The following is a 144,179-nucleotide window of genomic DNA, read 5'->3' as shown; positions in this document are numbered from 1 at the left end:
ATTGGTGGAAGTATAATGCGCCTCAGTGATAGATGTAGGGTTCCAAGCGACAACTACAGGAGGCGGGAGTGAGGTGGAGAAGTTCATCCTGCATAGGAAGATGGTGGAATTATTACCAATGCTGAGAAGCAAATTCGAGCTGATCAATAGGGTGAGATGACAGAAGTCAAAGTTGGTTGGCGGACATCACCTTGGGAATGACTCAAGGTAGAAGGTCGGTTGAGGGAAAGTCGTATCAGCCAAGCTGATGGAGACGCTGCTGTGTAAGTTCTAGATGACGCATGAGGATGTACGCTTCAAGGAAGATTCTTTGGGTGTGCAGGAACTTTGTGATTGGCTTGGTAATATGGGTAAAAATCCATGGGGACAGATTTGGTAGTTGTGGCCTTGGAAAATGAACCAGAGGAAATGGCGGTGCTCCTGGTGGATGGGTATGTGTAGGTACGCGTCCTGCAGGTTGAGATTGACAATGTGGTCTTGATCAATCGAAGTAGATGTCTTGCAAGAATGCAGCTGATATTGGAGATCATCCTGAGCTTCACGCCGACCTGATCTACCTGTTCAATGGCCGACGAGAGAGTCTTAGTGTCCCGAGGAGGTATCAAGGGCGGACCAGTATGATGCTGTAGAGCAGAAGTTGTGGTCTGTAGGAGCAACTCAGTCAGGTGTCGAAACACTGGTCTGGTCATGATGGTTCCATGAGGTAGGCAGATGGAAGAGCCTCTGTAGCAGGAGCTGCCACAGCCAGGGTCTTAGGTGGTGTGAAGCCGGAAACGTAGACCGTGATGTGGATCGACTGTCCGAGTGTCTATCCAGATGAGTGTCCATTGGAAAAGAGCCTTGACATCTGGAACGTCAACCTGTTGAACCAGAGCGTCAGTCCCCGGAACATCGGCCTTTACAACCCGAAAGTCGATGCTTTAAATGTCAACCTTTAGAAGAGATATCACAAGATCATTGATCATTCAAGCGATGGCTCTTAGAGGAAGCACGGCGATCCTTGTCAGAGCAAATTGGATCTCTGCTCTGTGGCTCTTTAGTAGAAGTAGAAGGCGAACTTAGTCGATCAATCCATGGACATCACGTTGAGGAGCTGGGGATGATTCTGCTGATGTCCATGAAATGCAAGAAGGGTTGACTGTATGGACTGTCAAGGCTGACGTAGTCAAGCTGTCCTTCAACATGACTGTGCAAACGTCCGATGAGATAGATTGTTGCAGTGTAGACGTGGTTGCAGATGAACTGAGGACTGATGGCTGGTTTGTTTTGGCAGGAACGTCATCATAAAGAACACTGTCAGACACGCCACTGTCCTCAACCAACAGGGAAGTGATGTTAGACGCAAGTGGTTTCAGGGCTGTTACAGTGGAGGGGACAGCCAGTATGGTGACGCGTTTAGGCTTCCTCATGGAGGAAGGCCCATGCTCAACATCCCAAGATTTAGATCGTTGGTCAATGACACTAGCCTAGATATAGAAAGACTTCCTCTGAGAGGTGGGAATGATGGGAACACTTGTGGTCTGGAAGGCAACAGATCATGTGGATCAGCAGTGGAGAAAATATGTCTGCAATCTTTGCAGGCAGGGCGTTGATCTCGTTCTGTTTCAATTCTCTTCAATTGTAGCAATTGCATTGTAGATGTTATCACAAGGAGTAGGAAGGTCAATAAAAAATATAAAAAATGAATTATCTTGGACTCAATACACTTAACTTTTTTAGCAATTGAGTTTTTACTCGAAGATTTCTCTCTAAATTGGGTTATTACATTTTTCATTGGGTAAACGTCTTTTGGTATGACATGTCCAAGGATTGAACCACCAAACTTCTGCTCTCAGGACAGATGATCTATCCACTAGACCACGGAGTTGTGTGTTGCAGTACATAGTTTACACATTACTACTGATGCAAGTTTTATCAAAATAACTGTATGTCAGTTTGACTTTAACTTTAATGAAGCTTCTAACATGTCAAAATAATACTAATACTGTTTCATTATTGTACATTATATCAATCCACATGATTAATTTTCCCTAGAACAGCAAACTGATAGTCTAAAATCTTAATAAATTGGACCTTCAAAGAAGTGAGCTCAGTTTTCCTATGAAACTAAAAAAACAGTGAGACTTTCTCAACAAAAACTATCCAAATAATTATTTTAGAGGCATAACAACCCTTGGAGGCTTGCAAATGCTATTTGTCAAAACTTCAGTATGAATGGAAACTGTTTAAGAATTATCTCCCCTTAATCCATTATCTCCCCTATTGCAGAATTTGTAAAAGGCTGTTAGTGTCTCAAAGATGATCTTGCATTGATCAATAAAAATCCCAGCCTTCACGATGCAGGCCTTGAAAGTCAATGCCTTGTGTGAACAGCATGTCATCGTATCCCAATTGCGTGGATCGATGATCATGGTGTCAATCACTGGATTGTCTCGTCCAGACTCGATTATTCACAGACTGACGTCATATAGCTGGAATACTGCTGAGTGAGGCATTAAACAACCAAGCTGTATGTATCTCAACTTTTATATAAACCAACGAGTCAGCCATGACATGACTCAGCTTCTGTCTGGCGAGTAAATGAGTCAGGGAGTTTAACAATATTCAACCACATCACTGGAGGGGTCACTAGCAATAGGCTTCACACATTGTACCCATGTGGGTAATGGAATGGACCTCAGGCCTTCAGCTTGACAAGTCAGTTCCTCAATCACTTAGCCAACCCACCACCCCACCTTTTTCTAGACTCACCTCATCTGCAGACTTCTTCTCAACAGCCACCGTGAGGTTGAAGAGGATCTTGAGGATTTCGCTACACAGGTCGACATCCTGGTCACCAAGCCCTGTCCTCTTCTCCTCCGCAGCTCGCAGTGTGAGGTCCAGCACCTCCATCAGATACGTGAAGCCATGAAGTTCATACCGGATCTTTGGTCTGAAGGATAGTCACAGACATGGTACAATAAAGGTGAGGTGAAATGGGGTTTAATGTCACGTTCAAGATATTTGATATTGAATGTCACATTTATCAAATAAATGTAAAATGATTGAAAAAAAAAATTGAAAAAAAAAAGATATTTGAACTTAGTGATATGCATGAGTGTGGGTGTCTGATTGTACGAGTCCGGAATTCCAGTTTTATGGCACTAATCAACTAAAGTATCATGCCACAGTTTAAGATGGATAACCCACTCACAAACTGTATACTGACTCCAAAAAGACCACTCCTTGAGTTATCCCCCTAATGCCGAGCTCCAGGCAGGGTAACAACAATTACCATCTTTTAATGTTGTTCGGTATAATGCGGCCAAGGATTGAACCACCAACCTTCCAATCTCTGGGTAGACGCTCTATCCACTAGACCAAGAGGCGGTCACATGGTATAGTAACAAAGTAACACTCCTTGGATGCAATACAAACAGGGCAGTGTTCAGCAACTGTATTAAAGAACTATAACAGCAATACTTTCTAGGTTTAGCCACTGACCTATAACTCTAGTTCAATAACCCTTCTATCATGAGTGAGTGAGTAAGTTTGGTTTTACGCCGCTTTTAGCAATATTCCAGCAATATCACGGCGGGGGACACCAGAAATGGGCTTCACACATTGTACCCATGTCGGGAATCGAACCCAGGTCTTCGGCGTGACGAGCGAACGCTTTAACCACTAGGCAACCCGACCGCCCCCCTTCTATCATGAAGGCAAATGTTACCAGTTGTCAATATGCTTAGGAGCAAACAAGTCACAGAAGACAGTGAGTGAGTGAGTGAGTGAGTTGGGTTTAACGCCGCTTTTAACAGTATTCCAGTTATATCGTGGCGTGTCAGCTTAATGTGGGAGGAAAGCCTGAAGTGATGCAGGTCTTGGACGTCACAGAAGACAGTCAAGTGAACATAGCCGGTACAGTTTTCCATCTTAGTTACCAACTAAATGACTTCTTACAAAAGCAATTCAAATCTGAAGATAATATAGAACGAAAACCTAAAATGGTTGTTATTACCATCATATAGAATTACATACCAATAGTATTTTTTAGTATAGCAGTGTTCGAAGTTAAGGGGTCCTAGGGTGTTAACGCTATACCATTAACGCTTTACTTTTTAACATTAGGGCTATGACAAGAGCCCTTTGACTCATGCATAATTTCAAACACTGGTATAGTGAAGAGAATGTATGGATGTATACTTCTTTATACTGAAGAACATCGACAATATCTCAATAAATTCTCTTCCTTATGTGTTCCACTTCAAAATGCCTTTCAAAGACTGGTATAGTATATTTACAAAGATATGTACAAAATATTCAAACTTCTCTTACCCATGTCTTAGGTTTCAAATCAGTGTTGGAAAAATAGGGGTCCCTCAGTGCCATGAGGTTTTCTGCTTTAGTATTGAAACAGGGATCCCTTAAACTACCATTAGAGTTAGGACAAGAATCCCTTGATTTTCATGCTTAATTTCGAACACTGCATAAGGAACACAAAACAATCAGGTGTCTATGTAAAGATCAAGTACCTGGTCTGAATACATGTTGGCAAGGCAGTCAAGAGAAACAACATTCTCATGTCAAAGAACTGCAACAGAAAAATACATTGATGTAAAATGTGGACATACTCAGAGGTGAAATTGGGTTTAACGTCGCGTCCAAGATTATTGCACTTATATAGCGACATGTGTGTGTGTGTATGTGTGTAGCTGCTTGTACTAGTCCGGACTGATGCCAATTTATAGTGCTAGCACACTGAGATATCATGCCACAGTTTAACATGAATACCCCACTCACACACAGTATACTGACTCCGAGCCGACCAGTCCTTGCTTAAGCACCTTAATGCCGAGCGCCAGACAGGGTAACAACAAGTACCATCTTATAGCATCTTTTGGTATGACGCGGCAGGGGATCAAACTCCGGACCTTCCGCTCTCCGGGCGGACGCTCTACCACTAGACCAGGGAGGCGGTCAGACATACTCAGAAAACCAGTTGCCTTGGTTACCAACAGGAATCATTAAGTAACAGGACGTAGGTGAGGCCTTTTACAACACTGAACCATCATGATGACGTCACACTATTGTTGTTGTTGTTGATTCTCAGAAGATCACTGCCATTCAGAATTAAATACAAGCAAAACGGACACAACTGTAGGTCATTATGCAAATTCATAGAGAAATTACTGTAAATCTTGAAATTAATGCATCTCCAAATTAATAGGACTGCTGACCCCTACCCAAAAATGTGGCTCATTATTAATGTGACACTCCTCCCCCTGACACCCAACCCACCATACCCAGTGGAATGATATATATCCTTACCTTAATCCAACCTTACCTTAATCCAATCAAACAGCAAATAGCCCCTGAATATATGGTTGTTTGTGTTAATATTCAAGTTGGTATTTCCGCTATCAAAAGTGTGCCATGAGGCCGTCTCATTGTTGATAGTCATTTTGGAGACATAAATGCAAAGTTTAGTTAATGCAACCAAAGACCACTCGCATTTTTCGCATTTAATTCATGCATGAGTTAATTTCAAGATTTACAGTAAAGTATATATCAACTGTGACATGGCATACAATATCTAAAGTCGGAGAAATCACTCAAATCTGTTGATTCTGGAAGTAAAATCAATTCTCTCTGCTTCCCTTCCAGAATTAACAGATTCGAGGCATTTCTCCAATACGTAGGAAACGCTGGAGACAGAAATTGTGAAGCCATTTAGTCAGGACGCTAGGCTCAGTGGTTACAATATTTCTTCCTAACACAGGACCTTCAATGTCTTATCGCATACAAATTGAGATTAGACTGAAACAATTTATACCGAGTCCTGTGGGACACAAAAACATATGGCTGTTTGAATCATTAACTTTATTAATATTATCATAGAGGACATGTTTAGGGTGTCAACAGGTGACTTTCATCAATTAATCTGACATCTATGACACGTTTATGACTATGTGCAATGATAAAGTTCTTGGAAATCAAATGAAGCATGCCACAGGTTACCAGCCTTGGACCATAATAGTCATGTCTTGGAACCCTAAAATTGGTCCCCTGGACTCCAAATATGTAGATCCAGGTAAATCCCTATTATTTACTATCCCAAAACACACTTGCATGAGAACCTCTATATACACGCTTTATAGTCAACATAGCAGGTAAAATATTACAAAGAATTATTATCATACCTCCATGTGAGAGTGATGAGATCTGATTGGTCCACGTGATCCTGATAAAAGATATTATGTATCCCACCTTGGAGGGAAATAAATTTCTCAGGAGGCGAATAAATATGTTATACCCCGCATGTTAATAGTTGTAGCATGATCACTAGGGTCAGGTCTTATACCACGAGACTGAGGCGAGTGGCATAAAACCTAACGAGGGACGCACAAAACCCCATGTGCCCCTTGTGATGATGCTACAACTGATAATATGCTGTAAAACTAAAATATATCAGGTCACTCAAGAGGAAATACCTTTATCTCATAGTTGAGGTCAGGGTCACCGTATGTTTTCAATCTCTGCACCAAGCCAACGATGCATCCCTTTTCACTGAAACAATAAATAGTTATTATCATCAGTCAACCAATCACGCGTCTACAGAGTTGAGCTGAGAACAAAGCAGTGGCCAATCAAAGTACATGTTAGGAAGATGACTCACCTGCAGTATCTTTGAGCAACTGTACTGTTGAAGATGAGATTGCACAGGCATTTCTGGCTTTCAACCATCACTGAAAATAAAATATAAACGTCTGATTGCTTTCAACATGTTCAACATGTTCAATGTTTTACACATACATATGAAAACACTTTCAAATTAATGAACTTTGCCCAACACAATGAGTCTGGTTACAATGAAGTTGGTCCCCTTATGATTTCCTATCATACCTAAGGTCAATTCAAACCAATTTGTTTGTTTGTTTGTTGTTTAACGCCACACGCAGCAATATTCCAGCTGTATGACCGTGATCTGTAAATAAACAATTCTGGACCAGACAATCCAGTGATTGACATCATGAGCATCGATTTACACAATTGGGATAAGATGACATGCATCAACCAATTCGGCAAGCCTAACTACCCGATCCTGTTAGTCACCTGTTACGACGTGCACAGGTTGCTGAAGACCATTTCAAACCCACATCTTCACGGGTCAATTCATACTCGCCAGACATTGTGAACAAACAATCCCCAATTAGTCCACCAAGTTGTCTACAGACATGAAATTAAGAGGACCTCCTTATCGTGATAAAAGATCTGCAAAACAACATACACTTGAACTTCGTGTAGAAAGTGGATGTGTTAAATTCCCAGGTGTCTGAAACTTACCTTCTAACATCACAACTCCTTTATATATTTATCATCATTTATACTCGGATCTGTTGAACTGGATGTGGCAAAGTGCCGGTTGTCTTGAACTCATTTGGGAGTCTCAAGTATCCAAATTATGCATAAAATTCCCCAGATGACTCAAACAGTTCAAAATAAAAAATAACGTCCACACACCCACAGTTGCAAACTTTCAAACAGATTAAGATTATGTTAGGGAATTTATTATTCGACAATCGACTCATACAACGACGCTGATCCAAACAGTGACAGTGTCATTGATGCTTCGCCTGAGTTGACTGTCAATAGTCTGGGCTGCATGTATGCCTTAAAATCCAGAGTTGCCTCGAAGCCCGGATAACTCCTGGTCCCCACAAGTTCAACGCAACAAGGTTCAACTTTATATTGTGTCTTAATTGTCAGGATGAACGTTTACATGATCACAAAATATGTGGTTCTCACCATCTTGGTCTCCATCTTGGATAGTGACACCCTCCCCTTCCTCTTCTGCGTAGTACTGCAGCCCGGACAGCTTGACCAGGAGCTCCAGGGTTTCATCCGACGTCAGTACCTCCATCCTTTCCTTCTCACGACTGTAGATCCTAAGAGCCTGCAGGCACAGAATCTGACACTTGGACGACAGTGCCCCCTTCAGGCGACCTGTGATTGTCTGCACGCATTTCTGCAAATAAATCCACGTAATTCTAAAGTTGAATCTTCTAGTCTATCCTATTATGATTACTTCGTTCAAAAGCGAGTGACAGAGACAGACATGTATTTCCAAATTAAACAGCCATCAAGCTTGGAGTAGGGTACAGTAGATTAAATGACCCATTCTTTCCCAGGGGCTATCATTATATATCAGTGTGGCTCACCTGTTTGAAGTCAGTTGTTACATTAGGGAAGCTGAATGTCTGGGCATTCTGAAAGGAGATAAACACAGCCATCATCATATGCTCATACAATTAATTACAAACATATCAGAAACAATATGTACAAGATTATTCAATAACAATCTTTCAATAGTTTTCCTTGGGTATTCCATATATTTTTACTTTGGTTCCAGTCTATTGTGTATTTAAATACGACACAGGCCTTTTTTAGAAACAATTCTCCTTAAACAAATGTACCCCATGTTTCTTTCTGTATACACAAATTTACCCTAGCATGGCAATTTTAATGGCGCTAAAGTCAGAATTAAAGGGTATTATGGTGAACAGCATAATTGCACCATAAGGCAACTGAGTTTACGTTACAGCACAACCGAACCTGGTTTTGTGCTTTGTGATAATAGAGCGTCCCTTTCATATTTTGCCATGCTAGGGTACTTTTGTGCATACTGAAAGCTGCCTTGGGTACATGTCTGTAGCACCTGTGTGGACGACAACATGAACAGCAATATATAACCCTGATAACATACCTCCGATCTGATATCATTGGGTAAAAAAACAAACAACTGAAATGCCAAAAACATTTGACACTGATATTATGCGAATATATGTGTATGTACATTCACAACACTTGTAACCTCTAATTTTGTCAGCATCAATCACCCAAGATGAAAAAGAATTCAGAATATAACAAAAAATTACCATGTAAGAACTATGCTAGATCTAGCTGGTAACAAATAAGATCGATAGATCAAAGTAATACACCGGATTAAACTTCGTTTACACATACACAAAGACAGTTGGTGTGCTATGTATGTGTTGAACTCTGGATCAACATGAAGGAGCAACTGTCAAAGATAGGATAACATTTCATGGGAAACCAATTAGGGTCGACACCTGCAAGCACTGCAACAGAAATCCTTAAAATCGCATGTCAGAATTGCACAAAAGAGCTGGGCGCGGTCGCTAATATAGATATCGCTACAAAAACAGGAGTACACGGACTAACACTATAAAAATTCTTCATGAAACTCACCTCTGAATTAAATGCTTCAAGCACTTTGGTAAGATCTGCTTCAGAACCGGACTGGATGGTTCGCAAACTGTCTTCGCTCAACATGACTGCCGCTCCGTTTAATGGGGCAGAGCACACGAAATCCGTTGTTATATACAAAATAAAATTACCTACAGATCTGAAAATAGATCAGTCGACGATAGATTGCCAATAACGTTTGCTAGAAACCCATAATAAGCTGTCTATTTTTTCTGATCAATTCTGTTATTGGTCATTGGCATTATTGAGACTAGTTACCACACGACTATTTCACACTGCTGTATTTACATGTTGTTTCAGTGACGAATACATTCCCAAATTCAGATATAGTTTCCGTAACTGATATACATATGGATACACAAGAGTCATAAAATAATAGCATTTTAAATGTGACATACACTAATTACCAAGTGTAGAAATTATTAATGGATACAGTATTAAGTTGTGACGAAACTAGTATGTCATAGAAATCATCATTTTCTGCTCACAAATTTCCCACAACAAGACTGTGTGACGTCAAATGAAATATCTCGGATACTGGAACCAGGGATATTTATAGAAACAGTCAATCAACAAGTCTAATGCCAGACTACGATATATACCCTCATTAGCCTCCTGGTTACCGCACGTTGTTCCATTATAAGTTTATTTACAAGAAACGCGTCTTTGCAAATTTCACGTAGATCTAGCTATAGGCAAGCTAGATCTTTTAAAAATGCTGGCTGATTAAAGATAAAAGGCAGCTGAACACTTCTCTTCTATGTGAACTGAACCATTTATATGCATGCACGGTTGCGAGGAATCAGTTGATATAGTTCTTCATTTTTGAATTAGGTTAGTTTAAGTATAAAATATACTGTGCATTGGAAAACATATAGGGATGTGGGGCGGGGGTTGGGGTAGGTTCTGGATCAGCATGTTTAAATAGGAGGTCAGTTATGTTTTTATTTTCTCCAACATATACAGGTGCTCATTTTTTTTAAATAAAATTAATATAATGAGCTGTAATCTTTGGAGACGTGCCTGCAAGAAAAGTACACACTCTTGTTTTTTGCCCCACAATGAGAGGCATATATGTTAGGTTTAAGTAATACGTAAGGGCTTGATTTGGTTATTTTTTAGAGAATGTTTTACAGACCAAAATAAACAACAATATACAGATATATATGTCGCCTATTTTGAGTGTACTCGTTATCTTACGTAAACACGCCCCAGTGAAGTAATGAGAAAACAGCATGGCGCATATACATGATAAAACGATATTCGATGTGTCAAATAAACGTTAAAATTATCGCTAAGCAACTATCAAATTTAAAACTTCAAGCTACGATCTGAAAATCATGTTCAAGTGTCTATTTTAAGAACCTATATGTTCTAAGGTGCGCCAGCTAATTAGGAGCCACTAGCTGTTCGTGGGTTCGGATCCCAGATTCATGGTTTGCCAGCACCATACCAGTGCTCGCGTGTTTCACCAAAGTGGCAAGTGTCTACGGCCTTGTCCCCATCATTAAGCTAGCATGACGGGGTATAACCGCAATACGTACGTACGTATTCAGTGAAAAACAGCGTAAAACCAAACTCACTAGGCAACACTGGTAAATCAGTAGAGCTGGTACCAATTAACGGACTTCTCACATGGTCCATGTGGGAATCGAACCCGGGTCTACTGAAGAGTGAGTGAGTGAATTGGGTTTAACTACGCTTTAACAGTATTCCAGTTATATCGCGGCATGTCAGCTTAATGTGGGTGGAAAGCCCGAAGTGATGCGGGTCTCAGACGTCTACCACTTCGGCGAAACCCACGAGCACGGGTATGGTGCTGACAAACCTAGAAACATAATCGGGGCCAACCGGGATTCGAACCCTCATAGCTAGTTTCTGGCGTGCCCAAGGGACGCAACTCTGCACAGCGAATTGCAGCGCCTTAGACGACTGGGCCACCCGTGCCCCCGGGTCTCCCGAAGAGCCAAATTAGCGCCAAGTTGCGCCTCTCCGTATATCTGTCACGAGATGATATAACCCTGCATTTGTCTGGAAATAGAGTGAAAGGATCGCATGCTTCTGTGGCAAAATGACTTCACACATTGTACCCTTACAGAGTGAGTGAGTAATATTTACGTCACATCGGCAATATTTCAACCAAATCTTGACGAGGAATTTTACATTAAGAATTCATATATTTATGTTAATTAAAAACCCGCAATCGATGGACAGTAAAATAACAAGAATATCACAGATTAATATTTAAAACTAGCATACAACCATAAACAGATATCACTATATGTTACAGTATGTAAAAAGGGCTATAGATTTCCAGCAGCTGAAGGTAGATTACCACACTAGGGCCCATGGGGACCTACAGTACCTTTGCTTCATGCATGGACCCCAGCCGGATTTACACCATCCCTTCAGTTGTTGGCGATTATTGACAAATGTAGACAAAGTTAAATGAACATATATTCTACGATTAAAATTGTGGTGGAGAAAAACTACCACGAATGACGTGGTCTTGCATACCCTCTCTGGGGGACACCCGACCAAGGACTAGAATGAATGCAGGCCTTCGGCGTGACTAGATAATTCTTTAACTCAAATTAACAATAATGTCGACAAATACAGGAGGGGGGGAAACCCTGTCCAGACGTAGAAGGGTTATCAACCAGAGTGAGTGAGTGAGTTGCGTTTAACGCCACTTTTTAACAGTATTAGAGTTATATCGCGGCGTGTCAGCTTAATGTGGGAGGAAAGCCCGAAGTGATGCAGGTCTCAGACGTTTACCACTTCGGTGAAACCCACGAGCACGGGTACAGTGCTGACAAACCTAGAAATATAATCGGTGCGTACCGGGATTCGAACCCACAATCATGGCGTACCCAAGGGACGCAACTCTGTATAGCGAATCGCGGCGCCTTAGACGACTGGGCTACCCGTGGCCCCTTGTCACCCAGAGTGCCCAACACGGACAAAACAACACCAAGCAGTATAAGTAGACCGCAGAAGTTATGGTCAGTTTCTGGTGTAAGAAAATGTAATTTGTGTGATAGTAGTGACATTGGTGATGAATTTCAAGCACTTTTCAACTGTAATTATGTACGTGCAACGTTGGCCGGAATTGCATATAAGAAAATCAGCTGTCGTATTCGTATTAATGATGATGATTTAATATGTGCTTCCGATGAATCCGGCATTACACTCGAGACAACCCAGAAAACATTTGAAAAGCAACATTACATGATAATGTGGTCAACATTATTCACAAAGCTTAACAATAACTTTAACTTGAGTGTATACGTATAGAAAGGCTTTGGCAAAACTGACCAGTTCGCCTGTTAACCCTAAGAGAAATATGGGTTTGTTCTCGAAATCGTTAAAGGTATTAACGAGAGATATTAAGATGGGAAAGCGATCGTAACCCAAAAGGTTGGGATTTCCCACTTGTTAGATTCTCAAGCAGACTCGTCTTTCCGAAGAAACTAGGCTTTGTTTTAGGCCAGTGGACACTTGACTCGGAACATGAAGCAGACACGGAAACTAAAACATCAGAAAACTACCAAATTCTCGGCAAGTCTAGATTTCTTCAGATTTAAAAAAATGAAGAGATTTACTGGGCACCTTCTGATTACATATGAAAAGACAATGAACAAAAAATCTTTCAACTATTTACATTTCATATATCAAATGTTAATCTATCCACTTGACCGAGTCAGCTACACCGCTTTATGTAGAAGACCCGTGAAGATCTGCGGCGTTAAACAATAGACAAACAAACAAAAGCTTCACGTATAAACATGAAAGCTTTGTCGGATATTTTACGAGCGCTTCCGGTAAGTCTGATTTCTCACTCGGCGCATTATTACTATCGTGTTTCCAAAGGCACCTGGTGGACTGAGTATTTCTTATAACTAACAGGCCTCGACTGGTGATCCAAATCTTCCGTTGTAGAGGTGAGGTGAGGTGAAATGGGGTTTAACGTCGCGTCCAAGATTATTGCACTTATATAGCGACGTGCATGTACGTGTGTGTGTTTGTGTGGCTGCTTGTACTAGTCCGGACTGATGCCGATTTATAGTGCTAGCACACTGAGATACCATGCCGCAGTTTAACATGAATACCCCACTCAGACACAGTATACTCCGATCGACCAGTCCTTGTTTTAGCCCCTTAATGCCGAGCGCCAGACAGGGTAACAACAAGTACCATATTTAAACGTCTTTTAGGTGACGCGGCAGGGGATCGAACATCGGACCTTCCGCTCTCCGGGCGGACGCTCTACCACTAGACCACGGAGGCGGTCATTCCGCGGTAGAGGATTGTGCACAGTGAAGTCACAGTTCATTACATTCTTTGTGTTTGGGAATTACTCAGTTTAATTCCCCGTTTTGACTAAGCTTTACGTTCATGTTTTCAATGTTGAGCTGTACATTTAGTACATGAGTGTTTAGTTTGATGTTTGCATATTTTAATGCCTCTTTAATGTGGTATATGCTCATTTTATACATATGCACGAAGTCAACATGGGGAGATGTGAACACTATGGCTGCTTGTTTTACTCAAGTGTGGTGAAGTTTATTTTCGCATCGTCAATATACTAGTTCATATACTAGTAGCTACGAAAAGAATGTTTAGATTAAAAGTCCGTGACAGATTATTATTGTTTTGGATTATGAATGCCACTGTCAATAGAGACAATTAAAGCCGAATGATAACCTTCGATGGCTAGATGTGTTTCTTATTTAATGCAAGACCCGTGAAGATCCGGGTAAAGTATAGGTCTTCAGCAACCCATGCTTGCCGTAAGAGGCGACTATGCTTGTCGCAAGAGGCGACTAACGGGATCGGGTGGTCTGGCTGGCTGACTTTGTTGATGCATGTCATCGTATCCAAATTGCCTGGATCGATGGTCATGATATTTACAGACCGCGATCATATAGCTGGAATATTGCTGAGTGCGCGTTTAACAAAAAACAACAACAAACAAACCAATATTTAATACAATGGGCGTATGCACAAGCAACTATACAGCCATAGAATAGATCCCAAAGCTGCATGACACCTATCAGATTAACAGTATATACAACACAAACTTTACGAACAATTATAAATGTTACAATAGCTTATCACTATTTAATTCATTCTTCCGGGGTAGAATAGGTCTTCAGCAACCCATGCTTGCCGTAAAAGGTGACTATGCTTGTCGTAAAAGGCGACTAACGGTATCGGGTGGTCAGGCTCGCTGACTTGGTGGATGCATGTCATCGATCCCAATTGCGTGGATCGATGCTCATGATATTAATCACGGGATTGTCTGGTCCAGACTCGATTATTTACAGACCGCCGTCATATAACTGTAATATTGCTGAGTGCGGCGTTAAACAACAAACCAACCAACCACTATTTCATTCAGTGACACTGCGTAATTCTCTGTAAACTGCATGAATAACGTGAACCAAAGACAAGATTAGGCATATCTCGGTTATTATCAGTTGCCAACTTCATGGCAGATGGCATCTGTGTTTATCTAAAGCCGAAGTAGTCGCCAATTACGATCACTCCGCCAACCACAGATAAGGCGGTGTTATCGCCACCCAAAATTATCCCGGGACCATCTGTTCCATTAAACTCTGCCTGGGTCGGCGTGAGGCACAACATGTCCCGCGTTTCGTTTTGTCGTGCTTAGATACAGTTAACATACATAGATAGTTGAACTACGCGCTTGTACAACAGGCATACCTCTTGATACACGTAGCGCTGAGGCTTGGTCTGGGAAAGGGACAGATACTGACGTGTCAGCACGCTGAAGATGGCCCAGATTTTGAAGAAACTGGCTTTGGCTGCGTTCCGCACACGCGGGCCTATTTGCTCGTATCCTGCTACGCACATTGGACAGAGGTATTACGCAAGAAGATTTTTCAAGACATGTTTTTATTAATTTGTCCCTATTTTTAGCATTCCCATCTTATCTCGCTATTCGAACATATGCTTCCTGGCGGAAGCTGTAATATAACTGGTTGTTTACTTAAACTTTGTTATAGGTTACCGTGAACTGGCTTTCGGCCACCATGAAACCGCATATCGGACCATAAACCAAACTTAGGGTTTCCGCAAGTACCAACCAGTACCAGAATATATACTCGACGGTTGACGATTTTGAATTCCTATTACTAGTCAGGTTATACATTTAATAAAGAAATACATCCTTTTTATATATGTATCCCCGATAAAAGGACATTCGTTATTGACAGAGACCATCTATTATATGGTCTCTGTTATTGAGAAGCACGTACATCTATCTTGATTATGTTCTTAATCTTGACTTCTTCACGCAGAGGCCATATACCGGTATCGCTATATGGTCTCTACTTCACGTTTCCATTTCTACAAGCAAGTCGCAGAATTTGAAACAGTTTATTATATAAGCTGAACTTAATCAACAAATAATATTTTATTTATGGCCCCTCTCATCCTTCAGGGGCGGTCGGGTAGCCTAGTGGTTAAAGCGTTCGCTCGACACGCCGAAGACCCGGGTTCGATTCCCGACATGGGTACAATGTGTGAAGCCCATTTCTGGTGTCCCCCGCCGTGATATTGCTGGAATATTGCTAAAAGCGGCGTAAAACCAAACTCACTCACTCACTCATTCACTCTCATCCTTCACCCACAAAACATGTTTCCCCATTATTTGTATCGATTGTTGTTTGTAAACGGCAACTGGCCTGGATGATGAAGGGTAGTATCTTACCCGCTGAATTAAATCCCCACACCATCGACTGCGCCAGTTCGGATGTGCATATACGTATGGTAAGAAAATAGGCAACGTAACTGTTCTACTTTTCAATTCATGATATTTTCTGGACAGGAAACATTTCACGAAAAGGAGTGAAAATGGAAAGTTATGAATGATTATCAATGTCATTACGATTAAAATGTGAAAATGTATAAGTAAATTTGTTGACATTTCCACTGGACAAACTGAACAATGTATGGAAATTCACATCAAAAAAACAAATCTTAACGCCATAACAGATTACATTTACCAAAGTGGCAGTAAATCAACATATTTAAATTATAACCAACAGCTTTTTGTTTACCTAACATATTCAAAAATTATTAAGAAAGCTGTGTAATGGATGTTTAATTTCATGCATGTTGTGCTGAACGTTTGACCATAAGTATATATTTCATGTAGCCAGTACTGATACTACGTGTAGCAGTGATAACACAACGTCGATACTTAGTTCAATCACTGTTTAGTACAATGAATACAATTTAAGGTTTTCCACTGTACGAGAAGGGGTTGACTATGAGGTTCGACGCATGCGCCGTGAGGACATTCAAAGCCTGTACGAGTTGACGTCGGCCAACCAGTGGAACATGGAGAAAGACTACTTGGAGTGTATTTTCGACACGGACCCCTCTGGACTTGTGGTAGTGGTCACGCCCACTGGGGAAGTTATAGGTACAGCAAACTCCCCACAACAGTAATGTTACTTGTAGATCAGAGTGTTTGAAGAGGGGAAACATTCAGTAGGCGAACAACGCATCTGTTAAATGATAGAAATGACGTCAACTAAACATTAATAGAGAATCTCACCCGAGTGTCTTTTGATATGAATATATAAACACGAGTAGTAAAAGTTTAAAACGCCGATGCTTGCCGAAAAGCTTTAAACTTTTATCAACGAGTGTTGATATATTGTCTGATCTCTAGATCGACCAAGCAATTTCGTCATCGCCTACTTGGTGATTTAACGAAAGTTTTCATTGTAGTTGATATCGCACAATTGTTCCGTGTAAAAAATATGTAAATTACTTACAAGACACCGTCATATAGCTGGAATATGTCTGAGTGTGGCGTTAAACAACATTCAAACATGGCTTTTAATCTTAAAGACACTTCTACTTCACCTTCGGCTAATTATGAAGTGTGGAAGTACACAAATTAGCACACGTTGTCTGTTGTTTAACAACGCACTCAGCAATATTCCAGCTATTTGACGGCGGTCTGAAAAATAATCGAGTTTAGACCAGACAATCCAGTGATTGACATCACGAGCATCGATCCACGCAATTAGGGGACGTTTGGTTTGGTTTGTTGTTTTACGCCGCACTCGACAATATTCCAGCTATATGACGGCGGTCTGTAAATAATCGAGTCTGGACCAGACAATCAAATTAGGATACGATGACATGCTACATGATGCATCAACCAAGTCAGCGAGCCTGACTACCCGATCCCGTTAGTTGCCTCTTACGAAAAGTGCAGTCGCTATTTTACGGCACGCATGGGTTGCTGAAGATTCTACCCCGGATATTCACGGGTCTTAAGTCAGTAGACACAGTAGACCCTCACCCTCATGCATGTAATAAGTTTATACATATGTAGTCTTTCATTTATTCAGGGCACAATGGCATTTTGTCACACAGTGACACGTTTGCTTCGTCGGGAATGAACATTGTCAAAGAAGAATACCGTGGAAAGGGCATAGGAAAGATACTGTTTCGGTCCGTCATGGATGTCATGAAACATCGCAACGTTGGAGGAACAGCCCTGTCCAACAGAATCACGTTCTATGAACAATTTGGATGGACAATCCCATCGTTTACATTCCACTATAACATGGGACCAGTAAATCCGGATTTCGTGAAGGAAGCGAGTACAGGAGATTTTGATATCATCCCAGTAGAAGACGTCAATTTTGATGACGTTGTTACATTCGACGCCGACATTCATACATTGCCGAGACCCTCCTATATGAGAAACTGGGCTTTATTTAAAAAGGCAAAGACGTTTGTTGCCGTTCAGAATGGAAAGATATGTGGATATGGGGTACTGAGAGCAGCGGATATTGGCTTTCGTATGTATCCACTTTTTGCCGACAGTGACAAAATTGCTCATGCCTTGTTTTGTAAACTGGCTTCTTTTGTGCCAGAAAACGGAGAGGTCATTTTCACTCAGCCGGTTGAAAACAAGATGGCTTGCGAGTTCGTTCAAGCCAACAAGTTTAAGTTTTATCTTTCCATGACGAGATTGTACAATAAACATGACATTAATGTTGACATTAATAGGGTCTATTCGGTTTCATCCACGGAATATGCAATTGTGTGACGTGGGGATGATCATCGTGATGTACATATACATACAATTACAATGTTAAGCTCACCTTAACAGAAGGTTATTGACCGACCTTATGTCACCAGGAAACAAATTTCCATACCCTAAGGCCATGGTCCTTAAATTTCATATAGTTTAATAGAAAGCATAACATTCAGGTTAATGACAGAGCATCGTGTTTTATACTTCTTGTCAATTTCTACTCCATATGGCTCTGAAATAAAAGAAATATGACATGTCTTCAGTATTTTGAGTATTTTCTGAAAGTTAACAACCTTTGACCTTATGTACAGTTTTCCAAATATTAGGTTTGCCCTCTATGACATGCTTTAATGTAGCATGTGTAATCAATACACAGAGTTAGAATGTCTGCAGAAACGAATACCAATCTCACTCAAATCAGATCTTAGTTCTCGCTACCGCTAAACAAAGATCTGAGGACATCCCATCACGGGTCATGTCAGACCGACCTTGCGCGAACTTTGATCGACCAATGGAATGACTGACGAGAAGTCGACATTAGCCAGTCAGAAGGCAGCTTACTCGTGTTTTACGGCACTAATTTCAAATTGGCGACTACGCTTCGAAACATATTTTGACAAATTCTCGATTAAAAATTTGAAACCTGAACAAAAGAACATTCTCGAATGGCTACTAGATGGTCGAGATTGTATGGATTCAGTCGTTAACCTCGTAACTATCGTTCGGAATACCCCGTGTAAAAAGTTTTCGGGGTTGCATGATAAGAAATCACATTCCGACTGTCACTTTCATGATCTGGTAAGCTACGCTCTGATTGGTCGGGTGAAAGGTCCTTCTGACGTGACCCCTAATTGGATGTCCTCAGATCTTTGTTTAGCGGTAGCAAGAACTAACATCTGATTTTAATGAGATTGAAAGACCCGGATTCGATTCCCGACATGGGTACAATGTGTGAAGCCCATTTCTGGTGTCCCCCGCCGTGATATTGCTGGAATATTGCTAAAAGCGGCGTAAAACCAAACTCACTCACTCACTCTCATCCTTCACCCACAAAACATGTTTCCCCATTATTTGTATCGATTGTTGTTTGTAAACGGCAACTGGCCTGGATGATGAAGGTAGTATCTTACCCGCTGAATTAAATCCCCACACCATCGACTGCGCCAGTTCGGATGTGCATATACGTATGGTAAGAAAATAGGCAACGTAACTGTTCTACTTTTCAATTCATGATATTTTCTGGACAGGAAACATTTCACGAAAAGGAGTGAAAATGGAAAGTTATGAATGAATAGTAATGTCATTGCGATTGAAATGTGAAAATGTATAAGTACATTTGTTGACATTTCCACTGGACAAACTGAACAATATATGGAAATTCACATCATAAATATACAAATCTTAACGCCATAACAGATTACATTTACCAAAGTGGCAGTAAATCAACATATTTAAATTATAACCAACAGCTTTTTGTTTTCCTTAAATATTTAAAAATTATTAAGAAAGCTGTGAAATTGATGTTTAATTTCATGCATGTTGTGCTGAACGTTTGACCATAAGTATATATTTCATGTAGCCAGTACTGATACTACGTGTAGCAGTGATAACACAGCGTCGATACTTAGTTCAATCACTGTTTAATACAATGAATACAACTTAAGGTTTTCCACTGTACGAGAAGGGGTTGACTATGAGGTTCGACGCATGCGCCGTGAGGACATTCAAAGCCTGTACGAGTTGACGTCGGCCAACCAGTGGAACATGGAGAAAGACTACTTGGAGTGTATTTTCGACACGGACCCCTCTGGACTTGTGGTAGTGGTCACGCCCACTGGGGAAGTTATAGGTACAGCAAACTCCCCACAACAGTAATGTTACTTGTAGATCAGAGTGTTTGAAGAGGGGAAACATTCAGTAGGCGAACAACGCATCTGTTTAATGATAGAAATAACGTCAACTAAACATTAATAGAGAATCTCACCCGAGTGTCTTTTGATATGAATATATAAACACGAGTAGTAAAAGTTTAAAACGCCGATGCTTGCCGAAAAGCTTTAAACTTTTATCAACGAGTGTTGATATATTGTCTGATCTCTAGATCGACCAAGCAATTTCGTCATTACTTGCCTACTTGGTGATTTAACGAAAGTTTTCATTGTAGTTGATATCGCACAATTGTTCCGTGTTATAAATATGTAGATTACTTAAAAAACACCGTCATATAGCTGGAATATATCTAAGTGTGGCGTTAAACAACATTCAAACATGGCTTTTAATCTTAAAGACACTTTTACTTCACCTTCGGCTAATTATGAAGTGTGGAAGTACACAAATTAGCACACGTTGTCTGTTGTTTAACACCACACTCAGCAATATTCCAGCTATTTGACAGCGGTCTGAAAAATAATCGAGTCTAGACCAGACAATCCAGTGATTGACATCACGAGCATCGATCCACGCAATTAGGAGACGTTTGGTTTGGTTTGTTGTTTTACGCCGCACTCGACAATATTCCAGCTATATGCCGGCGGTCTGTAAATAATCGAGCCTGGACCAGACAATCAAATTAGGATACGATGACATGCTACATGATGCATCAACCAAGTCAGCGAGCCTGACTACCCGATCCCGTTAGTTGCCTCTTACGACAAGTACAGTCGCTATTTTACGGCACGCATGGGTTGCTGAAGATTCTACCCCGGATATTCACGGGTCTTAAATCAGTAGACACAGTAGACCCTCACCCTCATGCATGTAATAAGTTGATACTTTTGTAGTCTTTCATTTATTCAGGGCACAATGGCATTCTGTCACACAGTGACACGTTTGCTTCGTCGGGAATGAACGTTGTCAAAGAAGAATACCGTGGAAAGGGCATAGGAAAGATACTGTTTCGGTCCGTCATGGATGTCATGAAACATCGCAACGTTGGAGGAACAGCCCTTTCCAACAGAATCACGTTCTATGAACAATTTGGATGGACCATCCCATCGTTTACATTCCACTATAACATGGGACCAGTAAATCCGGATTTCGTGAAGGAAGCGAGTAAAGGAGATTTTGATATCATCCCAGTAGAAGACGTCAATTTTGATGACGTTGTTACATACGACGCAGACATTCATACATTGCCGAGACCCTCCTATATGAGAAACTGGGCTTTATTTAAAAAGGCAAAGACGTTTGTTGCCGTTCAGAATGGAAAGATATGTGGATATGGGGTACTGAGAGCAGCGGATATTGGCTTTCGTATGTATCCACTTTTTGCCGACAGTGACAAAATTGCTCATGCCTTGTTTTGTAAACTGGCTTCTTTTGTGCCAGAAAACGGAGAGGTCATTTTCACTCAGCCGGTTGAAAACAAGATGGCTTGCGAGTTCGTTCAAGCCAACAAGTTTAAGTTTTATCTTTCCATGACGAGATTGTACAATAAACATGACATTAATGTTGACATTAATAGGGTCTATTCGGTTTCATCCACGGAATATGCAATTGTGTGACGTGGGGATGATCATCGTGATGTACATATACATACAATTACAATGTTAAGCTCACCTTAACAGAAGGTTATTGACCGACCTTATGTCACCAGGAAACAAATTTCCATACCCTAAGGCCATGGTCCTTAAATTTCATATAGTTTAATAGAAAGCATAACATTCAGGTTAATGACAGAGCATCGTGTTTTATACTTCTTGTCAATTTCTACTCCATATGGCTCTGAAATAAAAGAAATATGACATGTCTTCAGTATTTTGAGTATTTTCTGAAAGTTAACAACCTTTGACCTTATGTACAGTTTTCCAAATATTAGGTTTGCCCTCTATGACATGCTTTAATGTAGCATGTGTAATCAATACACAGAGTTAGAATGTCTGCAGAAACGAATACCAATCTCACTCAAATCAGATCTTAGTTCTCGCTACCGCTAAACAAAGATCTGAGGACATCCCATCACGGGTCATGTCAGACCGACCTTGCGCGAACTTTGATCGACCAATGGAATGACTGACGAGAAGTCGACATTAGCCAGTCAGAAGGCAGCTTACTCGTGTTTTACGGCACTAATTTCAAATTGGCGACTACGCTTCGAAACATATTTTGACAAATTCTCGATTAAAAATTTGAAACCTGAACAAAAGAACATTCTCGAATGGCTACTAGATGGTCGAGATTGTATGGATTCAGTCGTTAACCTCGTAACTATCGTTCGGAATACCCCGTGTAAAAAGTTTTCGGGGTTGCATGATAAGAAATCACATTCCGACTGTCACTTTCATGATCTGGTAAGCTACGCTCTGATTGGTCGGGTGAAAGGTCCTTCTGACGTGACCCCTAATTGGATGTCCTCAGATCTTTGTTTAGCGGTAGCAAGAACTAACATCTGATTTTAATGAGATTGAAAGACCCGGATTCGATTCCCGACATGGGTACAATGTGTGAAGCCCATTTCTGGTGTCCCCCGCCGTGATATTGCTGGAATATTGCTAAAAGCGGCGTAAAACCAAACTCACTCACTCACTCTCATCCTTCACCCACAAAACATGTTTCCCCATTATTTGTATCGATTGTTGTTTGTAAACGGCAACTGGCCTGGATGATGAAGGTAGTATCTTACCCGCTGAATTAAATCCCCACACCATCGACTGCGCCAGTTCGGATGTGCATATACGTATGGTAAGAAAATAGGCAACGTAACTGTTCTACTTTTCAATTCATGATATTTTCTGGACAGGAAACATTTCACGAAAAGGAGTGAAAATGGAAAGTTATGAATGAATAGTAATGTCATTGCGATTGAAATGTGAAAATGTATAAGTACATTTGTTGACATTTCCACTGGACAAACTGAACAATATATGGAAATTCACATCATAAATATACAAATCTTAACGCCATAACAGATTACATTTACCAAAGTGGCAGTAAATCAACATATTTAAATTATAACCAACAGCTTTTTGTTTTCCTTAAATATTTAAAAATTATTAAGAAAGCTGTGAAATTGATGTTTAATTTCATGCATGTTGTGCTGAACGTTTGACCATAAGTATATATTTCATGTAGCCAGTACTGATACTACGTGTAGCAGTGATAACACAGCGTCGATACTTAGTTCAATCACTGTTTAATACAATGAATACAACTTAAGGTTTTCCACTGTACGAGAAGGGGTTGACTATGAGGTTCGACGCATGCGCCGTGAGGACATTCAAAGCCTGTACGAGTTGACGTCGGCCAACCAGTGGAACATGGAGAAAGACTACTTGGAGTGTATTTTCGACACGGACCCCTCTGGACTTGTGGTAGTGGTCACGCCCACTGGGGAAGTTATAGGTACAGCAAACTCCCCACAACAGTAATGTTACTTGTAGATCAGAGTGTTTGAAGAGGGGAAACATTCAGTAGGCGAACAACGCATCTGTTTAATGATAGAAATAACGTCAACTAAACATTAATAGAGAATCTCACCCGAGTGTCTTTTGATATGAATATATAAACACGAGTAGTAAAAGTTTAAAACGCCGACGCTTGCCGAAAAGCTTTAAACTTTTATCAACGAGTGTTGATATATTGTCTGATCTCTAGATCGACCAAGCAATTTCGTCATTACTTGCCTACTTGGTGATTTAACGAAAGTTTTCATTGTAGTTGATATCGCACAATTGTTCCGTGTTATAAATATGTAGATTACTTAAAAAACACCGTCATATAGCTGGAATATATCTAAGTGTGGCGTTAAACAACATTCAAACATGGCTTTTAATCTTAAAGACACTTTTACTTCACCTTCGGCTAATTATGAAGTGTGGAAGTACACAAATTAGCACACGTTGTCTGTTGTTTAACACCACACTCAGCAATATTCCAGCTATTTGACAGCGGTCTGAAAAATAATCGAGTCTAGACCAGACAATCCAGTGATTGACATCACGAGCATCGATCCACGCAATTAGGAGACGTTTGGTTTGGTTTGTTGTTTTACGCCGCACTCGACAATATTCCAGCTATATGCCGGCGGTCTGTAAATAATCGAGTCTGGACCAGACAATCAAATTAGGATACGATGACATGCTACATGATGCATCAACCAAGTCAGCGAGCCTGACTACCCGATCCCGTTAGTTGCCTCTTACGACAAGTACAGTCGCTATTTTACGGCACGCATGGGTTGCTGAAGATTCTACCCCGGATATTCACGGGTCTTAAATCAGTAGACACAGTAGACCCTCACCCTCATGCATGTAATAAGTTGATACTTTTGTAGTCTTTCATTTATTCAGGGCACAATGGCATTCTGTCACACAGTGACACGTTTGCTTCGTCGGGAATGAACGTTGTCAAAGAAGAATACCGTGGAAAGGGCATAGGAAAGATACTGTTTCGGTCCGTCATGGATGTCATGAAACATCGCAACGTTGGAGGAACAGCCCTTTCCAACAGAATCACGTTCTATGAACAATTTGGATGGACCATCCCATCGTTTACATTCCACTATAACATGGGACCAGTAAATCCGGATTTCGTGAAGGAAGCGAGTAAAGGAGATTTTGATATCATCCCAGTAGAAGACGTCAATTTTGATGACGTTGTTACATACGACGCAGACATTCATACATTGCCGAGACCCTCCTATATGAGAAACTGGGCTTTATTTAAAAAGGCAAAGACGTTTGTTGCCGTTCAGAATGGAAAGATATGTGGATATGGGGTACTGAGAGCAGCGGATATTGGCTTTCGTATGTATCCACTTTTTGCCGACAGTGACAAAATTGCTCATGCCTTGTTTTGTAAACTGGCTTCTTTTGTGCCAGAAAACGGAGAGGTCATTTTCACTCAGCCGGTTGAAAACAAGATGGCTTGCGAGTTCGTTCAAGCCAACAAGTTTAAGTTTTATCTTTCCATGACGAGATTGTACAATAAACATGACATTAATGTTGACATTAATAGGGTCTATTCGGTTTCATCCACGGAATATGCAATTGTGTGACGTGGGGATGATCATCGTGATGTACATATACATACAATTACAATGTTAAGCTCACCTTAACAGAAGGTTATTGACCGACCTTATGTCACCAGGAAACAAATTTCCATACCCTAAGGCCATGGTCCTTAAATTTCATATAGTTTAATAGAAAGCATAACATTCAGGTTAATGACAGAGCATCGTGTTTTATACTTCTTGTCAATTTCTACTCCATATGGCTCTGAAATAAAAGAAATATGACATGTCTTCAGTATTTTGAGTATTTTCTGAAAGTTAACAACCTTTGACCTTATGTACAGTTTTCCAAATATTAGGTTTGCCCTCTATGACATGCTTTAATGTAGCATGTGTAATCAATACACAGAGTTAGAATGTCTGCAGAAACGAATACCAATCTCACTCAAATCAGATCTTAGTTCTCGCTACCGCTAAACAAAGATCTGAGGACATCCCATCACGGGTCATGTCAGACCGACCTTGCGCGAACTTTGATCGACCAATGGAATGACTGACGAGAAGTCGACATTAGCCAGTCAGAAGGCAGCTTACTCGTGTTTTACGGCACTAATTTCAAATTGGCGACTACGCTTCGAAACATATTTTGACAAATTCTCGATTAAAAATTTGAAACCTGAACAAAAGAACATTCTCGAATGGCTACTAGATGGTCGAGATTGTATGGATTCAGTCGTTAACCTCGTAACTATCGTTCGGAATACCCCGTGTAAAAAGTTTTCGGGGTTGCATGATAAGAAATCACATTCCGACTGTCACTTTCATGATCTGGTAAGCTACGCTCTGATTGGTCGGGTGAAAGGTCCTTCTGACGTGACCCCTAATTGGATGTCCTCAGATCTTTGTTTAGCGGTAGCAAGAACTAACATCTGATTTTAATGAGATTGAAAGACCCGGATTCGATTCCCGACATGGGTACAATGTGTGAAGCCCATTTCTGGTGTCCCCCGCCGTGATATTGCTGGAATATTGCTAAAAGCGGCGTAAAACCAAACTCACTCACTCACTCTCATCCTTCACCCACAAAACATGTTTCCCCATTATTTGTATCGATTGTTGTTTGTAAACGGCAACTGGCCTGGATGATGAAGGTAGTATCTTACCCGCTGAATTAAATCCCCACACCATCGACTGCGCCAGTTCGGATGTGCATATACGTATGGTAAGAAAATAGGCAACGTAACTGTTCTACTTTTCAATTCATGATATTTTCTGGACAGGAAACATTTCACGAAAAGGAGTGAAAATGGAAAGTTATGAATGAATAGTAATGTCATTGCGATTGAAATGTGAAAATGTATAAGTACATTTGTTGACATTTCCACTGGACAAACTGAACAATATATGGAAATTCACATCATAAATATACAAATCTTAACGCCATAACAGATTACATTTACCAAAGTGGCAGTAAATCAACATATTTAAATTATAACCAACAGCTTTTTGTTTTCCTTAAATATTTAAAAATTATTAAGAAAGCTGTGAAATTGATGTTTAATTTCATGCATGTTGTGCTGAACGTTTGACCATAAGTATATATTTCATGTAGCCAGTACTGATACTACGTGTAGCAGTGATAACACAGCGTCGATACTTAGTTCAATCACTGTTTAATACAATGAATACAACTTAAGGTTTTCCACTGTACGAGAAGGGGTTGACTATGAGGTTCGACGCATGCGCCGTGAGGACATTCAAAGCCTGTACGAGTTGACGTCGGCCAACCAGTGGAACATGGAGAAAGACTACTTGGAGTGTATTTTCGACACGGACCCCTCTGGACTTGTGGTAGTGGTCACGCCCACTGGGGAAGTTATAGGTACAGCAAACTCCCCACAACAGTAATGTTACTTGTAGATCAGAGTGTTTGAAGAGGGGAAACATTCAGTAGGCGAACAACGCATCTGTTTAATGATAGAAATAACGTCAACTAAACATTAATAGAGAATCTCACCCGAGTGTCTTTTGATATGAATATATAAACACGAGTAGTAAAAGTTTAAAACGCCGATGCTTGCCGAAAAGCTTTAAACTTTTATCAACGAGTGTTGATATATTGTCTGATCTCTAGATCGACCAAGCAATTTCGTCATTACTTGCCTACTTGGTGATTTAACGAAAGTTTTCATTGTAGTTGATATCGCACAATTGTTCCGTGTTATAAATATGTAGATTACTTAAAAAACACCGTCATATAGCTGGAATATATCTAAGTGTGGCGTTAAACAACATTCAAACATGGCTTTTAATCTTAAAGACACTTTTACTTCACCTTCGGCTAATTATGAAGTGTGGAAGTACACAAATTAGCACACGTTGTCTGTTGTTTAACACCACACTCAGCAATATTCCAGCTATTTGACAGCGGTCTGAAAAATAATCGAGTCTAGACCAGACAATCCAGTGATTGACATCACGAGCATCGATCCACGCAATTAGGAGACGTTTGGTTTGGTTTGTTGTTTTACGCCGCACTCGACAATATTCCAGCTATATGCCGGCGGTCTGTAAATAATCGAGTCTGGACCAGACAATCAAATTAGGATACGATGACATGCTACATGATGCATCAACCAAGTCAGCGAGCCTGACTACCCGATCCCGTTAGTTGCCTCTTACGACAAGTACAGTCGCTATTTTACGGCACGCATGGGTTGCTGAAGATTCTACCCCGGATATTCACGGGTCTTAAATCAGTAGACACAGTAGACCCTCACCCTCATGCATGTAATAAGTTGATACTTTTGTAGTCTTTCATTTATTCAGGGCACAATGGCATTCTGTCACACAGTGACACGTTTGCTTCGTCGGGAATGAACGTTGTCAAAGAAGAATACCGTGGAAAGGGCATAGGAAAGATACTGTTTCGGTCCGTCATGGATGTCATGAAACATCGCAACGTTGGAGGAACAGCCCTTTCCAACAGAATCACGTTCTATGAACAATTTGGATGGACCATCCCATCGTTTACATTCCACTATAACATGGGACCAGTAAATCCGGATTTCGTGAAGGAAGCGAGTAAAGGAGATTTTGATATCATCCCAGTAGAAGACGTCAATTTTGATGACGTTGTTACATACGACGCAGACATTCATACATTGCCGAGACCCTCCTATATGAGAAACTGGGCTTTATTTAAAAAGGCAAAGACGTTTGTTGCCGTTCAGAATGGAAAGATATGTGGATATGGGGTACTGAGAGCAGCGGATATTGGCTTTCGTATGTATCCACTTTTTGCCGACAGTGACAAAATTGCTCATGCCTTGTTTTGTAAACTGGCTTCTTTTGTGCCAGAAAACGGAGAGGTCATTTTCACTCAGCCGGTTGAAAACAAGATGGCTTGCGAGTTCGTTCAAGCCAACAAGTTTAAGTTTTATCTTTCCATGACGAGATTGTACAATAAACATGACATTAATGTTGACATTAATAGGGTCTATTCGGTTTCATCCACGGAATATGCAATTGTGTGACGTGGGGATGATCATCGTGATGTACATATACATACAATTACAATGTTAAGCTCACCTTAACAGAAGGTTATTGACCGACCTTATGTCACCAGGAAACAAATTTCCATACCCTAAGGCCATGGTCCTTAAATTTCATATAGTTTAATAGAAAGCATAACATTCAGGTTAATGACAGAGCATCGTGTTTTATACTTCTTGTCAATTTCTACTCCATATGGCTCTGAAATAAAAGAAATATGACATGTCTTCAGTATTTTGAGTATTTTCTGAAAGTTAACAACCTTTGACCTTATGTACAGTTTTCCAAATATTAGGTTTGCCCTCTATGACATGCTTTAATGTAGCATGTGTAATCAATACACAGAGTTAGAATGTCTGCAGAAACGAATACCAATCTCACTCAAATCAGATCTTAGTTCTCGCTACCGCTAAACAAAGATCTGAGGACATCCCATCACGGGTCATGTCAGACCGACCTTGCGCGAACTTTGATCGACCAATGGAATGACTGACGAGAAGTCGACATTAGCCAGTCAGAAGGCAGCTTACTCGTGTTTTACGGCACTAATTTCAAATTGGCGACTACGCTTCGAAACATATTTTGACAAATTCTCGATTAAAAATTTGAAACCTGAACAAAAGAACATTCTCGAATGGCTACTAGATGGTCGAGATTGTATGGATTCAGTCGTTAACCTCGTAACTATCGTTCGGAATACCCCGTGTAAAAAGTTTTCGGGGTTGCATGATAAGAAATCACATTCCGACTGTCACTTTCATGATCTGGTAAGCTACGCTCTGATTGGTCGGGTGAAAGGTCCTTCTGACGTGACCCCTAATTGGATGTCCTCAGATCTTTGTTTAGCGGTAGCAAGAACTAACATCTGATTTTAATGAGATTGAAAGACCCGGATTCGATTCCCGACATGGGTACAATGTGTGAAGCCCATTTCTGGTGTCCCCCGCGGTGATATTGCTGGAATATTGCTAAAAGCGGCGTAAAACCAAACTCACTCACTCACTCTCATCCTTCACCCACAAAACATGTTTCCCCATTATTTGTATCGATTGTTGTTTGTAAACGGCAACTGGCCTGGATGATGAAGGTAGTATCTTACCCGCTGAATTAAATCCCCACACCATCGACTGCGCCAGTTCGGATGTGCATATACGTATGGTAAGAAAATAGGCAACGTAACTGTTCTACTTTTCAATTCATGATATTTTCTGGACAGGAAACATTTCACGAAAAGGAGTGAAAATGGAAAGTTATGAATGAATAGTAATGTCATTGCGATTGAAATGTGAAAATGTATAAGTACATTTGTTGACATTTCCACTGGACAAACTGAACAATATATGGAAATTCACATCATAAATATACAAATCTTAACGCCATAACAGATTACATTTACCAAAGTGGCAGTAAATCAACATATTTAAATTATAACCAACAGCTTTTTGTTTTCCTTAAATATTTAAAAATTATTAAGAAAGCTGTGAAATTGATGTTTAATTTCATGCATGTTGTGCTGAACGTTTGACCATAAGTATATATTTCATGTAGCCAGTACTGATACTACGTGTAGCAGTGATAACACAGCGTCGATACTTAGTTCAATCACTGTTTAATACAATGAATACAACTTAAGGTTTTCCACTGTACGAGAAGGGGTTGACTATGAGGTTCGACGCATGCGCCGTGAGGACATTCAAAGCCTGTACGAGTTGACGTCGGCCAACCAGTGGAACATGGAGAAAGACTACTTGGAGTGTATTTTCGACACGGACCCCTCTGGACTTGTGGTAGTGGTCACGCCCACTGGGGAAGTTATAGGTACAGCAAACTCCCCACAACAGTAATGTTACTTGTAGATCAGAGTGTTTGAAGAGGGGAAACATTCAGTAGGCGAACAACGCATCTGTTTAATGATAGAAATAACGTCAACTAAACATTAATAGAGAATCTCACCCGAGTGTCTTTTGATATGAATATATAAACACGAGTAGTAAAAGTTTAAAACGCCGACGCTTGCCGAAAAGCTTTAAACTTTTATCAACGAGTGTTGATATATTGTCTGATCTCTAGATCGACCAAGCAATTTCGTCATTACTTGCCTACTTGGTGATTTAACGAAAGTTTTCATTGTAGTTGATATCGCACAATTGTTCCGTGTTATAAATATGTAGATTACTTAAAAAACACCGTCATATAGCTGGAATATATCTAAGTGTGGCGTTAAACAACATTCAAACATGGCTTTTAATCTTAAAGACACTTTTACTTCACCTTCGGCTAATTATGAAGTGTGGAAGTACACAAATTAGCACACGTTGTCTGTTGTTTAACACCACACTCAGCAATATTCCAGCTATTTGACAGCGGTCTGAAAAATAATCGAGTCTAGACCAGACAATCCAGTGATTGACATCACGAGCATCGATCCACGCAATTAGGAGACGTTTGGTTTGGTTTGTTGTTTTACGCCGCACTCGACAATATTCCAGCTATATGCCGGCGGTCTGTAAATAATCGAGTCTGGACCAGACAATCAAATTAGGATACGATGACATGCTACATGATGCATCAACCAAGTCAGCGAGCCTGACTACCCGATCCCGTTAGTTGCCTCTTACGACAAGTACAGTCGCTATTTTACGGCACGCATGGGTTGCTGAAGATTCTACCCCGGATATTCACGGGTCTTAAATCAGTAGACACAGTAGACCCTCACCCTCATGCATGTAATAAGTTGATACTTTTGTAGTCTTTCATTTATTCAGGGCACAATGGCATTCTGTCACACAGTGACACGTTTGCTTCGTCGGGAATGAACGTTGTCAAAGAAGAATACCGTGGAAAGGGCATAGGAAAGATACTGTTTCGGTCCGTCATGGATGTCATGAAACATCGCAACGTTGGAGGAACAGCCCTTTCCAACAGAATCACGTTCTATGAACAATTTGGATGGACCATCCCATCGTTTACATTCCACTATAACATGGGACCAGTAAATCCGGATTTCGTGAAGGAAGCGAGTAAAGGAGATTTTGATATCATCCCAGTAGAAGACGTCAATTTTGATGACGTTGTTACATACGACGCAGACATTCATACATTGCCGAGACCCTCCTATATGAGAAACTGGGCTTTATTTAAAAAGGCAAAGACGTTTGTTGCCGTTCAGAATGGAAAGATATGTGGATATGGGGTACTGAGAGCAGCGGATATTGGCTTTCGTATGTATCCACTTTTTGCCGACAGTGACAAAATTGCTCATGCCTTGTTTTGTAAACTGGCTTCTTTTGTGCCAGAAAACGGAGAGGTCATTTTCACTCAGCCGGTTGAAAACAAGATGGCTTGCGAGTTCGTTCAAGCCAACAAGTTTAAGTTTTATCTTTCCATGACGAGATTGTACAATAAACATGACATTAATGTTGACATTAATAGGGTCTATTCGGTTTCATCCACGGAATATGCAATTGTGTGACGTGGGGATGATCATCGTGATGTACATATACATACAATTACAATGTTAAGCTCACCTTAACAGAAGGTTATTGACCGACCTTATGTCACCAGGAAACAAATTTCCATACCCTAAGGCCATGGTCCTTAAATTTCATATAGTTTAATAGAAAGCATAACATTCAGGTTAATGACAGAGCATCGTGTTTTATACTTCTTGTCAATTTCTACTCCATATGGCTCTGAAATAAAAGAAATATGACATGTCTTCAGTATTTTGAGTATTTTCTGAAAGTTAACAACCTTTGACCTTATGTACAGTTTTCCAAATATTAGGTTTGCCCTCTATGACATGCTTTAATGTAGCATGTGTAATCAATACACAGAGTTAGAATGTCTGCAGAAACGAATACCAATCTCACTCAAATCAGATCTTAGTTCTCGCTACCGCTAAACAAAGATCTGAGGACATCCCATCACGGGTCATGTCAGACCGACCTTGCGCGAACTTTGATCGACCAATGGAATGACTGACGAGAAGTCGACATTAGCCAGTCAGAAGGCAGCTTACTCGTGTTTTACGGCACTAATTTCAAATTGGCGACTACGCTTCGAAACATATTTTGACAAATTCTCGATTAAAAATTTGAAACCTGAACAAAAGAACATTCTCGAATGGCTACTAGATGGTCTAGATTGTATGGATTCAGTCGTTAACCTCGTAACTATCGTTCGGAATACCCCGTGTAAAAAGTTTTCGGGGTTGCATGATAAGAAATCACATTCCGACTGTCACTTTCATGATCTGGTAAGCTACGCTCTGATTGGTCGGGTGAAAGGTCCTTCTGACGTGACCCCTAATTGGATGTCCTCAGATCTTTGTTTAGCGGTAGCAAGAACTAACATCTGATTTTAATGAGATTGAAAGACCCGGATTCGATTCCCGACATGGGTACAATGTGTGAAGCCCATTTCTGGTGTCCCCCGCGGTGATATTGCTGGAATATTGCTAAAAGCGGCGTAAAACCAAACTCACTCACTCACTCTCATCCTTCACCCACAAAACATGTTTCCCCATTATTTGTATCGATTGTTGTTTGTAAACGGCAACTGGCCTGGATGATGAAGGTAGTATCTTACCCGCTGAATTAAATCCCCACACCATCGACTGCGCCAGTTCGGATGTGCATATACGTATGGTAAGAAAATAGGCAACGTAACTGTTCTACTTTTCAATTCATGATATTTTCTGGACAGGAAACATTTCACGAAAAGGAGTGAAAATGGAAAGTTATGAATGAATAGTAATGTCATTGCGATTGAAATGTGAAAATGTATAAGTACATTTGTTGACATTTCCACTGGACAAACTGAACAATATATGGAAATTCACATCATAAATATACAAATCTTAACGCCATAACAGATTACATTTACCAAAGTGGCAGTAAATCAACATATTTAAATTATAACCAACAGCTTTTTGTTTTCCTTAAATATTTAAAAATTATTAAGAAAGCTGTGAAATTGATGTTTAATTTCATGCATGTTGTGCTGAACGTTTGACCATAAGTATATATTTCATGTAGCCAGTACTGATACTACGTGTAGCAGTGATAACACAGCGTCGATACTTAGTTCAATCACTGTTTAATACAATGAATACAACTTAAGGTTTTCCACTGTACGAGAAGGGGTTGACTATGAGGTTCGACGCATGCGCCGTGAGGACATTCAAAGCCTGTACGAGTTGACGTCGGCCAACCAGTGGAACATGGAGAAAGACTACTTGGAGTGTATTTTCGACACGGACCCCTCTGGACTTGTGGTAGTGGTCACGCCCACTGGGGAAGTTATAGGTACAGCAAACTCCCCACAACAGTAATGTTACTTGTAGATCAGAGTGTTTGAAGAGGGGAAACATTCAGTAGGCGAACAACGCATCTGTTTAATGATAGAAATAACGTCAACTAAACATTAATAGAGAATCTCACCCGAGTGTCTTTTGATATGAATATATAAACACGAGTAGTAAAAGTTTAAAACGCCGACGCTTGCCGAAAAGCTTTAAACTTTTATCAACGAGTGTTGATATATTGTCTGATCTCTAGATCGACCAAGCAATTTCGTCATTACTTGCCTACTTGGTGATTTAACGAAAGTTTTCATTGTAGTTGATATCGCACAATTGTTCCGTGTTATAAATATGTAGATTACTTAAAAAACACCGTCATATAGCTGGAATATATCTAAGTGTGGCGTTAAACAACATTCAAACATGGCTTTTAATCTTAAAGACACTTTTACTTCACCTTCGGCTAATTATGAAGTGTGGAAGTACACAAATTAGCACACGTTGTCTGTTGTTTAACACCACACTCAGCAATATTCCAGCTATTTGACAGCGGTCTGAAAAATAATCGAGTCTAGACCAGACAATCCAGTGATTGACATCACGAGCATCGATCCACGCAATTAGGAGACGTTTGGTTTGGTTTGTTGTTTTACGCCGCACTCGACAATATTCCAGCTATATGCCGGCGGTCTGTAAATAATCGAGTCTGGACCAGACAATCAAATTAGGATACGATGACATGCTACATGATGCATCAACCAAGTCAGCGAGCCTGACTACCCGATCCCGTTAGTTGCCTCTTACGACAAGTACAGTCGCTATTTTACGGCACGCATGGGTTGCTGAAGATTCTACCCCGGATATTCACGGGTCTTAAATCAGTAGACACAGTAGACCCTCACCCTCATGCATGTAATAAGTTGATACTTTTGTAGTCTTTCATTTATTCAGGGCACAATGGCATTCTGTCACACAGTGACACGTTTGCTTCGTCGGGAATGAACGTTGTCAAAGAAGAATACCGTGGAAAGGGCATAGGAAAGATACTGTTTCGGTCCGTCATGGATGTCATGAAACATCGCAACGTTGGAGGAACAGCCCTTTCCAACAGAATCACGTTCTATGAACAATTTGGATGGACCATCCCATCGTTTACATTCCACTATAACATGGGACCAGTAAATCCGGATTTCGTGAAGGAAGCGAGTAAAGGAGATTTTGATATCATCCCAGTAGAAGACGTCAATTTTGATGACGTTGTTACATACGACGCAGACATTCATACATTGCCGAGACCCTCCTATATGAGAAACTGGGCTTTATTTAAAAAGGCAAAGACGTTTGTTGCCGTTCAGAATGGAAAGATATGTGGATATGGGGTACTGAGAGCAGCGGATATTGGCTTTCGTATGTATCCACTTTTTGCCGACAGTGACAAAATTGCTCATGCCTTGTTTTGTAAACTGGCTTCTTTTGTGCCAGAAAACGGAGAGGTCATTTTCACTCAGCCGGTTGAAAACAAGATGGCTTGCGAGTTCGTTCAAGCCAACAAGTTTAAGTTTTATCTTTCCATGACGAGATTGTACAATAAACATGACATTAATGTTGACATTAATAGGGTCTATTCGGTTTCATCCACGGAATATGCAATTGTGTGACGTGGGGATGATCATCGTGATGTACATATACATACAATTACAATGTTAAGCTCACCTTAACAGAAGGTTATTGACCGACCTTATGTCACCAGGAAACAAATTTCCATACCCTAAGGCCATGGTCCTTAAATTTCATATAGTTTAATAGAAAGCATAACATTCAGGTTAATGACAGAGCATCGTGTTTTATACTTCTTGTCAATTTCTACTCCATATGGCTCTGAAATAAAAGAAATATGACATGTCTTCAGTATTTTGAGTATTTTCTGAAAGTTAACAACCTTTGACCTTATGTACAGTTTTCCAAATATTAGGTTTGCCCTCTATGACATGCTTTAATGTAGCATGTGTAATCAATACACAGAGTTAGAATGTCTGCAGAAACGAATACCAATCTCACTCAAATCAGATCTTAGTTCTCGCTACCGCTAAACAAAGATCTGAGGACATCCCATCACGGGTCATGTCAGACCGACCTTGCGCGAACTTTGATCGACCAATGGAATGACTGACGAGAAGTCGACATTAGCCAGTCAGAAGGCAGCTTACTCGTGTTTTACGGCACTAATTTCAAATTGGCGACTACGCTTCGAAACATATTTTGACAAATTCTCGATTAAAAATTTGAAACCTGAACAAAAGAACATTCTCGAATGGCTACTAGATGGTCGAGATTGTATGGATTCAGTCGTTAACCTCGTAACTATCGTTCGGAATACCCCGTGTAAAAAGTTTTCGGGGTTGCATGATAAGAAATCACATTCCGACTGTCACTTTCATGATCTGGTAAGCTACGCTCTGATTGGTCGGGTGAAAGGTCCTTCTGACGTGACCCCTAATTGGATGTCCTCAGATCTTTGTTTAGCGGTAGCAAGAACTAACATCTGATTTTAATGAGATTGAAACGTATACTTGGCGGTTTTTTTTGTTATTTTCCTGAAAAATGAAGTATACTACAGCAACACTATTCATTCTATACTGATTGTACTTTTGAATAGATCTTCAGCAACCTGTAAAGGGTGACTATGCTTGTTGTATGAGGTGACTATGGGATCTGGTGGTCAGGCTCGCTGACTTGGCTGATGCATGTCATCGTATCCCAATTGCGTGGTCGATGCTCATGATAACAATCACTGGATTGTCTTGTCCAGACTCGATTCTTTACAGACCGCGGCCCAGGAATATTGCTGAGTGTGGTGTTAAACAACAAACTACACAAACAAACTCGTCAGTGCCATTATAAAGTGCCAGTATGTCCTGGGTGAATGTAGTACTGTAAGGATCAAATCAAGTATAAATATTTGGTTTAGGTGGATGGGTGACAGCACTAGGCAAGCTCTGGTATTGGACCCTGCAACACACTAGAACACATGCAGATATATGTGAAGCCACGAAAGCAGCTTACCTTCATGGCTTGGTGGCGGAATAGGTCCCCAGTATTCCATGCTCATCAGTAAGAGCTAAACTGAGGGAGTCACATTATACTCCAACTGTCGACCACTGGTTACCCTGGACCATAATCACCAACAGTATCTTGGTTTGAGAATACAATATGATCTGTAGAAACTTGATCAAAAATATTTCTTAGCATTTTCTTTATTTTCAAAGTCAACAAATGCAGCACATTCATTACTTACATTCAGCTTTCAAAGGACATGTGACAGCATACTTCAACTTCAAATAAAGGTCATGTTTATCACAGAAAATCATCACCAGTTCACATGGATCAGGAAATACATGTATAACATTGATATAAGTTAAGTTACATGAACAACATCATTTTATGCTCTTTTATACACAGCAGAGATTCAGAGTTGTTTATATACAAGGACTTTGACTAACTGCCACACAAAATGTCCTGAGGAAAACACTTATATTCTATTTGGATGCCATGTGAATATTCCACACCTGTTATGACTACAAATATTTCAGTGTATAAATTTGTATACCTCTGTTTGAAAGTTTGGTATGGAGTGTTTTTAAACAGTTAGTGCCTACTAGTGCCTGTACAGGTTACACAACTGACTAATATTAAAGTCCTATATTCAAGACGCATTTAAAAAAAAATATTCTGAAAGGAGAACATCAAATGCAAACATGTATATTAATGTCTTGTTCATCTGAGGGAAACTTACAACTCCATTGACTATGTACACAATGAAGTACATGTAGTCTTTTACAAATATGAATTTCTTCAATATAAGTGATTTTAAATATATATGGAAAACACAAGATTTTTCCTCATTGAGTATCAGGAAATATGTCTGTAGCAAGCATTTCCATAAACACCCGATTAGTGTTGAGAGTCAGAGAAGTTAATATTTCTGTTTTGCGGAGAGCATTTTATCTACCAGAGGCTAGATTATTCAGTGATATTTACAGGCACATAGTATAATAGATATCAGAGGACATGTTACACTTTTGTAGAACAAATTAAAGACATTTCTTGTGAAGTAAGAACATATCAAAATTACCAAAGTGATTTGGGTCCAACAAAGGAAATACATGCAGTCTGTATGAAACACTTCTGCCTACAAGCCTCAAAGTTGTTTTTTTCAGAATTATTTTCTTAAACAGATCAACCGTTATTGGCTATGTTTACTAGTCTGGTAAAATAATGACTTGACATTCTTTCATTTTAATATGCAGTAGACAGCCAAGAATACCCAATATTTTTCATTGCTGCAGGATTTTATACACAATAATAATAACAAATTTTAACTTCATAAACCCATGATCTGCTAACGAAATGTGATTTTAAAACTATACCAGCAAAATGTGATAAACAAACAGTCAGAACATTAAGTTGGTATGATCACCATTTCAAAATATATGAAGAAACTGACTTACTGGTGTTCTGTTTATGGCACTTACTGTCAAAAGTAAGATTAAAAATTTAAGTTCAGGCTAAATCAGAACATGTCCACAATATTAATTAGCAGTTCATATCACAGATACAGCATTCTGAGAGTGTGGTCACATGTGTCACAAATTTATCCTAGGAGGCTTTTGAAAGCAATATGGATCACCCTCTTCGTGAACTCAGAGAGGGCCATGACAAGGTAATAAAGTTCACCATCGTGTCCATCACCTGAAAGAAAAGATTTCCTTATATGGCAACAGGAAAATCTTGCCATGGTATACACAAATTTTGTTAAATTATGACTTAACAAGTCACAAAGTAATGTCAGTGCCAATTCAAGATTTATTAATATATAGAACATTATTTAATATTGAGAGGCTTTTCCTGCCTCAAAAATAGTATCTTTCTATCCAATTTTCTTTTCCAATATTTAGGTTCAATTCATCTGACATTGCAATATGGCTGCAATATTGCTGATGCAATGTAAAATTTTCAATTAACTCAATTGATCAGAAGCCAATACCAGTACATTGATACATCATCTATCATTAAATGTTGTGTAGAAGAATTAGTTTAAGTAACAGTGAGCTGAATATCATGGAGCTTTTCTTCAAAAATAATTATACTGTAGAGTTTAATATTTTGATGTAGTACCTGATTCTGTGTACTCATGCATGTCAAGGATAAGCTCCTTGAACATGTCCATCATGCTGTTGATGAAAGTAATCCTGTCTTTAGGGCTGTCCATTACTTTGATGATGTTCTGCAGCATCGTGATTACATAGCTCAAGCTGAAATTGTTCTTCACACACACCTGAAAAGACACTGAGATTAACATAATGCCTCTCATTCAGAACTACTTGAGAAATAGTGCCATGGCACTGTAGCTCACCTGTATACATAGTCGACAGTTTGAAATGTCAACCAAGACAGTATCAATATTCTTTGCTGGCAATAATCATCAATGAGTTTTGATCACAGGGTTACAATCTGGGTGACTGCGAGTTGTCAACTTGGTCAACAGTACTGCATCAGCATGTTTTTTCTTTCAGTTAGTTCTGGTAATGTGTGTACGCTGAACACACTGCTAAATATAGCTGCTCACAGTCACCCAACTCTTCAGTCAGATTGTAACCATGTGATAAAAACTCAATGATGATGTTTATAGCTAGCAAAATGCATATTTCTTGAAAAGCACACTTTTCAATTTTTGTCGTTACTGTGAGTAAAATTCCTTTTTGCTGGAATGGCTTGTTTTCACTTTATTAGTATTAGTTCACATGCAGCTATATTTGGTAATTAATCGTCACGATAATTCATGAAACCATTTCAAGGGGAAAGGTTATAGTCCTTACGGAGCTCCTACATGAATCGTCTCGAACCAGTAGACTAACAAACCTTGGTAGTGTCACTCAAATGAGTCTCAAAATGAAGTCATGGTAACAAATAGGTCCAGGGTATTATCAAAGTAGCATAGAACAGTTTAAAGAATATTAGAATCTTAGTTTTATGTTCTACGTACCAAACAGAATGAGGTAGTGATGCTGCACAGTTCGATAATTCTTCCATTGATTGCCTTGCTGATGAGGAGTTTGGATGTTATCTGATCTCCGCACATAAGTAAAAGATGTGCCACATTCTCTGCCAACCATTCGTCAGGGTAACCTGCCAGGATGAAAAGCCATGTATTCTACAATACTATCATTCTCTCCAAGTAAAACCAATTACTCAGTCTCCAACATTTTAGGTGTAAAACTATTCGAAATAGCTGCCTGCTCGTGAACATGTAACCAGCAGTTTGTGACAAAAAATGTTTGAGTCTTGTATTTTGGCATAATATCAAGTAAGTTTTTGTGTTAATGTTCAGGACTGCTATATTAAGCATCGTTTACATGACAGAAATATATTCATCACATAATCCATAGTGTTATGATCAATGCCTTAAACCACTCCGATAAACTTGGTATCATGATATAATAAGTATGCAAATGAGGGTACTGAGCATGAACTAATTTTAAGCCCCATACATTGATGTAGTGTCTGCTTCATCAAAAAGTTATTGACTTTCATGATATGTGCAAACAAATGTGGCTGCAAATAACTTAGTTCTATATGATAAATAGGGCAGTTTACTTAAACATTGGATTTATACATGGTTTCTAAAGTTACTTTATCTAGTTAAAATATGTCTTAAACATCAATAACTTTAAGAATGATATTATTTTGATACATGCTGACAATAAAGTTCCTATGCATCAAAAATTCATTTAGCTCCTAAATAGCATAAATGGTTACTGGAAAGATTTATAGCTGGAACAACATGACTCCAACAAGAAAAGTGTACTTTGTGTACAAACATAGAGAGCAGAGAGAGAAAATAACTTTAAGGGTATCCTGGGACCTGCTGTGTCTGAAACATGGGATTTTCACTTTCAACATTAGGGTTATGTGAGCACACATTTTTTTCATTTTTGTTTCCACTACAAGAGCAGCTGACTTGCATTGATTGTAAGTCTGAAATGGCAATAAATGCAAGAAGGGGAAAGATGTTTACTTGTAAGTTCATCCAGAACACTGATGATGTCATCTTCTGACCATTCCTTGCTTTGGAGGTACAGAATCTGAATAATGTTTGCAATTTCTCCAAACTGCCGTGCTGATTCTTCTGATGTTGAAGGAGTGCTTTCACACATGTCATACCAAAGTAATTCACCTATTAAAAAAAAGCAAACATCCATATGCTGTTAATCGAAAAGCTAGTTAAACCTTGTGAAAATACTGAGGTCATTATACAAAATAAACAGACATCATTCTTCATCACTGACAACATAGAATAATTAACTGTCACAATCAAATATAAAAACCAAAAGTGACAGGACATCAAATGAACATGTGTTGTATTAACTTTAAGTGTCAGACACAAGATTCATCTGTGTGGATTCCAGGTAAGAATACAGGTAGAAATCATGCAACCTATCTTTGTCATAACAAGCAGCTAAATGGGTCAGACTTGGGGACATGGTGGATTGAATGTCATCATATACTAGTTGTGTGGATCGATGTTAATGATGTCCACCACTGGATTATCTGATCCAGACTTGATTATTGACAGATCACTGTCATATAGCTGGAATACTGATGTGTGCAGCGTTAACAACATACATACAAACAAACAAACAAACAAACAAACAACTACAAGATTCCTTTTGCTTTACAAATCCATAGTCAACATTATACCTGGACTTCTCTAAGCAAAATGCATCTATGGTATGCATCTAATGATCTTATGAAATGCCAATGGCAGTCTATCATTTTAAAAACTAGTCCGAAGTCTAGTCAAATTCTGTTCAGTCTTGAAAGCTTAGCTAATAATACTCTGTATCATAACACTAAAATCTACTGAAAATGATTCCAAGAGACAGACACAGACTGCAATGTGCCAAAAGATGGTGAAGAAAACAGAGAAAAATATGGTTTAGTCTAGCTGACTTTTGCATCTTGTTTCAATATCATTTCATACATACACACACAAAACCACAGCTCATATACATTTTCCAGTTTTAATATAACTTAAGTGTCAATTTTAATCAAAGGTTTGATAAAGATTTAAATGCAAGACAAACAGTTGATGAATTGGATTACTATTCATCTAGGACTATCTGAATACATTTCCTTGTCCCAATAATGGCAATTTTATTTAACAGGAAATGTTTTTGTCTCTAAATCATTCTGATTAATAAACATTCTGTGCAGTATATTATGGCACAGTTTAATTTAAGTTTCACTGACAAGCAAAACATAGTGGATGGGAACAAATACATTAGTTTCATATTAAAACATGATTGCCAAATTTTACACAAGGACTGTTATAGACCTTCTATATCAAAAGAATGGTATTTGTTCTAAATAGGATATCTTACTGACTCTAAGGACTGTACTAATACATGTACTTGATCTCATAGCATAGTCTCTAGAAGAATGCTTTAATCTAAATGTGATAAAGCTTCATAGCTGCAAAAATGAAAAACAAAAACAAAAGAGAAAAAAGTTAAGAACAAGGTCAAAATATGAAGGGTCAACTAATGACATGGCCGCCTATTTCATTTTAACATATAGCATTAAAGATATTGTGAAACCATTGATTAATTTTTCATGTTAACAAAATAATCTGGGTACTGACCATCTGTCTCAGCCCCATACAGTAAATAAAGGATCTTTGCCTGGTGGACCATGGGCCATGGCTTGAGAATTCTGCTGAGCCAGAATGCCTTGTCTTGCGATGTTGGACATGCATCTAGAAACACTCGCCTAAGGAAGACACGACACTTCATCTCTTGGTCCACACTGTAACCTGAACACAAAGTTGCAAGTTATAAAGGGGCTTTGTGTTGACATGTAGTAAAACAAAAAGGTGCCTGATGGTTGTTATTAATTAAGCCTGGAAGTCTTGAGGGATCCTTGTCATAACCCTACTGCTAAAAGTACACTCTATTAAGGGGTCCCTTAAATGAAAAAGGCAAAAAGTAAGCAGGGCTCGCTAAGGCCACACGTTTTTTATTTTTCCTACTGAAAAGGAGTCGGTCTAAGAAATAAATTAACATCAAAATATATATTTTCAGTATGTCTCCCACTAATAATATAGACCCACTTATATAATATATAATGTTGTTAATTTATATAGATTCCATGTCTACTGTCAGTGATTAAAGAGGCTACCTGTAGTTTTAACTTCATGTCAGAATGACTTTCATATAAATAAATAAATAATTGACATTTATTTTTGTTTTTACTTTGACTGACCTTGTGCAGAAAACTGGAATAAATCTGTGAAACATTAAATTAAAAAAGTGTGGCCAAATACTCCAACATATTTCTAAGTTCAAAACATGAAAAAAGCAATATTTTCTCAGAATAGCCACTTGTCGAAATCACACTTTGCACTGCTCCTCTCCTATTGGTACAGAAACTGTGCCCCAAATAGAAACAGAAACCTTGAAGTAGTTTTCAAGTTACAGTTTGCACAAATGTTGCAGTAAAAAATATTCAATGTTCAAAACATGAACAAAATCATACTCTTCAGAAAATACACATATCAAAATCAAACTTATTAGTAAAGAGAGTGTTCTTTAAATTGAAAAGAATCCATGTACCAGTTCTCAAGTAATAGGTCGCACAAATGTTCAAGCACAAAATTCTAACAAAATTCTCAGTAAAAAAAATGAAAATTGCTTTATTTTTAAGAAATATTTCAATCAACCTTCCCACTGCACCACTCCAATTGGTATAGAAAGTTTTCACAAATTTTGAAAAGAATCTAATCAGTAGTTTTCAAGTTCTAGGTCACACACAAAAATGTCCTCGGAAAGGACAGACAGAATTCCTTGGTATAACTATATACCCCAACCCTAAGTTATTGGTCGGAGCTATAACAAACCTCAAGGATCCCAGAGCCCCCTCCTGTGTCCCCTCCCCGACCCTCATTCATTTGAACACTGTGGTTGTATTTGTTCTTTTTTTTCAACACAAAAGAAGGAAATTGATGTCACTTATCCCATACTATCTGGAGGCATTTCAAAATTAAATTTAGGCTTACGGCAGTGAAGCATTGAAGATGAAGTGGTGAGGATGTCCTTTTTTAAGACCAAGCTGACTTTGATTACTATTCCTTTAACTAATTAAAATTGTAAATCTCACTCGAGTCTTCGTGTCTACAATATGTCTGAAGATGACAGTACCATAATCAGTATCATGTCTTTCTATAAAAACATAAAAAAACATGGCTGAGGTTAAATGTTCACTATAATTACCTGGATTTCCTGTCACTACATATTTCAATGTCTTGAGTATACATGAATGTTGACAGACAACATCATATGCTTTCTGGCATTCACTGTCATCCCAGCCAGCTATCACAGTATGGAAGAAATGCCCAAAGCTGCATAGAGCAACACAACTTACTGCCTCAGTACAGTATTTTGAGTTGGAGCACATCATCTGCATAAATGAATTCAAGAATACCCATGAATGTTAAGGACAGTTTAAAGCAAGTAACCTTTACCATTGGCCAAATATTTCAACAAAAATTATTTTGATTTGTGAGTGAGTCAGTGAGTTGACTTTAAAGCTGATTTGAACAATATTTCAGTCATATTAGGGTGTGTCAGCTCAGAGGAAATCTTACAGTTATGCAAACTGTGGATGTTTACCATCAAATATGGGTATTGTGGTGACAAACCATTGGATCAATACTAGGATTGAGATTCAAACTCACAATCAGTGGATCCTTCACAGGTAACAGTGATACCTTTGACAACTGTACAGTACCAAACCATACCCCACTGAAAATGATACACAAATGCATAATAATCATCTCATACTAAAATGGCACTAGAGTTTAAGTTTATGACAATAATATTTAAAGTGTTACCCTCGTTAAGAAATCATTGACAAATTTCAGCCTTTCCTTTGTGGCATACAAGCATGAGGACCTCTTCATAAGCAGGCCTGTAACAAAATACACAAATACCTAAAGTATGTTATTACTGAGGGATGATCAGGTGAAATAATAAAAAATCCCTTGCCAGCAAAATAGTTTTCAGCTTCAGTATCAAACAAAGTATTACAAACATGCACACTGTGTACATAAATAAGGGTTCCAGGAAAATATTTATTTTCAAAATAGCATGCTCATATCTTATCATCCTTAATTTTGGCTGATTGAATTAAATCATTCTTAGTACTATAAACCATAACCATGGTTTGCTAGCAATCATTCTATAACAGTTATAACCAGAAATATATGTTACTTTTCAAGAAACTACAACATGAATTCTGTACACATAGCAGTTAAAACCATGTGGTGAAGTGAGATAAAAAGAAATTGCAAGTCACTTGGCATGTAAGTTACAACATTATTCGTCAGAGGTATCTGGGACAGCATTTACCTAATCTTTGATACTTTTTGAAATACTCTGCTTGTTCATCTAAAGGCAGAATGACATGAGGATCAGGCAATTCCAAGAAGTGACGACTCAAAGGCCTTGTTACTCTGTATCCTTCTATCAAATTCCTCATTGCTTTTGATGTAATTGTCATAAGACTCAAATCAATAACTGCAAAGGAAATGAAAATTATAAGAAAAATATCAAGTGAGAAACTAGAGTTACCATCATGGAGTAGATGAATGGTAAAAAACTTAATTTATTCTTATGTTGATTTATGGAAATTAAATCTATGAACAAAGAAATGCATCATAAAAAGGATTCTGAAATTCTCTTCAATTTTGAATCAATGTCTGCTAAATATATAATAGGATATGACATAGACACATTTGAATGTATATTTTCAGTTAAAATAACAAACCTGAACAAAACTTAAGTATGTAGAATTTCAACTCAAGTGGCAATATGTCGAAAATTCCAAGCGGGCTCTGTTTTATTGCTGTTTCTTTCATGTGTTCCTGAACTTTTCCTTCAAGGCGTATTGATCGTCTAGGTTTCTTACACGACATGTATGTTTTGATATCCATTTCTGAAAGAAATAGTTTCACTATTTTCAGAAATGTCAAAGTATTCTGAACTTTCATAAGATTTTAAAACACATAGATCTAGGGCCAAATAGACTTTGTTAATAAGATTAAAAAATATATTATGTTGTTTTGAATTTTGTTATCAAAACGAGAGTGTGACAGATCAAGGATTGGTACAAGGTAGATCTAGTAATTTTTGTTGTTTCTATTAGGATCCATGTGATTTTTCAAAAGGTTTGGGTATGAACCCCATGACACATCATCATAATCAGTTATAACATTTAAAAGTGATGCATGAATATCGTAATGTAAGCCTACTACTACTCCTGAACATAATAAACGTCAGTAACTATTATACCAGCTGATCCTGAGTGAAATTTCAAATTTGTTACTAAGTGGTTAAATAAATCTTGACAACAGATAATAAACAAAATAAATCTGAATATTTAATAGTAGATCTAGGCCCACTATGTGCAAGTACTTCATATACATAATCTTTTAAATGCCATAAACTGATAAATGTGCATAAGTTTCTGACTGTCATACTCATATCTCGAAAGCCACTTTGCCTACTTCATCAGTACATGCATCATTTAGAATACAAAAACATCTTTTAAATATACCTACCTTGGTGCGTCTTTTCAGCAGTAACGTTCCAAACAAAATGCTTAACCTAAAAGAAGCACAACATAATACCCTGACGTCTAACAAAAATAATACAACCGGATGTAAATGATCGTCTGCTTCTGTGACAGCAACGTCGTCTGCTAGGCTTCTACAACTTGTCAAGGCGGGAGTTTCAAATCAGTCTTCCAAACTATATTACTAATATTGACAAAATATTGAATAATGTTATTTCCTTTTTAACAATTAATCGTAAACACAAAAGAATGGATTTGATCGCGGATGAGTCAAAACATAAACGGAGATCACGAACGCACGTGCAATGAACACATACTTGTTTACATTTAGGTACTACTTACTATCCAACTAATACTGTCATTAGAAAAACCTTCAGTTGAAATGAGGCCTCAGTGAAATATCATTACCCCCATCACGATTTAACATAGATCCGTGCTTCCATACGACACCACACACACACATTTGAATATGGTCTTTACTCCCATACGTAAACATATTCACTACGACAATATGGACAAGTATTCTCGTGATCAACATTTAATCTCTTTATGGCGTTCATTTATTTTTAGTACTATTATCCAGAAATGTCATGTGGCATCCGCGCTACTAAAAGAACGTCATTTGCATCTGTCGATATATGTTACGTTTGAGGATGGAGCGATTGTTTCATATTTTATACTGGCATATATATTAAAATAATCGGTAAATTATTTGATATTAAATGAACTAAATATTTTACCATGAGAACTCAATCAGTATGTATGCCGTAATTTTAATAGTTTTAGTATCTGGTGTTTGTATTTGCGTCTGTTTTGTGTTCAGTATGTCACATTGTGCACTTATGCTATTGCAGACTTTGTGTTCTAATGTTTTCAGGGAAGAAATGTATGAAATGTGATATTTACATAACAACGGTTTTTAGGAATATAGTACTCCTAATTTTGTATCTCCAAGCCACAAGAGATGCATATTACTCGATAAAATAGAGCCACACTGTGTAGCGCGTTGCCTGGGTTTTTTTCTCTATTACTTAGTTCAGACATATCATTTTCAATATTTATAATGTTTCTGGATATATCACAATGTGTATATGAGAATTACAACTAACTGCCCCCAAACACATCTAAACCATTTTATCGACTTAAATAAATTTTCAACATGGCAGCATCAACAAGCTTTCAGAAGAAAACACGTGTGAAAATACCGCAAATATCTGGAACGAAACCATCACTGTTAAACAGTCAATTATTGATATCTACCGGTGTCCCGTCTTTAGATAATGTCATAGGTATTTAGTCATTAATTATGTCTTTGTGGAATTTTTCTCGCATTTTATCACGTCATCTAACTCAGGTGTTATTAAATTAACGTATTTCTGAATATTCGTTTATAAGACAATATTATCATCAACATACAATCAAATATCTACATACGTCTTTGATACAATCAAACCCTTCAGGGTAAACAACAACCAATATCCCAGTGGCGTTGATCGATGCTCAATCACTGCATAGTCTGGTCCAGACAGCCATGATAAATCTGGAATATAGTGTATATCTCATAAACAGTGTTGCCAACCGTCACATTTATCACGTCTGAACTTCCAAACCGCATATGATACATAAAGCCACCGTTCAAAGCTATTGACTGAAATCACTTTATGTACCTTCCCCTGATATTATTGTTAAATAAAATACTCCAATCAAAATCTTAACTGCTACTTGGATCAAGGAGCCCAGAACTAATTGTCAATGGAAACAGTGTTTTCTTAAAGGGGCACTGATCTAAAGCAATTCCCCGGGACTGGTTGTTGCCTTTGTTATTGTTTTTCCCCGTGAGTACCCGGATGATATAGCAGAAACCTAGACTAGTGCGCAATTCATAAGCGCATATGTCACTTTTATTGATAGTATAAGGGTGTATGGTCACATTGATCAACAAAATGAAATACAGTTTTGGAAATAATAAGGAAATGTAGGTATCTTTGTGGGTAGCATCGGTAATGGTGCCGAAGTTTTGATAAGTCACTTGCTTGGTAATTGTCCGATTTTCGTTTACACTATTTTGACTTGCAACACAAAGTAAATATTTCTCCTGAGCATTGCTTATTTAATGCTGTTTATATTTTTACAGTCAAAATGTGCAAAATTTTCACTTAGGAAATTTATTAACACCTGAATATTCAGTTATTTTAAAAATTGACTGAAAAATATGTCCATCTGTATTATTATTACAACGAATTCCAAACATTTTTATGTTTGATATCATCATCAAGAGACTGAAAATGTTATGATGAAAAGTACATTTCTATATTGTTTGGCTTCTAATCCTACATAATAATCTATTGTGATGTTTTTAGACTCTATTGATTGTCTTAATCAATTTTGGTCAATCTGTTAAAGAAATGGACAGATTTTTCAGTCAAAATGACTGAAATATTTACACATTTTATAAATTGCCTGAGAGAATCACATTTTACAAATTGACTGTAATATACAAAGGAAAAGACTTGTGAAAACAACATCCATCGCGCTTCGAAGAATTTCCCAACCAAGACGTAGAGGAACAAGAATGAATCTGTCCAATGCTACTGCAAATTAAAGTTGGAAAACAATTAATACTACAGTATTACTTACTTTCCACCTTGAATATCCCTACAATGAAATGCAGTTAGTCTTAAACCCTGTGCTTTCCTCCCACATTAAGCTGACACGCCGCGATATGACTGGAATACTGTTAAACCCAACTCACTCACTCACTTAAACCCTGTTCTGTTGCATGTCAAATTGGATGAGGTGTTCAGGCTCAGTGATTTTGTTGACTGCTTGCCATCTGCCCCAACGACATGGGATGTTGTGTGTGATATCAACAGAGGTTGCCTTGTGCTGAAAGTAGTCGCTCATCAAATATAACGCTCGTTTTAGATTTCCCACAGGTATGAAGCCCTATTCTGGTGTCTCCTGCAGTGATATTGCTTGAATATTCATAACATCAAGCATTGGTTTGACTGGCCGTGACTTGATCCACGTTGGGATTCCGGGTCAGGATTGTTTACCAGCAACCTATGCCGGTCCTGAGAGACAAATAAATGGATCAGGTGGTCAGACTCAGTGACTTGGTTCATTGTTGCCATCATACTCCCAATGGAGTAGATAGTGGCGTGGATCGATGCTCATGATGTCAATCACTGGCTTGTCTGGTCCAAACTCAGTTATTAACAGACCACCATCATATAGCTGGAATATTGCTGAATGCGGCATGAGGCTAAAAAAAATAATAGTTCTTGGTTCTCAGGCACCGCCCACATCATCATAAAGTTTGCGCACGTTTCGTTTTTATTTCCACTTTTAAAAAAAAAAAAATCCTTAAGTGTTCTAAGTCCAATGGTAGTCAAATACTGTATTCCAGAATTTTACTTATCAAGGAATACATTTATGTAGGGAGGCCCTTTCCCAGATTGATTGTAAATGACTGTTTAATGGTTACATACTGGTTTGAACGACCAAAAAGGAAAAAAGACATCGCCCGCCCGCTCTATATTTTCAAAAAACATTGCCTGAGAACCAATTCTTTTATTATTTCTAAGTCTAAAACAACAATTATTTTTTTAATTGATTGTTTACAGGCTGCTGTGATGTAGCGTGAAAATTGCATAATAAGACGAAAACCTTTGTTTGTTTCTCCTGCAGGTGGTGGTTTGGCTGTAGGCACAGTGCTGCTAATAGGTAGGTTTTTGTGTAGCTTCAAATAAGACATACCGTATTCAACGTAGTAAGCGCCCAGGGCGCTTTCAAAATTAGAAATAGGGGGCTCTTATTAGAATATTATTTTGGTGGAAAAAAAACAGTTGGAAGGTAAATTTCGTGGTTTATGCAAACAGCCTGAAATGTTTATATACGACAGATATATTTTTCCAGAGTTTAATTGCCCATAATTAAGGGTGCATATAACACATGAGTGCGTATTATACACGAACAAATAATTCTTGTGTACATTGATCAATCGGAAGGGGTGCTAATTGGGATTGTTCACTAGCCAATATATTAGCAAATATCTCCCTGTGCGCTTAATAGAGCGGGGCGCTTATTACGTCGAATACGGTACTTTATCTTTATCCTTCACTCTTAATCTTAAAAAGATGTCATCAGAAAAAAAAAAGTAAATATTTTTATAAAACTGAGATATTGATACAGAAATTGGACCATTGTTGGTCGCTTCAAACCCATGGTCTTCAAGTTGATATGGCTGAAGGAGATGAAAGTGGAACTAGGCACCAAGCCCTATAATCTACAGGATTGTCGATTATCCAAAGAAATATAACCAAGGGCAGTGTTTGGAAATGAGCATTAAAGTCAAGGGGTCTGTGTCATGACCTAACGTTTAAAGATAAAGATGTAGAGGGAGAGAAACCATCAAGGAGACCAGGATCCTGTTTAGTTTCAGGTGATAAACAACTTTTTGATTGATTGTATCATGTTTTCTTTGTTTACTTTTTAAACTGATCAATGACTTATTCAAAGTATTCGATACTATTATCATGTTTATTGATAGGTGGGTCCAGAAGGGGTGTGGTCCAGGGTGTTCAGACCCCCACCCCCTGTTATAGACAGTGAAACTGACTGAGAGGATTTTGATGGTTAGGACCCCCCTTTAAAAAAAAGCTGGATCCATCCTTGTTATTGCAATTACTGGTATAAAAGGTTGCTGTTTAAAACAGACAGGACAATTCTTATTTTTAAAACAAAATGAAATTATGGAAAACATATTCTGTTAACATGGTCAGTTCTGTTCATCAAAAACTCACCTGTGAAGATCCAGGTCAGCATAGGTCTTCAGCAACCAATGCTTGCTGTAAAAAGCGATTACGCTTTTAGTAAGAGGTAACTAATTGGATTGGGTGGTCTGGCTTGGTGACTTGGTTGGTGCATGTCATTGTATTCCAATTGCGTGGATCCATGTTCATGATGTCAATCACTGGATTGTCTGATCGAGACTCGATTTACAGACCGCCATCAAATAGCTAAAATATCGCTGAGTGTGGCATTAAAGAACAAACAAATCATCAAAAACTAAATAATGATATTTGTCTGGACTGAAGGATGCCTGGACAAATTCAGTTAATGTAATGTACCCTTTAGGCGATAACTTTGTTGACTAATTTCTCCAAATCCTATTTTCCAGAGGAAGATACCTATGGTAGCTATGCCCGACTGCTGGTGAAGTATTTTGTAGCAGAGAGTGTCATGACAAGGCAGTCAACTCTCCTGGCAGACCTCGACACAGACCCCAACTCACTCATACAGGTAGAGTCACACAGACCTCGACACAGACCCCAATTCACTCATTCAGGTAGTGTCACACAGACCTCGACACAGACCCTGACTCACTCATTCAGGTAGAGTCACACAGACCTCGACACAGACCCCGACTCACTCATTCAGGTAGTGTCACACAGACCTCGACACAGACCCCGACTCACTCATTCAGGTAGTGTCACACAGACCTCGACACAGACCCCGACTCACTCATTCAGGTAGAGTCACACAGACCTCGACACAGACCCCAACTCACTCACTCAGGTAGTGTCACATAGACCTCGACACAGACCCCGACTCACTCACTCAGGTAGTGTCACACAGACCTCGACACAGACCCCAACTCACTCACTCAGGTAGAGTCACACAGACCTCGACACAGACCCCGACTCACTCAGGAAGTGTCATACAGACACCAACTCACTCATTCAGGTAGAGTCACACAGACCCCGACTCTACCAGGTAGAGTCACACAGACCCCAACTCACTCATTCAGGTATAGTCACACACACCCCGACTCACTCAAGTCACACAGTCCCCAACTCACTCATTCAGGTAGAGTCACACAGACCCCAACTCACTCATTCAGGTATAGGCACACGGCCCCCAGCTCACTCATTCATGTAGAGTCACACAGACCCCGACTCTACCAGGTAGAGTCACACGGACCCCAACTCACTCATTCAGGTAGAGTCACACGGACCCCAACTCACTCATTCACGTAGAGTCACACAGACCCCGACTCTACCAGGTAGAGTCACACTAACCCCAGCTCACTCATTCAGGTAGAGTCACACAGACCCCGACTCACTCATTCAGGTATAGTCACACACACCCCGACTCACTCAAGTCACACAGACCCTAACTCACTCATTCATGTAGAGTCACACAGACCCCGACTCTACCAGGTAGAGTCACACAGACCCCGACTCACTCATTCAGGTAGTCACACAGACACCAACTCACTCACTCAGGTAGAGTCACACACACCCCGACTCTACCAGGTAGAGTCACACAGACCCCGACTCTACCAGGTAGAGTCACACAGACCCCGACTCTACCAGGTAGAGTCACACAGACCCCGACTCTACCAGGTAGAGTCACACAGACCCCGACTCACTCATTCAGGTAGAGTCACACAGACACCAACTCACTCACTCAGGTAGAGTCACACAGACTCCGACTCTACCAGGTCGAGTCACACAGACCCCAACTCTACCAGGTAGAGTCACACAGACCCCAGCTCACTCATTCAGGTATAGTCACACGGACCCCAACTCACTCATTCAGGTATAGTCACACGGATCACTAGATTGCCTGTCCAGACCACCATCATATAGCTGGAATATTGCTGAGTGCGGCGTTAAACAACAAACAAACAAACACATTACTTGCTGAGTTCGGAGTGCTAAAACTGTGAAGAATTGACGATGAACACTGTTATGCTGGGTTGTTGCAGGAGTTACCTGCCCCTATTACAGACGACCCAGCCGAGGCCATGTCTGAAGGGGCAGATTCAGGGTCCATGAAGATCGCCTGGAGGTACCAGAATAAACCTCAAGTTCAGGTGAGCTGTCGGGTCAACAAGTCACATTCAGTTGTAAGATAAGGTCATGGTTGTTATGTGGATGTCATATCAATGTGACTTAACTTAGAGATGCCGTGAGAGTCAGTGAATGTTGATTTACATTGAACAATATTCCATCTACCATCACAGCAGCCTTTAGATAATTAAATCTGGGCCAGGCAAACAACTGGTTGATAGCATGAACAACCATTCAGGTCTGATTACACAAATAATTAGATTAAGGTAAGGTTGGAGTTAGGGAAGGATGTATATCATTCCACTGGGGATTGGGAGGGGGAAGTCACATTAATATTGAGTTGCTAGGCTAGGGGTCATGTAACATGTAACATGTACCTTGTATCGTGTATTATGTAACTTGTATTGTGTGTCATGTATCATGTAACTTGTATCGTGTATAATGTAACTTGTATTGTGTGTCATGTATCATGCAACTTGTATCGTGTATCATGTAACATGTATTGTGCGACTGCTTGTCGTAAGAGGCGACTAACGGGATCGGGTGGTCAGACTCGCTGACTTGGTTGATGCATGTCATCGATCCCGATTGCCTGGATCGATGCTCATGATATCAATCACTTGATTGTGTGGTCCAGACTTGATCATTTACAGACTGCCGTCATATAGCTGGAATATTGCTGAGTGCCGCGTAAAACAACAAACCAACCAAACCAAAATGTAACATGTATCATGTAATGTGTAACATAGGAATCTGATTGGTCAATAGGAGGGACAAAGCTCGGAACTTAAAACATTAATTTCACTTGTGACATATTTTCCGTAATCACTCGTACCTTGTGGGTTATTCCATAAATAGTCACTGGTGGCGCTACGATTGGGAAGATGGAGGTAGTCTAGTGGTCAAAGCATTTGTTTGTGACACCCAAGTTTGATTCCACAGATGGTTGCAATGTGTGGAGCCCTCTTCTGATGTCCCCAGATGTGATATTGGCGTAAAACAATACGCACTCAATAACCTAAGATGTTGCAGTATACCACAATGATTGTGATGCCAACGTTGTACCCAGGCCTTATGGCCAATCGGTTACGCCGATAGATCTTGACATGTTTGGATGACATAACCCTCGTAAGTCATCGTTGACAGTTATGCTAGATTAAATCAGCAAGATATTATTATAATTATTATTATTATTATTATTATTATTAGATTATAATTAGATTATAATTGCAGTCTAACCAACCCTCCGCCAAGTTCGGACATTACTATGACCTGACGAAGTCTATGTCAGAAGAGACCGTCCTCAGTTCTGATGTCACGACACTATCAAAACATAACTTTACGCACAGGTAGGACTCCGTGAGGGAATATACGTTTTTCAAATACTGTAAACTACATTTATAACGAACACGCTTATAACGAACTGACAGATATAACGTACTTAGTTTTTAGTCCTAACCATTTGTTGTAGATATGCTGTATGTATGCTTATAACGAACTACGGTTATTACGAACTGAAATTAGTGGTCCCCTCGAGTTCGTTATAACCGTAGTTTACTGTACTACTTACAGCAGTAAGTGTTATAAAATCTGAAAATAATTTCTCATTTAAGTCATACCTTTAGTGATATCCTTCACGTCGATCCAGTAGCCTTTTTAAATGAACACATGATGACATTATACATGAACATGCTAAAGCAAGAGTTCTGTCCCTTCCCAGCCTTGACCCCTGTCCATTCATGACCCCCCACTACTGCAAGCTGCTCCAGCACATTCACAGCAAGATAGAGGCCGGCAAGTTCTCCACCAGCCAGCAGTGTGACAACAGGAGGATACTTAGGATAGGTAAGGTGTCCTTCAAGTGGGAAAATCATATTGATATGTTGATTGGTGTTGTTGTGGTGCCCGAGTTCTCCTTAATTCCTGTGGAACACACACACCCCTCTCTCATTGCAGCAATACACTCCCTGGGTTCTCCACTGTTGGGTGAGAGTGGAGGGGTGGGGTGGGGTTGACAGCTCTCCCTGGTTCCTGTATAACACACACACCCCTGTCTCATTGCAGCAATACACTCCCTGGGTTCTCCACTGTGAGGTGAGAGTGGTGGGGTAGGTCGGGGTGGTGTTGACAGCTCTACCTGGTTCCTGTATAACACACACAGCCCTGTCTCATTGCAGCAATACACTCCCTGGGTTCTCCACTGTGGGGGGAGAGTGGTGGGGTGAGGTGGGGTTAACAGCTCTCCCTGGTTCCTGTATAACACACACACCCCTGTCTCATTGCAGCAATACACTCCCTGGGTTCTCCACTGTGAGGTGAGAGTGGTGGGGTGGGTCGGGGTGGTGTTGACAGCTCTACCTGGTTCCTGTATAACACACACACCCCTGTCTCATTGCGGCAATACACTCCCTGGGTTCTCCACTGTGGGGTGAGAGTGGAAGGGTGGGGTGGGGTTGACAGCTCTCCCTGGTTCCTGTATAACACACACACCCCTGTCTCATTGCAGCAATACACTCCCTGGGTTCTCCACTGTGGGGGGAGAGTGGTGGGGTGGGGTCAGATGGTGTGAGTGCGGACCCCTCCCTGCCCCGGTTCCTCTATGCACTCAGGTCGATGCTGAGGACAGCCTACGCCTGTTGTCTCATCACCGTGCCTTCTCACCTGTTCCAGGTAAGTCATCTCAACACAGCCCCTAATGATGTACGACCGCCTCCGTGGTCTAGTGGTTGAGCGTCCGCACGGAGAGCGGAAAGTCAAGAGTTCGATCCCCGGCCGCGTCATACCAGAAGACGTTAAAAGATGGTACTTGTTGTAACCCTGTCTGACGCTCGGCATTAAGGGGCTAAAACAAGGACTGGTCGGCTCGGAGTCAGTATACTGTGTCTGAGTGGGGTATTCATGTTAAACTGCGGCATGGTATCTCAGTGTTAGCACTATAAATCGGCATCAGTCCGGACTAGTACAAGCAGCCAAACAAACACACACACGTACATGCACGTCGCTATATAAGTGCAATAATCTTGGACGCGACGTTAAACCCCATTTCACCTCACCTCACCTCACCTTATGATATACACGTTGTGATACAGAATCCATGTTTCCGACTCAACATGTTAATATTAACTTAAACAGATGTTGAAAGACAAAATCTTGTATATTATATGTAGAGTGAAACATGATTATAACTAAACACACATTTGATTATATACTTCGGTGTGAAAGACTGAGTTTTCTGAAGTTGAGAAAATTTATATATCATTGCAGCGAACATAACAAGTGTTACCTCCCCTTAAATTGTCATCAGTGACTAGCGTGTACACAAACTGTTGACTTCTTTTTACTTTAGGTCCACATTGACAAGGCTAAATAACGACAGATGGTCATTTATGGAGTTAATATAACTTCTTGCCTTTTGTTATTCTCTCAAAAATGTTTCCTTATAAACTGTAAATTTGATATTTAACTCGTCAAACGAGACTGTTCGTTTCGCAAAGCGCCATTTTTGTTACTTGACCAGCGTGTATTCTTTCGCTTTCAACAGCGGTCTCCTAGTTTTCAAGAATATTTTTTGAAAAAGTAGATTTTGTATATAATCATATCTAAATGTATGATAAACAATTTTTGTGACCCTAAATATTTTTTAATACTTTTTTAAAGATTTTTTAAGATTTTGCAAACACCAAACTACTTTTTAAGTCGCAAATACAAGGGGTGGTGAACCGTCCCTGTGTTAGGCAGGGAGAACTTACGTTTCAAGGTTTTACATTTGTAATGAAATAATTTAATTCCCTGGTAGACAACTACACAAAAAGTATATAATAAATAGGATATTCCATGTGTCGAGTGAAATATCATGTTTCTCTCATCTCTTGAAAATATCTCCTTTCCCCCCGTCACTCGATGAGAGAAACATGATATTTCACTCGACACATGGAATATCCTCTCAATATTGATGGAAAAATGCTAGAAGCTACTCTGTTTGAACTATACACTTCAACAATATGCTCTTTCTGTGTTCAGGATCCAGGTTTTGTGGAAAGACTTGTACGTCTGAGTGACACGGCGATACGCCTCGAGAGTTTTGCTGGATCCAGTAAGGAGAAAAATCCTGCTTTTAAGGAATATCATGGTAAGTTGTTAGTTGACTGTACAGAGAATCAGAGGGTACACATTTTGTGGCGAGGCAAGGGTGACGGGTCTTGTGTGGAGCCAAGAGGTTATCATAGTGTGGCGAGGCAAGGGTGACGGGTCTTGTGTGGAGCCAAGAGGTAATCATAGTGTGGCGAGGCAAGGGTGACGGGTCTTGTGTGGAGCCAAGAGGTAATCATAGTGTGGCGAGGCAAGGGTGACGGGTCTTGTGTGGAGCCAAGAGGTAATCATAGTGTGGCGAGGCAAGGGTGACGGGTCTTGTGTGGAGCCAAGAGGTAATCATAGTGTGGCGAGGCAAGGGTGACGGGTCTTGTGTGGAGCCAAGAGGTAATCATAGTGTGGCGAGGCAGGGGTGCCCGGCTGTTTGTTTACAAGCCAACATGATAGAGCTGGAATATTGCTTGTCATCCACACCGATTCAGGTTAGAACTGGTTTTTGTGACCCCTGCTTGTCGTGGGAGGCAACCAACAGGATCGGGTGGTCAGACTCGCTGACTTAGTTGATGCATATTATCATATCCATATTGCGTAGATCGATGCTCATGATGTCAATCATTGGATTGTCTGGCCCAAACTCGATTATTTACAGATAGTCATAGTATTGCTGGAATATTGCTGAGTGTGGCATTTAACAAGAAACAAACAAATAAACAAACAAAAATACATCCACCTTCTTATGTTGCAGGGGCGGTCGGGTAGCCTAGTGGTTAAAGCGTTAGCTTGTCACGCCGAAGACCCGGGTTCGAATCCCGACATGGGTACATTGTGTGAAGCCCATTTCTGGTGTCCCCCGCCGTGATATTGCTGGAATATTGCTAAAAGCGGCGTAAAACCATACTCACTCACTCACTCTTATGTTGCAGGACTGTTGCACCTCCGTCAGCTGCCACGTCTCAACTCTCTCATCTCGCACATGCCCGACACTCTCGACCTGGCTTTCAAACTCAGGCGGAAAAAATTCACAATTGAGGTGGGTTCATTCGCATGTCTGTTGCAGACCAGTGTGATATTCTCACTGAAGGACTGCACAGTATTTCTTCGTTTTCTAAATTTCTGAAAAATTTCTGTTTCATACATCGAGATGTTATTTACAGCAAAGTTTGCGCGTAGGGCTTTAGATGTATTGATCAGTACACCTACATTTTTGTCGTGGCTCTGGGGCAGTCCTGTAGCCTAGTGGATAAAGCGTTTGCTCGTCATGCCGAAGACCAGGGTTCGATTCCCGACATGGGTACAATGGGTGTCCCCTGTCGTGATATTGCTAGCATATTGCTTAAACTCACTCACTCACTCATTTGTCGTGGCCCTCTGAGCTATTTTGACATGGGCTAAGAGAAATGTTGAGTCAGTTACCTGGTTTGGGACCATAACGTGTTAAAATGGGTTGGGGATATAGATGATACAGATAGATAGTTGACTATACGCTTGTTTCTTGTAATTTGTCATTTGTTTGCATAAAAAAAACCCACAGAAACACACGTTTTACTTTCCATTTCATATGGATGCGACCATGGTGGAAACAATGTATGCTTCTTAAAGAACATTCAACTCTTGACTCATTACATACAGAATTGCGCATTTACTTGTGGTTACTTTACAGACAACTGCCGGGGGGATATGTCATCTTTCTGATGACTCTTGTTTCACTCACCCTGATACTGTGTTGTGTTCTATGTTGGCCAGATGTTGCACCTCCCCCCTGAGTTGTCGGAGTCGGCTAGTCGAGACCAGGAGGATCCTGCACCCAGATTCAAACCCACATCTCTAGCGTGTGGAGGACCTTCATCCAAACTTGACTTCTAATCAGCCCGTAAAGTCCGATGCCAGTGTTTACCTTTCTTCATTGCCAAGGCCAAGATGTGAAGTTACCTTGATACTTTTGCACGAGTAAAGGGGACCTCAAAATGACCGGTTATATGACTTTTGGAGGCTGTCAGGTGAAACAGGGCATAAATCCCTGCTTTGTGGAGTTATGTCCATTAGCTACTTGGTCCAATTGTCATGGTTACAGAGGGAGCCTACAACTGTTGTAAGTCCATGAAAATGTATGGCAGCCACAGCACTTAGATTACTACGCTGGATGAAGCCATAATAATGAAGGATTGGAATTCCAAGTCCCATTGACCAACAATCTCATTAAAATCAGATCTTTTACTCAGATACGACACCTCTCTGAAGATCTGAGGACACCTCCATGGAAGGTTGAGTCAGGGGAACCCTCAGGGATGCTTGACCGCCCAGTCCAAACAAAGCATGTGTGGGTTATGGAGTCAGTCTGATGTCAGCTTTCTAAACCCATTTGGTTCAGTTCCTTTACCACATTGATTCAGTAATGTCGATTTTAATACAAGGAAACCCCCATAGGACACAGATATTCCTTCAATGGTACTTCCTTTTAGGGATAGATGCCATGGAGCTCGGAAACTACAAGGTGTATACAATATCTCACAGCAGAAAAATGGCCTTCACCATGTACATTCAGGAAAGATTTTAATTTGTTTTCGAGATACAGAAATCAGATATGCTGGTCTGATTTCTTCACTCACTCATACATAGAATTTAAAAGCCTTGAAGGAAGTGTCCTTACTTCTTTACGCAGAGAGATATTGTATTGGATTAAAAGATCATATTTTAATGGGATTGATTCACCAACAGTACAAATGCAATAAACTTTTGTTATACCTGTTTTTTTGTCCCGTGAAGGTCTGGGTTAAAATTGGTCTTCAGCAACCCATGCTTGTCGCATCGCATTGTCAGGCTCACTAACTTCATTGATGCATGTCAATGTATCCCAATTGTGAAGATCGATGCTCATGATGTCAATCACTGGATTGTCTGATCCAGACACGATTATGTACATACCGCCAGTCCCATAGCTGAAATATTGCTGAGTGCTGCGTTAAACAAACAAATATGCCTGTTTTGAAGTGCACGAACAAGTGTCAAGAGCCAAATACAAGCTGAGACAAAAGAAACACAAACTATGTAGATGAGGTTTTTGTCTCGCATAGGGGTGGTGGGGTAGCCTTGTGGTTAAAGCGTTGGCTCATCACGAGGGGTACAATGTGTGAAGCCCATTTTCCAGTGTCCCCCGCTGTGATATTGGTGGACTATTGCAAAAAGTGGTGTAAAACCATACTCACTCACTCTTCTCTCGCACACCCACCACATTGTTGCACATCCCAAACCTTCGTGGAACCTTGAGGTAGAGGACCCATCCTCACTCATCCAGGGTCAATTTATGCATCAGTTATTCACTGCATGTTTCATAGAAATTTGCCATGTAAATTTGTCTTGAGTTTGGTTTCGTGCCACTTAGGACAGTATTCCAGTAACTCACTGTGTCTCAGCTTTATGTGAGAGGAATGCCCAAAGTGCCTCTTCTTGAAATGGCCACCAACTATTGTCGAAGGTTGAGGGAAACCAGGTTGCAGGTCGATGTGTTGTGAACCCTTGTACCAGCTGGCATCAAGGCACAGGTAGAGGCTCCAATGACCAGGCAGGGGGATAGTGTAGTGGTTAAACATTCGCTTGGCATGCCGAAGACCGGGGTTCGATTCCCCACAGGGGTACAATGTGTGAAGCCCATTTTCCAATGTCTCCCGCTGTGATATTGGTGGACTATTGCAAAAAGTGGTGTAAAACCATACTCACTCACTCTTCTCTCGCACACCCACTACATTGTTGCACATCCTAAACCTTCGTGGAACCTTGAGGTAGAGGACCCATCCTCACTCATCCAGGGTCAATTTATGCATCAGTTATTCACTGCATGTTTCATAGAAATTTGCCATGTAAATTTGTCTTGAGTTTGGTTTCGCGCCACTTAGGACAGTATTCCAGTTATATCACTGTGTTTCATCTTTATGTGAGAGGAATGCCCAAAGTGCCTCTTCTTGAAATGGCCACCAACTATTGTTGAAGGTTGAGGGAAACCAGGTTGCAGGTTGATGTGTTGTGAACCCTTGTACCAGCTGGCGTCAAGGCACAGGTAGAGGCTCCAATGACGAGGCAGTGGGATAGTGTAGTGGTTAAAGCGTTCGCTTGGCATGCCGAAGACCCGGGTTCGATTCCCCACAGGGGTACAATGTGTGAAGCCCATTTCTGGTGTCCCCAGCTGTGATATTGCTGGAATATTGCTAAAAGCGGTGTAAAACCATACTCACTCTCGTCCAATTACAGGTGAGGTGAGGCGAAATGGGTTTTAACATCACATTTAAAGTTATTGCACTTATATAGCCATGTGTGTGTGGCTACTTGTAGGCTAGCACTTTAAAACAGACTAGCGCATGCACCCACGCACGCACGCACGCACGCACGCACGCACACACCATGCACCACTATATAAGTGCAATAATGTTGAACGCGACTTTAAATCCCATTTCACCTCACCTGACCCAATAATTTGTTGTCATTCCCTTTATCTCTTACTTGAAACAATGTTTTTTTGTATTAATCAAGTCTGGATCTGCAAGTGAATGTGAAGTTTAGGCTTGAACAGGAAGCAGATATCGAAGGACCATTTCCAGTTTTGTATGCTAGGTGTATCAGTTAGCTTTTCAACTAAATTATTTTAATCAAGTGAAAATAAGAGGCTGCATGGTTTGATATGATCAAACCACCACTTCTTAAAGCTGCATTATGATTGGTTCGTATGTTATGCCGTTGCCTCTTGCTTCACCTCTCCATTCATTTGATTGGCTGGTGTAATACGATTTGAAACTCATTCAAACAGTAAATGGCTGTGAAACGTTCAGGTTAGTTGAACAACATGGTTGAGCATGGAGTCTTTCAGTGAGCATTGTGTGGGTACAATGGAGGTTCAGTAGGTCATCGGCCCTTTTGTCCAGGGCAGTTGGGTAGCCTTGTGGTGAAAGAATTCGCTCGTCATGTCGAAAGACCCATTTTTGATTCCCGACATGGGTACAATGTGTGAAGCTGTCTCTGGTGTCCCCGCCATGATATTGCTGGAATATTGCTAGCGGTGTTAAACCAAACTCACTCACTCACTCTTGTTGCAACTTCATCCGTTTCACTCAATTTGTTTGTGAAAGACGGTGAATAAGGGGAGAGAAGCTTCTGAATGTGATTGTGAAATGTTTTGTTTACTCTATGCAACTTTGTTATTTATGTCATTCATTATTTATCTTATTAATAAAACACCCTCACCATGTTTACATGTCTCTTGGAATGTTTTAGCATTGTGTGAGTGAATGGTGTTTGATGCCACTGTCAACAACATTAACGGTATCTCATGACAGCCTGTAAATAATCGAGTCTGGACCAGGCAAACCAGTGACTGAAAGTATGTGCAACAGTCCAAGCCATCGAGGAACAATCAGGGAGTGTGACCACCATATTCACTGCCTCTTAATGGGCAGTCGGGTAGCCTAGTGGTTAAAGCGTTCGCTCGTCACGCTGAAGACCCGGGTTCGATTCCCAACATGGGTACAATGTGTGAAGCCCATTTCTGGTGTCCCCCGCCGTGATATTGCTGGAATATTGCTAAAAGCGGCGTAAAACCATATTCACTCACTCACTCATTGCCTCTTACGACAAGGTTAAGAGAGACCGATTTGGATTCTGGCTAAGAATATAGGTCCCAAACAACCCATGCTTGTTTCAAGAGGCAACTTCATGGATGGGTGGTAATTGACTGCATGTCATCGTGTCCAAGTTGCATGGATTGATGCTCATGATGTCCATCACTGGATTGTCTGGCCTAGACTTGATTATTTACAGACCATCATCATATGCGACCAATTCTAATCTGGAATTTGCCCGAGCTAAATGAGTGAGTGAGTGAGTATAATTTAAAGTCAAATCGGCAGTATTTCAGCCATATCGTGACTTGAACAAGTTATGCATTTATATTATATATTAAAAGCTGTCATCAAAGGACAGTACAACAACCAGCAATATATCACAGATTATAATTTTAAAACTAGTTTTAGAACAATATCGAGCTAAATGAAAACAGAACAAGTGACAAATGTTTAAAGACAATGTATTGCACAATTCGCCATATTCCAACAGGGTACAAACAGTAAATTAATAATTGTGTCCTATGTCTCATATCACAGACTGCCCAGAATACAAATAATGAAAGGTAATAGAGACAGACAAACTCACTAATATTCAACAACGAAACCGTCCAAGCTTTACAGCGCAAATAAATCAACAAGTCACAAACATTGCAGGCCAACAAGTCACCAACAGTATAACACGTTACACATATGTACAGTCAATAGGTACCAAATTGCCTCTAATAAATGCCAGAGTGCTCCAGGTTGACCGACAAACGGGTCACCGACCAATGAAAAAAAATGTCATAATGGTCCATCCCCTGGCCTGTATTTCTGATTGTGTTTGGTTCAACTCCGCTTTTAACAGTATTCCAGTTATATCATGGAGTGTCAGCTTAATGTGGGAGGAAAGCCTGAAGTGATGCAGGCCATACACTTGAAACTTTGATGAAACACCTCGGTGCTGACAAACCAAGAAACACATTCCCTCCAAATTTGGGATATGAACCCACAATTATACGATACAGGGACCCAAATCTACACATTGAATTGTAGAGTCTTAGGCGACTGGGCAACCCGTGTCCCCTCAAGAAAATGAACAATCCCTTTATCAAGCAACATACTGAATGATCCTACTGCCGCCATTACTGTTGTCTACATGGACCATAATCCGAGTTTTGTTTGTTTGTTGCTTAACGCCACACTCAGCAATATTCCAGCTATATGATGGCAGTCTGTAAATAATCAAGTGTGGACCAGACAATCCAGTGATTGACATCACGAGCATCGATATTCGCAATTGGGATATGATGACATGCATCAACCAAGTCAGCGAGTCTGACCACCCGATCCCGTTAGTCGCCTCTTATGACAAGTATGGGTTGCTGAAGACCTATTCTAACCCTCTCCTCATGGTCATATTCAGATGTACGGAGGATGCAGTGCAGGCTTCATTAGTGTGCTCACTAATTAGCCCAATCAACACCCTCAACCAATATCATATAATGAACCAAAAAAGTAAATGATCATGAATGCTTGGGAGATTTTTTTTTTTTGTAGTGAAGACTAAGCGCACAATTTCATAAAAATATCCCCCAAAATATCCATGATCCCTAACTTTTTGTGTTCAGTATATGTGGGCATTAACCCTTTTCCTTTCAATATTACAGATGAATGCCGATACTGTCTCCCATGGAGCTATGTATGATATGGTCAGCAACAATACCATACACTGAAATTTGTGACAGGTCACCGAGAGGTTGAACTATTGACACCGGTTTTACTTAACGATATTGCCATGGCCACTTTGTAAACCTAACCTTGTGTCCTCACGTAAACTAAAATATCCTTGTAAATGTTTTCAAATTGCTGTGAAGACCAAATATGGTGGTAGTACTTGAAATGAATGATACCAAACTACGATTAATTTAGCAACTTACAAAGCAACGTTAGCACAATTTGATGCAACACATATTTCAATCTGCGATAGATGACGAGAGAAGACATCAAAAGGAAGTTCAACAACTTGCAGCAAACCAAGCATTCTACAGTTTTTACATCTTCCTGAGGCAAGACTGTCCACCAGTCTTTCCATCATTCTTGTTTCCACCCTTGACACATCAAGCCCACCCGTATCGATAGTCCAATCAGAAAACGTTTCACAAAACCAACATCCACGACTGGTACACCTTCGTATGAAAGTCATTTTCCGCTGCCTGTTTTTGTTGACACAAATCTTTTAACACCCCCCCCCCCCCAACAATTGGCTATGTTTTTGTATCAGGGATGAAATAGCGAATATTTTTGTTATCTAATCACCTAGGTCGTTGCCTATGGTAGTTGCCATCTTTGTGAAGCTATACGAGATAACAGTGATCTGATTGGATATCATGTTTCCATTACATGGGGCACAACTCGTGATCTACGCGAGGTGGCGCCAGGGTCGAGCCAAGAAAAGTGGCCTTGTTGTGGCAAGGGTAGAAACTAGGCTTTGATACAGGCTAGTGGACACGCTTGCCTCGGGAAGATGCATTTTTCATGAAATGAGTAATCACATAGAAATAATGATTCCATATTTATTGAACGATTTCATTTCCCTACAATGTCAAGTTCTTTGATTTTACGCCAACAATGCCATTTAACAGCCTCACAATAGTTTTATGGAACTTTCTGCCTTCGACAACAAGAAAACAACCTTACGTAGCCTGTAAGTAATGGAGACTTACAGAATGATAGATCTAACTACTTAATGACGGACTAATTAGGACACCTTGATGGGGTCATCAGGTAATACACATCAATAAAAGAGTTATCTTGTATTTTAGAGTCAGTTTGTGAAAATTATAGTCCAATAAACGCATCCTTCTGGATTGTTCAGGCACATTGAAATCTATCATCAGGGTTAGAAATTAATATGTTCACCGGTTCACCAATCTCATGTGGTACACAGTTACCATCTACCCAATGGTAAAAATGGTCGTTCACAACAAATATCACTAGTCCCTTATGAAAATACTAGTCTAGTGGGGGCAATTGGGTAGCCTAGCGGTTAAAGCGTTTGCTCGTCAAGCTGAAGGCCCTGGTTCGATTCCCCACATGGGTACAAATGTGCAAAGCCCATTTCTGGTGTCACCCGCTGTGATATTGTTGGAATATTGCTTAAAGCGGAGAAAACCCCATCTCACAAATTCACTCACTAGTCAATCAAACTTATGTTAGTTTCAAACCCTGATCACAGACCAATGTCTATCACTGAAGACTCCTCTTACTTCCAACACTGTGTCAACTTATTGCGGGAGGAAAGCCTGAAGTGTTCCCAGAGACAGGTACCACTTTGGTGAAACCTGCTAGAATGGGTATTGTTAGACAGGCTGGTTGCCTGGCAACCAGGGATCCCCAAGGAGCAAATTCTTGGTGATTACAGGCTAGATGCAACAGCAGATATGACAACTCGTCAAATTGTCAATAACAACATGCAACAAACAAAAATAAATACCAAGATTGACAGAAATGGCAGTTTTGTTTAAAAACTTGAACATACATTATTATTTGAGTTGAGGTCAATATTGTGCAGTTGTGAACAGAATGGCAGATATGTCTCAAGTGGGATCTGCTTAGTGATGTATTTTGGGTGCTCCAATAACACAATCAGCTTCCTACAACCACAAAACCAAACATCAGAAAACGTAGGGTCAGGACTTTACCTAAATTATATTGGATTTCCCATAAGGCCACAATAAACTAATTAGAACTTCATCAAAAGTCTTCAAATTCGGAGGCATTTTATGTTTTGACATTTTACTCTATTTTAATGAACAGACTGTGCAAGGCATCTGTTTATATTAGCTGTTAACAGTGAGTGAGTGAGTGAGTTTGGTTTAATGCCTCTTTGAACAATATTCCAGTTATATCACGGCATGTCAGGTTGATGTGGGAGGAAAGCCCGAAGTGATGCAGGTCTCAGACGTTTACCAGTTTGGTGAAACCCACGAGCATGGGTATGGTGCTGACAAACCAAGAAACATAATCGGGGCGAACCAAGATTTGAACCCACAATCATAGGTTTCTGGCGTGCCCAAGGAACGCAACTCTGCACAGCGAATCGCGACGACTGGGCCACCCGTGCTCCCTGATTCACATAGATCATGTTTGGTAGGACCAGGGGTCCGGAAACTGTCATATGCGCCGGACATGTCCGATTGGGTATCTCAAATGTCCTACCGTAGGACTATGTAATGTATACGACTCTAAAGAAGTTAAAGAATGCCCAATTCTTTCATATGACTATAAGTTAATATGTCATGGCATTAAAAGATTAACTGTAGTCATATAAAAGAATCGGGTGTTCTTTAACTTCTTTTGAGTAGTATATATTATGACCTAACCAGCTTCGTATTTTCCGCTGGGTAGGTATAGGTAGGTAATTCTCATATCTATTATATATGTTATACAATGATTCTCAAGTTGATACTGATATACCTTAAAGTTGTCTAATTTGCTGGTTATTTCTGTCTGTTGTCAAAATGTATACATCTTATCAGTTCCAAACAATTTTGTTTGTTTGTTTAAAGCCGCACTCAGCAATATTCCAATATAATCGAGTCTGAACCAGACAATCCAGTGATTGACATCATGAGCATTGATCCACACAATTGGGATACGATGACCTATATCAACCAAGTCAGCGAGCCTGACCACCTGATCCCATTAGTCGCCTTTTAGGACAAGCATAGTCCCTTTCTACAGAAGCATGGGTTGCTGAGGACCTATTCTACCCCGGAATCTTCCCGGGTCTCCTCATCAGGTACATGGAAGCACTTAATGCCAGGCGGAGAACTTGATAGTGAGGCGAAGAGGGATGGAAATTTATTATGGTCTTAACATTAGGAAGTTATGATGGTCTTGGTGAAAAAATTAGCTTGTGGTGTGAATGAATGAGTTAGGTTTAACGCCGCTTTGAACAGTATTCCAGTTATGTCAGCTAAATGTGGGAGGAAATCCCGAAGTGATGCAGGTCTCAGACCTTTACCACTTTGGTAAAACCATCGATCACAGGTGTAGTGCTGGCACACCTAGATACTAATCGGGGCGAACAGGGATTTGAACCCAGAATCAAAGGTTTCTGGCATGCCCAACTCTGCACAGCGAATTGGGGCGTCTTAGACGACTGGGCCACCCGCTCCCCACTCACTTTGTGGAAATGGTTTAGGTATGTATGTACAACACACAACAGTCTTATACTGCAACTATATAATATGATTTGACTGGATATTGTGACCATATGCCAAGACAGGACAACAGAGAAATGGACACTTTGAAAGAGGGAAGTCTGTTCTGTGCAAGGTGTACAAGAACGTCGTGCTACGGTTCAAGGGTTGTGGGATTTGATTAGTAATGTATTTGAATATCCTGAGAAAAGAACACACTTGTATCTACACAATAACATACATTTACAGGGAGACCACAGTCTGGAGGCTGTGAGGAGAGAGAGTGAGTTGGGTTAAACACCATTAGTATTGGTTTGTTGTTTTAGGCCGCACTCAGCCATATTCCAGCTATATGACGGCAGTCTGTAAATAATCGAGTCTGGACCAGACAATCCAGTGATTGATATCATGAGCATCGATCCACGCAATTGGGATTGATGACACGCATCAACCAAGTCAGCGAGCCTGGCCACCCCATCCCATTAGTCGCCTTTACAGCAAGCATGGGTTGCTGAAGACCTATTCTACCCCGGATCTTCACAGGCCAAACACCATTAGTAACAGTAGTTTGTGTAACATTAGTAACAGTAATTTGTGTAACATTAGTAACAGTAATATTGTAACAACACGATGTGATATTGGGAAATCATGACGCCTAAGGGACAGAAATTCACATAGCCCATTAGGCTAAGTCATTCTCACTCATGTTTAAGGTATCCCAAGGGCTGGGAGAATAGCGAACACTTTTGGGTGCTCCAATCAAAGCTATAGACTATAGGCTTCAGATTAACACAGTTAAAAGCTATAGACTGAGAGCTATAGGATAAGACTACAATACCCCAGCCCTAATCCCCTCATCCCTAATCCAGGTTTTAAAATTGATTTTTCAGTTGGATGAGAACACCCCTCTCATCTATATTCAGGCTAGTCTTGTGACAATTTCTATCCATGCACTCTCAGCGATACTTCAACCAACAATACCCTAAAAAACATTTGATATTCTTGGAAGCATGAGCCTTCTTGCATAAATTAATTTGTTCCAGAAAATAAAGGGGGGAAATAATATTGCTGCAATTATTACAACAACAAAATTGCTACACATGTTGGATGGCCTGAAAAAAAAACCTTGAAAATGTTTTAAAAATTGTATATCTTGATGCAGAGGCAAAATTGCAAACGCTGCATGACCTCGATACAACAATGTTGAATAGTAATTTTAATAGAAGACCACTTATTTAACGGTACCTTAGCCCTTATACTTCAAAAACAATACTTAGATTCTGTCAACACATTGTATTATTTACTACTCCGCTGCATGAGCAAGTTGCCTTGTGCAGGGAATATAAAGTCTTGTCATTGTAAACAGATATTGTGTCTCACAACTCCAAAGGGCATTATATAGGAGGAAAGACAAGATCAATGTGTAACAATACTGACTCAAGCAATACATTCTGATTATTCCTGAATAGGACCATAACAAATTTATGTATCATGCCTGGATAAGAGAATTTGTGTATCACGATACTATGTGCCTGGATAGGGAATTTGTGTATCACGATACTATGTGCCTGGATAAGAGAATTCATGTATCACGATACTATGTGGCTTGATAAGAGAATTCATGTATCACGATACTATGTGCCTGGATAAGAGAATTTATGTATCACGATACTATGTGGCTGGAAAAGAGAATTCATGTATCACGATACTATGTGGCTGGATAAGAGAATTCATGTATCACGATACTATGTGCCTTGATAAGAGAATTCATGTATCACGATACTATGTGGCTGGATAAGAGAATTCATGTATCATGATACGATGTGCCTGGATAAGAGAATTCATGTATCACGATACTATGTGGCTGGAAAAGAGAATTCATGTATCACGATACTATGTGGCTGGAAAAGAGAATTCATGTATCACGATACTATGTGGCTGGATAAGAGAATCTATGTATCACGATACTATGTGCCTGGATAAGAGAATTGTGTATCGTGATACGATGTGCCTGGATAAGAGAATTGATGTATCACGATACGATGTGCCTGGATAAGAGAATATATGTATCGCAATACTATGTGCCTGGATAAGAGAATTCATGTATCACGATACTATGTGGCCAGATAAGAGAATTGATGTATCACGATACTATGTGCCTGGATAAGAGAATTCATGTATCACGATACTATGTGGCCAGATAAGAGAATTGATGTATCACGATACTATGTGCCTGGATAAGAGAATTCATGTATCGCGATACTATGTGGCTTGATAAGAGAATTCATGTATCGCGATACTATGTGCTGACTAACCCACACAACTTCTTGACAAAATAAAAAAAGATATAGATATTGAGATCTACAATTTAAAAAAAAAAAAAAAAAAAAAAAGTGTGGCCTTAGATTAATTTTTTGAAATTTACTTCGCATGCTTGGGTTGGGACACCAGTCCTTTCATTGGTGATGGTGTGCGTCTCCATGAAATGACATGAGTCGAGTCATAACATTACGACAAATATATATAGATAGATAGTAAGGGCTGAACTGAGCTGAAAGTGCTCTCCAGTAAAAGGATCATCACTACTCCAAGTCTTATTATTATTGAGGAATCACAAGTATATGTTACAGTCCTGCTCCAACCTCTCTCACCTCATAACCTCCACAAAATGATATTAATAACAAACAACGGACAACATGAACCGGTACAAGATTGACTGAATCATTTCTGTCCCCATCTTACCATGAAGCCAGTCAAGTCGCACACAGACATCACACATGAACATCACGAACAAATATCAGACAATAATTTATATTTCTTGTCGCAAACATATCCTACCATATTCAAAATATTAATCACCCTGCTCAAAAATGTGACCCCCATATTTTGAAAAACAAAATTTCAAATCTTAATGCAGTGTCAAAGTAGACACAATTTATGGATAACAACTTCTTAAATACTGTAAAAAGCGACGTTTAGGTACAGATGCTTATACCGTTGTCAAGCAAGACTGAATGAGGGACATTTTGCTTGACAACAGTATAAGGGTCCATACCGAAACGTCGCTTCTTGCAGTAGTACAGTGTCTAATTTGTCATCCGTCAACTCCTAAGTAATGCCTATCAAACAAATTAATGCAGTGTTCAAATTTAAGCATGAAAGTCCTTGTCATGAACTCAATGTTAAAAGTTGAAAACTTATGGGGTCCTTAGATCCAAAAACTACAGCAGCAATTTTAAGGATCCCAGGATATCCCTTAATTTCAAAGACTAATGACATTTAAGATAGTTATTTTCAAATGTCCATACGAATAGTTATTCTCGAATGTCCTTAAGACATAGTTATTCTCGAATGTCCTTAAGACATAGTTATTCTCAAATGTCCTTAAGACATAGTTATTCTCAAATGTCCTTAAGACATAGTTATTCTCAAATGTCCTTAACACAGTTATTCTCAAATGTCCTTAACACATAGTTATTCTCAAATGTCCTAACACATAGTTATTCTCCAACGCCTTAAGACATAGTTATTATCCAGTGTCCCTCATGAAACTAACAACAGAGATTTCATTCCCATTTGTCTATTCAACATCAGATCATAAGCATAACCAAGTTGGGCATGTTTCTGAGCACTAGGCCTTAATATGTTGAATATGGTACTGCCTCTCCTATACTAACACTGCGGTCTCAAGCTGCTAGGCACTGAAGGCATTACATCTCACCAATCCAGACATTTTCCTCAAACTCTAAAAGCCAACAAAGAAGAATACTTCAAATCGATAGCCATGATTTCCTGTCAGCTTGGTTTGAAAACAATTCAACTCGAATCTAAAATGAAAGCAGAAGAAGAACAGATCTCCCTGAAGTGATAAGTAAAGAGTCACTATATACTGGTTCTCCAAACTTCAGTCAAAATTATAAAAATGATGTTATGCACAATGAAATTCAATGATATGATTAAAATCTCGAACAGGTTGAATGACTTACAATAATTACTAAAGCAAGTATCGAAAAAGTAGAAAAGTATCTAAAACTTAAATTACATGCAAACTTTCTGTACAGGGGTATCAAAAGAACACAGAATTTATTGCAAAATGATTGGTGTTCAACAATGAACATGTAAACGTTTAGCAAGTATCTTACTCCAGATCTTTACAAACCACAACAGAGAGATGAAGTTATCATTCGTGATTTCAGCAATTTTTCATGAAAAATTGTCAACGTAGGATCACTTTATCAGATCCACGTTCATTTTACAATTTCAACCACCAGTAATATATTCGACGATACCATTCTTATCCCTGACCAAGTAACCTTCATGAAGGGCGATAACTCTTCCCTTACAAACCAGGAAGTGGAAGTGGACCATCATACTTCAGTCAAGATGGCGACCACAACCTTCAGAAGACAAGATTTGTCTGAATCAGTAGCATTAGGTGAGAGATCCCTCGTTGACACGTGGTGAGCTTCACTCTGTCAGGTATGGGTCCTCCAGATCACGCTCGAACTGACTCAACATCTTGTGAATAAACTCATACTGTTCATGCGTTTGGATCATCCCACCCCTGGAAGAGAGAAAACATGTTATGGGAAGAGGTGAGGTGAAATTGGGTTTAGCGAGTGAGCATGGTTTTATGCTGCTTTTAGCAATATTCCAGCAATATCGCGGCGGGGACACCAGAAATGGGCTTCACACATTGTACCATATTGGTATGTGATCATGGAGCTCCCAAATACTGCAAACTACATACAGTAGAATGTTGTACTATTGAACACACACCCCGTGTTTTGATGCGATATGAGTAGGCTGGTAGCTGCATTTTACAACGGCTGCAGAGATAAACTTGCTTAACAATATAAAGAAAACAGGATTAATCACATGCTTAGATTACCTCAATCTCATTAAAATCAGACACAAGTTCTCGCTGTCGCCGAGGGCAGATCACTTCAGAATAACCTTTCGCGAACTATGGCTGACCAATGAAATGACTAACAGGAAAATCAACGTTAGCCACTAAGAAAGCAGCTTTCTTAAGCTTTGCGGTACCAGTTTCAAACTGGCGACTTCCATTCCAGACTGCTTTTTAAAGTATTTTGAATAAGTCATACAGTCTGTAACAGTAGTTTTGTGTTCAGCTTTAATAGAGGTTGCATATTTAGAAAACATATTCTGCTGACAATGTAACATAACAATATGAATATTTCATTTTCCATTTTTATTACGTGTTTGTATCATTATCTATTGTGTAGTTGTCCGATTTTCGATCACGAACGTTGATACAACTTAATTACATTTATCCGACATACTCATTAATCCGACCTAATCATATGCAACAGAGCTCCAGATAAGCTTTTGGTGTTGTGGATATTTTACCCATGCATTTTAAAATCATTGGGTATCAGTAATTCTATCAGGGTATTCAAATTTCTGTTACCCACTAGTTTTTACACATGTGGGTATTCAAGTTAAATATTTAAAAACACTATTCATCTAGTCCCTGCAAACTGGTGTCGTGTGGGTTCGAGAGCTTTATAGGACTCAAAAATACCACGATACTTCCACAAGAAAGTGTGATGGCAAATGATCATGATGTAACTGTCATCGTGGAGTTTGGCAAGGTTGACGGAATGCCCGTTTATAATTTCAAAATAAGTTGCTGATTTGCTAATCCAATACGCAGGGTTACTTAACACTATTTTGATGATACGCACAAGTTTTATTTTTTAAGCGTATCTGTAATGTTCGTTGCATATTTGATACGCTTGGATTTTATGTTACTGCGTATTTCTGCATTTTTTATGCGTATTTCACGCAGATACGCAGCTTATCGGGAGCTCTGTATGCAACCAACCATGTTGGATTAACGGGACTTGACTGTATAAGTATATACATGTACCGCCCATATACAGCAAATGGATGGGACCAAACAACAGTTTGTTATATCTGTCAGTTTGTTATAAGTGAGTTCGTACAGTTTACTGTTCTTCAAAAGTCCTGACTGCTGAATACAATCATATAATATTGAGGCAAATAATGAATCCTCTATGATGAATTAACAGTGATTCTTCTCCCCGAACTGATAGTCATCATCAGTTATGAGTGAGTGAGTGAGTTGTGTTTAACGCTGCTTTTAACAGTATTCCAGTTATATCATGACATGTCAGGTTAATGTGGGAGGAAAGCCCGAAGTGATGCAGGTCTCAGACATTTACCACTTCAGTGAAACCAACAAGCACGGGTATGGTGCTGACAAACCTAGAAACATAATCGGGGCGAACCAGGATTTGAACCCATGATCATAGGTTTGTGGCCTGCCCAAGGAACGCGACTCTGCACAGCAAATTGCGGGGCCTTAGTTATGAATAAAAGATGTACTCATTATTATCCCTTTCTCACAAGAAAACACTAACAATGAGTGAACCTTAATTATTGGTAATTACAATTAGCAGTGAATCCCTACTCGCCCCAATCAGAGACCTTGTCACAACGTATTGTAAGCTTAATTTGCATTGACAAGCAGACAAGGCTTTTGCAAGTAAAAATCTATAAAAAAAAAAGACATAACAACAAAAATTCAAAAGTCCCTTTGAGTTTGCTCAGTGTGATATATTTAACATCATATTGTATCTTGCCAAGTATGCTTAAAAACGTTTTGACTCGAGTTATTTCCATCCTTCATAGATCAGAAATATTCCCCCGACAAACAATTAAGACTTGGGGTATAAATATTACTAATACTTATAAGCAACATCAAACAAAGGGAGACATCTGTCAGCCAGAAAACCCACCTGTCAAGTCTCATGCTGCACACAATTCCCAACACGTCCACAGAATGTTCCTCTCTCAGCTGTCGAATGCCGATGCTGGTCGCAACAAAACACCCCGTTCTTCCGATACCAGCGCTAAAAAAGAAATTTCAAGTTTCTATCCAAACGACAAAGTCATGTATGCAGTTTTTTTCCAAGCAATTGTTGTTGACATGTATTTCTGGTGTTACGTGTTCATCGTAATATCTTTGAAGGAAAATACATCAAAACTTGTATGTGTGTATTATGTACCGGTACACCCCACTCGACAAAAAGTGTGCAAAAATCATCAGAAGATGACAAACTCCCCCGGCCCCAACAATTTCGAAAGAAAAATGAATACCAAGTAGTTTCGGAGATATGGTCCGGACAAACACAACAATATAAACAATATGAGTCAAAGTCAAACTTGTTGCTGTGGAAATGAAAAAGAAAAAATTCTAAAACGGCCCCCAAAAGCAAAAGGTACCACTTGGCAACGTGATAATTGTGTGTACAAAGTTTCATGAAAGAGTGAGTGAGTGAGTTGGGTTTAACGCCGCTTTTAACAGTATTCCAGTTATATCACGGCGTGTCAGCTTAATGTGGGAGGAAAGCCCGAAGTGATGCAGATCTCAGACGGTTACCACTTCGGTGAAACCCACCAGTGGGTATGGTGCTGACAAATCTAGAAACATAATTGGGGCGAACCGGGATTCAAACCCACAATCATAGGTTTCTGGCGTGGCCAAGGGACGCAACTCTGCACAGTGAATCGCGGCGCCTTAGACGACTGGGCCACCCGTGCCACCCAGTTTCATGAGAGAATACCTATAAGTTTTAGAGATATGGAAGGGAAAACACATCACAATATTACAGTTGCCATGGAAACAGGAAAAATATAAAGTTGTGCAAAGTATCATGAAAGAATAACTATTAGTTTTGGACATATGATCTGGACAAAAAATGTTTACAGACACAGGGACAGACAAGCTGATTATAATATTCCTCCCGTATTACATTTCGAGGTTATTTTAAACCAGTAGTTGTAGCAGTACCTGCAGTGCACAAGGACTGGCCCTTTAGGCGTGACGCCATCGGCCTTGTATCTGCGTAGCTCCACTTCCTTCACCAGCTCCAGCAGCATACAGGGGGATGTGGGGGGCTTGTGGTCCGGCCATGCTGTGTACCAGTAGTGGATCACATTCCGCGTCTCGCCTTGAGACTGCAACACAGCGTGGGAATGATGGTCTTAGACTGCCTATGATTGTTTGTTTGTTGTTTAAGGCCACACTTAGCACTCTTCCCGCAATATGATGGTGGCTGACACATAATGCAATCTGGACCAGACAACGATCCACGCTATCAGGGTACGATGATGCGCAATCAACCAAGTCACTGAGCCTGACCACCCGATCTATTTAGTCGCCAACTACTACCAGCAATTAGGCTGTTGCGGGGCTATTCTAACCCAGATCCCCATAATAGGTGCAACAAACAATATTCCAGATACAGAGCACTAGGTTATAATGAACTCAAAGGAACCCCTTATTATAGTTCGTTATAATCTTATTTCATTATGATTGGTTGGTTGGTTTGTTGTTTAACGCTGCACTCAGCAATATTCCAGCTATATGACTGCGGTCTGTAAATAATCGAGTCTGGACCAGACAATCCAGTGATTAATATCATGAGCATCGACCCACACAATTGGGATCGATGACATGCATCAACCAATTCAGTGAGCCTGACAACCCGATCCCGTTAGTCGCCTTTTACGACAAGCATATTCACCTTTTATGGCAAGCATGGGTTGCTGAAGACCCATTCTACCCCGAAATCTTAACGGGTTATTTCGTTGTTAAAACCATATCATGTAAGCAAACGTCCGGGACCAAAAAATATGTTCGTTATGTCCATCACGTTGTTAAAAGCATGTTCGTTATAAAAGTAGCTTTCTGTGTATCGCAGTGGCCTGTAAATAATCTGGTCATGCAAACAAGTGGTTGATAGCATGAACACACAAATCATCATGGCGTTTATTCTAATTCAGTTGGTGTAATTATATTATTTATTTCCCCAAATCTATACAGACAGATCACAAGCTATGCAGAATTTATCTTCCTGCCCTGCCGATGGATTTTCCTGTCAGTGTTAAAAATTAAGGGGGAAGCCTGGGGCCCTTGAGGAGTCACTTCTGTGGTATTTGATGGTGTAATTATATTATTTATTTTCCCAAATCTATACAGACAGATCATTAACTATTCAGAATATATCTTCCTACCCAGAATGGATTTTAAAATTCAAAATATGAAGAAGTCTGGGGCCCTTGAGGGTTTGCTTCTGTGGTATTTGAATCTAGGGACCCCAAATTCTTTACTTACCGTATTCGACGTAATAAGCGCCCCGCTCCAATAAGCGCCCAGGGCGATATTTGTTGATATATTTGCAAGTGAACAATCCCAATTAGCACCCCTTCCAACTGATCAATGTACACAAGACTTATTTATTCGCGTATGATACACACTCGTGTGTTATATGCACCCTTAATTATGGGCAATTTAATTCTGGAAAAATATATCTGTCGTACATAAACATTTCAGGTTGTCAGCTTACACCACAAAATTTATCTTTCAACTCTGTTTTTTTCCACCAAAATAATATTCTAATAAGAGCCCCCTATTCCTAATTTTGAGAGCGCCCTGGGCCCTATTACGTTGAATATGGTATTGATATTATTGCCGTGGCAAGGACCCCTTGATTTTCATGCTGTATTTTGAAAACTGGCTGTAGATACGACAAAAATAAACTTGAAAAACATGTAAGAGAACAAAGTTTACTCGTAAATGAAGATGGCGTATTTCGTATCCGTTGCGCTCTATTGCTTTGTCCACGGTGACCTCTACGTCTCCGAATATGCCATATCTCTCCGTGAGGTAGTTCTCACACTTTGGCTGAAACACAAAACATGGATAACAGTCATCACACACAGCGCTGACTTATTCTTGTGATTGTTTTTGCCACTCTCAGCAATATTCCAGCTATATGATGGCTGCATGTAAAGAATGAAATCTGGATTTTGCATGACTGATTTATCACAGTAATATAAAAGAATCGAGTGTTCTTTAACTTCTTTTGAGTAGTATAGCTTAGTTTTAAAAAATTAACCTCATGAGAACATTTTTAAAATTTTGCTTCCCGTCTATTGGCAAGAAAAAAAGAAATAAAATTTGTATGGCTTTATCAATACTTGCTTTCTACAGAACTAAAATGAGATGGTTGTACGAAGAGTCACAGTCGGCAGTCAAACCTCTTCATGAACCTACCTTATTCTTTTCTTTTAACTTTGTGATCATGACAACAATGGGCACCCTCTCGAACCATATCAGCCTCCAAATATCTACAATGGTGTGTGCCATAGGTCCCTGTGTAGCGATGTAGGCCTTCGGCTCGCCCTCATAACCCTGCATGGATACATCACGTAACATTACACAAACCTGTCAGAAAAATCTTATCCTTTCAAAAATTTTCAGTTCATTGGGTTTGGTTGGTTTGTTGTTTAACGCCGCACTCAGCAATATTCCAGCCATATGCAGCGGTCTGTAAATAATCGAGTCTGGACCAGACAATCCAGTGATTAATACCATGAGCATCGATCCACGCAATTGGGATTGATGACATGCATGTGAACCAAGTCAGCGAGCCTGACCACCCAATTCCGTTAGATGCCTTTTACGAGAAGCATAGTCGCCTTTAACTGCAAGTATGCCTCTTACGACAAGCATGGGTTGGTAAAGACCTATTCCTCACGAATCTTCAAAGGCCAACAACCACTTGTTCTGACCCAGAATACTCATTCAGATTATGTGTAATGGTTACAGTGGTTTTGTAATCGTAGGAAATTCTCAACTTTTTATCATTTAATTCATTGAGAGATGTACTCACCCTTATATAGTTTGCATTGATGTAAGAAGAGAGAGGGTCTCTTTCTCCATCTGGTAGAATAGCTCTACTGTGCTCATCTGAAACAGAGACCAGCCATTGATTCGTCCGTATCGTGTGGGCAGAAAATTATTGAGGCCGTCCAGTTCTCAGTAGTCAGCCCTACTGGTGAGCATGGGGTACTATGGGCCTATTCTACCCTGAATCAGACCAGTTCTCAGTAGTCAGCCCTACTGGTGAGCATGGGGTACTATGGGCCTATTCTACCCTGAATCAGACCAGTTCTCATTAGTCAGCCCTACTGGTGAGCATGGGGTACTATGGGCCTATTCTACCCTGAATCAGACCAGTTCTCATTAGTCAGCCCTACTGGTGAGCATGGGGTACTAAGGGCCTATTCTACCCTGAATCAAACCAGTTCTCAGGAGTCGGCCCTACTGGTGAGCATGGGGTACTAAGGACCTATTCTACCCTGAATATGACCAGTTCTCATTAGTCAGCCCTACTGGTGAGCATGGGGTACTATGGGCCTATTCTACCCTGAATCAGACGAGTTCTCATTAGTCAGCCCTACTGGTGAGCATGGGGTACTAAGGGCCTATTCTACCCTGAATCAGACCAGTTCTCATTAGTCAGCCCTTCTGGTGAGCATGGGGTACTAAGGACCTATTCTACCCTGAATATGGCCAGTTCTCATTAGTCAGCCCTACTGGTGAGCATGGGGTACTAAGGACCTATTCTACCCTGAATATGACCAGTTCTCATTAGTCAGCCCTACTGGTGAGCATGGGATACTATGGACCTATTCTACCCTGAATATGACCAGTTCTCATTAGTCAGCCCTTCTGGTGAGCATGGGGTACTAAGGACCTATTCTACCCTGAATATGACCAGTTCTCAGAAGTCAGCCCTACTGGTGAGCATGGGGTACTAAGGACCTATTCTACCCTGAATCAGACCAGTTCTCATTAGTCAGCCCTACTGGTGAGCATGGGGTACTAAGGGCGTATTCTACCCTGAATCAAACCAGTTCTCAGTAGTCAGCCCTACTGGTGAGCATGGGGTACTATGGGCCTATTCTACCCTGAATATGACCAGTTCTCATTAGTCAGCCCTACTGGTGAGCATGGGGTACTATGGGCCTATTCTACCCTGAATCAGACGAGTTCTCATTAGTCAGCCCTACTGGTGAGCATGGGGTACTATGGGCCTATTCTACCCTGAATCACACCAGTTCTCATTAGTCAGCCCTTCTGGTGAGCATGGGGTACTAAGGACCTATTCTACCCTGAATATGACCAGTTCTCATTAGTCAGCCCTACTGGTGAGCATGGGGTACTAAGGACCTATTCTACCCTGAATCACACCAGTTCTCAGTAGTGAACCCTACTGATATTAGGGGTGAATCCATACATTGGTGTATCGTGAGTATTCACACGATGATACGATACACGATAGTTTTTTTTCTGTATCAATACAAGACCATACACATGCTGAAATAAATTACTTACAACACTCGTTTCATGACCCCCACCCCAGGGTTTTTGTCTGTCAAATATTGCAAAATGTGTTGTAATTAGCTTTTCAAATTCACAACTAAAAATAGCCACTACGAACATGTGTCTACAGATAGCTTTCCTTAGGATCCTGCTCTGAAATATTTTTAGTCAATAAGTTTCCACGTGATTTGACATTAAAATGAGTATCGCACCATGTATTGTATCATCTATTCCACCCCTGAATTACACCAGTTCTCATTTGTCAGCCATGGGGTCCCAGCAAAAGACATTAAAAGATGGTACTTGTTGTTACCCTGTCTGGCGCTCAGCATTAAGGGGCTGAAACAAGGACTAGTCGGCTCAGAGTCAGTATGTGAGTGGGGTATTCATGTTAAACTGCAGCATTGTATCTCAGTGGGCTAGCACTATAAATTGGCATTTGTCCAGACTAGTACAAGCAGACACACCACACCACACCACACCACACCACCCCACCCCACCCCACACACCACACCCCACACACCACACCACACCACACCACACCACACACCACCACACACCACCACACCACACCACACCACACCACACCACACCACACCACACCACACCACACACCACACACCACCCAATTCCACCTCACCTTACATCATAAACAGCATACAAGAACAAATGTTTAAACCATTATGACAACGTCATGCTATTGTTGTTGTAGTTGAGCCAGGACTTGCCATTCCGAACATCATCTCAACAAGTAAAACAGATGCAACTACAGGTCATCATGCAAAATTATCGAGAAAATATATATCAACTTCAACATGGTTTAAGTCTGAGAAAACACTTGAATCTGTTGATTCCAAAAGTAGACGCCACGAGCCCTGGCGAGTTGATTGTGCTCCCGGAGTCAACAGATTGGAGTGACTTCTCCATTACAGAGACAAGCACAGTCATTACAGTGTAGTATACTCACTTGGTATAATAGTTTTATATCCATTACAGAGACAAGCACAGTCAGTACAGTGTAGTATACTCACTTGGTATAATAGTTTTATATCCATTACAGAGACAAGCACAGTCAGTACAGTGTAGTATACTCACTTGGTATAATAGTTTTATATCCATTACAGAGACAAGCACAGTCATTACAGTGTAGTATACTCACTTGGTATAATAGTTTTATATCCATTACAGAGACAAGCACAGTCATTACAGTGTAGTATACTCACTTGGTATAATAGTTTTATATCCATTACAGAGACAAGCACAGTCAGTACAGTGTAGTATACTCACTTGGTATAATAGTTTTATATCCATTACAGAGACAAGCACAGTCAGTACAGTGTAGTATACTCACTTGGTATAATAGTTTTATATCCATTACAGAGACAAGCACAGTCATTACAGTGTAGTATACTCACTTGGTATAATAGTTTTATATCCATTACAGAGACAAGCACAGTCAGTACAGTGTAGTATACTCACTTGGTATAATAGTTTTATATCCATTACAGAGACAAGCACAATCAGTACAGTGTAGTATACTCACTTGGTATAATAGTTTTATATCCATTACAGAGACAAGCACAGTCAGTACAGTGTAGTATACTCACTTGGTATAATAGTTTTATATCCATTACAGAGACAAGCACAATCAGTACAGTGTAGTATACTCACTTGGTATAATAGTTTTATATCCATTACAGAGACAAGCACAATCAGGAAGGTGTAGTATACTCACTTGGTATAATAGTTTTATATCCATTACAGAGACAAGCACAGTCAGTACAGTGTAGTATACTCACTTGGTATAATAGTTTTATATCCATTACAGAGACAAGCACAGTCAGTACAGTGTAGTATACTCACTTGGTATAATAGTTTTATATCCATTACAGAGACAAGCACAGTCAGTACAGTGTAGTATACTCACTTGGTATAATAGTTTTATATCCATTACAGAGACAAGCACAGTCAGTACAGTGTAGTATACTCACTTGGTATAATAGTTTTATATCCATTACAGAGACAAGCACAGTCAGTACAGTGTAGTATACTCACTTGGTATAATAGTTTTATATCCATTACAGAGACAAGCACAGTCAGTACAGTGTAGTATACTCACTTGGTATAATAGTTTTATATCCATTACAGAGACAAGCACAGTCAGTACAGTGTAGTATACTCACTTGGTATAATAGTTTTATATCCATTACAGAGACAAGCACAGTCATTACAGTGTAGTATACTCACTTGGTATAATGGTTTTATATCCATTACAGAGACAAGCACAGTCAGTACAGTGTAGTATACTCACTTGGTATAATAGTTTTATATCTGTTTTTCATCCCTGAGCCCTGGCGAGTTGATTGTGCTCCCGGAATCAACAGATTGGAGTGACCTCCATTACAGAGACAAGCACAGTCAGTACAGTGTAGTATACTCACTTGGTATAATAGTTTTATATCTGTTTTTCATCCCTGAGCCCTGGCGAGTTGATTGTGCTCCCGGAATCAACAGATTGGAGTGACCTCCATTACAGAGACAAGCACAGTCAGTACAGTGTAGTATACTCACTTGGTATAATAGTTTTATATCCATTACAGAGACAAGCACAGTCAGTACAGTGTAGTATACTCACTTGGTATAATAGTTTTATATCTGTTTTTCATCCCTGAGCCCTGGCGAGTTGATTGTGCTCCCGGAATCAACAGATTGGAGTGACCTCCATTACAGAGACAAGCACAGTCAGTACAGTGTAGTATACTCACTTGGTATAATAGTTTTATATCTGTTTTTCATCCCTGAGCCCTGGCGAGTTGATTGTGCTCCCGGAATCAACAGATTGGAGTGACCTCCATTACAGAGACAAGCACAGTCAGTACAGTGTAGTATACTCACTTGGTATAATAGTTTTATATCTGTTTTTCATCCCTGAGCCCTGGCGAGTTGATTGTGCTCCCGGAATCAACAGATTGGAGTGACCTCCATTACAGAGACAAGCACAATCAGTACAGTGTAGTATACTCACTTGGTATAATAGTTTTATATCCATTACAGGGACAAGCACAGTCAGTACAGTGTAGTATACTCACTTGGTATAATAGTTTTATATCTGTTTTTCATCCCTGAGCCCTGGCGAGTTGATTGTGCTCCCGGAATCAACAGATTGGAGTGACCTCCATTACAGAGACAAGCACAGTCAGTACAGTGTAGTATACTCACTTGGTATAATAGTTTTATATCCATTACAGGGACAAGCACAGTCAGTACAGTGTAGTATACTCACTTGGTATAATAGTTTTATATCGGTTTTTCATCCCTGAGCCCTGGCGAGTTGATTGTGCTCCCGGAATCAACAGATTGGAGTGACCTCCATTACAGAGACAAGCACAATCAGTACAGTGTAGTATACTCACTTGGTATAATAGTTTTATATCGGTTTTTCATCCCTGAGCCAGCCACGGACACCTTTTCTGTATGATTGGTTGGGATTTCCTGAAACAACACACAATGACTCATGGGTCAGTCAACACACACCATGGACAGTTCAAGTCAAAAGCAGTACAAGCCTGATCAAAGTTTAACATGAAAGGTTGAAATATGCACAATGTGAACCCACATTTGGGACAACTAGCCATAAATGAGTAAGTGAGTGTGTGTATACTTTACCCCACTTTTAGCAATATCCAGCAATATTCCAGCAATATCCCACCAATATCCCAGCAATATCCAGCAATATCCCAGCAATATCCAGAAATATCCCAGCAATATTCCAGCAATATCCCAGCAATATCCCAGCAATATCCAGCAATATCCAGAAATATCCCAGCAATATCCCAGCAATATCCCAGCAATATTCAGCAATATTCAAACAATATTCTAGCAATATACCAGCAATATTCAAGCAATATTCAAACAATATTCTAGCAATATACCAGCAATATTCAAGCAAAATCCAGCAATATTCCAGCAATATTCTAGCAATATTCTAGCGATAGCCAGCAATATCCCAGCAATATCCCAGCAATATTCCAGCAATATTCCAGCAAAATTCCAGCAATATTCCAGCGATAGCCAGCAATATCCCACCAATATCCCAGCAATATCCCAGCAATATTCCAGCAATATTCAAACAATATTCTACCAATATACCAGCAATATTCCAGCAAAATTCCAGCAATATTCCAGCGATAGCCAGCAATATCCAGAAATATCCCAGCAATATCCCAGCAATATTCCAGCAATATTCCAGCAATATCCCAGCAATATTCCAGCAATATCCAGCAATATCCAGCAATATCCCAGCAATATCCCAGCAATATCCCAGCAATATCCCAGCAATATTCAAACAATATTCTAGCAATATACCAGCAATATTCAAGCAAAATCCAGCAATATTCCAGCAATATTCTAGCAATATTCTAGCGATAGCCAGCAATATCCCAGCAATATCCCAGCAATATTCCAGCAATATTCCAGCAAAATTCCAGCAATATTCCAGCGATAGCCAGCAATATCCCACCAATATCCCAGCAATATCCCAGCAATATTCCAGCAATATTCAAACAATATTCTACCAATATACCAGCAATATTCCAGCAAAATTCCAGCAATATTCCAGCGATAGCCAGCAATATCCCAGCAATATTCCAGCAATATCCCAGCAATATTCCAGCAATATTCCAGCAATATCCAGCAATATTCAAACAATATTCAAACAATATTCCAGCAATATCCAGCAATATCCCAGCAATATTCCAGCAATATCCAGCAATATCCCAGCAATATTCCAGCAATATCCCAGCAATATTCCAGCAATATTCAAACAATATTCTAGCAATATACCAGCAATATTCCAGCAAAATTCCAGCAATATTCCAGCGATAGCCAGCAATATCCCAGCAATATTCCAGCAATATCCCAGCAATATTCCAGCAATATTCCAGCAATATCCCACCAATATTCCAGCAATATCCCAGCAATATTCCAGCAATATTCCATCAATATTCCAGCAATATTCAAACAATATTCTAGCAATATACCAGCAATATACCAGCAATATTCCAGCAAAATCCAGCAATATTCCAGCAATATTCCAGCAATATACCAGCAATATACCAGCAATATTCAAGCAAAATCCAGCAATATTCCAGCGATAGCCAGCAATATCCCAGCAATATTCCAGCGATATTCCAGCCGTAGCCAGCAATATCACACCAATATTCCAGCAATATTCCAGCAAAATTCCAGCAATATTCAAACAATATTCTAGCAATATACCAGCAATATTCCAGCAAAATCCAGCAATATACCAGCAATATTCCAGCAAAATCCAGCAATGTTCCAGCAATATACCAGCAATATTCCATCAATATCCATCAATATTCCAGCAATATTCTAGCAATATCCAGCAATATTCCAGCAATATTCCAGCAATATCAATACCACAGCAGGTGGACACCAGAATTAGCTTCACACAGTGTACCCATGTGGGGAATCGAACCTATCGGCATGATGAGCGACAGCTTTAACCTCAATGCTACCCTACTATCGCTGTAAGTGAATTCATTCATTCCGACATATAATTTGAAGGATTTGTGTGATTCTGCTCCTCACCCAAAATTCCTCATATAAAGCTTTAGGGTGCTTAACAGCATTTCGTAAGTCTCTGCGACTGAGTCTGTTTCCTGCAGAGAGCAAAAACTCCAGTCCCGAACTGTGGAGAAGAAACAAGACCATGAACACTGTATAGACTGTAAAAACAAACACTGATATCATGAGGATAAAGTCATTCCTATTCTGGTTCACTATCAAAGATTATATGATTTTGAAGAAATAATTAACATTGGATTGTTGTCAGATTTTCTATGGCAAATTTGGCTTGTGATGTGGTTATAAAAAAATATAACTTTACAGACCCAGAAAAAACAAGTGAATAAGTGCATTATTTGCTTCAACACCATAAAACTCTGCTTATAGACATAAAAACATTTTCAAGGCTTTCCATAGTTACATTTTGCTCAAATAATAAAAATTAAATAATTAATTCCAGGTACTGTCAGTTTCAGCCATACTTAGTCCAATCTGGCAACTACCTCTGGTTCGTTGGTTTGTTCTAATGCCACACTCAACAATATTCCAGCTATATGAGTGAGTGAGTGAGTGAGTATGGTTTTACGCCGCTAATAGCAATATTCCAGCAATATCACGGCGGCGTCCAGCCATATGACGGCGGTCTGTAAAATAATCACGCCTGGACCAGACAATCCAGTGATTGATATCATGAGCATCGATCCAGGCAATTGGGATCGATGACATGCATGAACCAAGTCTGCGAGCCTGACCACCCAATCCAATTAATCGCCTCTTACGACAAGCAAAGTCGCCTCTTACAGTAGAGATGGGTTGCTGAAGACCTATTCTTGATCCTGTTTTTGATCCATTCCCATGATTTTGATCACTATTTTGCCTTTTACTCCCAAAGGAATCTTTGGCGAATAATCCAGACTGCTTCTTGTCTGGCATTGATGTTTTATATTTAGAAAGGTCAGCAAATACACTGTGAACAGGAACGTCTGTATGCTCTGCACCTGGAGATTGTACTGAGTGCACCAGTAATCATGCAATATTAACCCACCATCAATCAAGAGTTAATGTCCTAATTAACAGAAATTTCGTGCAGCTTTGAGATTGTACAATAAGGAGTGTTCACAAACATTACACTGCATGTCTTGATACTTGATGGCCCCACACAGAGTGGACTGAGTGTTTTGTTTGTTTGTTGTTTAACAACGCACTCACCAATATTCCACCTATATGACAGCAGTCTGTAAATAATCAAGTCTGGACCAGACAATCCAATCTATGCAATTGGGATATGAGGACATGCATCAATGACAAGCGTTCTTGCGACTGAGTTAGTGAGTGAGTTTGATTTGAAGTCGCTTTGAACAGTATTCCAATCATATGATGGCCTGTCAGCTGTGGGAGGAAAGCCTGAAGTGATGCTGGGCCCCGTTCCTGAAAGCGATCTTAGCGCTACGATGATCGTTACCATATGTTAAAGCATGGGACTTACGATCACCTTAGTGCTAAGATCGCTTTGTGGAACGGGGCCCTGGTCTCAGGCATTTAGAAACCCAGGAACATGGGTATGGTGCCGACAAACCAAGAAAGCCTTAGACAACTGGGCCACCCGTGTACCCAAACCATCTTTGACTTCAGTGAATGTCACTGTGCCATGGCTAGATAACAATTTCTGATCTCCAAATGTATTCTGTGAATCATACGGTGTGATCCTATGTTCCTTATCGTCCCTGGCTTCACCCCTAAACATCATCACAAACAATTGTTGCTAAACATAAATAATTCAGACTGCCCTTCTGGGACCGAATACATATTTTAACAGTGCCATGAACACCAAAATAGTAACATTGAGGGGATTCTGAGCTATTGAGTGAGTGAGTGTGTGAGTTTGGTTTAACGCCGCTTTTAACAGCATTCCAGTTATATCGCGGCGTGTCAGCTTAAGGTGGGAGGAAAGCCCGAAGTGATGCACCAAAATAGGAGGAAGTTTGAACCTTTACCTTGGACCTACTACAGTGGTTGTGATGTTACTACAATGGAGTGAGTGAGTGGTGTTTAACACCACTTTTAACTGTATTCCAGTTATAACACGGTGTGTCAGCTTAACGTGGGAGGAAAGCCCAAAGTGATGCAAGTCTCAGACGTTTACCACTTCGGTGAAACCCAACAAAGTGGTAAACGTCTGAGACCTGCATCACTTCGGGCATTCCTCCCACTTTAAGCTGAAACGCTGTGATATAACTACAAGTTAGGAAGAAAGTTCCTGCGACAAGCAGGGGTTGCCATAGGGGCCTATTCTGCCTTGGGCTCCCGAGGGGTTTAAACCTCCAGAAACCATCAACAATTAAGAGTTACCTCTCCTTGGGCGGTGTTCCATCCCATCTCGCCAGTTCTGGTGAGGGATTGAGATCAATTGTTAGGGAAGCGTTCGACCCTCGTCGACTGGAAATGTCAGCAATAATAAAAATCAATACAGCAACATGTACAGTTGGTGCAATACCAGATTTATTAGGCAGTGAGTGAGTGAGTGAGTGAGTGAGTGAGTATGGTTTTACGCTGCTATTAGCGATATTCAGCAATATCACGGCGAGGACACCAGAAATTGGCTCCACACACTTTACCTCCCCATGGTGGGAATCGAACCCGGACTTTTGATGCGACAAGCGAATGATTTAATCACTAGGCTACCTCACCACTCCTCATACTGTGAGATAACGGCAAAGTAATTACACAACACATCGGAACCTACAAAGTGTCGAAAATGTGCATCATTTAAGAATTCAAAGTATTTTTGTGTGACATAAATCAAACAAATGCCTCAGCCAAATTGTTGCTATGAATAACTTCAGTCACATAAAAGTCTAGTGCAATAATTATTCCAACAAAATAACCAAAGTGTAAATGCTCAGGGTGATTTTGCTAAAAGCAATAATTATCAATCATCGTCCGAAGAGGACACTGACCTTTCAAGAAGACCTTTGGCCTTCACCCTCATTGGTTGAGCTGGAATGGTTGTCATGCAGCCCTTGGCAACAAAAACTGGCGTGCCCTCTGGCTGTATAGTCAAAGGGTCCTTCACATCGGGCTTGATCGTCGGGTAGAATATCTGCTGGGTCGTCAGAGGCTCGTTCAGCTTGTCCTTCTTATCATTCTTTCTACAGCAGCATAAGTATAGCTGGAAGATAAGACCAGAAGTGGCTTTGTTCATATCGGTCTCAAACTACCATGTCCAGACCCTGTGTCTTTGTAGCTTAACGCCGCAGTCAGCAATATTCCAGCTCTATGACGGCGGCTGTAAGTAATCGAGTCTGGACCAGAAAATCCAGTGTTGACATCATGAGCATTCATCTATGCAATTGGGATACAATGACATGCATCAACCAAGTCAGCGAGCCTGACCACCCGATCCCGTTAGTCATCCCTTACGACAAGGATGTCGCCTTTTGTAGCAAGCATGGGTTGCTGAAAACCCACTCTAACCCACATCTTCATCGGTTCCTAATGGCTTGTTGGAAAGGGACAAAACATATTCCAAAATCATTAAGTTTGGGCAAGTGAAAAATCTGTTTTCAGTAAGATCAGAATAATGAAATCCCTGCAGTAGATGAGAGGTTACAGGCAAATGTGACATGCAATGCCACAGTGACTGCGCCTGCCATATTGACCCCATGAGCAACTCAAGCTAAACCATGCTGTTGCCACAGCAACATGACTATTTACCAGGAGGATAAACCAGAGCTACATGATTTGTTGCCATAGCAACATAACAGACTATTCATCAGGAGGCTGAACCTGAACTACAACATGATCTGTTGCCATGAGGATTAACCTGACGGAAACACACGTAATATTAGTTGCCATGGCAACAAGATGAGATACTCACCAAGAGGATGAACATAAGGAAGAAGATGACACCGGTTCCAGCGATGATGTAGGGGAAGTAGGGCTGTGACCAGATGGGGGGGACATCATATGGATGACTGTAGATGCCGTGCTGTAACACACACACATAAATGAACACACAACCAGCATTCAAAAACAAATCCGAAAATGTGATTTTCAAGCATGCTGATGCATTAGTCAAATTACCCCACTTGACAACACTTTACTGCTGTTTAAGAACCCTCAACCCCAAAGTTCAAATTTGGTATTAGCCATCCCCAGAACCTCAATCCCATAGAAAAATAGATTTCTTTTAACCATATTATCTTGAGTATAGTGCACACTTTTTTTTCAAATCCATAATATTGAAAATATTTTCGAAAGATGTAGTGACTTATGTCCATCGATCTATCCCAGTATATGTTTGTAATGTTGTCATGTTGTACATGTGCTTACATCCTGCATGATGCGGGTGATGTTGAGCTGCGGAGCCTCCTTCTGGACCGAGGCCAGCATGCCCGGCTGGAGGACCATTGTGGCTGGGATGAGATCGGAGGTCTGGAAGAAGTCGTCCACACTTCCAGTTTGCAGGAAGTACAAACTGATGACATTGCCTGCCAACTGAAACAAGGAAGTACAAGCTGATGACACTGTCTGCCAACTGAAACTAGGTGGTACAAGCTGATGACACAGCCTGCCAACTGAAACATGTACAAGCTGAGGACACTGCCTGCCAACTGAAACAAGGAAGTACAGGCTGATGACACTGCCTGCCAACTGAAACATGTACAAGCTGATGACACTGCCTGCCAACTGAACAAGGAAGTACAAGCTGATGACACTGCCTGCCAACTGAAACAAGGAAGTACAAGCTGATGACACTGTCTGCCAACTGAAACAAGGCAGTACAAGCTGATGACATTGCCTGCCAACTGAGACAAGGAAGTACAAGCTGATGACACTGCCTGCCAACTGAAACAAGGAAGTACAAGCTGATGACACTGCCTGCCAACTGAAACAAGGCAGTACAAGCTGATGACACTGCCTTCCAACTGAAACAAGGAAGTACAAGCTGATGACACTGCCTTCCAACTGAGACAAGGAAGTACAAGCTGATGACACTGCCTGCCAACTGAAACAAGGAAGTACAAGCTGATGACACTGCCTGCCAACTGAAACAAGGAAGTACAAGCTGATGACACTGCCTGCCAACTGAAACAAGGAAGTACAAGCTGATGACACAGCCTGCCAACTGAGACAAGGAAGTACAAGCTGTTGACACAGCCTGCCAACTGAAACAAGGAAGTACAAGCTGATGACACTGCCTTCCAACTGAGACAAGGAAGTACAAGCTGATGACACTGCCTGCCAACTGAGACAAGGAAGTACAAGCTGATGACACTGCCTGCCAACTGAAACTAGGCGGTACAAGCTGATGACACTGCCTGCCAACAGAAACAAGGAAGTACAAGCTGATGACACTGCCTGCCAACTGAAACAAGGAAGTACAAGCTGATGACACTGCCTGCCAACTGAAACAAGGAAGTACAAGCTGATGACACTGTCTGCCAACTGAAACAAGGAAGAACAAGCCTACTCCAGTCAAAGTTGGTATGAGATTATTACACAGTCATACATAACTGGATATTACATTTAAAGACAATCGGTGCATGAAAAAATAATCTGTCTATTTAGCTATCACTTTATTTCATCAACAACCAGACCTGTTCGTCATGGGTGGAACGAGCATTCATTGAAACAGCCATCTGCATAATGCTACCCCTGCGCCAAACAATGCCTCTTGCATTGTTTGGGTGGATGTGCAAGAGTTGACACAGTTGAACCAATCAACTCAACTCGAAAGGGTGCACGGGAATCACGCACGTTGAGACGCCCAACGCTAACACCATATTCATGCGTGCTTCACACATTGTACCCATGTCGGGAATCGAACCCAAATGCTGTGTAAACATGAAAACAAATATGTGTGAGATAAATTTTTTTAGCAAAAATGTTTTTTATGACATCAATGAACGAAGCTATTAATGTAAACTAATAGTGGGATAGAAAAACAAGCTCCTCATTTTTCCCACACCTGGTCTTAAACACAATATTGTTTATCTAGTCTTTGAAGACAACTTGATCAATAATGTAGTGTTTTAAGACATAATGTTCTCTCCCATATATTCTGCAATAATTAAACACTCACACTGATGCGATCTACTCTGATATTGTCAATGGGCCAGTTGAGGACTCGAGCGAATGCCTGACGTAAGCCACTCACGGCACTGTCGATGGTTCTGTTGGGGCTCTTCACCGCTACCCCCAGTGTCTGCAAGAGAAAAAACAGTATTCTGGGTTAGACAAGGCCTCTACCACTAGTCCAGAGACAACCCAAAATCTTGGTGGAGTTTTTCCCCCCGAAATGTTATTTAGGAGAAATCCATACAGCTTTAAACTTTGAAGTGGTTCATTGTTGTTTTAACATCACAACATGTCATTTAAAACCGAACATGTTAACGTAATGTTACACATAGCATTGCTTTATCAATGAAGAACCCCCCTCAAATTCAAAAACAGAAAAGGTTTGTCATTACACAAAATGCATTTTTTAGCAAATTCCTTTTCCTGTGCACATAATCCATTCAGTGATGCAGTCAGAAGTGGTTATCACTCGTTCACCACTTCAAATTCGGTAAAATTAACAAATCCAATTTGATCATCCTTCAATGGCATGGTAGAAGGAGCTGCTATTAACCACTCCTCTGAAATGAGGTGTAGACTACCTGATTCAACTCATGGTGTCTCTCTGTGATTATTAGCATTACAGGGTATTGTAACTTGCACAAGTCACCCGAAACAAACTTAATTGAAGCAACTCGGACAGCAATCTCATCAAAATCAGATGTTAGTTCTCGCTACCGCTAAACTAAGTTCTGAGGACATCCAGTTAGGGGTCACGTCAGAACGACCTATCACCCGACCAATCAGAGCGTCGCTTACCAGATCATGAAAGTGACGGTCGGAATGTGAATTCTTGTCATGCAACCCCGAAAACTTTTTACACAGGGTATTCTGTACAATAGGTACGGGGTTAACGACTGAATCCATACAATCTAGACCATCTGTTAGCCATTCCAGAATGTTCTTTTGTTCAGGTTTCAAATTTTGCAATTGAGAATTTGTCAAAATATGTTTCGAAGTGTAGTCGCCAATTTGAAATTGGGGCTGTAAAACATGAGGAAGCTGCCTTCTGATTGGCTAAAAAAATGTCGACTTCTCGTCAGTCATTCCATTGGTCGATCAAAGTTCGCACAAGGTCGGTCTGACATGACCCGTAATGGGATGTCCTCAGATCTTTGTTTAGCGGTAGCAAGATACATGCTGACATGGGTGGATGTGCAAGTGGTATTGTTCGCATGGATGTGCAAGTGGTATTGTGTGGGTGGATGTGGTGAGGGATTGTTTGGGTGGATCTTCAAGAGGTATTTATTGTGTGGGTGGATCTGCAAGAGGTATTGTGTGGGTGGATGTGCAAGAGGCATTGTGTGGGTGGATGTGCAAGAGGTATTGTGTGGGTGGATGTGGTGAGGTTGGGTGCAGCGTATGTGGGGTGGGGTAGAAATGCTGTTCAGATGTATTCCAGTGGAGTAGAGGTGACAATGAAGTCTATTTGGATTAGATTGGGGTAGTGTTAGACTGCATCGAGTGAGTGAGTAAGTAGAGTTTTACGCCGCTTTTAGCAATATTCCAGCAATATCACGGCGGGGGACACCAGAAATGGGCTTCACACATTGTACCCGGGAATCAAACCCTGGTCTACGGCTTGACAAGCAAATGCTTTAACCACTTGGCCACCCAACCGCCCCCTGCATGGAGTGGAGGTGGTCGTGCACTTCTAACAAGATGTCCTCCACAAACCAGACAATCTAACACATACATAAACCCATATACACCAAGAAATGATTTTCTGTTTCAAAAGTGACAACTATCACTCACAAAGCAACAATATGTTCGACAGGCAGTAACAACTAACCATATCACTGTCATAAAAAGACACCAAACTAAACCACCTTATTGCACCAGAAATACCACAGACCACAAACCGACACATGGGCTTTTATTGCCTGACAATAGTTGTCAGCAAGAACTCTCTGCACTAGGCAACATGACAGACAGGACCAAATTGTCCCACAATTACACACCAGGCCCTTCAGCCATCTGTTGTGTCCGTATCCACTGCATATTTTAGTTCGAGCAAGACTAGCCTGCTACCTAATCCCATTATACCCCTATAATCAAGTCATGTCAGAATCGGATCACACCGAAACCAAGATGCAAGCAAAAACAAGAAATGGATGCAAAGACTAATGGCATTACAGTAGCCCTGATGCAATACTGACCTATACAAGTCCTAGATTTGGGGGAATCAACATGAAGTTGTCTTTGTCAATAATCAAATAAAGTTAGCTAAGTGAAATACTCGCCTTCCGAGGCCAGACAGCTATTGGCTATTCAAATTAGATTTCCCAAAGATAAATCGTCTTCAAGATTTACCTTGTTTGAGGCTGAAGGCGAATTGCTTAAGGAGTCTCATCAATAGCAAATGGGGGTTATTATAACAGAAGATAGGCTGCTCTGGTGTGGGATGTGCTTAAGTGGCTGCGGTTTATCAGATTAATGAAGGTCAAGACTACAGGTACTTAGATGAGACTGATATGATCCGTACAGTCAGAAAGTCAGAACTACCCTAAAGGATACAGCCTGGATAAATCTCTGTTGAATTAAGATTTATACTTTGAGTGAGTGAGTCAGTAAATCACTGCTTTTAACAATATTTCCATCTGGTATGGCATTCAAGTTCAATGTTGCTGGTCCAAAGTGATGACAAACATTTCAGCAATAGCACGGCGGGGGGACACCAGAAATTGGTTTCACACATTGTACCATGTGGGGAATCGAACCCGGGTCTTCGGCGTGACGAACAAATGTTTGAACCACTGGGCTATGCGGCTGCCCCTAAACATGTGTAGGTGAACGGTGTGAATCAGGGCAAACCTGGAACTCAGGCACGACTAAGCGAGGTTATTCTGGAATTCTGGGAATTTAACTGAACTGAGATTTTTTGGAGGGGAAGATCAATAATATGTTTTTGTAGTGTGGACATAAGAGCTGTTAAACCCAACCACACACGAAAAAAGAGAATACTACCTGAAAGTCAAATTACACATTGACACCTTCTACCCTTGGCAAGGGAGTTAATTGACTGTGAAAGACCAGTTCCACCCTTGCCCTACCAGGCCTCAATTTCTGGGTTCGATTGTAGCACCACAAGTGGACATCATGACTTATGTCCCTTCTATGTCCCTCCTATTGTCAAATCAGATTCCGACCGCCTCCGTGGTCTTGTGGTAGAGCGTCCGCCCGGAGAGCGGAAGGTCCAGGGTTCGATCCCGGGCCGCGTCATACAAAAAGACGTTAAAAGATTGTACTTGTTGTTACCCTGTCTGGCGCTCGGCATTAAGGGGCTAAAACAAGGACTGGTCGGCTCGGAGTCAGTATACTGTGTCTGAGTGGGGTATTCATGTTAAACTGCGGCATGGTATCTCAGTGAGCTAGCACTATAAATCGGCATCAGTCCGGACTAGTACAAGCAGCCACACACACACATACACGTGCATGCACGTCGCTATATAAGTGCAATAATCTTGGACAGGACGTTAAACCCAATTTCACCTCACCTCCAATCAGATTCCACCTCTGATATCACTTGCATTTGTTTCAAACAATATGGTGGTGCCCAGGGAGGCGATCTGATCGATAATCAAGTTCTATATTATAATAAAACAAAGTACATCAAATCAAACGAGCACCTTGATTGAAAAGATGAAAAGATATGGTGAGTGAGTGAGTATGGTTTTACTAAGCTTTTAGCAATATTTCAGCAATGTCACGGCAGGGGACACAGGAAATAGGCTTCACACATTGTACCCATGTGGGGAATGGAACCACTAGGCTACCAGACCGCCCCTGAAGAGATTTGGAAAGTATCTGTTGATACTAAGTTGACAATACACATGCTTTGTAAATCCTGCAATCGACCGAAATCTGCACTGCAGTTTACGAACCGGATGTTGACTTCTATGCATAGATTCTTTAGTCAAGTCAAAACATAACTCCACAATTCCAGCCTAGTCCAGCAAGGGTATAAACTGAATTTTAAAGTCGCTTAACTCCATTGCCTTGGGAAGAATTTTTAAGCACTGACACATGCAGGAGTGAGTGAGTTTGGTTTAACGCCGCTTTTAACAGTATTCCAGTTATATTTCAACGAGTCAGCTTAATGTGGGAGGAAAGCCCGTAGTGATGCAGGTCTCAGACGTTTACCACTTCGGTGAAACCCACGAGCACGGGTATGGTGCTGACAAACCTAGAAACATAATCGGGGCGAACTGGGATTCGAACCCACAATCATAGGTTTCTGGCATGCCCAAAGGACGCAACTCTGCAAACTCAGCAAATCGCAGAGCTTCAGACGACTGGGCCACCCATGCCTCCCAACACATGCAGGAATGGCAAAGACATCAAAATATGGCTGCCTTAGCGGCCATGTGTATGACTTTATGTGAGCAATATCAATGACTCTACTTTTCGGAGTCATCTTTCAGCATGCTGAACGTCAATGTTGACTTGAAATCAAAATATGATTATTGTAATGATATGCGCCTTCAAGATGGTTAATCAATGATGACATTATCATGTCAGGTCAAGATTACATACAAAATCTCATCAGCTATATAGTGAAACAAGGTAAAAAGTTCAGACACATTTCGTCCAAATCCAGATGTTTTTTTATTCAGGAAAAGACCCAAGCAACAGACGTCAACAAGCACAGGTAAGGAAACAAAAATCCCAACCGGCCTTGCTAAATTTCTTTGCAACTTTGTATAGTTGCCTACAATTGTTCAAGTCCTCAGCTATGCCCTTTAAGACACCAATTGTTGTTATCTTACACTATTATTTGGATAATTATAACCATTATCCCAGTATTATCCAGGTCCAATGGTCAATTCTCACCCGATCACCGGCAGAAAAGAGCGATACCATACTTGATTGAAAACACTGAAGGTAATAAAAACCTTTACCATTTGCATATTTAGCAATAAATGACCCCAATACCGTTTGTTTTTATCCATTGACATTATCCTCCTGAGAAACCTACCAATTATGTGATAGAGAAAAGTTTATGTAACATTGTATATCACAAGGCTACACTATTTACTTTAATCTCAAGGTGATCTGTCTGAGACTGTCCAGACAACAACAACAAAAAGTTCTAAGGATATCTGTAGATGAGATAATTACTTCTCGTGGTATTTGGAAAAGGCAATGTGATATAGATCAAAGTTCTCAGACAGTACAAACACATATGACATAACCAGGGTAGCATAAACCTATAGAGATTATCTTTCAATTCCAAAGTAAAAGTGTTGAGCTTATATGGATATCTATAAAAGCAAAAACACAATTTTAATTAGGCATAAATTTGTGAGTAAGTTTTGTTTGGGCATTTTTAACATTAGATTAACTGATCGATAGAAACTAACCCAATATATCTACTTCTAATGGCTCAAAGGTACTCCACCAAGAGTTTGAATTTCTACCAGCACTTAGGATATCTATGACAAGACACAAACAGCTACAGGCTAGCAGTCTTTTCCTAATTGCCATCTGGGCCAATTACAATAAATTTACGTATGATTTAGTGCAGAAATATCTGCAACAAACTCTACATTCAATATTCAAGCTAAATGACGGCGGTCTGTAAATAATCACGGATGGACCAGACAATCAAGTGATTGACATCATGAGCATCGATCCATGCAATTGGGATACGATGACATGCATCAACCAAGTCAGCAAGCCTGACCATCCAATCCCGTTAGTCGCCTCTTACGACAAGCATAGTGGCCTTTTACAGCAAGCATGGGTTGCTGAAGACCTATTCTACCCCGGAATCCTCACGGCCCAACAGTCAGTTGAGAAAACCCAGTTGATGCTTCTGTGAACACTTCATGTGGGGCCACACCTTTCTTCTTAACTCCAATGTTTCCCCACACTGTTGGGTAATCCCAGATCGACAGATCTCCTAGCTGAAAATAGTTCTGTGAACACTTCATGTAGGGCAAAACATTTCTCGACAATTGCCATCTTAATCCACACTGTGGGGAAATCACATGATCGAGTGCATTCATTTTTGATGAGATATGTTTGTTTTAGGACAGCACTTTGAAAGGTACTATTCCTCCTGACCATCTTACGGTTAAAGTCATTTCCAGCACTGCTCTTGTATCCACTCCATCTTCGGAGATCATGAAGAGTTTGAGGTGAGGTGAAGCTGAAATTGGTTTAACATCGTGTCGAAGATTATTGCACTCATGTAGCCACATGCATGCATGTGTGTGGCTCCTTGTACTAGTCCGGACTGATGCCGATTTATAGTGCTAGCTCACTGAGATACCATATTGCAGTTTAACATGAATATCCCACTCAGACACAGTATACTGACTCCGAGACGACCAGTCCTTGTTTTAGCCCCTTAATGCCGAGCGCCAGACAGGGTAACAACAAGTACCATCTTTGAATGTCTTTTGGTCCGAACCCCGGACCTTCCGCTCTCCGGGCGGATGCTCTACCACTAGACCACGGAGGCGGTCTGAAGAGTTTGAGATATTTATGTAATTTATTTTAGTTGACAATGTTCATTGGATAAGCATAAATAATCTAGTAACATAAACTGTATCATTGTCTGAGTCACAAGTAACAAAAATCAAGAACAGGTTTCACTAATATACAATTTCAAGACTAGTGCTATGACTTGTACATATGATAGTTATTTGATAAAAGATAATTTCAAATGCTTTTGGCTACCTACAATATTTGCTTGACTTCTTGATTTTACCACTGGCTACCTTGAAAAAGATACTTATAGCCATATGGCTACTTGGGAAAAATTTAAACTTTTAGGCCTGATGAAGCTGCCAGATGTAATTACCATGCCTTCATTAATAGCTGCCCCCAATGCAATAAAATATGTCATCCAAGCACCATTTGGCATCACACCAATCAAGTTGATTACAGTTCACCACAAATAACCTGTTTACAAACATCCAATAAAATAGATATGAATAAAGCAAAGACGTCATGAACAAGATGAAGCATTGATCAAGCAAGCTGCTACATAACCAAGCATCAAACATTGGCCTACATTGATTTTGAAAAAAACAAATACACGATCACATAGCAACTAATGACCGATACTTCACACAAACAATTTGTTCTATAAGAAATAGTTCCTCCCCTAGTGGTACCAAGACGTAACACGGATCAATATAGGCCGTCTAAGCATCGTGAGTTTGACCCAGTTAACTCCGTCTGAGGAATATCGACTGACAACCACAGTTCACACAGCGGCCGAGTCTTGCACAAGGCGCTGTGCTGCCATACTCCAACACGTATCTGTTGCCTCGCGAGGATTGGACCTGTGGAAGACTGTGTGTATATTGATCGATTAATTATGAATTATGACCATCAAAGGTTACATGTGATAGCTTTGCCAGTCCTCCAAGCATATTCACTGAGAGGAGTGAGCTGCAATTCTCTATGCATATCATCATCGCACACTCTCCCTAATGTTGTAATAGTCTTGGGAAAGCAATACATTGCCTTGAAGGGTTAATTAGTTAGAGAAGCTATTGATTATTGTGTACTATCACAGACCCGTGTTGGCCTGGGAGCTATAGGTGGCCCAGTGGTCAGGTTCCTCCTCCTGGGGCTGAATTCCCGATTCGCCCTGATTACGACCCTCAACTAGTCAGTGTGTTTATTTGTTTGTTTGTTTTTTAATACCACACTCAGCAATATTCCAGCTGTATGACGGCGGACGGTAAATAATTGAGGATGGACCAGACAATCCAGTGATCAACACCATGAGCATCAATCCATTTGGGATACGATGACATGCATCAACCAAGTCAGCATGCCTGACCACCCGATCCCGTTAGTCGCCTCTTACGACAAGCATAGTCGCCTTTTACGGCAAGCATGGGTTGCTGAAGACCTATTCTACCCCGGATCGTCACGGGTATCTCAGGTAGGGTAAAGTGTGTGATACTAAGATATAAGTCGCCTCTCATGACAAGCATGGGTTGCTAAAGACCTATTCTACCCCGGATCTTCACGGGTATCTCAGGTAGGGTAAAGTGTGTGGTACTAAGATATAAGTCGCCTCTTATGACAAGCATGGGTTGCTGAAGACCTATTCTACCCCGGATCTTCACGGGTATCTCGGGTAGGGTAAAGTGTGTGGTACTAAGATATAAGTCGCCTCTTATGACAAGCATGGGTTGCTGAAGACCTATTCTACCCGGATCCTTACGGGTCACATTAACATTACTGCCAGGACTACTTCCTTCTTGGATCTGTTAATTAATAACTAGTCAGTGACCATGCTATTTCAGGCACTGAGTGAGCAAGTTGCTTTTAACAGTATTTCAATGATATCATCGCAGGATAGTTTAAAGATGCAGAAGCCCATATAGATGTTTACATTTTCATGAAACCCATGATCACTGGTATGGTGCAGAGAGACCTTGAAGCAAAACCAGGATGTGCAAGAGATTCGAACCCCAGACAAATAGACCCTGTATGGATTCCGGGTAACGATAAAATGAATTTTGCCACATATTGCCTTCAGCGATAAGTGTCCGCATTTCAGTCGATACTTGCAAATTATTTTGTTTCAAGAAATGTTCAGATAAAAAGAAGAAACAACCTAAAAGCATTTTCAAAATATATCCATGACAACAGCAGAACATGCAGTCTCATGCCTCTAGATCTGATTAGTCCCAAGACTTGGAATTCAACAAAATGTTAGTGTAAGTTATTTCCACTTTCACTTTAATTAATCAAACCTCCTGTCAACCATGAAATCCTTGTTTCTGCCTCCTGCATCTTGATAAAAAAAAAAAAAAATGGCAATATATTTCATTATCTTAGTTCCATAGACAATGATAAACAGTCACCCAATGACTAATGGTTCAGTAGGATCTCCCATCAGGTGGCTGTTTCTGTTAATTCTAAAAGTAGGGGCTGGGAACCAACACAATCGCGTAATTTCTACGACTACAACCATGTTATGGTTGATATGTAAATTTTCTATAATTTAGCATAATGACCTACTCTTGTGTCATTCAACTTGTAGAAATTCATGTGCAAAATTGCCAGTGAATTTTTGGCTCAGAATCAACTGCAACAAAAATAGCGTTTTGTCATGATGGCTTAAACTCTGTTAACCAATCTCATTAAAATCAGATCTCAGTTCTCGCTACCGCTAAACAAAGATCTGAGGACATCCCATTAGGGGTCACGTCAGAACGACCTTTCATCCGACCAATCAGAGCGTCGGTTACCAGATCAGGAAAGTGACAAGCGGAATGTGATTTCTAATCATGCAAGCTCGATAACTGTAAAACGGGGTATTCCAAACGATAGTTTCAGGCTTAACGACTGAATCTGTAAAATCTAGACCATATATTAGCCATTCGAGAATGTTCTTTTGTTCAGGTTTCAAATTTTTTAGCGAGAATTTGTCAAAATATGTTTCGAATCGTAATCACCAGTTTGAAATTAGTGCTGTAAAGAACGACAAAGCTGTCTTCTGATTGGCTAATGTCGGCTTCATGTCAGTAATTCCATTGGTCGGTCAGAGTTCACGAAAGGTCGATCTGACATGACCCGTAATGGGATGTCCTCAGATCTTTGTTTAGCGGCAGCGAGAACCAAGATCTGATTTTAATGAGATTGCTCTATTAACTGAACAACCATGTAAAAATATCAACTTTCAACTCGGACAATGAATGTTTTAATGTGTATACCAGGTCCATTCATCTCTCTTTCAACATATCCCAAGCGTGAAGGTATAACTTGTCATCCAATCACGTTGCTACGCACTGCTGACTGCATATTGAAAATCTAGTATCATACAGAACGATTGATCTACATTGATGGAATATCAAATGTCTTATAATATTGATTAGCTATAGGCTACATGCCACTCATCAAAGATCAAGCCCTGTTTAAAAATTAATTGCTGCACTGTGTATTCATTTGCTAATGCGAGAGGGGCCTGATGGGTGTATTGCTGAGCGTAAAACAACTAAAAACTATTGCATACGCAGAGCTACAGATAACCAAAATTAATGAACATTATTAGATTTTAAAAAATGAAATAATGTTTTAGATGTATATAACTGTTCTAAATATATAGACTTGACTTGGAAAGTAAATTAGCTCGTAAGTGTGTTTCGGAAATTAGCTCCTTTGTATGCATGCTGAAATAACTTCATTGGGTATTTACGTGTGCTGTTTTTATACATTTGAGTTTTTCATTTAATGCATGCGTTTCTGTAAGCAAGTTAATTGAAAGTAATTGGGTTTTGAATATTTCTAGGGGTATTTTACGCAAATACGCTGCTTTTCTGTAGCTCTGTATATGTAAGATGGTCTAATGATTATAGTAAAAGATTAATATAAAACGTCCATAAAAACTGCTTAGTGTCAATTAAAACTTTACTGTTTATTGTGATCATCCTAAATCTTGTAAAAGTAATGTATGACTAGATATAATGACACAACAAATTTTGGTATTTGCAAACCATGAAATCCAGTAATGAAACAAAAGTAGAACCAGCCCTCCCAATGTTTCCTCACAGACAGACAATGTGCATTTTAGATTCAAGATTCAACTTGAAAGCTTGTCCTATATTCAAGTGAGCTTCTTAACCAACTGAGCCGAGAAATTAATGACTACTAACGAAAGGCCCCAAATTGTACTAACAACTGACTTGTAAAACCCCTCATTAAGAGCCTCATGCAAGCATTTCCCTTGCAAGCATGGCATGTCACATAAATAGTTCAGTGTTGTTAGGAAATCAGTATTTGCTTTCACTATGGAATCAGTCATTATCTGAAGTTTCTCATTTCATTTTGATGAAGAGATTCTGTGTGTTATAAGCAGATTTCCGGCTAAGATATTTAATAGATGTCATTTCCTGAACTCAAAATGTGAATTCATTTTTCAACATTCATTTTAAAGCATCACAATACATGTTGCAAGGCCTCTTTTTCAGTATTTGCTCTACACACATGTAAAAAATTACTGAGAGTGAGTGAGTAGGGTTTAACTTTACTTTGAACAGAATTCAAGTTACATAAGGGTGTGTCAGCTGAATGTGGGAGGAAAGCCCAAAGTGATGCAGGTCTCGGACGTTTACCACTTCAGTGAAACCCACAAGCACGGGTATGTTCCTGCTAAACCTGGAAATATAATCATGGTGAACCTGAATTCGAACCCACAATCATTAGTTCCTGGCATGCCCAAGGGATGCAACTCTGCACAGCAAATTGCAGCAGCACTGGGCCACCCGTGCCCCCCGCTACAGTGAAGTAAACACAGCCAAGTGACACAGATTTCGGGGCACTTGGAATATAACCATACCACAATTTACAAGCATAAAATCAGATTACAACCATTATCAGCGAATCCATTACACAAGGCAATATATTTCAGCCCAACAAAACAATCGCCAAGTCTTTCTCGAGAAAACATATGCATAGTCATCAAACTCAGGAAGTTTAGGAAAACCAAATTACAATATCAATAGAACACAAAGTGGTCCTACATGTTTACAAAACACAATCCTGCCAAGTAATCGCCCCATTGGTAAGATCAATATTGTATCCTGCCTCTAAACGATCGGCATGGCAATTCCACCGGCACCCGCACTCCATCAATGACAGTCATGCAACACTACCCAACCAACAAATTAGGTAGTTGTGTTTTGAAGTTTTTAAAACTGTCAAAATATATAGTTGTGTTACACGAATAATTTTGAAGAGTCATGAATGAATTGATTTCTGAGACTCGTTCATGCATGCTCATTAGCAGGACAGGTAAAGCAGAGTTCCAGTCAAACAATAAAGGCTAGGTGTTTTCTGTTCTTTCATATTTCAAATAAGTCTGGGTCAAACAAACAAAAATTGAAAGGAAAACAGTATCTTTCGTTTGATTTTAATATAGACCATTAAACACATTGTGTCACTATGTCTTGGTGTTCTGAGTATAACACATTGTGTCACCAAGTCCTTGTCATACTGTTCTCAGTATAACACATTGTGTCACCAAAACCATGTCATACAGTTATCAGTATAACACATTGTGTCACAAAGTCCATGTACTGTTCTCAGTATAACACATTGTGTCACCAAGTCCATGTCATACAGTTCTCAGTATAACACATTGTGTCACCAAGTCCATGTCATACAGTTCTCAGTAAAACACATTGTGTCACCAAGTCCATGTACTGTTCTCAGTATAACACATTTTGTCACCAAGTCCATTTCATACTGTTCTCAGTAAAACACATTGTGTCACCAAGTCCTTGTGATACTGTTCTCAGTATAACACATTGTGTCACAAAGTCCATGTACTGTTCTCAGTATAACACATTGTGTCACCAAGTCCATGTCATACTGTTCTTAGTGTAACACATTGTGTCACCAAGTCCATGTCATACAGTTCTCAGTAAAACACATTGTGTCACCAAGTCCATGTACTGTTCTCAGTATAACACATTGTGTCACCAAGTCCATTTCATACTGTTCTCAGTAAAACACATTGTGTCACCAAGTCCTTGTGATACTGTTCTCAGTATAACACATTGTGTCACAAAGTCCATGTACTGTTCTCAGTATAACACATTGTGTCACAAAGTCCATGTACTGTTCTCATGGTAACACATTGTGTTACCAAGTCCATGTCATACAGTTCTCATTATAACACATTGTGTCACCAAGTCCATGTACTGTTCTCAGTATAACACATTGTGTCACCAAGTCCATGTCATACTGTTCTCAGTAAAACACATTGTGTCACCAAGTCCTTGTGATACTGTTCTCAGTATAACACATTGTGTCACCAAGCCCATGTCATACTGTTCTTAGTGTAAAACCTTGTGTCACCATGTCATACTGTTCTCAGTATAACACATTGTGTCACCAAGCCCATGCCATACTGTTCTCAGTATAAGACATTGTGTCACCAAGTCCATGTACTGTTCTCAGTATAACACATTGTGTCACCAAGTCCATGTCATACTTTTCTCAGCATAACACATTGTGTCACAAAGTCCATGTCATACTGTTCTCAGTATAACACATTGTGTCACAAGTCCACGTTGTGCTGTGTTTTGAAGGATAAACACATTGTGTCACCTAGTCCATGTCATACTGTTCTCAGTATAACACATTGTGTCACAAGTCCACGTTGTGCTGTGTTTTGAAGGATAAACACATTGTGTCACCAAGTCCACGTTGTGCAGTGTATTTGGCATATTCCAGGCTCTCAACCAATGAAAGTATGAAGGTACCAGGAAGCTGTCTCGGCCAAGTTTAAAATGACTATTGCTATGTCCTTCATGTAGGTTAATGGAGAAATAAGCCAGGAGAAAATCCTTTGTCCGTGCTGCGGGGCAGATCACGTATCAGTCGGCCTTGACTTGGTTGTCTTCAGGTCGGCATCACTCCTCCCCATACGAGCAGTAGGTATTGATCTTCACACCCAGCAACAATATTCCTGTGTCATTTCACTAGTTTCTTTTTCCCTTACAATTTGCCAGGAATGGTGTAACATCAAAATTGATGGGATAACACAACTTATGCCCCATTTAGCTGCTCACAGTGTCATTTCACTTGTTTCTTTTTCCCTCACAATTTGCCAGGAATGGTGAACATCAAAATTGATGGGATAACACAACTTATGCCCCATTTAGCTGCTCACAGTGTCATTTCACTTGTTTCTTTTTCCCTCACAATTTGCCAGGAATGGTATAACATCCAAACTGATGGGTAAACTCAATTTATGACCCATTTACCTGCTCACGGTGTCATAGCCGTCATAGCAGTAGTTTCTTTCCTTCAAAATTTGCCAGGAATGGTGTAACATCAAAATAGATGGGATAACAGAATTTATGCCCCATTTACCTGCTTATAGTGCCATTGAATCAAAGTGTGTGACCAAAATGTGTAGAATATTCCCTCATAGAATATAAACTCTGAAGCTTCTGATTATGAAGTCACTAACATTACCTCCTGCCACTGGGGCTCAGTTGAGGAAGAAGCATCAGGAAAATATTTATATTTAAATATCTTGTCTGTTTTGAGGACATTGTGCATGAACATCAGTATGTGAATAGAAACTTGAGATGAAATAGAAAAGGTAAATAAATGCCTGGAGTGGGGGTATAAGTTAGTTATACCCCTGCTTTCCTTGGTTTATCGGCCATTACACCTCGAACTGTGTGGGTGAACTTTTAACAGGTTTGTCAGTCAACATGTGAACACCAACTAAATGGGATTTCAGTTGAATGTTGTGAACTAAGAATGTCAAACAATATTCCACGAAAGGTTTTGTAAAGCTGAAGTGAGCAAGATAAAAAGTTCACAAGCTCAAAATATGATTCACTTAAGGCTCACAGAGGGATATACTAAATTTCTGAAATCCTTAATGCCCTCACATCTACCATCTTCCTGAGGCAAGGGCATTAACTGACTATAAAAGTCCAGTTTCCAACCTTGCTGAACTAGGCTAGAATCTCTGGGCTCAATCGTAGTGCCACCAGTGGCTATTACAAATTGTGTCCCTTCTATGTCCCTCCTATTGACCAAAAGATTCCATCGCTCATATCACTTGCATTTGCTTCAAACAAAATGGCGACACCCAGTCAGACAAGCTGATCGATAATCAAGATCTATATTGTAATATAACAGGTTTTACCATGTGAAGTGCATCAAATCCCTAGAGGACCTTGACTAAAAACATGAAAACATTTGTAAAATATCTGTCGACGCCAATTTGGCAGTACACATGCATTGCAAATCCTGCAGTCGACCGAAATCAGCACTTAGAAATCCATGTTGTTTACGAACAGGTGTCTAGTTTGTTACAAGATTTTGAATGGACTTTGCATAGACTCGTTAGTCCAGCCAAAAAGTAACTTCAGAATTCTAGCCTAGTTCAGCAAGGGTGGAAACTGGACTTTTATAGTCAGTTAATGCCCTTTCCTCGGGAAGACACACATCTACAGATCTATTTCATCTCTGAAATCACTCTTCATACTAAAAGCCAAGTCAACGATGATCAGTTCCACAGGGAATTAGTTCCATCCGGAACACATATGAATGTACCGTGGAAAACATTTCCTAGTAAAAAATTGTTCTGTGCGAATAATTCCCCAAGAGAGAATTCATCCAATTACAAAGGTAAAATTAATACAGATGCACATTGACAATTATACCACCCTTAATTACGCAGTATATCATATGTCCATTCTATAATAATATATACTGAACCAAACGAATTAGGGATCATGTATATTTTGGGGGATATTTTTTTGCAGTGAACACAAGCACCAAGTTCATAAATATATCCCACAAAACATTCATGATCCTAAACTTTTTTAATTTGATATATAACCTGGTTTCAGAAGTCCATCTCCATCTTTCTTACCACAACTAAACATAAAAAATGTCCCAAGATGGAAATCCAGCCTACATGTCCCAAGATGGAAACCCATCCTACATGTCCCAAGATGGAAACCAATCCTACATGTCCCAAAATGGAAACCCATCCTACATGTCCCAAGATGGAAACCCATCCATTATGTCCCAAAATCGAAACCCAGCCTACATGTCCCGAGATGGAAACCCATCCTATATGTCCAGAGGTGGAAACCAAACCTACATGTCCCAAAATGGAAACCCAGCCTACATGTCCCAAGATGGAAACCAATCCTACCAATCTATCTTACCACAACTAAACATAAAAAATGTTCTTGGTCAGGATCTTGAAATCAACAAACCCATCAACATGCCTCTTTTGAATAAGTGTTAGCAAAGATCAACATTCAATATTGCAGCCTCATACGACCAAGCTCTCGAAATGTTTAATCAAGTTAGCTGGAAAATATGTTATCCTGAGTGAAAGACGTTACAAGTTGTATTTGAGATGGTAGGCCACAAGGAGAATTGAATACTGGCAATATTGCCACTTCAATTTTAAATACCGTAACATGATTGGTTGACATTTTTAACATCACATCACCAAAGCTTTGGTGGGGGAAGGGTCAAAATAAATCTGCACTGGACAATTGAGGATGTGGTTCCACAGGAGTATAACAAATCGCTACAAAGGCGAAGGATATCTCTGTTGTTTGTTGTTTAACGCTGCACTTGTCAAAAAATATATATCCAGCTATATGACGGCAGCCTGTAAATAAATTAATATGAACCAGATAATCCAGTGAATTATATTGTGAGCAACTATCCACACCATCAGAGTATGACATGCAATCAACCTGCCCATGGCTCATAACTTTTCTGTCCGGCTGAATAAAAGTTTCTTCCGCCTGCCCAACTGTCTGGCAGACACACTTAATTTTTGTGATTTGTGAGTGAGTGAGTGAGTGAGTGAGTGAGTGAGTGAGTGAGTGAGTGAGTGAGTGAGTGAGTGGGTGAGTCGGTGGGTTGGTGAGTGAGTGAGTGAGTGAGTGAGTGAGTGGGTGGGTGGGTGAGTGAGTGAGGGGGTAGTGAGTGAGTGAGTGAGTGAGTGAGTGAGTGAGTGAGGGGGTAGTGAGTGAGTGAGTGAGTGAGTGAGTGAGCGAGTGGGTGGGTGAGTGAGTCAAATCCCAGGCATCCCCAATGGGGATCTCTACCTCAATTTATAGAACCTGTGTGGGAAGCTTATTGGAGTAGGGTGCATACCAGATCAAATATTTTTTTATTAAAACCCTAATAACTTAAAGGGACTTCCCCAATCGCTCATTTTATTTGTTCCAGTTAGGCGAAACAAACATATTTATCAACACTCATTTCCATGCAACACATTACCAAAGATTATGTTAGTAAAACAACTTAAATCAATATTTAATATATCCTCTGAAATTTTCATTTTGAGCAAAAGCACTTCCTCATTAAACGTTTGGCACACTGCCATGCCAACTCGTTGTCAAGTATGAAATCTAGTGCTTAGCAACTCAGTAAGGATTAACCAAAATATCTGGCAATCATCACAAGATGTTAATTGCCAAGAAATCAGTGTCCTGCTGCGTAGGCGGTGTTGACAACAGCTTGTCTATATCAGGAGGACAGCTGGCAACATGGTAGAGATGACGTTGGAAACTCAGTCAACCTTGTGTCATGGTCCATTGAGAATTTGTTTTATAATGAACACTGATGCCTTGTAATCAGGAAGGCACCAAATAGTGTACAGCAACTCTTCATTGAAACTGTTCAGTGTTCGTAGATTCCTGTTGTTTTCCCAACACACAAAAGTACCGCCATGATGTGCAACATCTGATAAAGTTTTAGCAATGAAAAACCTTCCGCCTTTGCCTTTGTTGAATTTGTGAAGCTGAATTAACATCAGTAAGGGTTATCAACATTTAGAAATATATTTTAAAAAGAATCAGGAGAATTGGAAATATTGACTTATTTGAACATCATTTATCGTTGATTAAAAGGAAAGCAATGTGTTCATGAATAACACATATTGAATGCTGAACGTGATGGGGCTGTTTATACAGAATCATTCAATATTGCCCCTGCCCTCAGGCAATCCATCAATATGGATCATATGTCTACCTACCACGGTGCTGATGCCACACCACCGATGCAGAACCTGCCCGTCACAGACCTAGAGGTTTTACAATTGTATTTGTATCAATACAAGTCTTTGTCCACTTTGACACTTTCCACTTTTAATAACTCTGGGCATACCTTTTAGTGTTTAGCACTATACAAGTGACATTGCTGTTGTTGCTGTTGCTGTTGTTGTTGTTGTTGTTGTGTTTAACAACATCTGAAACTGACATTGAAAGGACGCATTTTCTAAATCTCTTTCATTACCAAAAAACAATTCCACATTTTTTGGCATCTATTGATAACGAAAGTCGAAAGTCCCAAGATGGAAACCCATCCCTATCAAACCAATGTCAAAAATACATGTACCATCACTATATAATATATGTATATAAGATGAAGGATCAACCCCTACATGTCCCAAGATGAAATCAGCCTACATGTCCCAGAATGGAAACCCATCCTACATGTCCCAAGATGAAATCAGCCTACATGTCCCAAGATGGAACCCAGCCTACATGTCCCAAGATGGAACCCAGCCTACATGTCCCAAGGTGGAAACCCATCCTACATGTCCCAAGATGGAACCCAGCCTACATGTCCCAAGGTGGAAACCCATCCTACATGTCCCAAGATGGAACCAATCCTACATGTCCCAAGGTGGAAACCCATCCCCACAAATATTCCAAGATGGAACCAACCAGTCATTGTTTTAGCCCCTTAATGCCGAGCGCCAGACAGAGTAACAACAAGTACCATCTTTTAACGTCTTTGGGTATGACGCGGCCGGGATTGAACCCAAGGCCTTCTGCTCTCCGGGCGGACGCTCTACCACTAGACCACAGAGGCGGTCACATCTCCAAAGAAAACAGAACAGCTGAACTCAAACAATTTTCTTATTTTCTTAAATTCAGAGGTTTTTTAACACTGAATTTTAACATTGCATTCAATTAAATAATGTTAAACTAAGCATAAAAGCCTCTTATGTAGGTCTTGTCAGTTAAATACATTGTGGTCACCTCTACAAACCCACACCATTAGTCATAACTATAACAGCATGACTTGGGAAAATGTATAGTTCAAATTTGGGAATTTTTCTTGTTTTGAAAGATATCAAATATCCTGACAAAAACATTATATCAATAAAACGTCAATGCTATAGAATAAAACATTAATGCCCCAGAGAATAAAATGTCAATGCCAGAGAATAAAATGTCAATGTCAGAGAATAAAACATCAATACCAGAGAATAAAACATCAAAGCTAGAGAATAAAATATCAATGCCAGAGTGAGTGAGTGAGTTGGGTTTAACGCCGCTTTTAACATTATTCCAGTTATATCACAGCGTGTCAGCTTAATGTGGGAGGAAAGCCCAAAGTGATGCAGGTCTAAGACGTTTACCACTTCCGTGAAACCCACGAGCACGGGTATGGTGCTGACAAACCTAGAAACATAATTGGGGCGAACCGGGATTCGAACCCACAAACATAGGTTTCTGGCGTGCCCAAGGGACGCAACTCTGCACAGCGAATCGCGGCGCCTTAGACGACTGGGCCTCCCGTGCCCCCCAATGCCAGAGAATAGAACATCAAAGCTAGAGAATAAAACATCAATGCCAGAGGATAAAACATCAATGCCAGAGGATAAAACATCAATGCCAGAGGATAAAACATCAATGCCAGAGAATAAAACATCAATGCCAGAGGATAAAACATCAATGCCAGAGAAAAAAACATCACCAACAAAGAATAATCAGTCTTGATTATCTGCCCAAACAGATTCCATTGTGTAAAAGGCAACATAGTGGTGAAAATTATATGAATGGATCACTGAAATTGAGTGATTACACCAGGTGTTTGCAAAACAGTAGCACCCACCACTCACGCAGTTTATATAAATAATCAAGTAGTACTCCTGCAATACAACGGAAGCTTGCTAACGATCAAATCTTGACCAGACAATCATACAGCGTTTACTGACTGTGTTTACTGATAAAACTAAAACGTATCTGTCAAATTCACACACTATTCAGTGCACTACATTACCCTCGTCAATAGATCAATGTGCACTCGATTTTCATTCTCAGCTCCTTTAGGAATATATAGCCGAAGCTGCCTGTGAGGCGCTAGAAGGTTAAGACTCACATTACTATCTCATCCTACTGGGTACCCATTCTCTGATGGGAGAACAAAGTTACTTGCATGAAGGAGACACACGTAAATGGTGTGAGGTGCTAGAAGGTTAGACTCACATTACTATCTCATCCTACTGGGTACCCATTCTCTGATGGGAGAACAAAGTTACTTGCATTAAGGAGACACACGTAAATGGTGTGAGGCGCTCGAAGGTTAAGACTCACATTACCATCTCATCCTACTGGGTACCCATTCTCTGATGGGAGAACAAAGTTACTTGCATTAAGGAGACACACGTAAATGGTGTGAGGTGCTAGAAGGTTAGACTCACATTACCATGTCATCCTACTGGGTACCCATTCTCTGATGGGAGAACAAAGTTACTTGCATTAAGGAGACACACGTAAATGGTGTGAGGCGCTCGAAGGTTAAGACTCACATTACTATCTCATCCTACTGGGTACCCATTCTCTGATGGGAGAACAAAGTTACTTGCATTAAGGAGACACACGTAAATGGTGTGAGGTGCTAGAAGGTTAAGACTCACATTACCATCTCATCCTACTGGGTACCCATTCTCTGATGGGAGAACAAAGTTACTTGCATTAAGGAGACACACGTAAATGGTGCTTCAATGTTGGGCAGGGCCAAGCACCAGTACATTCTGAACTGTTTCCATTGGCTATCAGAGCTACAGATAGGCTGCGTGTTTGCGTAAAATACCCCCCAAAAATGTTCAAAACCCAATAACTTTCAATTAACTTGCGTACAGAAACACATGGATTATATGAAAAACTCAAATAAATGAAAACAGCACACGTAAATACGCAATGAAGCTTTTTCAGCACGAGTACAACAGAGCTAATTTCAAAAACACAATTACGAGCTTTTATGAGTCCAGCCTATTGTTAAAACCGTCATATAAATCTTAAACATTATTTTTTTTTAAATTTTCTCAAAATGTTTACTCATATTGGGAAAAACCCAATAGCGTGATGAAAGATGAGTGAAAAATGTTGGTTACCCAATAAAAAATGTAATAACCCAATTAAAATAGAAACTCAATTGCTCAAAAAGTTATCTGGGCCTCTGGCTATATATGCCATATATATTTACCAGCAGTGAGTTCACATGTACCTAGAAACCAGCCCCATGACAATAACGCCTTCATTCATATTTAACAAGGATATCGCAGTGGATTCCATGTGATTGACATAATTGACTTGCCAATTACAACCTACACATATACATAGCCTCCGACAGCGCCAGCCAATGTCAGGACACACTGTATGTTGTTCATACATCGTAGTAGGTTGCCCAACATTTTCTCTCGAAAATTAATCACTTAAGACCCCTGTTTTTAAGAGCAGTCTTTAAATTGGCAAGTTTGTTAACCTCTAAAGGAGATTGATATATGTGAAGTAGGAAAAAAACATTTGAATTGTCATTGAAAGAAACATGTTTGTTTAGTTTCCTTTCACAGATCAGACATGTTGGACACTATGTTGATTAACTCAGCTAGGAGTTGAGGTGACGCCAGGTGAAATGGGGTTTAACCTTTAGCCTGCTGACTTGTTTAAGCACAGGGCGCGGTAAAGATGGTGGACGATTTCAAACACTTGGTGCTTCATTAAACGAGGGCCAATTGATGAAATATGTGGTACATTTATTCATTTGGGGGTGTCCAACTACTGTAAATCTTGAAATTAACGCGAGCGTGTATTAAATGCGAAAAATGCAATGCCTTTGCTCGCATTATTAAACATCGCCTTTATATAAAAATAAGACATTTTGGATAGCAGGAATACCAACTTAGACATATGCTGAAAACAAACAACTATGTATTCAACACCACTGTTAATTGAGCAGCACTTGTAACAAGTATATACTGTCAACAATGTCCTTCAAACACTAATTACATCCTGTGTATTGTCACTGCTGGGGTCAAGACAAGAGTTTCCATCACTGATCACACCTGCACGTCACCCACGCAACACGATGTTTTGTTCTTTGCAACTGCGTCAAAGGCCGACACGAGCCAGTGCACATGTATTGTTTTAGCGGAAGTACTTTACTCAGCGCTAATAGTGAGTGAGTGAGTTGGGTTTAACGCCGCTTTTAACATTATTCCAGTTATATCACGGCGTGTCAGCTTAATGTGGGAGGAAAGCCCGAAGTGATGCAGGTCTAAGACGTTTACCACTTCGGTGAAATCCACGAGCACGGGTATGGTGCTGACAAACCTAGAAACATAATCGGGGCGAACCAGGATTCGAACCCACAATCATAGGTTTCTGGTGTGCCCAAGGGACGCAACTCTGCACAGTGAATCGCGGCGCCTTAGACGACTGGGCCACCCGTGCCCCCCTCAGCGCTAATAAGCAGTGCTATTTGGTGTGTGATTGGATTGATGTAAGATTGGAATCAGGTGAGGATTCTCCTGTAAACCTGACAGAGGACATTTTCTTTAGATAGAAATCTACTGACGCTTGAGAGGAGGGGGATGTCGCATTCATATTGAGTCGCATTTTTGGCTAGGGGCCTGTCAAAAGTCTTCAACAGAAGAAGCATTGAGTGAGTGAGTGAGTGAGTATGGTTTTACGCTGCTTTTAGCAATATTCCAGCAATATCACGCCAGGGGACACCAGAAATGGGCTTAACACATTGTACCCATGTCGGGTATCGAAGCCGGGTCTTCGGCATGACGAGCGAACGCTTTAACCACTAGGCTACCCGACTGCCCCTAGAAACATTGAGAGTATCAACAGCAATATTATTGGACTGATAGAGCATTGTGCGTGAACATGTGTGGCTGTACGTACTAGTCCTAACAAAAGCTGTTTTTATTGTGCTAGCCAACTGAGATATCATGCCACAGTTTAACATGGATACCCTATTCAGACACAGTATATTGAAGTAATTGTTCTATCAGTTAATGCCATCCATGGCAGGGTAACCACAAGTACTATCTTTTAACATCTTTTGGTATGAAGCAGCCAGAGGATTCACTGCAGACCTTCCACTCTTCGGGGGCAGACACTCCACTACACCACAGAGGCAGTCCATTAAAGCAAGGAATCTGCATGTTGAAGTGAGTGAGGATGGTTTTATGCTGCTTTTAGCAATACTCCAGCAATATCATGGCAGGGCCACCAGAAATGGGCTTCACACATTGTTCCCATGTGGGCCACGAACCTGGGTCTTCGGCGTGACTAGCAAACGCTTTAACCACTAGGCTATCCCACCGCCACTGCATGTTGAAAGGAGGCCCAGATTACCATCACAATACCATAACAATAGTGGTATCACCAGTGTGATATGATTGTGAATGTTTAACTGATCAGTCTGCAATACTTCAGCGGTAGTCTGTAATTTGAAAAGTCTGCACCAAGCAAACTGGTGGCGATAGCATGAGCGACAAACTACACCACCTAGATGCAATGACCCACAATCAGCTACACCATGTAGATCACACATTGTGAAACACACAAGTCAACTGTTGCACTGACATTAAGTAGTGATGGGGATGTTCCTGTGTCGTACACAATCAGCTACATCATGTAGATCACACATTGTGAAACACACAAGTCAAACTGTTGCACTGACATAAAGTAGTGATGGGGACGTTCCTGTGTCGTACACAATCAGCTACATCATGTAGATCACACATTGTGTAACGAACAAGTCAACTGTTGCACTGACATTAAGTGGGATCTGTGTGATGGGGACGTTCCTGTGTCGTACACAATCAGCTACATCATGTAGATCACACATTGTGTAACACACAAGTCAACTGTTGCACTGACATAAAGTAGTGATGGGGACGTTCCTGTTTCGTACACAATCAGCTATATCATGCAGATCACACATTTATCACACACAAGTCAACTGGTGCACTGACATTAAGTGTGATGGGGACGTTCTTGTGTCATGGCTCTGGCATGCTGATGGTGCCAGGCTGTCTCTGAAATTGCTTGGGGCAAACTAGTAATTAAACAATACAAATGTCCCTCATTTCAGCAACCACCTCTGTGAATGGAGATTGTGTGGGCGATGTCCCACTAGAGAGCAGGCTGAGACAGATCTGCGTTAGGCGTAACTGAACCTAACCTCCAGAGACCACCTACAACCGTGACACGGCACTTAACATTATGAATATCTTGTTGAACAATACTATCACAAACAACATCATCAAAATAATGACAACTGTGTATTATTCTATAAAAGTACTGTAAGATTGTGATCTGGGCTGTTTCAAAGAGCAATTGCAGCAGTATGGCCGACCGTCTCTTGGTGGTTCCTGTGTGGTATCACTATTGTTTCCATTTTCCACTATAAGTGATAAAATAAAACATTCGATGTTTGCATTGGGTCAGGCAGAGCTGGATACAGGATTTCAAAAAGGTTTGGGGGGAGTTTGTGGGTTTGTTTGATTGTTTGTTTGTTGTTTAATGCTGCATTCATCAATATTCCAGCTCTTTGACGGCGGCCTGCACATAATTGAGTCTGGATCAGACAATCCAGTGATTGAACACATCACCATCGATCTAAGAAATTGGGATACGATGACATATGCATCAGGAGAGCGGAAGGTTGGTAGTTCGATCCCTGGCCACGTCATACCAAAAGCCGTGAAAAGATGGTGCTTGCTGTTTTCCTGCCAGGTGATCGACAGACAGACAGACAGACAGACAGACATACTGCAGACAGACAGACAGACAGACAGATTGCAGACAGACTGCAAAAAGACTACAGGCAGGCAGGCAGACTCTACATGAGGCATGGTGGTACAGACAGACAGACTGCAGGCAGACTCTACATGAGGCATGGTGGTACAGACAGACAGACTGCAGGCAGACTCTACATGGGGCATGGTGGTACAGGCAGACTACAGACTGCAGACAGACTCTACATGAGGCATGGTGGTACAGACAGACAGACAGACTGCAGACAGACTCTACATGAGGCATGGTGGTACAGACAGACAGACAGAGACAGACTGCAGACAGACTCTACATGAGGCATGGTGGTACAGACAGACAGACAGACTGCAGACAGACTCTACATGAGGCATGGTGGTACAGACAGACAGACAGAGACAGACTGCAGACAGACTCTACATGAGGCATGGTGGTACAGACAGACAGACAGACTGCAGACAGACTCTACATGAGGCATGGTGGTACAGACAGACAGACAGACTGCAGACAGACTCTACATGAGGCATGGTGGTACAGACAGACAGACAGAGACAGACTGCAGACAGACTCTACATGAGGCATGGTGGTACAGACAGACAGACAGACTGCAGACAGACTCTACATGAGGCATGGTGGTACAGACAGACAGACAGAGACAGACTGCAGACAGACTCTACATGAGGCATGGTGGTACAGACAGACAGACAGACTGCAGACAGACTCTACATGAGGCATGGTGGTACAGACAGACAGACAGACTGCAGACAGACTCTACATGAGGCATGGTGGTACAGACAGACAGACAGACTGCAGACAGACTCTACATGGGGCATGGTGGTACAGACAGACTGCAGACTGCAGACAGACTCTACATGAGGCATGGTGGTACAGACAGACAGACAGACTGCAGACAGACTCTACATGGGGCATGGTGGTACAGACAGACAGACAGAGACAGACTGCAGACAGACTCTACATGGGGCATGGTGGTATAGACAGACAGACAGACAGACAGACTCTACATGGGGCATGGTAGCCCAGTGTGCCTCATCTCACCCGGAATCCCCACAGGGTTGGAGATGGAGCTAGTCATCAGGTCAAGGGTTACTGCACCTCAAAGGCTCACTTCAATCAACATGGTCATTCCAGACAGGAATCTTGATACAGTAAACCTTTGTAAGTTCAGTAAATTCTTCAAGCACAAAGGAAGTAAAGAAATTTGCTTGATGTCATTTTACAGGTATTAGCAGTTTATTTAAACATTATTCATAAAAGCCGAGTCAATACACTGAATAAATATATGAGACGGCTCTAGTATGGACACAATACAACAGTAGAACTGTAGTACAGGGATTGTTTAAAATCCTCGAGACTAATTTTCTTGCAGGTTAAAAAGCTATGACACAGACTGTGATATAGTCATGAAATTGCTTAAAAGGGTGTAAATCTACACTCATTCATTCCCTGGGGGAAACTTAAGAAACTTGACAGACAATTGCTGGAACCTTAATAAGTGGATGTATGGTTGAAAATCCCATTAACCAAGAAAGTGTCGCAAATATATCTATTCCTGTAGTACTAGAATATTTGAAAGTACTACAAATTACTCTTTTGCCTTCCCAGCTTAATAACGAGGAGCTCCTCAGCACCGCCACCTGCTGTATGGAGCTCGTATTTCACTGGTTCTGTCTGGTACAGAAATCCTGTCAGACTGATTGGGTTTAGTGCTGCTTATTATTCCTGTTATATCACGAGTGACAGCTTAATGTGTGAGGAAAGCCCCAAGTGATGCAGGTTTTTGATGTTTACCACTTTGGGAAAACACACAAGCCGAGTTATGGTGCTAACAAGCCTTGAAACATAACGGGTGCAAAACAGGATTTGAATCCACAATCATAGGTTTCTGGCATGCCCAGGGGACACAACTCTGCAGAGCGAATGTGTTGATTTGACGACTGGCTACCCGTGCCTCCAAATCTTGGAAGATGAGTCAGTGTTGGTTATCTCATTGTATTAATCACTGTGTTAATCTAACTGTCGGGACAGTTAATTCTAGATGGAAGGTTGTTTTTCTAGCAGTTGCCACAAATCGTTTGTGATGAGCCCTAAAGGAAGAGGAGAAGTGAGTGAGTGAGTGAGTGAGTGAGTGAGTGAGTGGATGAGGTTTTACGCCGCTTTTAGAAAAATCCAGCAATATCCAGCGGGGGACACCAGAAATGGGTTTCACACATTGGTCTTCGGTGTGACGAGCGAAGGCTTTAACCAGTAGGCTATCCGACTGCCCGAAGAGGAGAAGTGTTTAATCTGGTAATATATGGTAGCCTGCTTGTACTGCCCCTGGGGTCCAAGGCTTAGACAACAAGTTGGATGAGAAAGGACACATGGTATTGATGGATTTGGTGATTAATGACATGAACCTGTGATACTCCATCACCTCGAGCAAGTCTCCATACCCTCCCCACAAACACATTAATCTGCTGTACTCGTATTAGTTGATAATTAGTCCAGTTAGAAATGTTTGGCTGTGTCTGATCAGCTAACAGAGGGCTGATGTTTTTGAGTGAGTGAGTGAGTAGGTGAGTGAGTGAGTAGGTGAGTGAGTGAGTGTGTGAGTGAGTGAGTGAGTGAGTGAGTGAGTGAGTGAGTGAGTGAGTGAGTGAGTGAGGTGGTTGGGTGGGTGGGTGAGTGAGTGGGGGTGGTTCAGAGAGATATTGGTGAGTGAGCTGATGTTTTTCCTGTGTGTGGATGGGTGGATCAGTGGTTGAGTGAGTGAGTGGATGGTTGAGTGAGTGAGGGGATGATGGGTTGTTGAGTGAGTGAGGAAGTGGTGGGTGGTTGAATGAGTGGGTGTCCGGTTGAGTGGTTGAATTAGTGAGGAACGCCCATACTGACATGAATTGAGCATACGCACTATCTAATAGACCACGGAGGCGGTCCCCTACAATTAGTGAGAGAGTGAAAGGACCTTGACACACTATTCAGTACAAACACAATCAGACAAACCTACGGTTGACACCATGAGTTAACCATCCCCTTACATAATCATCTAAATGGAATTCTACTGACTCCCAAAAGTGCAAGTCATTGTTTTTTTTGTCGACATCAATGACTGGATAATATCAAAAGTAACATGAAAAAGTCTGGCAGATTGTCAATTTCATGCTCTGTTCCACACAACTCCCCAAGTGCCTATAATTACCCACCACTACTTCAAAACGGAGTGAATGTTGTTTTATGCGACATTGAAGCAACATACAGAGATATGATAATGGCCAGTAAATTATCAAACCCTGGCCACACCCCTCCCCTCACAGCAGTAGTGAATGAGTGAGTTGGGTTTAAAGCCGCTTTGAACAGTATTCCAGTTATATCGCGGCGTGTCATCATGATGTGGGAGGAAAGCCCGACGTGATACAGGTCACAGACGTTTGCTACTTTGGTGAAATCCACGAGCACATGTATTGTGCTGACAAACCTAGACACATAATTGGGGCAAACCGAGATTCGAACCTACAATCATAGGTTTCTGGCCTGCACAAGGAATGCAACTCTGCACAGCGAATCGCGGCACCTTAGATGTCTGGGTCACCCGTGCCCCCCTCACAGCAGTAAGATTTTTATGACATCAAGCTTTGTGATCTCAAGATAGGCTGCGTATGTGCAGGAAATAGGCATAATAGATCTCTATCACCCAATTACATTTGTGTTCATTGCATACAAATACATATGAGAAATTAAAAAAGAACAGTAGTAACAAAACACTTAAAGCGTACATGGCATATACCCAAAGTAAAAATTTTATCTTGTGTATCTGTATTTCTCTACTTTAAAGATACGTATTTCAGAATAATGATAATAATAACAGACTATTTATATTGCGCATATTTCCATACCACTCACGAGCATGCTCAAGAGCTATTATTACCATGGTCACTAGATCAATGTGCACTAAAGAATCATTCTCAGCTCCCTGGGGGGTATACAACCCAAGCTGCCTGCTAGTTGCTACAAGGTTAACAACCACATAGCCATCTCATCCTACTGGGTACCCATTCACTGCTAGGTGAACAGAGGCCCATATTCCAACAAAATCACTTGCCCAAGGAGACGCCACATGTGACATGTGCTTCAGTGTGGGGCAGGACCGAAGCCCTAGAATTGCAGGCATCACATTGCCATCTCATCCTACCGGGTACCCATTCACTGCTAGGTGAACAGAGGCCCATATTCGAACAAAACCACTTGCCCAAGGAGATGCCACATGTGTCATACGCTTCAGTGTGGGGCAGGACCGAAGCCCTAGAATTGCAAGCATCACTGTCACACATACCGGTACATGAATTCTACTGCACTGCATAATGCACAAAGAGGGTGTTGTGTATCGCTTGTTGTAAATTAGACATGAATATCCCTGTGAGTTTAAGCAATATGTTACACACTTGGGGCAGCACACGGGCAGAAGTCACCTGAAACAGCATCTTTAAGATCTAATGGAAAAAGCTGTCTACTCACTGGTGTAAAAATACCCATTAGACTTGACCTAAGGGAGTTAAACATATTGAATACCCAATGGAAACTATAAATACCCAATGTGAAAGATAATTTCTGAATAAGTACACTATGGCTCAAAACATAATGCGGAGCCCTGGAACCTTTGAAGTGTTCCGGGAGTCCTGCCAAAGAAGAAAAAGAAACGTTACTCATAATCTTGCAGGTCATTTTAAACCTAGCAGATACATGCCTTTATAGCCCGATTCCGAATTCTGCCATTGCTTATTTTCCCCAGTTTAGATTTTAGTCTTCAATTACAGTTAACTTTCCTTTATTGTGTGACCGCCAATATGTATACATTTACTACAGCCCAGAGATCATGCATATGATATACCAGTATTGAAAATATGTAGCCATAATCATGCAGTGCTTGTTAGCTAGTCAGTGACGTTAGGGAACCAAGTAATTCCAATTATTGGTCTTGTTGATGTAACGGAAAGTGCAACAATTTTGGAAATATTTACTGGCTTGTCATCGGAAGTTCTTTGGATAGGGGACCACTTCATCCTATGACATAATTACGAGCTTATGATGTTCACAGCAAAGTCTGCCCTTGCATGTCAGGAGCATTTCAGATGGTAAACATTTAAAAAAACAGTAAGATGTTTCTGAATTTGGAAAGTATATTCCTCTTGCTTTGGGTTCTTATGAAATGGATGCAGGGAAAACTTGTCAACAAAGCATAAGCTTTAGACGTAAGTACAAAACAGGAGTGAGTGAGTGAGTTGGGTTTAACGCCGCTTTTAACAGTATTCCAGTTATATCACGGCGTGTCAGCTTAATGAGGGAGGAAAGCCCGAAGTGATGCAGGTGTCAGACGTTTACCACTTCGGTGAAACCCACGAGCACAGGTATGGTGCTGACAAACCTGGAAAAATAATCGAGGCGAACCAGGATTCGAACCAACAAACATAGGTTTCTGGCGTGCCCAAGGGACGCAACTCTGCACAGCGAATCCCGGCGCCTTAGACGACTGGGCCAACCGTGCCCCCCTGGCATACAGGAACCCTGTGACAATCTCTCTTCGTTTTTCCTTCCTTCATGCCTTGGTATGTGACCATCAGTCTTCAAAACTTCTATGGAAAGTACTATTTCAGTTTGCCAGATTTCTATTTCATCTTTGACAGAAAGATTTACATTTCTACATGTTTTAAATGGTACACTTTTCTACAAGTCTTCAGACTTAATGACAACTTCGAAAGATGTGTGTACTTAGAACATAAGTCGACATAAACCCAGGGTAGATAAGTGTGTAAAAAACCTGCACTTCACCGAAAAGATAAGTCCTTTTTTCAGCCACAGAAACCGATTTCTTGAAGTACAAAATAAGGAAAGATAACTCTTCTCTTATGTTTTTTACCTTGAATATGAATCGAGAGAGGTGTCCGTAAAATATTGCCTCATGGAGGCATGACAGACTTCAATGTTGTATGCAACAGTCAACAATGTACAAAAATACTACGGTTTGGTTGATCCCAAGTTCCCAAATGTACTTTCAACACCTTCCTGGTCGGAATTAAATATTCACTTTTAATTTATTGTCATTCCACAAACAATCTTAGAGCCATGACTGCCGTAGGTCGACAAAATAGATTGTCACAGCATGGGTGTCATGGTTGTTTTCTTCCATTTGTTGTTTGAACCCATGTACACAAAAACTGTGGTAAAAAAACGGAAGGAGATAAAACTGGACACCGTGCCTTTTACAAAATCTGGAACTGCTGAGAAACAATTTTTTTCAAGTTACCTAAGCAAGGTGTGTTGTCTAGTGTGATACCACTTGGCCTTACACAGGATGCACGTCATGTCCATCATGAAGACTTTATAGGAACCTAAGTTATTGCAGGGTGAGTGAGTGAGTATGGTTTTGTGCAGCTTTTAGCAATATTCCAGCAATATCACGGCAGGGGACACCAGAAATGGGCTTCACACATTGTACCCATGTTGGGAATCGAACCCGGGTTTTCGGTGTGACGAGCGAACGCTTTAACCACTAGGCTACCTGACGGCCCCCACGTTATTGCAGAGAGCAAAACTAAGATCAATGTCATCTTTGTCATTTGTTCTGCCTTTTTCGGCTCCTGGAATGTCAGCAGTGTGTGTAAGGGAGTTGTAACAGCTGCTTTAACAGAAAAATGTGCTACCTGAAGCCATGAAAAAAATATAAAACACAAAAGGCTGGTATAATGGATTGTGTGGGTGTGATAGCAACGGTTATGTAACTCGTCAGTCTTTGGAATTATACTTCAGTGTGTTAGATGCATGCCATCACTGAGACAAGGGTAAGTCTCAAAAGCGTTAATGCATATTTTTTCAGAGATCTTTTACAAACTATCCCATGTAGAGAAAATCTTGCATCACTCAAACCTGATCTTCACTGACAGAAATTCTGCAAACTAGAAATTTGTATCAGATTTGTATCAGATTTGTATTTGTCAATTACATGCATACCCTCATAATCATAATAATGCCCATGTAATATCAACAATGTTTTGTTGTGATGATATATAATAACAGATCCACACAGGGCCTTTCCCATGTTATATCAACAATGTTTTGCTGTGATGATATATAATAACAGTCCCACACAGGGCCTGGCCAATGTTCTATCAATAGTGTTTTGTTGAGATGACATATAATAACAGCTCCACACAGGGCCTTTCCCATGTTATATCAACAATGTTTTGTTGTGATGATATATAATAACAGCTCCACACAGGGCCCTGCCCATGTTATATCAACAATGTTTTGTTGTGATGATATATAATAACAGCTCCACACAGGGCCTTGCCAATGTTATATCAACAATGTTTTGTTGTGATGATATATAATAGCTCCACACAGGGCCTTGCCGATGTTACATCAACAATGTTTTGTTGTGATGATATATAATAACAGCTCCACACAGGGCCTTGCCAATGTTATATCAACAATGTGTTGTTGTGATGATATATAATAGCCCCACACAGGGCCTTGCAAATGTTATATCAACAATGTTTTGTTGTGATGATATATAATAACAGATCCACACAGGGCCTTGCCCATGTTATATCAACAATGTTTTGTTGTGATGATATATAATAACAGATCCACACAGGGCCTTGCCCATGTTATATCAACAATGTTTTGTTGTGATGATATATAATAACAGCTCCACACAGGGCCTTGCCAATGTTATATCAACAATGTGTTGTTGTGATGATATATAATAACAGTCCCATACAGGGCCTTGCCAATGTTATATCAACAATGTGTTGTTGTGATGATATATAATAACAGTCCCACACAGGGCCTTGCCCATGTTATATCAACAATGTTTTGTTGTGATGATATATAATAACAGCTCCACACAGGGCCTTGCCAATGTTATATCAACAATGTTTTGTTGTGATGATATATAATAACAGCTCCACACAGAGCCTTGCCCATGTTATATCAACAATTTTTGTTGTGATGATATATAATAACAGTCCCACACAGGGCCTTGCCAATGTTATATCAACAATGTGTTGTTGTGATGATATATAATAACAGATCCACACAGAGCCTTGCCAATGTTCTATCAACAATGTTTTGTTGTGATGATATATAATAACAGTCCCACACAGGGCCTTGCCAACGTTATATCAACAATGTTTTGTTGTGATGATATAATGATAACACAGCTCCATCACAGCATGTCAGTTTAATGTGGGAGGAAAGCCTGAAGTGATGCAGGTCTCTGACGTTTACCACTTTGGTAAAACGACCATGGGTACGATGCTGACAAACCTAGAACCATAATCAGGGCAAAGAAATATTTGAACCCACAATCATAGGTTTCTGGCATGCCCAAGGGACGCAACTCTGCGTAGCGAATTGCAGCACCTGAAACATCTGGGCCCCCTCTGCACCCATATAAACACAGAAATATCTAGAAAATGTACTGAAATATTAATACAAAGACCATCCTTTAGTTTCAGGACAATTATTACACTTAGAACGAACACAATCATATTAAATATGTATCCCAGTCTTTGAGATGACCCCTTCATGATGCTAATAATTCATAATCCCCAAAGTGCATAGAGCTGGTACTGGATCGAGAGCTGGCTTATTTCATTGTTCCTGAGGGAACCCTGAAAAAGGTGATTACATTATATGGAAAACAGACTTAGAAGCGCAATTACAAATGTATTGGGTCTGTTGATCATGAAGCGTGATTATAAACCTTCACACACAGATAATGATATAACACAGGGTCCTCCCTTTCCAGTCTTGCACAAACTATAAATATTTTTTAGGAAACAAAAAAGAGGATTTTTTTTCCTTTGAAGGTTTTTACATTCCGCAAGTAACATTTCCGTTTTTTAAAAATACTTTCACCAAGACAATTCTTAATTTCTGTAATTGAGGCCAGTGGCCAATTTACAAGAATAATATAGTATAACAGATATCAGGGTGGTACACAGAGGATATTAATAATCTTTATATACTGATCAGTGTATATAATTTTCACCGAAATCATGCAATTATGTTATTATCCCCTGCCCAACAAATTTGGCGGGGGATATAGAAACGGGCTCCGTCCGTCCGTCCTTACTTCCGTCCGTCCGTCCATCCATCACGTTTCGTTTCCGGAGCATAACTCATAAACCGTTCAATATTTTTTCATCAAACTTTGCAGGTTTGTCAGGTACATGCTGAACTGGTGCCTTTTGCTATTTAGAAATTTTAGAATTTTTTTTATTGTTACGTTTCCATCGCAGCAAGATGGACTTAGGTTCCAAACTCTTCTTTTTTTTACAATTTCCATGACAAGTTCCACCTCGGTTAAAAAAGGTTAGGGTTTGTTTAGATTTAATTATGTCATAAATTCTGCAACAGGGGCGGGGGATATAGCCACGTTAGTGGCAAACTCTTGTTAATCTAAATATGGGACACATATACCAGCAAATGACAATGAACCAGTAGCTAGATTTATATTTGAGCAACGTGCCTTTCCTTTGCTTCAGTTGAGGGGCCTGAGTAATTGCCCTCAAGAAAAACCAGTTGATCATCCATTATTTACAAAACAAACATATGGGGATTAATTGATATATTAGTAGCTGTGGTTACCATATCCTCTGATTTCCTCATCGTTGATTATGTACTTTTTCTATATGTTGCTACGGGGGCTTAGGATTGACTAATCAGGCAATATACTTTTTTCATTGGTTTATGAGACCAATTGACTCAAAAAAACCACCTGAAATTAGACAAAAATAAAAAATGACTTTTGACTTTTCCTTTTTGTCCTGTCCTACTCTGTTTTACAATTAGGTGAAATGTATAAACCCACAAGATTTTATCCCCAACAGCACTGGAAAGGTGTTATCAGCTGATTTTCAACAGCACTAGTAGAAGTGATATCAGCTGACATACAATTGCATTGTAGAAGTGATATCAGCTGATATACAACAGCACTGGAAAACTGATATCAGCTGACAAACAACAGCACTGTAGAAGTGATATCAGCTGATATACAACAGCACGGTAGAAGTCATATCAGCTGATATACAACAGTACTGGAGAGGTGAGATCAGCTGATATACAACAGCACTGTAGAAGTGACATCAGCTGATATACAACAGCACTGTAGAAGTAATATCAGCTGATATACAACAGTACTGGAGAAGTGATATCAGCTGATATACAACAGCACTGAAGAAGTGATATCAATTACTACATAACAGGACTGGAGATGGGTTCATTTTGTTTGCTTGCTGGTTCTTTAAAGCATAACACAACCTATATGATGGCAATCTGTAAATAATCGTGTTTGGACCAGACAATTCAGTGATTGACATCATGAGCATCCATCCACGCAATTAGTATACAATGACATGCATCAACCAAGTCAACAAGCTTGACCACTGATCCCATAACTTACCTCTTATGACAAGCATGGGTTGCTTAACACCAATTTTAATCTAGATTTTTAAGGGGGACTAGATTTTAAATCAGAAGATTTGAATTCCGAGGACCCGGAAATTTGTTGGCCCAAATAAGCATGCTGTCCCATCATCATTGTCCAATGGGTTACATGTTAATGTCAACTAAGCAACACTCTTCACTACAGGTGCACTGTGTATTGATGACCATTTCAAATAATACATTGATATAGTGCTGATATAGTGCTGATATTGAGAGAATGAGTTCAATGTAACACTTCTGTGAACAATATCTGAATAATGATGGCATGTCAGTGTCATGTGGGAAGAAATAACATGGTACCAAGCAGAAAACAAACACAAAATTACCAATGTTATATATATATAAAACTTTCCATATAGAACCCACCACCATTGATTGAAACAATTTCAAAATGCAACACAAATTTTTTAACATCTTTAAACTTAAGGTATGTATTTCCAAATGTGACCCTCCTAATTATGTTTTAAAAAATGCCCCCAAAACACACACACACACGCACTAAAGAATACTATGATGTACCTTTGGACTATCTTCTTACAGTATGCACATAATCTGTTGGGGGGGGGGGGGGTATGACTCTGAGTGTGTTTGGAGATGCTTTTGAAGAAATCAATTATTAATAGTTTGGGAAAGGGACGTGTTCGTGAGGCTACAGAATCTGGTTTGAATAAGTTGTACTCACCACCACGACAATATACTCCGGAGGTATCTCGCTTCGAACGCTCACAGACGGAGCGTAACGCTTCATTCGTCCATGGGTCTCTCTCTCCTTCCCCACGTGGCTATATTTAGTAACATCTATCCTCAACATGTTTGCCAGAAGCGATCGTTTGTGTATATTTTCCAACTGACGTTTAACATACACATTATTAAACTGTTCCTCGCTAACAACACTTCTCCCTTCGCTATTTTGAGCTGAAAAACAAAAATAACAATGGTCATATTTCCATATGACATTTGACATTGCTCCGCATTATGTTGCGGTCCGGTATTACTAAACGGATCCATTCCGCACGTTATGCACGTGCAAGTTGGGTCGAACATGTTTACACACACGGCTGTCAATCTAATTATTTACTTATTTTAGCATGCATGCGTAATTTAAAGCATTCTACTCACCGCCAAACCCAGCTACCATCAAACATACAATCACCATCCATCGCCACATACTCTGATGCTCAGAATCCATTTTAGTCAGTGAAGGCTGTCGCCTTCCTTTTCACGGCGATGTGGACCGCAAACAGTCATGCGCAGCAGAACATAGGTCCTTTTCCTCAATTCAAACACCTCACGTCGAAATACTACAACTTAAATAACGAAAATCAGCATTGTTTCATGACCAGTATAGCGTATATTCGCCCGTGTCGCGCGCTCAATATCATAATAATTGTATTACAGTATCACTGCGCCGGAGCCGTGACGTCACATGTAAACATTAAGTGAACACATTCCGTTTTCTCCATTAATTATGAAATGTGTGTTGAAGTCGCACTAGGTACCGGCGCTCGCTGTCGATATCGATTTTCCAACATGCATTTGTCATTAAAGCCTCTTTTTTTAAAAAACAACAAAACAAGTCTTTGAATTTTTCACAGTTTATTTGACATTGCTTGTTCAATCGACGCGGTAGATCTATATAGATCTAGGTCTATATATGAATGATGACAGGTTGGTATCGTTTATGAATGAGCATTGCAAATTGACCCATTTAATATACACACACAACCATATATATATACTAGTATATATATACGCATGCGAACTGACGTGTTCCCCAGGCGTGTAGCAACGTTTATTGCAACTGTTACATTAAGCCTATTTGAATATAAGTGAAGGAGAAGCGAGAATGTCATCAAAGAATTATTATTATTATTATTTCATATGTTAAAGTAACGGTTTTGTCTGCATATACATGTTTTGTATTATTAAACGCATAAGGTTACAAATATGCGAATTCACGCTTAAGTCCACGCTTAATAAATACTTTCACGAGCTCGACAGCTTAAATATGCAATGCAGGTACCATTGTTAACGAAATGCATACTTGTTAGAAACATGCCATCTAATGGAATTTGCGTAGATCGATGCTCATGACGTGAATCATTGGATTGTCTGGTCCAGATTATTTGGTTGGTTGGTTTATTGTGTAACGCCGCACTCAGCAATATTCCAGCTATATGACGGCGGTCTGCAAATAATCAAGTCTGGACCAGACAATCCAGTAATTAATATCATGAGCATCGATCCACGCAATTTGGATGGATTACTTGCATCAACCAAGTCAGCGAGCCTGACCACCCGATCCCGTTAGTCGCCTCTTACGACAAGCGTTGTCGCCTTTTATGGCAAGAATGGGTTGCTGAAGACCTATTCTACCCCGGATCTTCACGGGTCTCCAGATTATTTACAGACGGCTGAAATATTGCTGAGTGCGCCGTTAAACAACAAAGAAACAAACAAAATAGTAGAAGATGACGTCACGTTGATTATGAGTCTCACGTGTGAGTTTAGCGAGGTGGGATTGGCTTTGCAAGATGAATGGGCTTACTTTAACCATAACGGCACGGATATTGGGAAAATTATTTTCAGTAATTCTCACTGAGCATCACATCAATTGTTCCCTGATTTCATTGGTTGCGAAGATGCCCATGGCAACATGACGTCATACGAACGCATTGTCTGGACTTTATCCATTGATAATAGCGTTATGTGACGTCGTTACAGCTAGAGAGAGCAGAATATGCTGTCTTTTATCACTGATAGCGTATGAGTATAACGTTCTTTTCTGCTTTGTAGTTAGTTGTAGGTGAGGTGAAGTGAAATGGGGTTTAACGTCGCGTTCGAAAATTATTGCACTTAGATAGCGACGTGTGTGTGGCTGCTTGCACAACTCCGGACTGATGCCGATTTATAGTGCAACGTCACTGAGATACCATGCCGCAGTTTAACATGAATACACCACTCAGACACCGTTTACTGACTCCGAGCCGACCAGTCCCTGTTTTAGCCCCTTTATGCCGAGCGCCAGACAGGGTAACAACAAGTACCATCTTTTGGTATGACGCGGTCAGGGACGCTCAACCACTAGACCACGGAGGCGGTCTGTAGTTAGTTGAGTGAGTGAGTGAGTGAGTTGGGTTTAACGCCGCTTTTAACAGTATTCCAGTTATATCACGGCGTGTCAGCTTAATGTGGGAGGAAAGCCCGAAGTGATGCAGGTCTCAGACGTTTACCACTTCGGTGAAACCCACGAGCACGGGTATGGTGCTGACAAACCTAGAAACATAATCATGGCTAACCGGGATTCGAACCCACAATCATAGGTTTCTGGGGTGCCCAAGGGACGCAACTCTGCACAGCAAATCGCGGCGCCTTAGACGACTGGGCCACCCGTGCCCCCAAGTTGAAATGAAGTAGAAGAGTCTTTTGTCAAAAAGCTTACCAATCTCATTAAAATCATTTCTTAGTTCTCGTTGCCGTTACACAAAGATCTTTGTTGAGCAGTAGCGAGAACTAATATTTCTTTATTGAGATTGAGAACCTTACATTCAACGTGACGTCAACAATAAAATACATGACGTCATAACTACTGTGATGTTATTGCAAATAATGTAAAGTTGATGTGGGTTTATTATATGGAGCCTATTATTCTATTTATCAATTACTTAGTGATCCTAGCCAGAAAACAACATTGTCATTGACGCAGACTGAAAGTAGTTCCGGCACAAAAGTTTCTTTTACTTTGTGTTATTTCATTTGAGTGAGTGAGTTTGGTTTTACGCCGCTTTTAGCAATATTCCAGCAATATCACGGCGGGGGACACCAGAAATGGGCTTCACACATTGTACCCATGTCGGGAATCGAACCCGGGTCTTCGGCGTGACGGTAATTTCATTTGAGTTCGTATTTCCGTAGCGTGAGTGAGTATGGTTTTTTGTCGCTTTTAGCAATATTCCAAAAATATCACGGCGGGGAACACCAGAAATGGGCTCCACACATTGTACCCGTGTGGCCTTTAACGTTACCAGCGAACTCTTCAACCACTAGACTACCCCACCGGCCATTAACGCAGAAGAAATACGTCTTTGTATATACACGCTAAATTAAATTGATGAGATCTTCGTAAGAACTTTTTACCGATGTAGTGTTTCCATGGTGACATCCGAAACTTCCTGTTGCCTCACCTTGTATATTACCGTAATTCTTCTGAGGGACGCCAGCCCTCGACGCACCCCGGGACAAAACCAAACTGAAGAATAGAGGCCGTGCTGTAGTATTCTATCTAAACTGACGTCCAAAAGAAAGTATACACCCATGCTTGTGGTGGCAAAGAATAAAACAAGAAATGCTTATTCGATGGTGATGTATTTTATACGGGTATTATAGTTATGTTTTGTATGTTAACTTTGCAGTGTTTCGGCGACTGTTTTAAGCCAAGGAACGTTTTGGTAACTTTTGTCCTTTTTTGGTCAAATCCAATTTTCAAGTGTATACTTTCTTTTGCCCGGCAGTTAAGTAAAACAGTAAAATAAATGGCTCTCCTTTAGAGTGAGTGAGTGAGTTGGGTTTAACGCCGCTTTTAACAGTATTCCAGTTATATCGCGGGGTGTCAGCTTAATGTGGGAGGAAAGCCAGAAGTGATGCAGGTCTTAGACGTTTACCACTTCAGTGAAACCCACGAGCACGGGTATGGTGCTGACAAACCTAGAAACATAATCGGGGCGAACCGGGATTCGAACCCACAATCATAGGTTTCTGGCGTGCCCAAGGGACGCTACTCTGCACAGCGAATCGCGCCGCCTTAGACGACTGGGCCACCCGTGCCCCCCTCTCCTGTAGAAATGAGATAATGAATGGTCCCTTACTTACTGAAGTTGAACACTGACACTGGGTCTGAAAAATGATTGGTCATCATAATTTCCAAAAATATACATGCAACCCGGTGGCGTCTATTAGAAAAAACACGGCTTTCGTCTTGTGAATTGAAATGACAGGATGTTTTTCACCCTCACTAATAATTTAAAAAAACAACGTTTAGCACCGCACGTAAGTGTGAACATCGTACCAACAGTTTGTAAAATCATTTGTCGAGTTCAATCAAATGTTGGCGAAACGTAAAAACGTACTCGTACATTGTCATTTTTCCCATCTTCTTTGTGTGATGGCTGACACGTCTTGACTATCAGGGTCACGTGATTAATTAACAGTCTCTTGAACCGGGTCTTTGAAAGGCATTTAGAAGCGATACACATAAGGAAGAGAATATATGGATGTATGGATATATGGATGTCAACTCATAATATAGTAGTTGGCATCCATATGTTCTCTTCCTTAGTCTCGTGAACGGTTTTATAAAGAGATGATGTTCACTGATATACTACTCAAAATAAGTTAAAGAACACCCGGTTCTTTCATATTACTGGCGGTCGTGTAGCCTATTGGTTAAAACGTTCGTTCGTCACGCCGAAGACCGGGTTCGATTCCTGACATGGGTACAATTCGTGAAGCCCATTTCTGGTGTCCCCCGCCGTGATATTGCTGTATTGCTAAAAGCGGCGTAAAACCATACTCACTCACTCACTCATATTACTGGCGGTCGGGTAGCCTAGTGGTTAAAGCGTTCGTTCGTCACGCCGAAGACCAGGGTTCGATTCCCGACATGGGTACAATGTGTGAAGCCCATTTCTGGTGTCCCCCGCCGTGATATTGCTGGAATATTGCTAAAAGCGGTGTAAAACCATACTCACTCACTCACTCATATTACTGGCGGTCGGGTAGCCTAGTGGTTAAAGCGTTCGTTCGTCACGCCGAAGACCAGGGTTCGATTCCCGACATGGGTACAATGTGTGAAGCCCATTTCTGGTGTCCCCCGCAGTGATATTGCTGGAATATTGCTAAAAGTGGCGTAAAACCATACTCACTCACTTTCATATTACTATACATGGCATGAAAGATTAACTATATATACATGTAGTAATATGAATGAGTTGGGTGTTCTTTAACTTCTTTTGAGTAGTATATATTGACATTTCAAGCATTGCGAAAAAACACATGGACAGAAATATGATACCTAAGATATTCTTCGTTATGAAGAACTGGGTGTCCATCAAACCTTTCCTGTGTCTGTATGGGCATTATCCTGCAAGTTTAATACAGTACAACACGGATATAACCAACACGGATATAACGAACAAACAGATACAACGAACTGTTAAAAAATCCCCGATTTATCTCCTATATAATATCATATAAAATTTACGTATATAACGAACTATCTACAGCGAACTAACGGATACAACGAACTGTTAAAAACTCCCCGATTTATCTCCAATATAATATCATATAAAATGTACGCATATAACGAACTCTCTACAGCGAACTACACCAAAAAGCCCATCTATCACTAATTAGTGACGTGTATAGCGAACTGAGAAATCTCTCAGTGTCAAGTGTCACTTACAATTGGCTGTATGCAATCAGCGGTGAATCAACACAATCGCCACGAATCAACACAATCAGCGGTGACGGATCAACCTTGCTAAACTTGCATTGGGTTAATCTTACCTGTACACGTAGTAATCTTGTCTGTAAAACAAACATTAAACATATACATTTTACGAGATTGTGTCCAAGTGTCAGTTCACTTGCATAAAACAGGTACTGCTCCTCTGAAGTTGGAAACAGGCAGATATACGAATATGAATGTGAATGAAAGAGTGTGTTTTCAGTGTAAGGAAAGCATTGACGATGAATGTCATGTATTACTTGATTGCCCTGTGTACGATGATTTGCGTGAAAGTTCCTACGAAAAGGTGAGTTTTAGCTATCCCAACTTTCTAGAGTTATGCAATACGGATAAACTTACTGTACTTTTTAAATAATATGTATATTTTACAGCCAAAGCCTGCTTTTTAATTCTCCAACGAAGAAAAAATATTTTATATGGCTAGTTACGGGTTAATATTTTCATACCCCTTTTACACCAATATATTTATGCTGTACAAACTGTGATACATTTTAAGTCTCTCGTAACCCTTAACGGGTGGCTCACTTTTATGTCCTTTTATATGTATTTATGTAATTATTTCTGTGAGGTGAGACTCAAATAAACAATCTGTCTGTCTGTCTGCATATGCTATCATGGCTTACAAAATGTCCTTTACAGGAGAAAACTATCCGACCTTCATAATACCTTAGAAATATACAACCTTACAAAATATCTCTTTGGCGACACCCTGTCGGTGAATACCTTCCGAATACCCTGCCGGGCAAAGGAAAGTATACACCTATGTTTGATGGTGGCTAAAAATTGAAACTAACAAGAAATGGTGATTCGATGGTGATGTTTTTCATACGGGAATCATAGTTGTGTTTTGGACCTTAGTTACAGCGTTTCGGCGATTATTTTCAGCCTTTGTAATTTTTGGTAAAATCCAATTTTCAGGTGAATATTTGATAAACAGCCGGGCAAAAAAAATATTCACCTGAAAATTGGATTTTACCAAAAAATTACAAAGGCTGAAAATAATCGCCGAAACGCTGTAACTAAGGTCCAAAACACAACTATATGATTCCCGTATAAAAAACATCACAATTGATAGTTCTTATGATTTAATATTAATGACATTTCATTTATTGGTACTTTTTCTCTTCTTCTGTTTAATCTTACTAGTTCTTGGTTATCTTTAACATCGGGGAATCAGGGCTGACGGTATAATGGAATTCTGGAATAATAGACGTCACAGGAATTATAGTATGGAGATTACAAATAATCCCAGATTAATTGGTTTCCGGAGTAATATACGTAACCAAATAGTATTTTCCAGAATACTTTCTTTCCGGAATAATAGGTTTCCGGAATAACAGGGGTCGCCAGGTTGTAGTGTCCGGCATTATACCGAGTGATAAAATGTTTATTTAACGCTGCAGGAGGCAATATTTCAAATGCGTGCAGGGTAGATGTTTTTTAAAGTGAATTTGCATGAATAAACAAACACTTGCGAACGGTTTTTTTTCCTTTGGAAAAATGTCACGACCAAGGGTTTAGGACTTGAGTCTATCAACCAGGCGCCAGCTGGGCATTAAACACAGACATGTTATAGCACTTAACACTGTTATTGAAGTCTGCTACAAGGTAATCGCTTCATACACGGCGATATACGTACAGCGTTTCCTGAATAACAGACTTCTGGGATATGAACTAATTGTTAATGTGTTCCTAGCCGCCCTCGTTTGACCTTTCCCAAATTAACAAGGTCCATATCATAGATGTTCCACTATAAGTAAGAACAAGAATTATTATAACTTGTTTTGTTACAAACTAACGATTTTCTATCACAATACAGTCAGTGTATATATTTTACTGTGTTGTTATCGCTGTATGCCAGAGCGTTGGCGGATGTGACCGAGTTTTTACAAAATTCCGATTTGATATTAACATACCGATAGTATAGGGTTACAGAAAAAGAATCAGCTTGAAACAGGAATATTTTAGTAACGCTTCATTCGCCCTTCGCCTCACAAAGCGATAGGGGGAATATCACGATGAACTGATACTGTGCGCAATAGTCATTTTAGATCATATCTATAATTAAATTTACCATAATGCTGCAAGTGAACGCACGATATAAGCTGTTGCCCAAACCAACCAGTCTATATAAGAGTATAGTCTCCCTGCCCAAAGAGAGATACATATATTAATATTAAGACTGTATATAAACCTGTCGTCGATGGACAATACAGTAAGAAGGTCGCAGTTTTTATTTAAAACTAGCATTAGAACATTAAAACGACGCTGACGATAATTTTAGCAATTTTAGCCAAAAACTGAAATGAAAAAAATTCTAGGTTTGAAACAATGGTAGTCATGAAATTTTTTCAATGACATGGACAATAATTTTACACTACCTCAGCCCCCACAGTCTATAGTCATATACCAACTTATTAAATAACAGTTTGTACATCAATATTTTTGAAACAATTCTATTTCTTTAAAAACAAAAACTGTATGAGAACTAATATCACTAAAAAGATCCTTTATCCCTTGTGATTGAAAAATATCAACAGTCAAGTAGGACATGCTTGACCGTGATTCTTTCATTACCGTGAGTGAGTGGAAATTAAACGTCACATCGGCAGTATCTCAGTCATATAGTGCGACGAGGACAATTATGTTGATAACCTGTCACACAAATTGGCATGACATCACAAAATTCGAGCCTAAAAACTAACTTTTGTTTGTTGTTTAACGCCACACGCAGTAATATTCCAGCTATAAGACTATTATACTAACTATTTCTAATAGTAATATATTCTAATCAACATACATCACTATTACATTTTATACTATTAAAATACGAGCTATATACCGCCAGCAGCCAAAGCTAGACTACCCAACTGTGGGACCGCCTCCGTGGTCTAGTGGTAGAGCGTCCGCCCGGAGAGCGTAAGGTCCGGGGTTCGATCCCCGGCCGCGTCATACCAAAAGACGTTTAAAGATGGTACTTGTTGTTACCCTGTCTGCATGGCGCTCGGCATTAAGGGGCTGAAACAAGGACTGGTCGGCTCGGAGTCAGTATACTGTGTCTGAGTGGGGTATTCATGTTAAACTGCGGCATGGTATCTCAGTGAGCTAGCACTATAAATCGGCATCAGTCCGGACTAGTACAAGCAGCCACACACACACACACGTACATGCACGTCGCTATATAAGTGCAATAATCACCTCACCTACCTAACTGTGGACCATGATGACTTGCAGAACATCAGCTACTTGCATGATTCCCCACCAGGATTTAAGCCATCAATCTAGCCACTTTTAGTTGTAGACAATACTAGCCATACAATAAAACATTGTCCAAGAGGAAATGCGTTAAAATTCCAGTTCCCATTGTACTTTGGTTCTATTAGGACTTACTTGTCACCACTAGGGGATAATAATTCAACCTCAATAAACAGTAATGTGTTTATATTATAAGTTATCAATTACACCAAAACTAAGTTAAAAACAATTTACTCAAACGCTATTGAGCAATCCTATTTCTTTTCAAAATGAATGAAATTGACATTTAAATTTGAAACTTGATAAAAAGTGTCCATCGTGAGAGAAAAGACTACACAATCCCTCAAAACGTGTTGAATGTGGTTCTCCCATCACGAGGGTAACAGGATGAAGGATCCTGAACGTTTAACAAATATATTAATGTGGGTATCGGCTATGGATAACACGACATCGTCGCATTATAACCTTCAAATCTGGACTGACAACCCAAGTGGGTGTAACCGATAGTTGGTTTTATTGCATGTAATGTATTTTTACCTACTTGGGAGTCCCACTTCTTTCGATCCTTCGATAAGATCCTTGCTGTAACATCTAATAACAGATTTATAACCATGGTTTTTGGTTTTGGTTTGGTTTGTTGTTTAACGCCGCACTCAGCAATATTCCAGCTATATGACGGCGGTCTGTAAATGATCGAGTCTGGACCAGACAATCCAGTGATTAATATCATGAGCATCAATCCACGCATTTGGGATTGATGACATGCATCAACCAAGTCAGCGAGCCTGACCACCCGATCCTGTTAGTCGCCTTTTACGACAAGCATAGTCACCTATTACGGCAAGCACGGGGTGCTGAAGACAGATTCTTCCCCGGAATCTTCACGGGTAGTTTATAACCATGGAATGGGATCAGAAGTGGTGCCACAGATGTGTTGAGTGATGCTTTAGCTGCGGCACCAGTCATAGCATGACCAGCGATTCCAACATGACCCAGGTAACCAACAACATACGATGAAATACGATTAAATAATTCTATGATTCTAATAATTGAATGATTGCGGCGAGTATTTTCAACAGCCTGGAGACACAAGAGAGAATCAGAAAATATTACCCACAATTCCAACATGACCAAGTTTCCAACAAAATACGTTGTCATATTGGCCAGTAGCAAGCACATTCAATATATCTATGATGTCAAGTACAATGTAATGATTGCGGCGAGTATTTTCAACAGCTTTGAGACACAAGAGAGAATCAGAAAATATTACCCACAATTCCAACATGACCAAGTTTCCAACAAAATACGTTGTCATATTGGCCAGTAGCAAGCACATTCAATATATCTATGATGTCAAGTACAATGTAATGATTGCGGCGAATATTTTCAACAGCTTGGAGACACAAGAGAGAATCAGAAAATATTACCCACAATTCCAACATGACCAAGTTTCCAACAAAATACGTTGTCATATTGGCCAGTAGCAAGCACATTCAATATATCTATGATGTCAAGTACAATGTAATGATTGCGGCGAGTATTTTCAACAGCTTGGAGACACAAGGGAGAATCAGAAAATATTACCCACAATTCCAACATGACCAAGTTTCCAACAAAATACGTTGTCATATTGGCCAGTAGCAAGCACATTCAATATATCTATGATGTCAAGTACAATGTAATGATTGCGGCGAGTATTTTCAACAGCTTGGAGACACAAGGGAGAATCAGAAAATATTACCCACAATTCCAACATGACCAAGTTTCCAACAAAATACGTTGTCATATTGGCCAGTAGCAAGCACATTCAATATATCTATGATGTCAAGTACAATGTAATGATTGCGGCGAGTATTTTCAACAGCTTGGAGACACAAGAGAGAATCAGAAAATATTACCCACAATTCCAACATGACCAAGTTTCCAACAAAATACGTTGTCATATTGGCCAGTAGCAAGCACATTCAATATATCTATGATGTCAAGTACAATGTAATGATTGCGGCGAGTATTTTCAACAGCTTGGAGACACAAGGGAGAATCAGAAAATATTACCCACAATTCCAACATGACCAAGTTTCCAACAAAATACGTTGTCATATTGGCCAGTAGCAAGCACATTCAATATATCTATGATGTCAAGTACAATGTAATGATTGCGGCGAGTATTTTCAACAGCTTGGAGACACAAGGGAGAATCAGAAAATATTACCCACAATTCCAACATGACCAAGTTTCCAACAAAATACGTTGTCATATTGGCCAGTAGCAAGCACATTCAATATATCTATGATGTCAAGTACAATGTAATGATTGCGGCGAGTATTTTCAACAGCTTGGAGACACAAGGGAGAATCAGAAAATATTACCCACAATTCCAACATGACCAAGTTTCCAACAAAATACGTTGTCATATTGGCCAGTAGCAAGCACATTCAATATATCTATGATGTCAAGTACAATGTAATGATTGCTGCGAGTATTTTCAACAGCTTGGAGACACAAGGGAGAATCAGAAAATATTACCCACAATTCCAACATGACCAAGTTTCCAACAAAATACGTTGTCATATTGGCCAGTAGCAAGCACATTCAATATATCTATGATGTCAAGTACAATGTAATGATTGCGGCGAGTATTTTCAACAGCTTGGAGACACAAGGGAGAATCAGAAAATATTACCCACAATTCCAACATGACCAAGTTTCCAACAAAATACGTTGTCATATTGGCCAGTAGCAAGCACATTCAATATATCTATGATGTCAAGTACAGTGTAATGATTGCGGCGAGTATTTTCAACAGCTTGGAGACACAAGGGAGAATCAGAAAATATTACCCACAATTCCAACATGACCAAGTTTCCAACAAAATACGTTGTCATATTGGCCAGTAGCAAGCACATTCAATATATCTATGATGTCAAGTACAATGTAATGATTGCGGCGAGTATTTTCAACAGCTTGGAGACACAAGAGAGAATCAGAAAATATTACCCACAATTCCAACATGACCAAGTTTCCAACAAAATACGTTGTCATATTGGCCAGTAGCAAGCACATTCAATATATCTATGATGTCAAGTACAATGTAATGATTGCGGCGAGTATTTTCAACAGCTTGCATGGAGACACAAGAGAGAATCAGAAAATATTACCCACAATTCCAACATGACCAAGTTTCCAACAAAATACGTTGTCATATTGGCCAGTAGCAAGCACATTCAATATATCTATGATGTCAAGTACAATGTAATGATTGCGGCGAGTATTTTCAACAGCTTGGAGACACAAGGGAGAATCAGAAAATATTACCCACAATTCCAACATGACCAAGTTTCCAACAAAATACGTTGTCATATTGGCCAGTAGCAAGCACATTCAATATATCTATGATGTCAAGTACAATGTAATGATTGCGGCGAGTATTTTCAACAGCTTGGAGACACAAGGGAGAATCAGAAAATATTACCCACAATTCCAACATGACCAAGTTTCCAACAAAATACGTTGTCATATTGGCCAGTAGCAAGCACATTCAATATATCTATGATGTCAAGTACAATGTAATGATTGCGGCGAGTATTTTCAACAGCTTTGAGACACAAGAGAGAATCAGAAAATATTACCCACAATTCCAACATGACCAAGTTTCCAACAAAATACGTTGTCATATTGGCCAGTAGCAAGCACATTCAATATATCTATGATGTCAAGTACAATGTAATGATTGCGGCGAGTATTTTCAACAGCTTGGAGACACAAGAGAGAATCAGAAAATATTACCCACAATTCCAACATGACCAAGTTTCCAACAAAATACGTTGTCATATTGGCCAGTAGCAAGCACATTCAATATATCTATGATGTCAAGTACAATGTAGTGATTGCGGCGAGTATTTTCAACAGCCTGGAGACACAAGAAAGAACCATTGGTTGGATGGTTTGTTGTTTTACGCCGCACTCAGCAATATTCCAGCTATATGACGGCGGTCTGTAAATAATCGAATCAGGATCAGACAATCCAGTGATTGACATCATGAACATCGATCCACGCAATTGGGATACGGTGACATCATCAACCAAGTCAGCAAGTCTGACCACCCGATCCCGTTAGTCGCCTTTTACGACAAGCATAGTCGCCTTTAACGGCAAGCATGGGTTGCTGAAGACCTATTCTACCCCGGATCTTCACGGGTCGAAGAGAGAATCAAAATGTATTACAAACTGTTTATATTTAGACTGTTTGCTTGAGAGCTGCAAAAACAACTTTTGATTCTGCGGTCAAAATGGATCTGGTAATCTTGAAGCTATGGTTCTTAGTCTAACAACAGTGGCACTAGCTCTATCCTTGAATCTGTCTGTAAATAAAGATTTGTTAGTATCATATCCACTCCTAACAGATTATATTCTTTTGATATTCAAGGTGATTTGTTTCAGATTTTTTCAGTTTACATAAGGTTTGTTTATGTGTTTGTTGTTTTACGCTGCACTCAGCAATATTCCAGCTATATGACGGCGGTCTGTTAATAATCGAGTCTGGACCAGACAATCCAGTGATCGACATCATGAGCATTGAGATACGAAGACATGCGTCAACTAAGTCAGCGAGCCTGACCACCCGATCCCGTTAGTCGCCTTTTACGACAAGCATAGTCGCTTTTTACAGCAAGAATGGGTTGCTGAAGACCTATTCCACCTGCGGAAGAGAGGAGAGGAGAGGAGAGGAGAGGAGAGGAGAGCAGAGAGCGACACAAGTAGGGTGATGTAACAATATCCGGTGTGACAACCTTTTGCGTTGACACAGGTGAGACAGCGTGGGCGCACTGAAGACACCAACGATGGAAAACAGCCAGGCGAGTGTTGTTCGAAATGTCAAACAAAGATTTTCGCTGGTTCGTATCCTGCTGCAACGTGGCGTTACGTCCCTGCATTTGCACAAAGGGAAGAACATGATCTCGAACGATGTCGTCCATGTAACGTACGCTATTCAAATTGCCACGACCAATAGTGAGTTGTGTTCTCTCACGAGTTGTGATGCGAGCCTATACCATTACACTAACACTGACGACGTTGAGTAACGCAAACGTCGCTAAAACGTTCTCCTGAACGCCTTGTACGACCATCAGAACTGTCCAGATGAAACCTGGATTCATCTGTGAACAGTTAACTTTCCCAGCCTTGTCTTCCGAACTTCGGAATCTGTTATACCAAGCTGGGCGTGTCTGACGGTGACGTGGAAGCACAGTTCGGACAGCGTATCGGTGGACGTCGGGACCGGATGTTGTGACCCCTCAACCGGTTGCGACGGTTCTGCCACTAATTTGTCAATTTGGCAAGTGTTGCCCTGCTGTAGATAACGCCTCCAAAGAAATGGGAAGTGACGTCAGGTCCGTGGCAAGTGTTGCCTTGCTGTAGATAACGCCTCCAAAGAGATGAGAAGTGACGTCAGGTAAATTAAGATGTATATAGATTTGACATCTCCGCCAAACATAGATCGACCGACAAACCGTCGGAAAAATTGATATATTGTCTGTCTGTTTGTTTGTTTGTTCTTTAACGCCACATTCAGCAATATTCCAGCTATATGACGGCGGTCTGTAAATATTTGACTCTGGTCCAGACAATCCAATGATTGACATCATGAGCATTGATCCACGCAATTGGGTTACGATGACATGCATGAACCAAGTCACCGAACCTGACCCACCGATTCCGTTAGTCGCCTCTTACGACAAGCATAGTCACTTTTTAGGGAAAGCATGGGTTGCTGAAGACCTATTCTGACGCGGATCTTCACAGGTTATTGTCTGTTAAAAGATTGATAGAGTTTTCAGAGAAAGATTTCGTTTTCTTCTTCAAATATTCAGTCACGGATGGCTATTGTAATGTCAAGTTTAAAGTTAACACCCCGAACCCTTTGAGAGAGATGTTTTAAATGCCCCAAATACGTCTATGGTGTAAATACTTTCACAAAGTCTGTTATGCACCAGAGCTCAGGAAGTCACTCATCTTTCTCTACCAGTCAAGTTTCTTTGATATTGGTTTATCTGCTTTAGACTATAGCTAATACCCCTGTTGTATCACCCTCAACCAGTGCGGGGGCACGGCTGGCCCAGTCGTCTAAGGCTAAGGATTCGCTGTGCAGAGTTGCGTCCCTTGGGCACGCCAGAAACCTATGATTGTGGGTTCGAATCCCGGTTCGCCCCGATTACGTTTCTAGGTTTGTCAGCACCATACCCGTGCTCGTGGGTTTCACCGAAGTGGTAAACGTCTGAGACTCGCATCACTTCGGGCTTTCCTCCCACATTAAGCTGACACGCCGTGATATAACTGGAATACTGTTAAAAGCGGCGTTAAACCCAACTCACTCACTCACTCAACCAGTGCTGTGGCCTAGTCGTCCGAGGCGCTGTAATTCGCTGTTCAGAGTTGCGTCCCTGGACACGCAAGGAAGCGATGATTGGGCTAAAACTAGGACTGGTCGGCTCGGCGCAAGTATACACTGAGTCTGAGTGGGGTATCCATGCGGTATGGTATCTCAGTGGGCTAGCACTATGAAATCTAGTACATGCAAACACTCACGTACATGCACATTGCTATATAAGTGCAATAATCTTGTACGCAACGTTAAACCCCACGGGTAGCCTAGTGGTTAAAGCGTTGGCTCGTCACGCCGAAGACCCGGGTTCGATTCCCGACATGGGTACAATGTGTGAAGCCCATTTCTGGTGTCCCCCGCCGTGATATTACTGGAATATTGCTAAAAGCGGCGTAAAACCATACTCACTCACTCACTCGCTCTTTCATGCTGAATATTTAATAGAATTGACTCGTCTCATATGATGTCTCTAAAATCAGTTGATGTCATAGCCATTCAGTTTTGCCTATACGATGTGTCAACTTTATATTGGTAAATAGTTTTTTGTTGGACGTGTTACTCAATTATATGTATACCCGACCTGTGAAGATCCAGGTTAGAACAGGTCTTCAGCAACCCGGGGCGGTC

The 144,179-nt window shown here is 40.4% G+C and overlaps 10 protein-coding genes across 10 annotated transcripts in view; 7 read left to right on the top strand and 3 right to left on the bottom strand.

Moving 5' to 3' along the window:
* Positions 1-9,507, bottom strand: part of LOC124151321 (synembryn-A-like) — a 28,582-nt gene extending 19,075 nt beyond the window's left edge. The window contains exons 1-7 of the mRNA XM_048385651.1: positions 9,250-9,507; positions 8,199-8,246; positions 7,786-8,005; positions 6,656-6,725; positions 6,471-6,546; positions 4,512-4,570; positions 2,752-2,932 (exon numbers count right to left, since the gene is read on the bottom strand). Coding sequence (XP_048241608.1) covers positions 2,752-2,932; positions 4,512-4,570; positions 6,471-6,546; positions 6,656-6,725; positions 7,786-8,005; positions 8,199-8,246; positions 9,250-9,333 — 738 coding nt within the window. The 5' untranslated portion in view covers positions 9,334-9,507. The remainder of the gene's footprint in view (positions 1-2,751; positions 2,933-4,511; positions 4,571-6,470; positions 6,547-6,655; positions 6,726-7,785; positions 8,006-8,198; positions 8,247-9,249) is intronic.
* A 5,372-nt stretch (positions 9,508-14,879) lies between these two features.
* On the top strand, positions 14,880-18,619 carry LOC124151322. The gene is made up of 3 exons (XM_046523725.2): positions 14,880-15,156; positions 16,539-16,723; positions 17,667-18,619. The coding sequence occupies exons 1-3, from the start codon at positions 15,068-15,070 to the stop codon at positions 18,371-18,373; spliced, it is 981 nt and encodes a 326-aa protein (XP_046379681.2). The 5' UTR covers positions 14,880-15,067; the 3' UTR covers positions 18,374-18,619.
* A 663-nt stretch (positions 18,620-19,282) lies between these two features.
* On the top strand, positions 19,283-22,110 carry LOC125374599. Its single transcript, XM_048385517.1, has 2 exons — positions 19,283-20,210; positions 21,158-22,110. The coding sequence occupies exons 1-2, from the start codon at positions 20,069-20,071 to the stop codon at positions 21,862-21,864; spliced, it is 849 nt and encodes a 282-aa protein (XP_048241474.1). The 5' UTR covers positions 19,283-20,068; the 3' UTR covers positions 21,865-22,110.
* A 663-nt stretch (positions 22,111-22,773) lies between these two features.
* LOC125374603 lies at positions 22,774-25,601 on the top strand. Its single transcript, XM_048385521.1, has 2 exons — positions 22,774-23,701; positions 24,649-25,601. The coding sequence occupies exons 1-2, from the start codon at positions 23,560-23,562 to the stop codon at positions 25,353-25,355; spliced, it is 849 nt and encodes a 282-aa protein (XP_048241478.1). The 5' UTR covers positions 22,774-23,559; the 3' UTR covers positions 25,356-25,601.
* Positions 25,602-26,264: 663 nt separating this feature from the next.
* Positions 26,265-29,092, top strand: LOC125374600. The gene is made up of 2 exons (XM_048385518.1): positions 26,265-27,192; positions 28,140-29,092. Exons 1-2 carry the CDS (start codon positions 27,051-27,053, stop codon positions 28,844-28,846), a joined length of 849 nt encoding a protein of 282 aa, XP_048241475.1. The 5' UTR covers positions 26,265-27,050; the 3' UTR covers positions 28,847-29,092.
* Positions 29,093-29,827: 735 nt separating this feature from the next.
* Positions 29,828-32,583, top strand: LOC125374606. Its single transcript, XM_048385523.1, has 2 exons — positions 29,828-30,683; positions 31,631-32,583. The coding sequence occupies exons 1-2, from the start codon at positions 30,542-30,544 to the stop codon at positions 32,335-32,337; spliced, it is 849 nt and encodes a 282-aa protein (XP_048241480.1). The 5' UTR covers positions 29,828-30,541; the 3' UTR covers positions 32,338-32,583.
* A 735-nt stretch (positions 32,584-33,318) lies between these two features.
* Positions 33,319-36,074, top strand: LOC125374602. Its single transcript, XM_048385519.1, has 2 exons — positions 33,319-34,174; positions 35,122-36,074. The coding sequence occupies exons 1-2, from the start codon at positions 34,033-34,035 to the stop codon at positions 35,826-35,828; spliced, it is 849 nt and encodes a 282-aa protein (XP_048241476.1). The 5' UTR covers positions 33,319-34,032; the 3' UTR covers positions 35,829-36,074.
* Positions 36,075-37,408: 1,334 nt separating this feature from the next.
* Positions 37,409-47,183, bottom strand: LOC124151323 (F-box only protein 47-like). Its single transcript, XM_046523726.2, has 10 exons — positions 46,847-47,183; positions 46,054-46,221; positions 45,636-45,803; positions 45,119-45,195; positions 44,499-44,685; positions 42,872-43,042; positions 41,246-41,404; positions 40,214-40,356; positions 39,346-39,505; positions 37,409-38,919 (listed from the first exon to the last, which is right to left on the bottom strand). Exons 2-10 carry the CDS (start codon positions 46,217-46,219, stop codon positions 38,822-38,824), a joined length of 1,329 nt encoding a protein of 442 aa, XP_046379682.1. The 5' UTR covers positions 46,220-46,221; positions 46,847-47,183; the 3' UTR covers positions 37,409-38,821.
* Positions 47,184-47,890: 707 nt separating this feature from the next.
* LOC124151324 (elongator complex protein 4-like) lies at positions 47,891-62,012 on the top strand. Its single transcript, XM_048386306.1, has 10 exons — positions 47,891-48,149; positions 50,551-50,586; positions 52,043-52,164; positions 53,636-53,743; positions 54,954-55,069; positions 55,441-55,565; positions 56,227-56,390; positions 57,741-57,849; positions 58,733-58,839; positions 59,553-62,012. Exons 1-10 carry the CDS (start codon positions 48,020-48,022, stop codon positions 59,670-59,672), a joined length of 1,137 nt encoding a protein of 378 aa, XP_048242263.1. The 5' UTR covers positions 47,891-48,019; the 3' UTR covers positions 59,673-62,012.
* An 8,804-nt stretch (positions 62,013-70,816) lies between these two features.
* Positions 70,817-128,795, bottom strand: LOC124151325 (tyrosine-protein phosphatase non-receptor type 5-like). The gene is made up of 15 exons (XM_046523728.2): positions 128,509-128,795; positions 128,072-128,304; positions 92,502-92,624; positions 90,749-90,913; positions 90,294-90,404; positions 89,374-89,585; positions 88,766-88,852; positions 86,441-86,540; positions 84,241-84,319; positions 79,332-79,408; positions 78,713-78,850; positions 78,227-78,340; positions 76,445-76,611; positions 75,390-75,503; positions 70,817-73,165 (listed from the first exon to the last, which is right to left on the bottom strand). Exons 1-15 carry the CDS (start codon positions 128,576-128,578, stop codon positions 73,069-73,071), a joined length of 1,887 nt encoding a protein of 628 aa, XP_046379684.2. The 5' UTR covers positions 128,579-128,795; the 3' UTR covers positions 70,817-73,068.
* Between the last annotated feature and the right edge of the window lie 15,384 nt (positions 128,796-144,179).

The sequence above is a fragment of the Haliotis rufescens genome, unplaced genomic scaffold (genome assembly GCF_023055435.1).
Source record: "Haliotis rufescens isolate VD_foot unplaced genomic scaffold, xgHalRufe1.0.p SCAF_6, whole genome shotgun sequence".
In the NCBI taxonomy this organism is placed as follows: domain Eukaryota; kingdom Metazoa; phylum Mollusca; class Gastropoda; order Lepetellida; family Haliotidae; genus Haliotis; species Haliotis rufescens.
This window is presented reverse-complemented; position numbering and strand designations above follow the sequence as displayed.

Coding starts and splice junctions, on each gene's coding strand:
- LOC124151322 (XM_046523725.2), top strand. CDS start 15,068: ATGGCCCAGATTTTGAAGAAACTGGCTTTGGCTGCGTTCCGCACACGC. Junction 15,157..16,538: donor GCTACGCACATTGGACAGAG/GTATTACGCAAG, acceptor ATACAATTTAAG/GTTTTCCACTGTACGAGAAG. Junction 16,724..17,666: donor GCCCACTGGGGAAGTTATAG/GTACAGCAAACT, acceptor TCATTTATTCAG/GGCACAATGGCATTTTGTCA.
- LOC125374599 (XM_048385517.1), top strand. CDS start 20,069: ATGCGCCGTGAGGACATTCAAAGCCTGTACGAGTTGACGTCGGCCAAC. Junction 20,211..21,157: donor GCCCACTGGGGAAGTTATAG/GTACAGCAAACT, acceptor TCATTTATTCAG/GGCACAATGGCATTCTGTCA.
- LOC125374603 (XM_048385521.1), top strand. CDS start 23,560: ATGCGCCGTGAGGACATTCAAAGCCTGTACGAGTTGACGTCGGCCAAC. Junction 23,702..24,648: donor GCCCACTGGGGAAGTTATAG/GTACAGCAAACT, acceptor TCATTTATTCAG/GGCACAATGGCATTCTGTCA.
- LOC125374600 (XM_048385518.1), top strand. CDS start 27,051: ATGCGCCGTGAGGACATTCAAAGCCTGTACGAGTTGACGTCGGCCAAC. Junction 27,193..28,139: donor GCCCACTGGGGAAGTTATAG/GTACAGCAAACT, acceptor TCATTTATTCAG/GGCACAATGGCATTCTGTCA.
- LOC125374606 (XM_048385523.1), top strand. CDS start 30,542: ATGCGCCGTGAGGACATTCAAAGCCTGTACGAGTTGACGTCGGCCAAC. Junction 30,684..31,630: donor GCCCACTGGGGAAGTTATAG/GTACAGCAAACT, acceptor TCATTTATTCAG/GGCACAATGGCATTCTGTCA.
- LOC125374602 (XM_048385519.1), top strand. CDS start 34,033: ATGCGCCGTGAGGACATTCAAAGCCTGTACGAGTTGACGTCGGCCAAC. Junction 34,175..35,121: donor GCCCACTGGGGAAGTTATAG/GTACAGCAAACT, acceptor TCATTTATTCAG/GGCACAATGGCATTCTGTCA.
- LOC124151323 (XM_046523726.2), bottom strand. CDS start 46,219: ATGGATATCAAAACATACATGTCGTGTAAGAAACCTAGACGATCAATA. Junction 45,196..45,635: donor CAAAAAGTATCAAAGATTAG/GTAAATGCTGTC, acceptor ATTTTGTTACAG/GCCTGCTTATGAAGAGGTCC. Junction 43,043..44,498: donor TGTAGTGACAGGAAATCCAG/GTAATTATAGTG, acceptor CTTTGTGTTCAG/GTTACAGTGTGGACCAAGAG.
- LOC124151324 (XM_048386306.1), top strand. CDS start 48,020: ATGGCAGCATCAACAAGCTTTCAGAAGAAAACACGTGTGAAAATACCG. Junction 55,070..55,440: donor AAACATAACTTTACGCACAG/GTAGGACTCCGT, acceptor GTCCCTTCCCAG/CCTTGACCCCTGTCCATTCA. Junction 57,850..58,732: donor TGCTTTTAAGGAATATCATG/GTAAGTTGTTAG, acceptor CTTATGTTGCAG/GACTGTTGCACCTCCGTCAG.
- LOC124151325 (XM_046523728.2), bottom strand. CDS start 128,578: ATGGATTCTGAGCATCAGAGTATGTGGCGATGGATGGTGATTGTATGT. Junction 128,305..128,508: donor GATGGTAGCTGGGTTTGGCG/GTGAGTAGAATG, acceptor TTTGTTTTTCAG/CTCAAAATAGCGAAGGGAGA. Junction 84,320..86,440: donor CTTTATATGAGGAATTTTGG/GTGAGGAGCAGA, acceptor GTGTTGTTTCAG/GAAATCCCAACCAATCATAC.